At 43.6% G+C, this 144,179-nt stretch overlaps 1 protein-coding gene across 3 annotated transcripts; it reads left to right on the plus strand.

Moving 5' to 3' along the window:
• The first annotated feature begins 8,506 nt into the window (after positions 1-8,506).
• On the plus strand, positions 8,507-96,902 carry PKP2 (plakophilin 2). Of its 3 annotated transcripts, none has more exons than XM_044281442.1 (14): positions 8,507-8,907; positions 47,987-48,087; positions 49,823-50,514; positions 50,702-50,849; positions 58,354-58,561; positions 64,903-65,080; positions 77,371-77,488; positions 78,219-78,380; positions 89,097-89,270; positions 91,093-91,134; positions 93,521-93,674; positions 93,895-94,084; positions 94,466-94,553; positions 95,206-96,902. In XM_044281442.1, exons 1-14 carry the CDS (start codon positions 8,694-8,696, stop codon positions 95,266-95,268), a joined length of 2,532 nt encoding a protein of 843 aa, XP_044137377.1. In that variant the 5' UTR covers positions 8,507-8,693; the 3' UTR covers positions 95,269-96,902. The 3 variants fall into 3 exon arrangements, with proteins under 3 accessions (XP_044137377.1, XP_044137378.1, XP_044137379.1); XM_044281444.1 differs by lacking the exon at positions 8,507-8,907 and adding an exon at positions 36,778-37,040; XM_044281443.1 differs by lacking the exon at positions 91,093-91,134 and having other exon boundaries at positions 8,508-8,907.
• The last annotated feature ends 47,277 nt before the right edge of the window (positions 96,903-144,179 follow it).

Genomic DNA, 144,179 nt, shown 5'->3' on the forward strand with positions numbered 1-144,179 from the left:
ACAGCACAGAGTTTCTCTGGATCCATTTGAAAACCCAAAGACTACAACAGGTATCCCAAAAATTGCACCTTGTGTACAGTAAAAACACATTTCTCTAATTTTGTGTACAATTTATTATCCCTTAGGATCTGCAACACTTGTCTAATGTGATCCTGATGTATCTCCACGTCTGGAGAATAAATTAGTATGTCATCCAAATACAGGACTACAAACCTCTCCACCACGTGATAAAAAAGGTTATTCACAAAATGCTGGAAAACCGCAGGAGCATTGGTCAACCAAAAAGGCATGACCAGGTTCTCAAAGTGACCCTTAGGAATATGGAAAGCCGTCTTCCATTCATCCCCTTCCTTGATCCTGACCAGATGATATGCCCTCCTTAAGTCCAACTTGGAAAGCACTTTGGCACCAACAATCTGGTTAAAGAAATCAGGAATCAAAGATAAGGATCACGGACAGTAATCCAATTGAGTTCATGGAAAATCAGACATGGCCGAAGACCTCAGTCTTTTTTTTTTAACAAAAAAAACCCTGCTGCCACTAGAGATTTGAAAGGTCTTATGTGTCCTTTAGGCTACATGCACATGACCGTGCCGTTTTTTGCGGTCCACAAACCACGGACCTGCAAAAAACGGAAGCCGCCCGTGTGCCTTCCGCAATTTGCGGAACGGGCGGCCATTGATATAACTGCCTATTCTTGTCCGTTTTGCAGACAAGAATAGGACATGTTATTTTTTTTTGATGGGCCGCGGAACAGAGCTACGGATGCGGACAGCACACAGAGTGCTGTCCGCATATTTTGCGGCCCCATTGAAGTGAATGGGTCCGCATCCGAGCCGCCAAACGGCTGCTCGGATGTGGACTCAAACAACGGCTGTGTGCATGAGGCCTTAGTCAAACTCTCGGTAATATACTCTCTCATGGCTTGTCTTTCAGGTCCAGAAAGGTTATACAACCTAGGTTTGGGCAACTTAGCTCTGGGAATAAGGTTGGATACACTCTCAGAAAATACGTCGGCAAAATCAGATATAAATTAGGGTAATGTCTTAGTAGTTAAAACAGAAAAATATGTATTAAGACAATTGTCAACTCAATAATCACCCCAATTCAAAATCTATCTAGCTTGCCAATCGATGGTTGGATTGTGCTTGCTCAACCACGGCAAACCCAGAACCACCGAAGCAGGGAGACCCTCCAACACAAAACACAAGATAAATTCCTGATGAAAGTTACCCACTCTTAGGCCCCCTGCACACAAACGTGTGCCTCCTGTTGCCGTATTGCGGACCGCATTTGCAGGTCCGCAATACACGGGTGCCGTTCCGTGGGCATTCCGCATCACTGATGCGGACCCATTCACTTGAATGGGTCCGCAAATCCAGAGATGCGGAATGGTGCGGAATGGAAGCACGGAACAGAACCCTACGGAAGCACTAAGGAGTGCTTCCGTGGGGTTTTGTCCCGTACTTCCGTTCCGCAAAAAGATAGAACATGTCCTATCTTTTTGCAGAACGGACGGATCGCAGACTCATTCAAGTGAATTGGTCCGTGATCCGCTGTGGCTGCTCCACGGACTGTGTTCGTGCATTGCGGCCCACATTTTGCAGGCCGCAGCACGACCACGGGGTGCACACGTTCATGTGCGGGGGCCTTAATCTGATATCATGCACCACTTGCGATGAACACTTCTGAGCTAGAGGTGCAGAATCAATAGCAAAAATGGAAATATTTTTCTCTAATGCACTCAGTGACAACCCGTGCATACAGACAAACTGAGCATCAATCAGGTTCACCCCAGCCCTGCTGTTGATAAACACCTCAATCCCCACAGTTTCTGACTCCAAGAGTCAGATGGGAATTAAACATCCCTTTTTTTTTTACACTGAATGTATGGACATACTCCGATAAAAATGTTCCTCCTGTCCGCAGAAAAAACATACTCCCTTTTTATGACCAGTATGCTTAAAAGTGGATCCAGGAGTAACTCCCCCTAATTGCATGAGTTCGTCCCCAGACCTAAACTCAAGAGTATCTTCACCCAAAGTGTCAGAGGAGGACAATACATCATGTAATAGTACATCCTGAGAGTGGAGGCCCCTAGATCTTTCTCTCATGTGTCTATCAATGCGTATGGCAAGAGACCTAGCAGCCTCCAGAGACACAGGAGTTTCATGAAAGGCAAAAGCATCCTTCAAGGAGTTCTGCAGTTTGTTTAAACTGATGATCTACCCTCTGGATAGATCATCAGCATCTGATCGGCAGGGGTCCAACACCTAGGATAGATCATCAGATAAATGAAAGTGCAGAACCGCTTTAACTTCCAATAAGCTATGACAGCACCAGGTACTCAGCCGAGATCCAAACACCAGCTATCCACAGGTCCAACTGAAGCTATAAACCGCACAGCATTGTGGAGAAACTATAAATAGGGAAAGTTAAATGACCACAATAGCAACACCTGGAGGTTAAGGGTGTGGTCAGTACCAGAAACAACACAGACACCTATTGATCCACAAGGTATACATGTCAAATCAAACCACGTGTTGCCAGTCTCAAAGATCTCCTGCCACTCACTGTTGGGGGAACGTCCGTATGTCTCGGTACATCCGTGACAGTCTGGCAGGCAAGCACCTGCCACATCTGGTGGAAACAGAAGCGGGCAGTGAGGCACGAGATGCTGGGCATATCACAGGTGAGACAGCAGGAGGTGTGGCAGAGGGCCCAGGCTTAACAACCTCTTTCATCTTCGGCACCGGCTCCTCTGTGGCTCACTGCAGTCACTGCTGCCCATGGTAAGCAAAGGGTTTATGGCCTGACCAGAGGTTCTTCCAATCTAGATGAGAACCATCTTCATGGTGACGCTTGGCTTGACACCCCTAAAGGGGTTGTACTAAGATAGAATGTATGTATGTATCCCCTTTCTATTTTAAGCTATATCCAGCAGTCCCATTGAGAATAATTAGAGCAGCAGAGGACATGCATGACGCCCCCCCCCCATTAATACCGGGACGCAAAAATCTCATGATCCCAGTGGCCGGACACCCGCTGGTCAGATACTTGTCGTACGTGATGGCTTCCATATCATCACACTGGCGGTTGGGGCAGTATGTCACTCCACATAAAGGCAGGAATGAAGCGCTCTCCAGGAGGCGTCCACATTCAAACCCGACCATCGTTTGATCCCAAACTAAACATTACTTTTTCACTAAAAGATTATATGGTTCCAGTCTGTCACATCCAATGGCAGGAAATGGCGGAACAGGCGACTTGACACCAAAGTTCCTTCTGTTAAGCAACTGGAAATGGTTCAGAAAGAGACAGGGATGTGAAATGAAGATGTCACCAGTGTCTGGATGGTGGCCAACAAAACTGTGGAAAGTGCTCATGCTTATTGGTGGATAAAACGATCCTCTCTATTGTTGGTTTGCCTGGGCCATGCCCTCAGGTAACCACTACTCCCAACATCTCCTAACAGCTAGGTCAGAATAATCTAGATGGCAGGCAGTTTGCCGAAATGACCATTTTGCTTTTCTTAGTGCAGTGATGTGCCCTCTCTCAAAGTCTGTCTACCAGTGCCTCTACATAACTCAGACAGATCCACTGCCAACTATAGGGGATATTAAGACCGGCGCCTAAAACACCAGTCTTAATACAAACCGGATTCCCAAAAAGTTGGGACACTAAACTAATTGTGAATAAAAACTGAATGCAATGATGTGGAGATGGCAAATGTCAATATTTTATTTGTAATAGAACGTAGATGACAGATCAAACGTTTAATCCGAGTAAATGTATCATTTTAAAGGAAAAATACAGGGAGTGCAGAATTATTAGGCAAATGAGTATTTTGACCACATCATCCTCTTTATGCATGTTGTCTTACTCCAAGCTGTATAGGCTCGAAAGCCTACTACCAATTAAGCATATTAGGTGATGTGCATCTCTGTAATGAGAAGGGGTGTGGTCTAATGATATCAACACCCTATATCAGGTGTGCATAATTATTAGGCAACTTCCTTTCCTTTGGCAAAATGGGTCAAAAGAAGGACTTGACAAGCTCAGAAAAGTCAAAAATAGTGAGATATCTTGGAGAGGGATGCAGCACTCTTAAAATTGCAAAGCTTCTGAAGCGAACAATCAAGCGTTTCATTCAAAATAGTCAACAGGGTCGCAAGAAGCGTGTGGAAAAACCAAGGCGCAAAATAACTGCCCATGAACTGAGAAAAGTCAAGCGTGCAGCTGCCAAGATGCCACTTGCCACCAGTTTGGCCATATTTCAGAGCTGCAACATCACTGGAGTGCCCAAATACTCAGAGACATGGCCAAGGTAAGAAAGGCTGAAAGACGACCACCACTGAACAAGACACACAAGCTGAAACGTCAAGACTGGGCCAAGAAATATCTCAAGACTGATTTTTCTAAGGTTTTATGGACTGATGAAATGAGAGTGAGTCTTGATGGGCCAGATGGATGGGCCCGTGGCTGGATTGGTAAAGGGCCGAGAGCTCCAGTCCGACTCAGACGCCAGCAAGGTGGAGGTGGAGTACTGGTTTGGGCTGGTATCATCAAAGATGAGCTTGTGGGGCCTTTTCAGGTTGAGGATGGAGTCAAGCTCAACTCCCAGTCCTACTGCCAGTTTCTGGAAGACACCTTCTTCAAGCAGTGGTACAGGAAGAAGTCTGCATCCTTCAAGAAAAACATGATTTTCATGCAGGACAATGCTCCATCACACGCGTCCAAGTACTCCACAGCGTGGCTGGCAAAAACGGGTATGAAAGAAGAAAATCTAATGACATGGCCTCCTTGTTCACCTCATCTGAACCCCATTGAGAACCTGTGGTCCATCATCAAATGTGAGATTTACAAGGAGGGAAAAAAGTACACCTCTCTGAACAGTGTCTGGGAGGCTGTGGTTGCTGCTGCACGCAATGTTGATGGTGAACAGATCAAAACACTGACAGAATCCATGGATGGCAAGCTTTTGAGTGTCCTTGCAAAGAAAGGTGGCTATATTGGTCACTGATTTGTTTTTGTTTTGCTTTTGAATGTCAGAAATGTATATTTGTGAATGTTGAGATGTTATATTGGTTTCACTGGTAAAAATAAATAATTGAAATGGGTATATATTTGTTTTTTGTTAAGTTGCCTAATAATTATGCACAGTAATAGTCACCTGCACACACAGATATCCCCCTAAAATATTAATGAGTTTTTTGGGTTCGTTGAGAACATGGTTGTTGTTCAATAATAAAATTAATCCTCAAAAATACAACTTGCCTAATAATTCTGCACTCCCTGTACGTTGATTCAAATTTTCACGGTGTCAACAAATCCCAAAAAAGTTGGGACAAGTAGCAAGAAGAGGCTGGAAAAAGTAAATTTGAGCATAATGAAGAGCTGGAAGACCAATTAACACTAATTAGGTCAATTGGCAACATGATTAGGTATAAAAAGAGCTTCTCAGAGTGGCAGTGTCTCTCAGAAGCCAAGATGGGTAGAGGATCACCAATTCCCACAATGTTGCGCAGAAAGATAGTGGAGCAAGATCAGAAAGGTGTTACCCAGCGAAAAATTGCAAAGACTTTGCATCTATCATCATCAACTGTGCATAACATCATCCGAAGATTCTGAGAATCTGGAACAATCTCTGTGCGTAAGGGTCAAGGCCGTAAAACCATACTGGATGCCCGTGATCTCCGGGCCCTTAAACGACACTGCACCACAAACAGGAATGCTACTGTAAAGGAAATCACAGAATGGGCTCAGGAATACTTCCAGAAACCATTGTCAGTGAACACAATCCACCGTGCCATCCGCCGTTGCCAGCTGAAACTCTACAGTGCAAAGAAGAAGCCATTTCTAAGCACGAGCCACAAGCTCAGGCGTTTTCACTGGGCCAGGGATCATTTAAAATGGAGTGTGGCAAAATGGAAGACTGTTCTGTGGTCAGACGAGTCACGATTCAAAGTTCTTTTTGGAAATCTGGGACGCCATGTCATCCGGACCAAAGAGGACAAGGACAACCCAATTTGTTATCAACGCTCAGTTCAGAAGCCTGCATCTCTGATGGTATGGGGTTGCATGAGTGCGTGTGGCGTATGTCTGGAAAGGCACCATCAATGCAGAAAAATATATTCAGGTTCTAGAACAACATATGCTCCCATCCAGACGTCATCTCTTTCAGGGAAGACCCTGCATTTTTCAACAAGATAATACCAGACCACATTCTGCATCAATCACAACATCATGGCTGCCTAGGATCCGGGTACTGAAATGGCCAGTCTGCAGTCCAGATCTTTTACCTATAGAGAACATTTGGCGCATCATAAAGAGGAAGGTGCAACAAAGAAGGCCCAAGACGATTGAACAGTTAGAGGCCTGTATTAGACAAGAATGGGAGAGCATTCCTATTTCTAAACTTGAGAAACTGGTCTCCTCGGTCCCCAGACGTCTGTTGAGTGTTGTAAGAAGAAGGGGAGATGCCACACAGTGGTGAAAATGGCCTTGTCCCAACTTTTTGGGGATTTGTTGACACCATGAAATTCTGATTCAACATATTTTTCCCTTAAAATGGTACATTTTCTCAGTTTAAACTTTTGTTCCGTGATTTATGTTCTATTCTGAATAAAATATTATAAGTTGGCACCTCCACATCATTACATTCAGTTTTTATTCATGATTTGTATAGTTTCCCAACTTTTTGGGAATCCGGTTTGTAAATTACCCCCAATGTTTTCAAGTGCATCTTTGCAACATGTCTAGGAGTACACTATCCAAAAATAACCTCTGAGAGTCTTTCTATAGGGCAGCACTTTTATGTCCACTTGTGGCAAGGATGCCCACATTATAGATGGATCTATGGTATCATACTTATGGCTTGTTCACATGAACGTTTTTTGCATTCCGTATACGGGCAATTTTTTGCGTTCCGTATACGCTTCATATACGGAACCATTCATTTCAATGGTTCCGCAAAAACACCGGAATGTACTCCATATGCATTCCATTTCCATATTTCCATTTTTCCGTTCCGTTAAAAGATAGAACATGTCCGAATATTGCCCGCAAATCACGTTCCGTGGCTCCATTCAAGTCAATGGGGCTGTAAAAAAATCGGAATGGATACGGGCAATATCCATATCCGTTCTGTTTTTTGAAGAACCATCTATTGAAAATGTAATGCCCAGCCCAATTTTTCTATGTAATTACTGTATACTATATATGCCATGCTTCCGTTTCCGTTTGCGATCTGCAAAAAACGGAAACCAAACGGACAAACGGAACGGCAAAATGAAACAGAAGCGGAAACACTACTGACAGAAAAAAAATGCCATACGGTCGTGTGCAAGAGGCCTAACAGTGCTAGCACAGCACTCACATTACCAGTACCAGCAGAGTGCACCAATTAACTTTGTTGGCCAAGTGCCCCCATCAGTGTCAGCTGATTTCCCCTTAGTTCCAGGACAGTGCCCCCATTACGTGTGCCAGTAGAATTACCTATTAACCCTAATAAGCAGAGTGCCACCATTAAGGCCAGAAGAGTCACCCTATTAATAGTGGAAGCAGAATTTCTCCATTAGTCCAAGTAGATTGCCTCCATTAACACTTCCAAGAGTGCCCGTATTAACAGTGCCAGGGGAATTCCCCCCTTAATGGTGTTAGGAGACAGATTGCTGCCATTAACAGTACCAACAGAGGGCCCCATCCCACTAGTGCCAGCAGATTGCCCCATTACCAGTACCAACAGATCGCCCCATTACCAGTACCAACAGATCGCCCCATTATAAGTGTCTCTTTTATGTACTGTCAATAGCTCCTAAACTTTGTAACTTTTTATATATATTTATAGAGACCAGAGGTCTGGTTTTGATACAGAGCTCCAAATTACAGGATACAACCCCAGTTGCATGCAGTCACCACTAGGGGGAGCTTACACTTAAGAGTAAACACATTTATTAAAGGGAGATGTAACAAGTTGTTGCTCATTTTCAGATGGACAACTCTCCTTTTGGTTAGGACAGCATGGTTGAGGCTACTGCATTCTTTAAAGCCATGTATCCACTGTTTAACACATCCCCCATTTATGGTACAAATTACAGTAAAATTATGACCGTGCTGTGTCTTCAGCGTTTCCCTATAGAGCCTTATCTTGTGAGCATATGAAAGTGTCAAAAAGCATTAGTGATCATTGTTTTAAATCTACACATTTTTTGAGTTTCTTGACACGGTTGTCGTTACAATCCCTTTACGCTTTAAAACTCACTGAATACTGCAACACTCTGAAAATGCATTGTGCTGGACCTGCTCCAACAGTGAACATAATGAGATATGTGAGCTACACAGCTCAGCCACACCCCACCCCTCCCTAATTCTGGAGGGTCTGTGTCCTATGCACCTCTTGTATAGTCCCCCTTCCCCCTCCCCTCCTGCACAGAGCCCAACCCTGAACCTTAGGGACACTAAAACCTCCCCCTAGTTATCTGAGGAATCCCAGGCTGGGAATTCAAGGTAGGAGGTGTCACGTTAGTTACTAAGTGAGGAAGCTGAGTGAGTGGAGGTGTGTACTGGGAGCTGTGAGCTGCACTGGTGTCCTTTCCTGGGAAGTAGCGTGCACAAAGATATATTGTGTTTACAGGTGGCCACGGTAGCTTTCTGGAGGCTGTGAGCAGGGATCCTGAGCCCACAGATCCAGAATGGCAGTCCTCGCTTCCCCCAACGCTGAACAGGGGTACATCAAGACGGTCTTGAGCAAGGACCATTTTATGGACCTAGATAGCTCCAGTCTGGCACTACCATCTGAAGATAAGCTGTCAATTAGCCGTCAAGACCTGGAGAAAGCCATGAGGATCCAACATCAGGTCCAGCTCACCATGGCAAGGAAGACTAACAAGAAGAACGTGGCTAACGGTGAGTGAACTGTGTTAAGGACGCTTGTACTACTTCTATTGTAGCGGGTGATTATATCTACCTGTGCCAGGTTAAAGCGCACCATATATGGTGCGATAAACTGATGGTAAAATTTGAAGACAATAGGACTTGCAATGTGAATAAAAGTCAAGTGAAGGTGCAGACCTTTATAGTTGGGGGCCTTGTTCAGATTTTGCATTCCCAAAGTTGTTACTCCTTATGTTTGGTTCTTTAAATCTGAGTAATTTTACACTTGAGTGAAGTTTTGATTTGATTTTGAAGCCACCACTTCTAGGCCGCTTTCACACAGTCAGTGTTTGCTCAATGATTTCCTTCAGTGACTGTGGGTCAAAACCCAGGTTGAAGCCTCCACAGAGATGGGGTTTAATGGAAAGATTCACACTTGTTCTGTGTTTTGAACCTGCACCTTGGTTTTGACTCACGATCACTGATGAAAATCACTGATGTGATAAGCAGCCTTAGAAGCATGCAGTGCTCCGTCTCAATGCCAGTCTTCTGTCAGACATCACAGAAACAAAGTGTTGAGGCTTTGATGGTAATGACCTGTCAAAGTTAGAGAAAAATATTTAACTATGACTACACCCAGACTGTTGCTGTTCAAAGCATAAAAAAGATGGGAATGACCTGGGGGAGGTTTGAAAGCATGAATAAATGTTTATGTTGTTTTTTTTTTTTTAACTCCCTAGATCTATAGTGCGGCATTTGTGATTTTATTTTGTTTTTCTAGTTTACCTTTACTGCGCAGTATAAATAGAACATCCTCATACTGCTACCTAAAAACCATCAGCGAGTAAGTTAGCTACTTCGAGAGAGCTTACGATTGTGCTTTTAGGATTTGTTCGCATCTGTTTTGGATGCTCTGGTCAGGCCTCCATTGCACATTACGCCCCAAAAAAGGAGGACAGTGGGGGTCTGTTTGGCTCCGTTCATTCTGGTTATGTGTTAAATCCGGCACGTCCATTATTTTCCTTTTGTTCTTCTCCTCTAACTTAGCAGAACAAATGGAGTTGCATAGGCTACATTCACACGAACATGTGACAGATATTTTTTTTAATGGCCCTCAGATGTTCATTTTAAGAACAATGTCGTATTCTTTTTATGAAGTACATTGCACAAATTGGTTTGTGAACACGTAAGTATCCAAACACTCTGATAAAATGTGAATACGTAATATCTGTATCAGCTGTTAAAAAGAAATGAAAGTACCAAATAGGCACACTTAATAACAGCATATCAGTCAACAGCAACTTGTTGATGGTATCCAGTCCAATGTATTGCATGTAAAGGGATTGTTCAGTATGGAAAACCCAGCTTCATACATCCTACTAGGGCATTCCTGGTCAATAGAAGGGGGTCTACTCTTCAGGTTCTTGCTCTAGGGGACATGTCCTGTTCTCCATTACACAGCCCACTGATCTGAACGGGCACTACTGTGTAATACTTAAATTCCCCTGTTGAGGCGCTGTACAATTGCTGCCAAGTTTTCTAGCAAATTATCTTTGATCGATGGAGATGCCCAACAGAAGGACACTCTGACCATCTTTAAATAATAATCTATCTCTTCTTCTAGAACTCCTATTTATTCTCTGATTCTTTTTAGATAAAATATCCTAGGAGACCAGAAACTGTTGTATACCAATTTTCAGAGAAATTGGAACCTATTTTGTTAGGGTAGAATCGATTTTAGGTCTGAATCACACTTTTTTTTTAAATGTGCCCAATTAGACACAAAATGAATTTCAAGAAATTTTCCATCTCTAAATAGAAGAAAATAATGGATCTGAATGCGGTGAGATCCTTTAGTCCTGCTAGTCACTTCCATTATTGAATAGCTCATGGGCACAGGAGGACTGGGAAGTGGTGAATGCAGTGTTCCGAGTGTGGGCTCTGTACTCGCCACTTCCTGGTCTTCTCCGCGCACAACATGAGGACGTCAGCGCGCTCTGTGACCTCACTCTGTGCAAAGTCGGGTTACAGCACAGCGCAGCAGGAAGACCAGGAAAGGAGTGGCACCTAAAACCTAGGTGCGCCTTATGTGCAGGTGCGTCTTATATGGCGAAAAATATGGTAACTCGCATAGAACAAATGAATGAATTTTAAAAGACATTTCCTTTAGTGTCCTCATGAGGCAGGTGCAGATTTTGCTGTGGATTTCGTACTATACATTGCAAAGGGTAAAATAAACTGTGGAAATTCATAGTATAAATTGATAATTTGCAAATTTACAATCCAAGTTATATGCTGATTCCATGTACAGGTGAAACTCGAAAAATTAGAATATCGTGCGAAAGTCCATTTATTTCAGTAATGCAAATTAAAAGGAATTGCATTAATGCAGCTTAAAATTAGAGTTTTGTGAAAAGGTTCAATATTCTAGGCTCAAAGTGTCACACTCTTGTCAGCTAATTACTCCATATCCCCTGAGCAAAGGGGACCTCAAAATTGTGACTTTGGGGTTGCATAAGCTGTAAGCCATTGGGTTTTGGAGGGGCCTGTTTGCCAGCCTCTTGCCTCAGGATTATGGCCCATATACTAACTTTGAAGGAGAAGGTAAAAAGGCCGCACAGCCTAAATCTGTGGAACTGTTTTGGGCAGGAAAGCCATGGTTGCGGTCGGCCAAATGTGACTTCCATGGAATTCGGGAACCCCTGCTCGGATCTGGGTGATTTTTGGATATGTTGTTCACCCAGATCAGATTATGGGGATATGTGGGGTTTTGAGGTGTTTTCTGTGTTTTGGGGAAAAATGTGTGTTTTCTGCCTTGAGTGATTAAGTTAGCCCATTATGTTTGGTAATTGTATCACAGGCAGAGTCTATTGTGTTTTGGTAATTGTATTTTGTTGATTGCGTGAAAGACAATGCCATTGTGTTTGTTAATTGCGTCACAGGCAATGCCATTGTGTTTGTTAATTGCGTCACGGGCAATGCCATTGTGTTTGTTGAATGTATAGTTTTTGTGTTAAAACTGTAAAGGATTGGCTGCTATGTTATGTCCTCAGTTCCTAACCAGGTCCATGGGGGTGGTACCCTTGTTGTAAAATGTGTATATCAGTCAATGCTTGTGTGTTCAATAAAGAGTTTGTGTTTTACATTCAACATAGAGCCTGTGTATGTGTATGGGAATTGCTATACGCTGTATACTCCCCCGGCTATAACCCCTAGCTCTTGTAAGAGCTGTTCCTGTTCCTTTTTCCTGTGGTGGTTACGGTGTAGAGCGGAGTGCTTGGAGTCCTTTGGGAAGCACTAGGAGCATCCATCAACGGAGGTACGCAGTCGGGGTGCCAGGAGATCCATTAACGCCATTAAGAAATTAAGGCTTGAAATATCTCGCTTTGCATGTAATGAGTCTATCTCATATTAGTTTCACCTTTTAAGTTGCAAGTTCTACTGTGGAAAATCCTTTTAGCATATCAACAGCATAAGGCTGTACAGCACAGGATGGTGGATAACTAACTAATCTCTGGGGGTCCGAATGCTCGACAGGGGTTCAGTTCCAATGATCTGAATGAGCGGCAGGTTGGGCACCCGCCCTGCTGCTCGTTTCCTTCTTTATGGGACCACCAGAAATAACGGAGTGCTCTTTGCATACGACCGTGGGGCCGCCGCATGTGGATCATGGACCCATTCACTTGATTGGTAGTGCTTCCGTGGGCTTCCGATCCGTGCCTCTGTTCCGCACCATATCTCATCTCCCGGATTGCGGACCCATACAAGTGAATAGGTCTGCATCCGTGATGCGGGGTGCACATGACCGGTCCCTGTGTAATGCGGACCCGCTGTATGCGGGCAGCAATACGGCCACGGCCAGGAAACAGCCGTGTGCATGAGCCCTAAATGTTACTGCAAACGCTGTGCAGAAAATTTGTATGCAGAAAATCCTGAACAAAAAGAGCACATAAATCCATAGTATTTATCGAGTTTTTATGCATTTTCACGTGTGGATTTTCTGTTTATGTTAACAACTCCATGGAAGTCTGTGGGGTAAGCACCCAGGTCACTTTCCGCACCTAAGAAAAAAAGAAAAGTGTAAATGAGATTTGTCCAATCTCATTCACTTTGGTAGTACCATATTACGCTGCGGTTTTCTGGACGAAATCTGTGCGTAATCTGTCCTGTGGGCAGCCACCCTAACTGTGATTAGTGATAGAACCTACAAACTAACATTTCAGAGATTACCCTTCCATTAGGTGAGTAGCGGGTGTAAGCGACAAGAATCCTCTTAATTTCCACCCCCGTCTCCTGACATCACTGCGTTTACAGCTTCCGGCTCACACATATAAAGTTGTTAACAGGAAACTGTTAAAAAGCTATAACAATCGGTAACAAAGAAGTATAATATGAGATTACCAGTGTATACCAAATATTAAAGGGTTGTTCCAGAAGGCCCCTTCAAGGTTTTGTGGACATCCTATTAAATCTATTTCTGGGGAAAGCTGGGTGACAACCAATTTGGATGTCAATACAGCTTCTCCAAGGGAGTCGCCAAGCTTTACCAGTCCTGAATCTTCATATACATGTAGTGGGTCCTCTCTAGAGGAACATAATGGTTCCGGATGAACGTTTTTATTGAAGTTGATGACTTAATGTTTCATTCTAATACAGATGTTCTTGAAAGCAGCTGGGGGGGCACCAGGGGTAGCTCCACATTCCACAGATGAGTCCTGCATTCTTCTCTCAGACTTCCCCATGACCTCCTGGCCCAGCACTGCCATCCCACAGAGCAGAATAAGATATGGGCAGGCGGAGAAGTGAGGTAAACATGCCCTAAGTGGTCTCCAGCATAACTAATACCACATGATGGTACAAAAGCCAGATAAGGCGCTTCCAAGTACAGTATGTAGCACATCATCCTCTGCATTAGAAGAAGATCATGGATAGATGGCACTACCCTTGAGAAAATCTGCTATAAATAATGGATTCCAGCAACTGAATCAATGGAAAGGAAAAATTCAGCAGCACAGAGTATTTCAGGAGACACCTGTGCTGATCTTTTCAGGATCAGTGAAGTTTGGTGAGGACAGGTCGCGTGTGACATGATCTGAGGAGGAAAATGGAGACAAGTGGAAAGACTCAGTTGCATAGTGGAAGGAGCCAAAGCAGTGCAGAGGATTTCAGGAGAGAATTGTGCTGCAGGGGCAGTGAGCTGTTTTTCTGAGAATAACTCATATTTGAGATTGTCTGCCGTAATCATTCATGATGAGTCCTCACTACCAGCACATTCTTATAGAACGAGAGAAATGCTGAAATCAGCTAAAATCCTGAACGATCTTCAGACACCTCCCAATCACGCTGTCTATGAATCATTCCTTATTCCAGGATAAAGTCTTATTATAATCTACTTGAAAGCCAAATCTCCCCTCCTCAAAAGCACAGGCTGCTCCATCCCCCATGCTTAACACTGCAGCTCTGCTTGTTCAGATTAGAAGTAAACATTACAAGTATCCTTAGACAAATTAGAAGAAACCATGGAGGTCTGGAATGGAATGATGGTTCCTTATCCGTTTCAACATCTTTGACCCAATGACGGACAAGGAGTGTAATAAGATATGTCCCCAATCTGTGGTGATAATGGGCTGATGACAGTCACTTCAGAGTAGCAGCGGTCTAATCCGTGAACAACCAGCACAAGAATCCACCAAGTCTGAACAGATTCCCCATCAATCTGATCTAGTCCAAGGGCTACCATTGATGAAGTGTGATGGACATTTCCTATTGAGATAAGCACCAGAGACACGTATTTACCCATTTCATGGAAATAACATGCATATTGGCAACTATGTCTTTGTAGAAAATTCTTATCCTGCTGAAGAATCTGAAGAACTAATGGCCCTAGTCATATAGGACACGGTGGTTCTATTGTTTGTATAATCTGATTATGTTAGCTTCCCTATTGGAATCAAAATACGACTTTCCAACAAGCTTTTAGGGAATATAGCTAACAACTTTCAAGTGTCTTTACAGAAAATTCTTGTCCTACTGAAGTATCTGAAGTAATGTAAATAAGAACAAATCACCCTAGTCATATAGGACATTGGTGGTTCTAGTGGAGATGGCTCCATCGTGAATCAAAATCCGATTATTATTATTTTTTTCCAACAAGTGTTGGGATTTGACAAGTTATGGCTATATTCCCTTATCAAATCCCAAAGCTCGTTGGTAAGTCATATTTTGATTCATAGGGAGCCACTTCCAATAGGTGGAACTAGCAAGATGGTCCTCTTCCTTGGCAGATACCTCTTTGCATATTTGGAGCATAGCCAATAGGTCTCCATACCATGGAGTACTTCCAGTAAGTCTCCATACAGGACCGGTCTCTTGCACACTCGCGTTTGGTGCGGATCCGTCATGGATCTGCACAGACGGATCCATTCAGATAATACAACCGTCTGCATCCGTTCAGAACGGATCTGTTTGTATTATCTTTAACACCACTGAAAGTCAATGGAGGACGGATCAGTTTTCTATTGTGTCATAGAAAACTGATCCGTCCCCATTGACTTGCATTGTGCATCAGAACGGATCCATTTGGCTCAGTTTCATCAGACGGACACCAAAACACTGCATGCAGCATTTTGTTGTCTGCCTCCAAAGCGAAATGGAGACGGAACGGAGGCAAACGGATGCATTCTGAGCGGATCCTTTTCCATTCAGAATGCATTAGGGCAAATCTGATCTGTTTTGGACCACTTCTGAGAGCCCTGAACGGATCTCACAAACAAACGGAAAGCCAAAACGCCAGTGTGAAAGTAGCCTAAGGAGATTCAGCACCCTGGATAAGAAAGAGGAATGAAACAATACAGTAAGATGCCACAAGGAGCGTTAATCGTCTATTAATTAGCACAATATATCTATCAAGCCATAAGGAATGACCATGAGCAGGAATTCCATGGCGTGAGCACAAGATGGAAGAATATGCAATAGGCTGTAGTATCGGCGGTGGTACAGCATTCACTGACACCCTCTGAGCTGTAGCCAACCTTTTCGGCCTCAAGTCTGTAACCAGAGGGGGGAGAGACCATAGAGAAGCAATTTGACACCTTTGGGCAAGGGGCAGTACTGTAGATGATCAGATGGCAGTCATATAACCCAGCTTGTCTGACCTTACACTGGATGGTTCCCCCTGTAAATGCCTCACCGTTGAGTATTATATAATGGCATAAACGGTACAAATAGCCATAAGATAAAGTAGTATATAGGATGGTTTATATAACCACAATCACTGCAGAAATAATACAGTTTAGGGTGCATTTACATGACCATGTTTTAGCAGATAGGATTCGGACCCATTCATTATCCGTATCACATCCTCATCCGTATGTCTGTTCCGTAGTCCCGCAAAAAAGATTGAACGTTTTGTGGACAAGGATAGGCATTTTTGCAATGCATCCGCAAAAAACAAACTGATGTCCCATGGACGTCATCCATTTTTTTTTTTTTTTTGCGGATTTGTGTTTTGCGGACCTCAAAATACATACAGTCGTGTGAATGCACCCTTACAGTATCTGAGTAGCAGTGCCAAACAATACCAAGTATATACTTCCAAACAGTGATCAAATAATACCGTCATACAGTAACTAAATAGAAGTTCCATAAAGTAATCTAATATCAGAGGCATTGCCTTGAACACAGGTCCTACACCCCTAAGGCAGGCCCTGTTTCTCATGGCTACAGGATTGGACTACACACAATTACTGTAGCCATGGAGACACATCATTCTGCATAAAATATGTGCTATATATTTTTTTTTTAAATCAACACTATTTCAAAATGCTCCTTCATGTTGTATTTCCGGTGCACTGGAGCAATGAATAAAATGGTTGTAAAAGTCTATACCCCCTTTACTGTTTTACTGTTACTCTGCACCTTTGTTTGGTATAGTTACTAGCCAGACCAGACAAGCCCTTCCCATTGCAGAATAGCCCTCAGCAATGTAAAATGTACATTTATAACTCTGTGTGATACATTCCTCCCCTTTGCCTATTTCTACCAACACATGACACTTGACTTCTCAGGAATTAAAGGGTGCTTTGAACTTGACAATGAGTTTGAATGTAAACTTGAGAAGTCGACACACCCAGCGCTGCACCGTACCTACTGAAATGGTTCACAAGGAGAGGAAGTGGCTCCGTATCAGACACCACTGGTGAGATGCGTTGGTCCTCCACCTTCCAGCAATGTGCAAAAGAGCTCTGTAAAAATGTTTATATCAATACTAGCAAAAGGACCTGGCTTCACACGGGTATATTTCATCTATTTCATTTAATGTTTCTGTGTGTCGTTAAACAGATTATCGACAGTATCTCCCATAACAGTGACCTTTACAGCACCCTGCCCCTTTAACAGTGAACTCCACAGTCCCCCACCCCTTAACACTGACCCCCCACCACAGTGCCCCACCACTTTAAAATGGGACCTCCACAGCAGCCCATCCTCTTAACTTTGACCTTCACAGCAGCCCGCCCCATTAATAGTGAGTTTCACAGCACCCTTCTCCCTTGACAGTGACCTCCTCATGGTCCCGCCTCCTTAATAGTGACCTCCACAGTACCCCTCTGCCTTAACAGTGACCTCACAGTACCCTGCTGCTTTAACAGTGACCTCCACAGCAGTTGCCCCCTTAATAGTGGCCCCTGCCCCCTTAACAGTGGCCTCCACAGCACCCTGCCCCTTTAATGCAAGGGCTACACGACGACATGTGTCGCACAACATTTTGTCTCAACAATTTTTATAATGATAGGCTATGGTGTCGCACTGCGACATGCTGAGATTGCGACACGACAGTCACAAAAAATCCATCCAAGATGGATGCATGTATCAGCGTAGTTGTGCCCTTTGTGTCTTGGACTTATTGTCGTCCTGTAGCCCTAGCCTAAAGCTGGCCTACAGCAGTGAAGAACAATGGCTAGGTTGTTATGGAAACCTGGAGTAAAACTGTGTGTATGTGTAGACTAAGAGCTTGCGATCTTCTATTGGCTGATAAGAGACACGTGTATGGCAGGTGGGATTTGAAGAGAAAGACTTGCAGGCTTGTGTTGGCTAATGCGGGTCATTTTTTGGGAATATCTTAGAGAGCCAGTCTAAAACCTTCCAGGACACCTGATGAACCTGTGTGCCAAATTTGGTGAAGATCGGTTCAGTTGTTTGGTCGCGCATAAAGAACAGACCGACAGACAGACGTCCAGACAGACAGAAACTCATTTTTTTAGAGATATGTGAAGTGGCAATAATGAATTGGGGGTCACATTACTGGCAGTGGAAACAAAATCAGCAAGTCCCAGTATATGCTACATTCATTGCTGCTAGTGGCTCATTCAATGGCATACAGAAGTCGAAGCTCATTTTCTCAGATGCAGCATTCTAAATTCCTATATATAGGGTATCGGGTTGAATTCTGAGATTTTGGCTGCCTACAGGCACCACCAGCTTAACAGCTTACTACCTATTGTTCATACGCTGAACGAGAAAATAATCGCTGAACTAAAAAATAATCAATATTCAGTAAGCTCCTAAGCTCTCTCTAGTGGTGGTTGCAGGCAGACAGAATTTTATCATCAACTTTAACCAAGATACGCAACCAAAGCTGGAAGAGCTGCATGTGTCATCATGCAACTTGACATGTGAATTCTTTGTGTAGACCTATGTGAATTCCATACAAACAGTGGTTTGGAATTTCTCTTGATGGACAGGAAAGGATTTACCTAGGTTAGCTATCTCAATGAAAGTCTTGCTGCGGTCCTGTGTCCAATTGCTCGTCTCCCTGTCATCCTAGTCTATGTAATGTGACAACTGACATTGGAAAGATACAGGATCATGACAGTGGCAGGATGGCCTTCAGGAGAGGACGACACAACTTTGGCACAACTATCTTTGCTGGGTAGCAGTCTCATCTCACAACGCAACTGTGCACAACCAAGTTTGGGTAGGTCTCCCAGGCTGTTCAATACAAGGAGCTGAAGATGGCCATAAAAGTGAAACATTTTACCATGAGTGTTACTACAGCAAGACCGGGACCCCTGCAGTTCTACCTGTGTTATGGTCACCAAGCTTTCCCAGACCCCTGAATGACAGAACCAGTTATGCACCCACTGCTCTTGTAATGTTGATTAACTCAACAGGTTTGCCATTTTAAAAGTCTGGGAAAGCTGTGTGATAACTTTAATGGAGACCATATTCACCCAGCTTTCCCATAAACAGATATAACTAAGTAGGGACGTATTGCTTAGTCATTATATATTTGTTAGAAAACCGGGCTGGTAAAGTCAGAGGGGTTACTTACCAAGAACCAATAATTCATAGTAAGAAAACAGTAAAAAAAAAAAAAAAGTATATGTCATCACAAAAGACCATGCTGAACTTTGCAGCTGCAATAAATCAGTTTACAGTAAGAGATGTCAAATAAAAATCTAAAAAACGGGGAACTTCTTAGAAGTCATGAGAAAGTCACGGCTGACGTGCTGTAGTTATTCCCAGCATGGGGTCATTGAAACTGTGATATGTATGTCTCGTATCTTGGTTCCCTGTGGTCAGGAGCAACAAGGCCTGTTATGGTGCCAGGATTTGGTCCTCAGGGTGTTGCCCACCCACTTGACATGAACTTTGTTCTATTTTGACACTCCTTTGTTCGGACTAACCAGGGATTAAAGGGTGTTTGCAGTTTGCATCAAATTCCTTAAAAATAATCCTTTATGAAGGTAGCTGTAATTTTGTAATGTATGTCTGTGACCTTATTTATTATTCCTATCTTCCATTATGGGCAGTGGTCACATGACCATGTCCATTCAGCTCCTTCTTATTTCCTTCTTATGTCCATGGGCAGGGCAGTAATAGTGGAGTTTCTATGTAAGTAGCTGGGCATTGTTATTGGCGGGAGCTGTGGTAAAGAAAGAAGTGCATCATGGGTTTGGTTGGATAAAGTAACATTACATTACATGCATTATACAGATATTTATATCATGTGCTTTTGTTTTGTTTTTTTATTATTTCTGTAGAGAAGCCTATAGTAAAACACCAGAAAAAATACATACACATACCTATAGCATGTTACTTTTTTTTGTATTCGTTTTTATTAGACCAACAGTAGTATGAATATACACTGTATAAAAAAAAAGTCGCCACCTGGATTTAACTAAGAAAATAGGTATGAGCCGCCAATTGGATAATTACTGCATGGGCGATTATCTTTCAGCTGGCAATAAGTTATTTAACCCCAACTGGTGCAATGAGTTGCTTCTCATTTCTTAAACAACCATGTCGAAAGACACATCTCGTGGTCGTGGAAAAGATGTTAGTTTGTTTGAGATGGGTCAAATCATTGGCATGCATCAAGCAGAAAAAACATCTAAGGAGATTGCAGAAACTACTAAAGTTGGGTTAAGAACTGTCCAACGCATTATTAAAAACTGGAAGGATAGTGGGGACCCATCGTATTCGAGGAAGAAATGTGGCGGGAAAAAATCCTGAATGATCGCGATCGGCGATCACTTGAACGTTTGGTGAAATCAAATCGAAGAAAAACAACAGTAGAACTCAGGGCTATGTTTAATAGTGAAAGTAAGAGCATTTCCACACGCACAATGCAAAGGGAACTCAAGGGATTGGGACTGAACAGTTGTGTAGCCGTAAGAAAACCACTAATCGGTGAGGCGAACCAGAAAAAAGGCTTCAATTTGCTAGGGAGCATAAAGAGTGGACTCTGGAGCAATGGAAGAAGGTCATGTGGTCTGATGAGTCCAGATTTACCCTGTTTCAGAGTGATGGGGGCATCAGGGTGAGAAGAGAGGCAGATGAAGTGCCTAGTGCCTACAGTACAAGCCTGTGGGGGCAGTGCTATGATCTGGGGTTGCTGCAGTCGGTCAGGTCTAGGTTCAGCAACAGTATGTGCTCCAAGAATGAGGTCAGCTGACTACCTGAACATACTGAATGACCAGATTATTCCATCAATGGATTTTTTCTTCTCTGATGGCACGGGCATATTCCAAGATCACAATGCCAGGATTCACCGGGCTCAAATTGTGAAAGAGTGGTTCAGGGAGCATGAGACCTCATTTTCGCACATGGATTGGCCACCACAGAGTCCAGACCTTAACCCCATTGAGAATCTCTGGGATGTGCTGGAGAAGGCTTTGCGCAGCAGTCAGACTCTACCATCATCAATGCAAGATCTTGGTGAAAAATTAATGCAACACTGGATAGAAATAAATCTTGTGACATTGCAGAAGCTTATCGAAACAATGCCACAGCGAATGCGTGCCGTCATCAAAGCTAAAGGCGGTGCAATGAAATATTAGAGTGTGTGACCTTTTTTTTTTTGTTTGTTTTGTGATGACTTTTTTTGGGGACGGGCAGTGTATATTATACAAGACAAACAGTCAAAGGCAAGAAATCCCTATATTTTATCCTCCAATAAGTATACATTTTCAAAAATATGATCAAAACATTTTCCAACTTTTTCCCTATACATGAAGTGTAGCCCTTCCCTCACCCACAGCGCTCCACCAGACAGACCCACAGTCTAAAGAATGTGATTAAGACAACAGAGCATAGGTGAACAACTTGGCTCAATCAGTCATGACAATACAATGGGTTCTCTACTCGCCGACTGTTCCTTTATAGCCCAATGTGTTAGTTGAAAGCAGTTGTACGGCTGTTCTTGTGGTAAGAGAAGGGGGAGATTTATCAAAACTGGTGTAAATGAAGATTGCCTTAGTTGCCCATAGCAACCAATCGGATTCCACTTTTCATTTTTCAGAGCTTCTTTTGAAAATGAAAGGTGCAATCTGATTGGTTGCTATGGGCAGCTAAGCTAGTTTTCCTTTACACCAGTTTTGATAAATCTCCCCCATGTTAATAAATGCTTTCCGTATCTGAAACAGTATCTGGCACAGCTGGACACAGCCCCACTCTGCCGGATGATCATTGACTGTAATGGGATCTGACGTGGATACCGCATGCAGCTGTATTTGTCCAGCTGAAAAACAGCATTCATGCCGATAAGATGTGGATCCACAAAATACAGATACAGTCCACATGCATGCCGCATTTCTTTGTGCTTTCCTCATCTGTATGTCCGTTCTTTTCTGCAAAAGATAGAACGTGCCCTATTTAGTCCGCAAAGTGCAGATGACTGACCCATTGAAGTCAACAGCTCCGCAACAAAATGCGACATGCACACGGATTGCATCCGTAGTTTGCTGACCACAAAACGGACACAGTCATGAGCATAAGGACTTATGGGAGGCTTCTAGGAGATTTGAATTTCAAGGGCAGACAACTATTGGAGCTAAACTGGTACATGGATTGCAGGATAAAACTTACCAGGAAAGATTAAAGGACCTTAACATGTAGAGCTTGGAAGACGAGACAGAGGGGGATATGATAGAAACTTTTAAATACATAAAGGGAATTAACAAGGTAAAAGAGGAGAGAATATTTAAAATAAGAAAAACTGCTACAAGAGGACATAGTTTTAAATTAGAGGGGCAAAGGTTTAAAAGTAATATCAGGAAGTATTACTTTACTGAGAGAGTAGTGGATGCATGGAATAGCCTTCCTGCAGAAGTGGCAGCTGCAAATACAGTGAAGGAGTTTGAGCATGCATGGGATAGGCATAAGGCTATCCTTCATATAAGATAGGGCCGGGGCTATTCATAGGATTCAGTATATTGGGCAGACTAGATGGGCCAAATGGTTCTTATCTGCCGACACATTCTATATTTCTATGTTTACTTGTCCTCAATCCTAGTAATTCTTTTATTTGCTTACCACAGATAAGCAGCCCTATGCATCTCCTTAAAGAAACACAATACGGGGTAGATAACAGCCTGTAGACAGGATTATGGGTTTACTGCCCCATTTATGGCCCTAAGGTGAAATAATAACTGCACTGATAATTACAAAATAATAGGTTTTCTACAAGACGATAGACACATATACAGTCCATGGGTCACACTGACAAACTAAAATCTAATGAGGTATCTCTACAACATAAATCTCAGGTATGTATCACGATCGGCGTAACTGTCACATACGTGACACGGAGGGAGGCCCTGCCCTAGTGAGAGGGAAGGTGGTGACCCCTGACTCACCTTGCGGCTGGCGCCTGGCTGCCCTGTCGTCCCTAGACGGGTTCCTCACCCGTACGACGATCACGTGCCTAAAACCCTGGCTTTCCCTAGGATGAGCCCTAGATAGTGAACAGGGCGGTGGGAACACTAGTCCGCACCACTAGCTCTAAAGGAAAACACCAAGGGGAGGACAGACAATACAAACTAAACATATAATCCCAGGTGGGCAACAACAGGAGACAACAAAATCCCAACAGGGATCCGGAGGGTAGCACTCTGGAACAACAACCAGATTCTCAGCTCCAGTGGGTCAGCATAGATGTCCAGGCAGGAAGCTCTATAACTGGCAACAAGAGAAGTGTGAGAGGAGAATATAAGGAGTTTGGGAGTGGCAGACAAGAAACAGCTGAGGAGGAGAAGATACGGATCCCTGAGTGAGACAAAAAGGATAGCAAGGCAAACACAGAAAACAAACACTAAGAAACACCGTGATCTTTAGACATAGAGCGCGCAGCCACCCGCTGCGACTTCCTGACCCCGGGTATAACGGAGTCAGACGTGGCTCTTGACACCCTCGTGACAGTATGTGGAAGTTTCACCTGTATTTCAAAAACTTTACTACACTACAGTGACCTTGCATGATGGCTTGCGGTAGATCAGTTTTACCCTGATATACCGTTATCTACCTAGAACTGGGCCTGAGAGGTTGAAGTATGGGAAGTATGGGAAGAGCACAAAATGTAGAATACCAATCAGGCTCTTCCCTTTAGGCTTGCACTCTAGAGGTAACCTGTCACTGTATTTTTGGCACCTCTCTTTTACAGGAGGTTTATTTCCATTTAAGGCTACTTTCACACTTGCGTTAGGAGCGGATCCGTCTGGTGTCTGCACAGTGCGGCCAGTGCGGCCTGTGCGGCCTCCCCCTCCCTCCCTCCCCAGTATTAAATATTACCAGTGCGGCCCCCTCCCTCTATATTTATTGGTGGCCGGGCCAGTGCGGATTCCAAGTATTGTGAGCAGTGCGGCCTCCCCTCTCCCCCCCTAATTAAAGGGGTTGTCCGGGTTCAGAGCTGAACCCGGACATACCCTTATTTTCACCCCGGCAGCCCTCCTGAGCCTGGCATCGGAGCATCTCATGCTCCGATGCGCTCCCGTGCCCTGCGCTAGATCGCGCAGGGCACAGGCTCTTGTGTTTACAATAACACACTGCCGGGCGGTAACTTCCGCCCAGCAGTGTGTTCGGTGACGTCACAGGCTCTGAGGGGCGGGCTTTAGCTCTGCCCTAGCCGTTTTACTGGCTAGGGCAGAGCCAAATCCCGCCCATCAGTGCCGGTGACGTCACCGGGGTTCCTGTCAGCCCCATAGAGAGCCCCGGTACGTCACCGGAACTCTGAAAAATGCCTTTGCCCTGCGCGATTTAGCGCAGGGCAAAGGAGAGCATCGGAGCATGAACTGCTCCGATGCTCATGTCAGGGGGGCTGCCTGGGTGAAAATGGAGGGATGTCCAGGTTCAGCTCTGAACCTGGACAACCCCTTTAAAATCACCCCCCCCATCATTGGTGGCAGCGGAGAGTACCGATCGGAGTCCCAGTTTAAATCGCTGGGGCTCCGATCGGTTACCATGGCAACCAAGACGCTATTGCAGTCTTGGCTGCCATGGTTACTTGGCAATAAATACAAGCATTATACTTACCTGAAGAGCTGCGATGTCTGACCGGCCGGGAGCTCCTCCTACTGGTAAGTGAAAGGTCTGTGCGGCGCATTGCCTATAGCACAGACCTGTCACTTACCAGTAGGAGGAGCGCCCGGCCGGTCAGACATCGCAGCTCTTCAGGTAAGTATAATGCTTGTATTTATTGCTAAGTAACCATGGCAGCCAAGACTGCAATAGCGTCTTGGTTGCCATGGTAACCGATCGGAGCCCCAGCGATTTAAACTGGGACTCCGATCGGTACTCTCCGCTGCCACCAATGATGGGGGGGGGGGGGTGATTTTAATTAGGGGGGGGAGAGGGGAGGCCGCACTGCTCACAATACTTGGAATCCGCACTGGCCACCAATAAATATAGAGGGAGGGGGCCGCACTGGTAATATTTAATACTGGGGAGGGAGGGAGGGGGAGGCCGCCGCACTGGTAATATTTAATACTGGGGAGGGAGGGGGAGGCCGCACTGGTCATATTTAACACTGGGGAGGGAGGGAGGGGGAGGCCGCCGCACTGGTAATATTTAATACTGGGGAGGGAGGGGGGGTCTGCCCCCTGCTGCCTGGCAGCATCTGCCAGGCAGCAGGGGGCAGTCGTGTACACAGTTCTCAGTATATTCTAACATGAAGCGTCCCCATCACCATGGGAACGCCTCTGTGTTAGAATATACTGTCGGATCTGAGGTTTACGATGTAACTCAAATCCGATGGTATATTCTAACATAGAGGCGTTCCCATGGTGATGGGGACGCTTCAAGTTAAAATATACCATCGGATCGGAGCAAACTCCGATCTGATGGGGACTCCTGACTTTGCATTGAAAGTCAATGGGGGACGGATCCGTTTGAAATTGCACCATATTGTGTCAACGTCAAACGGATCCGTCCCCATTGACTTGCATTGTAAGTCTGGACGGATCCGTTTGGCTCCGCACGGCCAGGCGGACACGAAAACGCTGCAAGCAGCGTTCAGGTGTCCGCCTGCTGAGCGGAGCGGAGGCCAAACGGTGCCAAACTGATGCATTCTGAGCGGATCCGCATCCACTCAGAATGCATTGGGGCTGTACGGATCCGTTCGGGGCCGCTTGTGAGAGCCTTCAAACGGAACTCACAAGCGGAGCCCCGAACGCTAGTGTGAAAGTAGCCTAAAAAGAATGGGCAATGCTGTGAGGCTGATCATTTTATTTTATTTTTTATTATTTTAATACAATTCAGTTGGGTATAAAAGTTGAAAAACTGGGGTTAACAAGACCGTTGATAAATTGGATTGTTGGCTTTTCGGTGGAAAGACCTTAGTCTGTAAGGTTGGGCTTATATCCTTCAAGTGTTGGTGCGCTTCATGGAACAGTTTTGTCTGGAATATTATTTGCTTTGTATATACTGAAATAGTGATTTGTCTTATCTTCAAATGTTCACTGATGATGCTGTGATTGTTGGTTGTATCAAAGGAGGCTCCTGAAGTGAATGACCGCACACTGCGCATGTGCGACGTGCTCTCCACTGGGAATTCCAGAAATAGCCAAGCGAGCACACTCAGCTATTTTTGGAAGTCCCATGGTGGTGAATGGAGAGTGCCCCATATAAGTGCAGCCAACTCTCCATTCACCACTATGGGGTGGCTGCAAATAGCTGAGCCAGCACTTGGATATTTTCCGAACTATGAAGGGGTTAATGTAAGAATCCCTGGTAGTCTAGGGCAGTGATGGCTAACCTTGGCACTCCAGCTGTGGTGAAACTACGACTCCCAGCATGCTCCATTTATTTCTATAGAGTTCTGAGAGCAGCCAAGCAAGGGGGGCATCTTGGGAGTTGTAGTTTTACCACAGCTGGAGTGCCAAGGTTAGCCATTACTGGTCTAGGGCAATGGAAGGGTTAAAGGGGTTAATTACAGTATCCATGGTGGTCTAGGGCAGTGAAGACATTAATGTAAAAATCCCTGGCAGCCCAAGGCAGTCAAATAGTTACCTTACTAATAGAGGGCAACAAAAAGTTTTAACCCTTTCAATGTCAGGGGCATTTGGACACTGAATTTCTGGTAGCCAGGGCAGTTTTGACATGTGAAAATAAAATCTAAATTAACCCCTACCAATCTGAAAGCAGACACCCTGTATATTGTCCAAATGCCACTCGGCAATTTAAACACACAGACCTCTTCATACAACGTTTTAAGTACATCCCGCAGCGGTCCAGTGGATATCAAGACCAGAGTAGAAAACACTGGTCTTGATAAATCTGCTTCAAAAGGTTTACATGAGACTTCACATATCCACAACCCTTAGCAGTTTGCTCTGTGGGCTCCAGTTCTGCGGAGAGGCCTTTGGATGGTAGAAGTGTACAGGGTTGGGTTACGGCTGGAGAAATGTTTACAAGCTGATTGTGATCACCCACCAAGGTCTGAATGGTATACTCCTGGCATCACTCGTGTTAATATAGGCCCATTTTCTATATGAAGAGCTTTACAGGGAATATGAGAGCTCATAGTAAGGCCAGATCTGCTAATTACATTACATTGGTGCCTGTCTTGCTTTTGAATTGTCTGAACCTATGCATATACACCAATCGGCCATGTAGACCAGCCATTGTATGCAGGCCTTTCATTGTGCATATGGGTATAATGCGAGGAGATTAAAAACCATCCTAAATAATATGCATGGTTGTTTTGTCTATCAGACAATAATATCACAGACAGGTGATCTTCACTTTCAACAGTCTCTTTGTTTTAAGGCTCCTCAGATGATAAGATGCAGTCTTATTGTTTCAAACCCCTCTGGCACCACCACAAGAGAATTGCAATGTTTAGCTACAGCCCCCATATCAAATCCTGTCCAAATGAGGACTTTGGTAACATCATGGGTATTACATTGTTGTAAAATTTTATATTTATGGCTACTGGAGTTGGACGTGGGCTATTGGAGGACCATGGAATTAGTTATATTGGTTCATTTTGTCTAGTGAGCGATCATTAGGTTAAATAAAATGGCTGCCATCCTATTAGTACACAGAAAACCTGTCCTAATCACACAGAATGACAAATTACTCACAACACTGAGCTAAAGAGCTGCCTCGTCCTCATCTCTTCTTGTCAGTGATTATGATCCTCAATACAGATGATAAGATCTTCAGCTGAATCTCTAAAGGAAAGGAGCTCATTACGAGACATGAAGTACAAAGCGGACAGAAAGGGCATACTGTGGTAATGGAGAATGCATACAAGAGCTGCTGCTCATTACTCACATCTTCACCACCCTCCCTGTACTTTATGTCTCCTGATGAACTCCATTCCTACAGAGATTCAGCTGAAGCTCATATTAAACTGTATTCAGGATCATAATCCTGAAAAGCAGAGCAGAGGATAAGGCAGTTCTTTAGCTCAGTGTTGTGAAGTAACTTGTCCTGCTGTGTTATTAGGACAGGTTTTGTGTGCACTAATATTTAGTTTCTCTTTATGATTTCTCCTCAGACAAAATGAGGCATTATAGCTAATGCAAGGTAGTTGGGAATATATTTATAATAAAGTATTATTTAAAGGATAACTGTCACATTTAGACCCTAATTTCAATTTTCATATATGTAGTTACTAATAACATGATATTCCAGAATCAGTTACTATTAGACTGACTTACCCCATATTTAATAAGATTCAGCCCTTAGCAACCAGACTGCATAAAACTGCAATTTCACTATTCAGTTAAGATGGCTGCCACTGCCCTCACCCTGAGGCTAATCCCGCCTGCCCTCACTAGCCAGTAACAATAGCCCCCCAAAAGTGTCAGTAACCACAACCCTCCCCCTAAAGGGTTAATCTCCTGCAGCACAAAGGGGTCCTCTTACCACACGTTGCTGTCATTTATACACTGAGCAGATGGCAGATCTCCCTTCCCTGGTCTGCGCTGCTTCAACTCTACTTCTCCAACTCTGCTGAGTGAGGGAGCGTCTGCCAAGCGCAGGGGCAGGGAGAAGTCCACACAGCCCAGGCACTGTTATCAGCTGCTGGGGAGGACCTGGCTTTAATCATTTACTTACAGTCCCTGGCTGTCAGTAATCTGACCTTGCAGGCTGCGTGCTTCTGTGTCCTCCGTCCTTCAACACATAGACGGACCTGCCTAGCAACCTGATTTTAAGCAGAGGTAAAAGCAGGCAGTACAGGGAACAAAACTGTGGAATTAAGGGGTAATTGAGTACACAGTGAAAAGATGAAATAGGGCCACCAAGGTGATATTAATCACCACAATCCAATACTCCAAAAAAATCCAATACTCCAAAAAATATATATATGACAGTTATACTTTAAGTATCATCATTTTCTTAATTTCCGGAGAACCCCTTTAAGGTGTCATTTAGGACTCATGCATACGACCGTAAGCGATTTGTGAGCAATAAAACACAGATCCACAAAACAAGAATCCTGGCTGTGTGGACGCGGCCTTCTTCTTTTAACTCCTGTAGAAATGCCCTATCCTTGTCTGCAAAACGGACAAGAATAGAACATATTCTATGTTTTTTGTGGGGCCGCGGATGGACATACAGTTGCTGACGGCACACAATATGCTGTCTGCATTTTTTGCGGCCACATTAAAACAAATGGGTCTGCATCTGATCCATTAAAAATCGGATGCGGACTGAAAGTACGGTTATGTGCATGAGGTCTTACTTTGATTGCAACTGAACACTGGAAGCTAGAATATAAGAAAACTACTTATTCCCATATTTTTGTGGAAGAGCCTATTCTAAAATTACACCTAATTTTAAAAACTGTGCCCAAAAAATTATATTTGCTGCCTATTACCTATTTAATTATTATTATTATTTTTTATTAATGTCTGTGACAGTTTTCATTGGTAGGCCTCAAAAAGGGTCCAGTTGCGAAGCAGTTTGTTCCTTCCTGCCTTTGACAAAGGTAAAGGAACACCAAATACAGAAAATGCATACTAAAGATATCTCCAACATGTTCTCCCTTCATCTCCACTCCCTTGGTTCTATTTTGTCTTATTACAAGGTGTTAAAGGAGTTGTCCCATCTCAACATTTATGGCATATCGCTAGGCTGATATTTCATAAATATCAGATAGGTGTGAATCTCTCTCATCTGGGACCTCCTCCAATCTCCAGAATGGGTCCCCTGAAATCAAGGAGAACACAGGGTGACATCTCTGTATTCACCGCTAGGCGACTGACGGAGACTGCCGAGCTCTGCTATTTTTGGAACATCCATCACAGTAAATCAAGGGAGGCTGCACATGCGCAGCTGCTGTCCTTCTCTTCAGGAGTCCTAGAGGTGGGTGAATGGAAGGTGGCTGTGTATGCTTGTCTGCTCTCCTTCACTTTGGGACGCCAGTAATGGAGATAGGAGCAGGTCTTAGAGATGGAATCTGCAGATACTCGACACTTATGACATATCCTAGCAATATGCCATAAATGTTCAGATAGGACAGCCCCTTTAAGGCTATGTTTTCATCAAAGCTAAGACTGTATTCCAGGTAAAGCAGCAGAGCAACCAACAGAATTTACCAGATCAGCTGCTTGCCAGACACAAAAAGCGCCCTATGGAATATAAGGGGTCTGTTCGTTTTCCATTAGGGAGGTTGGAAAAACAGCAAAGCATACTGGGCTATTTTGTCTGGGATCAACTGATTCTACAGGGTGGGCCATTTATATGGATACACCTTAATAAAATGGGAATGGTTGGTGATATTAACTTCCTGTTTGTGGCACATTAGTATATGTGAGGAGGGAAACTTTTCAAGATGGGTGGTGACCATGGCGGCCATTTTGAATCCAACTGTGACACATAAAACTTATCGGGAATTTCACAAGAAAAACAATGGTGTGCTTGGTTTTAACGTAACTTTATTCTTTCATGAGTTATTTGCAAGTTTCTGACCACTTATAAAATGTGTTCAATGTGCTGCCCATAGTGTTGGATTGTCAATGCAACCCTCTTCTCCCACTCTTCACACACTGATAGCAACACCGCAGGAGAAATGCTAGCACAGGCTTCCAGTATCCGTAGTTTCAGGTGCTGCACATCTCGTATCTTCACAGCATATGCTGGTCACCACCCATCTTGAAAAGTTTCCCCCCTCACATATACTAATGTGCCACAAACAGGAAGTTAATATCACTAACCATTACCATTTTATTAAGGTGTATCCATATAAATGGCCCACCCTGTATATCTATATATATATATATGAAACCTTCAGTGCATGTCCCTGATATGCCCCCCCTCCTTATCTCTGCTCAGTGTCTGGCTGTAAGACAAATGGCTGGAGCAGGAGCCTTTCTGATGTTCTCTGGCTGTAGTAAGTCAAAAAAGTCTCCCCCTTTTATTAAGCGCCACCCTCTCAGTCGGGGTGTGTACAGGATTCTGTGTGCCAGGGTCCTGCAGAAAATGCTGCAGATTAATAAACATTTGGGGCATGCTCATTCCCGATAATTACCCCATTTGCCGCTGACCGCCTGATAAATAAGCTTAGCTCTTGCTTGTCAGGTGATATGTCTTTTATTCAGCACCTAGAAATCATTGTTTGCAGGCAGTACATCGCCCTGTGTAAACAGTCATGTGCTGCCGAGAATCTGTATGGGAATGAGCAATCATAGTAGCGATCAGTCACCCCCATTGATGTATATAAATGTAACTTAAACAAGCTATGACCAGGAATAAACGGTCTGTGCCGGAATCCTGACCTGTGAACTGGCCCATGAAAATGATCCCTTATTTGAATGCAGTTCAGATATAAAGGAAGGCTCAGTGGTGGACCATGGTAGGAGAAACATCTTCAACATGTCATTGGAAGATATACTTGTGCAGCCCCTGACCTCAGCAGAATTTCCTCTTATGTTTCAATATGTTCTTATGATATGGTTTAATTAGTGGATGCTAAAACCTCAAATTATTTTATGATTGTCTTTAAATGGCTATGATTCCTCGGTAAAATAAGCCCTAGCTTGAAAAACCATAAATTGCTTTCATAATCGCTTTTGGCTTTTGGGCATTTTAGTTTATTTGATGTGTCATGCAACACCTTTATGGCATAACTATTTCAGTACAATAATGAATCATGTGAACAGGAGGAAAACTAGTTTGTGGAAATTAGCTGTCGTATGAGTTCCAGCAAGGTTTTTAAAGCCTGTAATACACATTCGAGAATGAAGGGTTTTATAAACTACCCAACTCCAATTTCTTTAGGAGAAATATCTAGAAAATGAATTGCTTATGGGTTAAAGAGAGTCTGTCACCACGAAATTCACTGTCACACCAGGCACAAGGCCTTGTAGGGTTAGCTCAGCTGAATGTAATGATGCCTATGCAATCCATAGCTTCATTCTGGAGCAATTCGGTGCACTATAGGCAGGTCCATGTCACTCTGCACCTTTAGTCCTCCTGCTTCCTCTGCCAGCCTTTCCCTTTCTTTGACTGACAGAGCCAGGCAATATGACTATGCAGGAACCTTGTGCAGTCAATTGCAGAGAGAGAGGGGCTGGCAGAGGAAGTAGGAGGAGTAAACCCGTACAGAGTGACTTGGTCCCGTCTTCGGTGCGCGTAACTGCTCATTTGCATATGGATTAAAAACACTCTTTTCCAGAATGAAGCAACAGATTGCTAAGTACAAGGCGTCATTACATTAAATTGAGCTAGCCCTACAAGGCACTGTGATTGGTGTAACAGTGAATTTCCCGATAACCACAGAAAGCTATATCTTTATCAGTCCTGTTTATTGACATGATAATGTGACTACGGCTAGAACTTCCACAGAAAGGTGCAACTTGTTTTATAGACAAAGATTTCTGCCCACGCTGGAGACCAGTTAAAGTAAATGTGTCACCTATCATTTTTAATTACCCATGTCTTTTGTGCTAATCTGTTTTTACTTTCTGATTGTAGATTGTAGATCCATGGGAAAGTATAGTAATAGGAGGCCTTCACATGTGGCAGATTTATGTTGCCAACATTTCTGTGACAGTTCAATTCATTGAGTTCAATTCAGTGAGGCTTGCAGAAACCCATGTGCATACTGCCAAAATAACCCCATTCAGAATGTTTTATTCATAAACTGTATCAGGGGCGTTGCTAGGGTCTCCGGGGCCCAAGTCCCAATGAATGTAGCGCAATTTTTTTAAGTCGACCCTCCCCCCACACACCGCATTTTACTGTATTTGCTATACAGCAGGAGATACCTCTCGCATCCAGTGCCGCCCAGGTGACGTCTCCTCTGATGTAGATCATCTGACATCATATTCTCTAGGGATGAGTTTGAATACTGTACCACTTTGATCCGAACCAGAGTTCGGGAAATGGTTTTTTACAGTAGAAATTAATTTATGAAGTTATTATGCGAAGTCTAGCGAAAATTCACAAAGTAATAACTGCGGCTCATCGGAGCCAATACATTCTAATACTGTACGTTCCATCCGATGTTTTATCCAAAGTCGATTTGCTCATCCCTAATCTTCTCCATTCGGTCCAGACAACTTCTTTCAGCTACACCTCGTCTCTGCAGAGTGTGACACACAGACATCTTAGATTCCTGACTTTTCAATCATCATCCCCCAACCTTGAGTCCCAACAATGTTATCCTGCTGCTTGCTGTGCTCCCTAATACCCCCATATACTATGCTGAACAAAAATGAGTGCCATATAGATATTGCCCCCATTGTAATAGTGTGCCTCAAAGTCCCACCATTACAATAGTAATTTGCTTCTAGAATGCCCTCATTAGTTATACTGCCCCCTACAGTGCCCCCAACAGTGATAGTGCTCCCCAAGAATGCCTCCATTAGTAGAAAAGCCCTCCAGTATTAATAATGCCCTCACAAAGCCCCCAGTAGAAATAAGCCCCCCCCCCATATTGTTCCCCAGTGGTAATAAAGCTCTCTACAGACCTCTCAGTAGTAATAAGGCCCCCCATAGAGAAAAAAGGCAGATCTATAAGTCACTCCTATAGAGCCCCCAGTAGTAATTATTATTATTATTATTATTTATTATTTAAGCGCCATTCATTCCATAGCGCTGTACATATGATAAGGGGTGCACATACATAATACAGACAATTGCACTAATCATAAACAAAATGAGTTACAAACTGGTACAGAAGGAGAGAGGGCCCTGCCCGTGAGGGCTTACAATCTACATGGTATGGGAGAAGGACACAGTAGGTGCGGGTTAAGTTGGTCATGGCGGTATAGAGGCAGCAGGGTCACTGGTTGTAGGCTTGTCTGAAGAGGTGGGTTTTCAGGTTTCTTTTGAAGGATTCCACTGTAGGTGAGAGTCTGATATGTTGGGGTAGCGAGTTCCAGAGTATGGGGGATGCACGGGAGAAATCTTGGATGCGATTGTGGGAAGAGGCGAGGAGAGGAGAGAAGGAGGTCTTGTGAGGATCGGAGAGTGCGTGTGGGGGTGTATCGGGAAAGTAGCTCAGAGATGTAGGGAGGGGACAGGTTATGGACGGCCTTGTATGTATTTGTAAGTACTTTGAAGTGAATTCGTTGGGCAATGGGGAGCCAGTGAAGAGATTGGCAAAGGGGAGAGGCAGAGGAATAATAGGGTGAGAGGTGGATTAGTCGGGCAGCAGAGTTGAGGATAGATTGGAGGAGTGCGAGAGTGCTAGATGGAAGGCCACAGAGGAGAATGTTGCAGTAGTCTAGGCGGGAGATAATGAGGGCATGTACAAATACATGTAGATAAGACACCTATAATGTCCTCTGTATTTAAAATGCCCCTACAATGCCCCCAGTATGTATAAGGCCCCCCTGCAGTGCTACCTGTAGTTATATTCTTCCCTTTAGTGTCCTTAGAAATGTTAATTCCTCAGCCCTTCCACTATACAGTTCCATGTAAATAACACTATTTCCATCCCTCTGCCATAGAGCCCCATGTAAATAACATCACACCATCTCTCCAGCCCCTTCCAATATACAGTCCCATGTAAATAACATAATTTCCCTCCCTTCAGCCCCTCCAATATACAGTCCCATGTAAATAACATCACCCCCCTGCCCAGCTGCCTTCAACATACAGTCCCATGTAAATAATATCACTCCCTACCTAGCCAGCTCCAACATGCAATCCCATGTAAACATCACCCCCCTCAACATTCAGTCCAATGTAAATAACATCACCCCCACCCCATCCCCCTCCAACATTTAGTCCCACGTAAATAACATCACTCCCTCCCACAGCCGCCATCAACATACAGTCCCATGTAAATAACATCATCCTCTCCCCAGCCACCTCCAACATACAGTCCCATGTAAATAACATCAGCCCCTCCAACAGCCTTCTTCAACATACAGTCCCATGTAAACAACATCACCCCCTCCACAGCCACCTTCAACACAGTCTCATGTAAATAACATCACCCTGCCCCAGCCATCTCCAACATGCAGTCCCATGTAATTAAATCATCCCCTCAACATTCCGTTCCATGTAAATAACATAACTCCACCCCACTCCAACATACAGTCCCACGTAAATAACATCCCTCCCTTCAACCCTAAGATACAATCTCAGTTAAATAACCACAACTCCTAGCATTACTCTACTCCTCACCCTGAGAATCTCTCCCTTTACTTACCTCTGTCTTATCATGTCTTATCTTTTGTGGTGTGGAAGCACAGACCCAAAAGCCCAGGGAAGCACTTCAGAGTGTTTCCGTTGACTTCTGATCCGTGCCTCCGCTCCGCAAAATATAGGACATGTCCTATCTTTTGCCATATTTTTCGGATCGCGGACCCATTTAAGTCAATAGGTCCACATCCGCACCAGGAGTGCGCATGGCCAGTGCCCATGTATTGCGGACCACAATACCGTTGCAGAGCCCTTACGGTCATGTGAATGGGGCCTAACAGTCAGGCAATTATCAGAAATGAATAGTTGCCTGAGCATCACCCTGTGTAAAAGGCTTTAGGGGTACATTAGCGCCTTGTGTTCGAGATCAGCCCGGAGTTTCTTTCGATAAGAACTTCCAATGACAAGTAAAGTATTACTGTTAAAATCTGTACATACTGTAAGAGTGACTTATGGGAAATTATACCATAAGAGCACATAAGACTGTTGGTAATAACAAAGGGATGAGGGAGGGGAGGGGACACCCCTACCCACACTGGCCCGTACTTATAACCATCCCCCAAATAAGGACACTGACCGCATTCTTTCCTTTAACTTCTTTATTGCAGGGTGGTAGTCGGCCACAGCTATATTTATTATTTATAAACGGCAAACATTATAAAACCGCGCGCTCTGCCAACCACTGGACTCCCAACGGGCAGTTCCGCCAAACCCATCATTAACAACTTGTTTGGTAACAGTAAATTGCCGCCAGCTGAAAAAAGTTCTTCAAAACCCGCATACTGCTCCCCTTGGGGGCATACACATTGCCAAATTAAATATTAAATAACATGAAACCTCAAAATATCTCCTACAAAAGGGAGGGAGGGTGGGCACCGCGCTTCCGATCAAGAGGGAGAGAATGGGTGGGACCAGCACCTAAGTACCCTCCCGCAACCCACCTCCTCTTCCTGCCTCACTAACTATTAACCCTTCCCTGACTCCTAACCCTTAAACTCCCAAACAGGGGCCAGCAAAGTGCCCTAAAAGAACTATGAAGGGAAAGGGGGGGGGGAGAAGGGGACCCCCAGTCCCTGTCTACCCTCCTTAAACAGTCAGCCACCAGAAGATATGTCATTGTCCAACACCCTCCCAATGCCCCCATACATATGGGCACATTGATTATGGCAGAGCATGCATGTGTTCTTAACGGAGAGGGAAATATCCCCTGGAGTACAACAGATCAGGTATGTTGAATGAATGACTGTTGGCCAACTATCTGTGCCAGTGCAAATAAAATGTATTCAAGTTACTGCTATTTTCATAGGAACTTCCACTGAAAAGTAAAGTAGTATTTTATGGCTCTATGCTGCAAAACCTCCATATAAGTCTGCATCACTGCCAGAGCGTGTGAGAGGACATGAGAAGATATCTGGACATGGAGCTATTGAAAGGGCAGAGATAAGCCAGAACATGATACAAGGGTCAAACTCAAATAACTCAGCCATCTTTGGTCTTTCAGATCTAGAAAGCCCAAGAACAGTATTCTATCAGGCAGGGCACAGAGTGCAGTCAGACCCCATATCATTTCTCCAGGGTAGAACAACCAAAATTCCCTTGCATCCCACCCCAGCCAAAAGTCACCTGAAGAGGAAGGATCTGGCCTTCTTTTGTGGAAGATATTGGACCTTTACATTGTCTTGGGTCTCTCTGAAGCTCCCACCAGTAGCCTTACTTGGATCTAGTGAGCATTTATTTGCCTTGTGTGTCCAGCCATAAACAATTTGGGATGTTTAGTACAGGTAAAATTTTATTGTATTTTATTTTACTGGTATTTATTTTTATCATTTTATATTTTTATTCTTTATAATAATTATCATGGTGGCCATCTGAGCTGGGAAATTGTAGGATATTTTTACAAGTTTTCTATAAAAAAAAAAATTCTCAGCAGGTCAGAGCTTATATGTGTGTCATGGATTTGAATTGTCTCTGATGCTCTACCTACCTCCAGTATCATACCTGGATGCGTATGGCTGCTAAATCTGATGCCATAGTAAAGAAGACCTGTCACCACTCCTGACGTCTTCTTTTTAGTACATAATTGTGGAGCATCTTTTGTAAGAACTAAGCATTGTGCTGTTCCTCTGTTATTCCTCTGTTGTCCCTCTATTATAAATTGACAGCTGGGTGTTATCAGTCTCCTTGTCAAACGGGGTGCATCTCTACTGTCTGACACTGGCAGGATTGATTGAACGGTGTCAGTCAATTTAGGGACACCAGCCACACATACTGGTATCACCCGGTTTTCAGTCTATTCCTAGATTTCTTGCAAGAATAACGAAGGAACGACACAGGCTCCATTTCATGAAGAATGCAATATCGAGCGAGGTGACAGGTCTTCTTTAAGGAGGTACTCCCTCTGAGAAAGAAAAGTTAGAATATGTTCATAATACGGTGCCACACTGAGCGCCACATGGCAGCACACATTATGCCTACTGCTCTGTATTAGGGCTCATGCACATGACTGTTGAATGTTTTGCTGTCCGCAAATTGCAGGTCTGCAAAACACGTATCGGCAGTATGCATTTCGTATTTTGCAGAACAGAACAAAATAGAGCGGTCCTATCCTTGTCCGTTATGCGGACAATAATAGGACATTTTCTAGTTATGGAGGTCAGACATGCAGATGTACGGAAACAGAATGCACACACAGTCATGTCCGTTTCTTTGCGGCCCCATTGAAGTGAATGCTTCAGAAACAAAAAAAGGAACGGACATGGACAAAAAAAGACAACTATTGTGTGCATAAGCCCTTAGCCTCATTGCTGTCTGAGTGTTCAGAATGAACATGCTTGCAGTCAGGGGCGTAACTATAGGGGAAGCAGGGGAAGTGGCTGCTTTGGGACCCTGACCCAGAAGGGGCCCATCCAGGAGGAGGAGGACTAAAAGATTTTGTCAGGGCCCCCTCAACAGTATTACACAATGAAATTATATTCAGTGGCAGTATAGACAGTGTAGAAAACGGATGGAACAGCAGCCAGGCCTGGTCTGAGAGAGTGATCTTTACTAGCCACAGGAATGGGGGCGGCATGAAAGGAAGGGGTTGCGAAAAAATTACTGGGGGAGGGGGGTTCCATTCAAAAATTTTCTGTGGGACCCAGTCATTTCTAGCTACGCCACTGCTTGCGGTAGTTATTTGTATCACACTCCTTTCTAGTGCTTTTATTATATAATATTGAGCCTACCCGATTGCTGACAATCATACTTATCCACTCATCGGAAACCCCGATCCTGACTGGTAAATGAAGTACTGATTACAAAGTCTTATGGGAGATTGCTGCCAGACAGTAAATCCCTGTATAAATATCCATATCGTGCTATGTAGACTTATATATATATAACCTTCACCCCAAATCCTCCTTTCTTTCACTGACTGCTGCATCGTACTTATAGCTCACGTGGTTAGTGAAACTCCTGTCTTTTTTATATTTTCTCAGGAAATGTTGCGTGGGTGACCAAAGCCTTGAGCTTATTAACGGGCATTTGCAGTCAAAATCAATGTTAACCCCTTAAAGGGGTTGTCTTCAGAAAGTGGCGTTTATCACGTACACGTATACACTGTTCATTTCCATGGTTACGACCACCCTGCAATCTATCAGTGGTGGTCGTGCTTCCGCACTATAGTTAAAAACATCAGCCTCTCCGATGCCTGGGACTGTGGGAGCTCACATAGGCTGGTGCTTTTTCCTATAGTGTCCAAGCACGACCACTGCTGATGGGTTGCAGGGTGGTCGTAGCCATGGAAACGAGCAGTGTATAATGTGATGGAAAAATGAATCCAGCCAGCAAAGGAGGCAATATGGACAATAACAATACATTAGTAATTGGCGTGTATTAACTTTCTCTGCATAATAGATTCTATTTGCTGAAGTTAGACACCTCCTTTAAAGACCACACCAATTTTCAGTTTAGCTTTTTTCCCCCTACCTTCCAATGCCTAACTTTTTTACTTTTCTATTCACACTGCCTTATGAAGGTCTACTTTTGGTGGAACAAAAATTCATTCACTGTATCCTCTGCTATCGTTTTTCAGGTTTTATTTTTATGATGTTAATTTTACGCTAAAAATGACATGATCAGCCTATTCTGCAGGTCAGTACAATTACAGCAATACGAAAATAAAAAAATTCTGCATTTTCAACATATTTGGACACTCATAACTTTTTATGTTTTTGTCCACAGAGCTGTGTGAGAACTTGTTGTTTTTTTTTTTTTTTGGTTTTTGTTTTGCAGATGAGCTTTTGTTTTTATTGCTACCATTTTGGGGTATATGCAACTTTTTAAAATCACTTTTTATAAAATTTTAGGGAAGGACGAGATGACCAAAAAATGCTGTCATTTACTGCACATGAAAAATATGATATTTTAATAGTTTGGACATTTTCAGACACAATGATACCTATTAGAGATGAGCGAATTATATGTTATGAAATTCGTCCACGCTTCGTTTGGTGGTAAAAGCAGAATTGCGTTATGGATTCCATTACCACAGACCATAACATAATCCTATGACAGTATGCCTAACGGAATGCCTTTAGAGGCATTATGTTATTCATTCCGTCATAATAGAAGTCTATGGGCTGCAAAACGGATCCGTCCTGTTTCCGTTATGCAGGAGAGGACTCCCCTGCATGAGGGCTCATGCACATGACCATATGTATTTTGCGGTCCGCAAAAAAACGGATCCGCAAAAAAAAAAAGGATAGCATCCGTGTGCATTCCGTATTTTGCGGAACGGAGCAACTGGCCCCTAATAGAACAGTACTTTCCTTGTCCATAATGCGGACAATAATAGAACATGTTCTATTTCTTTGCAGAACTGAAATACGGACATACGGAAACGGAATGCACACGGAGTAACTTCTTATTTTTATTTTTTTTGCGGACCTATTGAAGTGAATGGTTCCGCAAACGGTCCGCAAACAATTAAAAAATGAAACAGACAAGGAAAAAAATACGTTCGAGTGCATGAGCCCTAAGAGAAATGGGACGGATCCGTTTTGCAGCCCATAGACTTCTATTATGACGGAATGCCTCTAAAGGCATTCCGTTATGCATTCCATCACAGAATTGCGTTATGGTCTGTGGTAACGGAATCCATAACGCAATTCTGCTTTTACCACCAAAGCATGAACGAATTTCAAAATATGAAATTTGCTCATCTCTAATACCTTTTGTAATTATGCTTATTTTGTAGTGTTTATTTTTATATGTAAAATTGGAAAGGAGGGTTAGGGCCCTTTCACACTTGCATTGGCCGGTTCCGGCATAGAGTTCCGTCGTCGGGGCTCTATGCCGGAACAATCCTGATCAGGATTATCCTAATGCATTCTGAATGGAGAGAAATCCGTTCAGGATGCATCAGGATGTCTTCCGTTCCGGAACGGAACGTTTTTTGGCCGGAGAAAATACCGCAGCATGCAGTACTTTTTGCTCCGGCCAAAAATCCTGAACACTTGCCGCAAGGCCGGATCCGGAATGAATGCCCATTGAAAGGCATTGATCCGAGTCCGGCCTTAAGCTAAACGTCGTTTCGGCGCATTGCCGGATACGACGTTTAGCTTTTTCTGAATGGTTACCATGGCTGCCGGGACGCTAAAGTCCTGGCAGCCATGGTAAAGTGTAGTGGGGAGCGGGGGAGCAGCATACTTACAGTCCGTGCGGCTCCCGGGGCGCTTCAGAGTGACGTCAGGGCGCCCCAGGCGCATGGATGACGTGATCGCATGTACACGTCATCCATGCGCCTGGGGCGCTCTGACGTCACTCTGGAGCGCCCCGGGAGACGCACGGACTGTAAGTATGCCGCTCCCCCGCTCCCCGCTCCTACTATGGCAACCAGGACTTTAATAGCGTCCTGGCTGCCATAGTAACACTGAAAGCATTTTGAAGACGGATCCGTCTTCAAATGCTTTCCGTACACTTGCGTTTTTCCGGATCCGGCGTGTACCTCCGGCAAGTGGAGTACACGCCGGATCCGGACAACGCAAGTGTGAAAGGGCCCTTAGAATGTTTTATATTTTTGTGGGGTTTTATTTTTTTTTACACTGCAATTTAGTCCACTTAGGGGTTCTGTACATGCAATCTTCTGATCCCTTATAGCATAGACTGCAACAGTATACTATTGCAGCCTATATAGAAGACTATAACTACTATAATACTGCCTGTACCTACAAGGATAGAACTACTATAATACTGCCCCTCTGTACAAAAATGAAACTACTACTATAATACCATCCCCTATGTACAAGAATATAACTACTATAATACTGCAACTATGTAGAACATTGTAACTACTATAATACTGCCCCCTATGTACAAGAATATAATTACAATATACTGCCCCCTATGAACAAGAGTATAACTACTATAACACTGTCTCCTATGTACAAGAATAGAGCTACTAAAATACTGCTACTATGTGTAACTATATAATTACTATAATACTGACATGTATGTAAAAGAATATATATATATATATATATCTACTGTAATACTGCATCCTATGTACAAGGATATAACTACTATAATATTGTCTCCTATGTACAAGAATATAACTACTATAATACTACCCCCTACGTACAAGAATATACAGTAACTTAATACTGCCCCCTATGTACAAGAATATAACTACTATAATACTGCCCCTATGTACAAGAATATACAGTAATTACTATAATACTGCTCCTATGTATAAGAATATAACCATTATAAAACTGCAGAAGGAATACACGTTCCAACCACCATATAAAAACAGAAACTCTTTTATTGATTCATACATCCATAGGTACAGGACAATCAATGTGCACTGACGCGTTTCCATTGTACAATACACTCTTACTTGTAGCATAATGGCAAACAGACTCCACATAACTTGTATAGACCAGAGGAGGAGTCGCTCATACGCAGATAATCAGAAACTGCATAATACACTGAACAAAAATATAAACGCAACACTTTCAGTTTTGCTCCCATTTTGTATGAGCTGAACTCAAAGATCTGAAACATTTTCTACATACACAAAAGACCCATTAGTCTCAAATATTGTTCACAAATCTGTCTATAAATCTTTGTTAGTGAGCACTTCTCCTTTGCCAAGATAATCCATCCCACCTCACAGGTGTGGCATATCAAGGTGCTGATTAGAGCATGAATATTGCACAGGTGTGCCTTAGACTGCCTACAATAAAAGGCCACTCTGAAATGTGCAGTTTGATCACACAGCATGTTTGAGGGAGTATGCAATTGGCATGCGGACTGCAGGAATGTCTACCAGAGCTGTTGCCCGTGCAATCAATGTTCATTTCTCTACCATAAGCCGTCTCCAAAGGCGTTTCAGAGAATTTGGCAGTACATTCAACCGGCCTCACAACAGAGTGGGCAAATGCTCACATTCAATGGTGTCTGGCACGTTGGAGAGGCATTCTGTTCACGGATAAGTTCCGTTTTTCACTGTTCAGGGCAGATGGCAGATAGCGTGTGTGGTGTCGTGTGGGTCAGCGGTTTGCTGACGTCAATGTTGTGGATCGAGTTGCCCATGGTGGCGGTGGGGTTATGGTATGGGCAGGCCTATGTTATGGACAACAAGCACAGGTGCATTTTATTGATGGCATTTTGAATGCACAGAGATACCGTGATGAGATCCTGAGGCCCATTGTTGTGCCATTCATCCACGACCATCACCTCATGTTGCAGCATGATAATGCAAAGCCCCATATTGCAGGGATCTGTACACAATTCCTGGAGGCTGAAAACATCCCAGTTCTTGCATGGCCAGTATACACACCGGACATGTCACCCATTGAGCATGTTTGGGATGCTCTGGATCGGCGTATACGACAGCGTGTTCCAGTTCCTGCCAATATTATGCAACTTTGCACAGCTATTGAAGAGGAGTGGACCAACATTCCACAGGTCACAATCAACAGCCTGATCAACTCTATGCGATGGAGATGTGTTGCACTGCGTGAGGCAAAAGGTGGCCACACTAGATACTGACTGGTTTTCTGACCCCCCCCCCCCCCCCCTCTTCAGTAAGGCAAAACTGTGCACATTTCAGAGTGGTCTTTTATTGTGGGCAGTCTAAGGCACACCTGTGCAATATTCATGCTGTCTAATCAGCACCTTGATATGCCACACCTGTGAGGTGGGATGGATTATTTCGGCAAAGGAGAAGTGCTCACTAACACAGATTTAGACAGATTTGTGAACGATATTTAAGAGTATTGGGTCTTTTGTGTATGTAGAAAATGTTTCAGATCTTTGAGTTCAGCTCATGCAAAATGGGAGCAAAACCAAGAGTGTTGCGTTTATATTTTTGTTCAGTGTATATTAGTAATAAGGGGGCCTGCTGCGCTCACATGTAACTGGCCCCATTAGATCTCTAATCTCACCTCCATATGCGCTCCAGGCCTCCAGCATCAGGCCCCATCGCTGCCCTACTGGAATTGGTCACAAATTAAACAGGTGGGTGGAGCCTAACCAATGTCAGGCTCTGCCCACCCATTTAATTTGTGACTAATTCTAGTAAGGCAGTGATGGGGCCTGATGCTGGAGGCCTGGAGCGCATATGATGGAGGTCAGATTAGTGCTCCAAAGTTTGCCCAGGGGCCCATAGCACTCTATTTACGCCACTGCTGTTAAATGTAAGACCTCTCCATTGTGTGTCAAAATGTGAACAGTGTCAGATAAATACCTACAGAATTTGACCTTGAGTGGCCCTGCAGTGCACCCCACATACTGCACATTGCTAGTTTTACATTAGATAAACTACACTCTGATGTACTGTTTGTCGTTTACACTTGCCTCCATTATACAAGGAACTAAAATCATCAGAAACCTTAATTACACTGCTACAAGTACATTTCACATGTCCACACCTATAAGTGCCCTTGTATTGGAGCCAAACCCTGTTCTCACTATGACGCTTGGATTCATTGAACAAACTAGGAGATAATGTTTGCCCTAATGTTCTGGCACTACATGAAACACATCGCCCGCCTTTAAAATTTTAAACGGTCAAAAGTTTCTGAATAATTTGACAGACCTCTTTAAATGCCAAACTACAGGTAGAAGGAAAAAACAAAGGTGGTGAAGATTGGTTATTAAAGGGGTTCTCTGGGATTTAAATATTCATGACCTATCCTCAGGATAGGTCATCAATATCAGATCAGCGGGGGTCTGACACCCGGCACCCCCACCGATCAGCTGTATGAGGAGACGATGCGCGCTGTGCGCAGGTGCCGTCTCCCTTCTCTCTTCCTGCTCACTGCTGCCGGTTTGCCATAGACCACAGCATATGTAGAAGAATATAACTACTATAATACTGCCTCCTATGTACAAGAATATAACTACTATAATACTGCCTCCTATGTATAAGAATATAACTACTATAATACTGCCTCCTATTTACAATAATATAACTACCATTATACTGCCCTCTATGTAAAATAATATAACTACTATAATACTGCCTCCTATGCAAAAGAATATAACTACTATAATACTGCCTCCTATGTACAAGAATATAACTACTATAATACTGCCTCCTATGTACAAGAATATAACTACTATAATGCTGCCTTTTATGCACAAGAATATAATTACTATAATACTGCCTCCTATGTCCAAGAAATATTACAACTAAAAGGGACCATTCACACATCTGAGTGTGTTTTGCGGATCTGCGGATCCGCAAAACACGGACAGCGGCAATGTGTGTTCCGCATTTTGCGGACTGCACATTGCCGGCACTAAGAGAATATGCCTATTCTTGGCCGCTATTGCGGACAAGAATAGGACATGTGACATGTTCTATTTTTTTTCAGGATCGGAATTGCGGACTCAGAAGTGCGGCCCCATAAAAATGTACGGGTCCGCAATTCCGTTACGCAAAATGCGGAATGGAATTGCGGATGTGTGAATGGACCCTAATACTGTCTCCTATATACAAGAATATAGCTACTATAATACTGCCCACTATGTACAAGAATGTAACTATTATAATACTGCCTCCTATGTACAAGAATATAACTACTATAACACTGCCTCCTATGTACAAGAATATAACTACTATAATACTGCCCCCTATGTACAAGAATATAACTACTATAATACTGCCTCCTATGTAAAAGAATATAACTACTATAATGCTGCCTTTTATGCACAAGAATATAATTACTATAATACTGCCTCCTATGTCCAAGAAATATTACAACTAAAAGGGACCATTCACACATCTGAGTGTGTTTTGCGGATCCGCAAAACACGGACAGCGGCAATGTGTGTTCCGCATTTTGCGGACCGCACATTGCCGGCACTAAGAGAATATGCCTATTCTTGTCCGCTATTGCGGACAAGAATAGGACATGTGACATGTTCTATTTTTTTTCAGGATCGGAATTGCGGACTCAGAAGTGCGGCCCCATAAAAATGTACGGGTCCGCAATTCCGTTACGCAAAATGCGGAATGGAATTGCGGATGTGTGAATGGACCCTAATACTGTCTCCTATATACAAGAATATAGCTACTATAATACTGCCCACTATGTACAAGAATGTAACTACTATAATACTTCCTCCTATGTACAAGAATATAACTACTATAATACTGCCTCCTATGTACAAGAATATAACTACTATAATACTGCTTCCTATGTACAAGATTACAACTACTATAATACTGCCTCCTATGTAAAAGAATATAACTGTTATACCACACTTTCTACCTGTGTACAAGAATGTACCTAAAAGCAGCAATGACATTCCTCCTGTCGCTCATGGGAGGACGCATGTACGTTGGAGTGTTATAATGACAGCGCTTGCATTCAAATAAAAACATTTGGTGAGCTCAGTAAATATGTTCAGAAGGTTTAATTTAAACCTTGCAGATTTGCAAAAATCTGAGCAATGTTGCTGTGTGGGGTTTCTATGTGAAATGTCCAGTGGACCTGTTTATTGCTGGAGGTGACTGTGGCTTTTTGCTGCATTTTATATGCTTGCCTTGTATTGTTGTAAGGGGAAAGTACCTATGACTCCTGTGCAAGACTGGCTCCTGAGCTTGATAATCTTCTGGGAGGAGGAGAAATTACAGGATTAACTTGTCCTAATAGACACTTAAAATGCATAGTTTGCCATAGAAACTGAACATTACATACACCGATATGAAGCCTACCTGGAATGCAGAATTCTTTGCATTATGAAGTGATGTAAAGGGAGGAAAGAAAGATATTAATGTGATAGATAAGTATATATGAAATGGATGCATTAGATAAACATGAGACCCAAGGCTTATTGATGCTTGTGGGAATGAAGGCCAGCCCCTTTGCTCTGATCGCACAGAAGAGCTATTGTAACATAATTTGCTGAAAAACCTGTTTTCATCAAGTTTTTATGGTAAACTCATATTTTCAACATTGTTGGTAATTTAACTTTTTCTAATTTTGAATCCCATGATCTATATTTCAAAAAAATAAATCTTGTCCCGCAGTGGAGATCACTTCTCAGCAGTCATCTCATTATCATCACAAGCAGAGATACATCTTTATTATAAAGCTGGCAACCAATAAGGGCCATTTTATATGGGTTGACAGAGAGACCAATGTCAAGATTAAGAAAGTTCATTCCCGACCATTGTCTCATTTACATGCAGCAATGATTGGCGGTGTATGGGGATGACCGATCAGCTATGATTGTTCATCCCCATACTGTTTTCTTGTTTGTCAGAAGCATATTACCGTTTACACAGGGTGATGTACAGCTGACAACCAAGGATTTTTGGTGCTGCGTAAAAGATCACTCGATTTTTTTTTTTCATGGGCCAAACTGTCCTAATACAGTATCCACCATTGACAATAGGTGATGAGGACAGTACATCTTCTCCCTTCCCTGCAAAGGTCAGAGAATTTCCACAATACTGTCCCATAAATGTTAGTAAAGTCCCCCTTACAAATTAGCGTTCTCTGCGGGATCGGCAATCTAATGTGTGTGTGGGGAGCTCCTGACTCTACCCCAACAGATGATGTTGCGGAAGAGAAGGATCAGGCAACGTGAATATTTTCCCCCTATCCTTTTGTTCTCCCAGGAGATGAGCTGCCTTCTAGGGAGTCTGGAGAGATGGCTGTCAGCCCAACAATACTGTGGTTTGTCCGACAGCTATTGAATGTGTATGGCCACCTTGAGTCCTCTCCAGACACCAGTCTCTATGTTCATGTGGCTTCTATGAAGCAAATCTCTGGACTGCTCTTAAGATGTGATAGTTGGTTTTAATATTATGATTGATTGGTGTGTACATATACTCTTTATGCTTGTCCTATATATATTGCAACAGGTTTAGTTTTCAGGACTCTGTGGTTATGTACATAGGAAGGAGATTCTGGCGGAATGTGTAAAATGTCTACTGTTTACCTCCTGACTATTCAAATATTCAGCCTCTGCGCAAATCTGCATAGATAAGAGCGATCACCGTGACTTGTACACACACCTACAGGCGACTTTGATCCATTTTTGCATATTCTCTTTTGTTTCTATTATATTCTTCTTAAAGGGGAATGTCTCTCACATTAGATCTACGGTCACTTTTCTACCATAGGTCTAATGTTTATCACAAACATCATCCCCTTACATCTGGTAAAATAAATCCAATAAGAGACAAAAACAAAAATGCTATATTTTTCTCTCTCCTTTTTTTCAGGAACAATTTACCAGGCAGTGAGTTTCCCAGACCAGGGGCTTCACAACACAACCCTGCACAGGGACACCATAAGATCTCCTTCCAAATATGACACTATGAAGGTAAGGGAACAGCTTTTATCTGGTATCAACTGGGACAAAGAATGGAGTCTGGGTTTGGTGAATGCCAGGGGAACATTACCTGCCTGACTGCTTTGTGCCAACTGTAAAGTTTCGGGTTGTTCTTCAGGGGTTGGGCGAGGCTTCTTAGTTCCAGTGAAGGGAAATCTTAATGCTTCAACATAACCAGACATTTTGGACAATTGTATGCTTCCAACTTTGTGGGAACAGTTGGGGGAAAGCTTTTTGTCCGTTTCAGCATGACTGTGCCCCAATGCATGATGTCTATGAAGACATGGTTGGGTGAGGTTGGTGTGGAAGAACTTGACTGGCCTACACAGAACCCTGACCTCAACCCTTATTGAATATATTTGGGATAAACTAGAATGGAGATTGTGGACCAGGACCTCTCATCCAACATCATCACTGATGTTTATCTGGGTGACTGGGCAAAATTATCCACAGACACACTCCAAAATCTTATAGAAAGCCTTCCACGAAGAATGGAAGCTGACTAAGCTGGAAAATGGAGAGGGGAGGGCCACTCTATATTATTGCCTATGGATTTAGAATGGGATGTCATAAAATCTCCTGTAGGTATAATGTGTGGGGGTCCCAATACTTTTATCCATATAGGGTATATTAATACTGTATGTATTAAAATAACAGTAAGGCTACTTTCACACTAGCGTTTGATCGGATCCGTTCTGAACGGATCCGATCATATTAATGCAGACGGAGGCTCCGTTCAGTACGGATCCGTCTGCATTAATAACTTAGAAAAAAATCTAAGTGTGAAAGCAGCCTGAGCGGATCCGTTCAGACTTTCAATGTAAAGTCAATGGGGGACGGATCCGCTTGAAGATTGAGCCACAGGGTGACATCTTCAAGCGGATCCGTTCCCATTGACTTACATTGTAAGTCTGAACGGATCCGCTCGCCTCCGCACGGCCAGGCGGACACCCGAACGCCGCCAGACTGATGCGGTCTGAGCGGATCCGCTCCATTCAGACTGCATCAGGGCTGGACAGAGGTGTTCAGGTCCGCTCGTGAGCTCCTTCAAACGGAGCTCACGAGCGGACCAGCGAACGCTAGTGTGAAAGGAGCCTAACTGGTGCATGTTGTCAATAGTCGAAAATCTGGGGTCACTCCCTACGGCTTTATATATAGTCTATACATGCGTATAAGTAGTTTTCCCATCCACTTGTAAAGGTTTATAAAGATGAGACAAACCCTTAATAATCAGACTGATCATCATCCTCATCATGCTTCTGTGAGAACTCTGCTTTTAAGCAGTAATGAAGCCACATTCTTCAGTGAATTGACTGAAACCTGACTCGACCATCAGGCAATGTCATCTCTTATCTTTCCCGTATTCAGTGGCCCCTGAAGTAAGAAAACATTCCTTAGGGCAGTGCCCCCTCTTCATTCAGACACACCTAGAGCTTCTGAATGTTTACAGGAGACAAAGGGTCAGACCCATAACCCGCATGTCTCGGACCATTGAGAATATGAGGGAACTCACAGGAGTCTCCCTAAAATACCTATACCAACCTCGGTCCACAAGTATCGGTCTGTCATTGTCCTGTTACCACATGTTCCATTGTGTCATTTATCTGTTACATTTTTCCAGTGCTCATGACTTCTTGATACCGTTATGGCCATGCTTTTATCTTATAAAGCTACATTTTTATATTGTACTGGCCTTTCCATTGATATTTTTTATTTTTATTTACAGAACTATACATTACCTTTACAAGAGAATAACTGGGGTAGTAGTCAGATACAGTATGGCCAGAGAATGCATGAAAATGGATGGGCCAAGAGCTATTCATCTTACAGTCAATGGGGTAACGATCTGGATGGTGGCCAGAGAAAACCTACTGGGAGAAGGGATATCTCTCCAGAAAGACAGGAAGCATTAATGAGAGCCTATGAAAAGCGGAAAAATACCACAGCAGCCAGCCTGCACTATGCAGGCCCAAGACCATCGAACATGTCCACCATACGATACTCGCGCTCTGAGTTTGGTCACGGAACAAAACCTCGGCAAAGCACAGTCAAAAAGTCCACCCTGTCTGACCAAGATTCAGTGTTCATAGGCAGTACTCCCAACAGTCCGGCCGGACCCTACTACCAGAAGAGGAACAGCCAAAGTATGGATGACCTCCTAGAAAAGAGGCACTATCAGACTCAAGCCGTTGGAGCAGGCGGCCAAGGGAGGTCCCAACAGATATCCAACAGATTCGACACACATTACACCAACACAAAGTATACCACCCACCGAAAGGAGTACATCCAGTCACCCTCAGGAGCCAGTGGGATTGACATGGGTGGCAAGAGGTCTGCAATGACAGCCGCAATGGCGGCAGTGGCAACTGGTGGAAATGTTACAGAGCGCGATGCTGTACACCTAGACCCACCTGTAGGGTAAGTCATTATCATCATGTATTTTACCATTACAAATAAAGTAGCACCTTATTCAGTAATGACAGGTGATACACCCTTCGCACATCTAGCCAGTGCTTGATGCACGGGGTGCAACACTAGAGACAATGTAGTTTTCTAAAAGTTGGAGTCCCCCTTTAATTACATTGTCATTATATGTGTGTTTCAGTGCTGCCCAAATGACATCAGAGGTGCAGATGACGCTGGAGAGAGCTGTAAGTTTGCTGCAGAACAGCACTACCTCTGCACACTGGTTGACAGCAGCAGCTAGTTACATACAACATGAATGTTTCCAGAAAGCAGAGTCCAGGAAGAAGGTAGGTTACTTGTTGGGGAGGTGAGCAAATAATAGTCTATGGGAAGGATAGATAGGTAGAAAGAAAATGAATGAATGGATGAATAGATAGCTATCCAGTGGATCATGGATAGCTGTATGTTGTTGGACAGACCCATGTCCCCCATTTGAATGGAGCGATGGTCGAGCATGTGCACCACTTCTCCATTTAAAGTGCTGTACTTAGCTATCTTCTGGAGTCCTATAGAGAAGCGGTGTGCATGCTAGCCCATCACTCCACTCAGACAGGGGACACAGGTCCTCAGCAGTCAGACGCCAACTGATCTGTTAGATACCTTGTTGTAGCAAAAATACCCTTCTCAAGTCGGGGGGAAAGGTCTTTCATACTTATATAAGGGCAGGTTGAAAAGCCAAATTTCAGCAGAATTCATGGAGGGAGTAGCACATCCGCCTAATCTAATAGTATGGGCGTGACCAATGTGCTGTAAGCCAATACGGTGCCCTACAAATAACAATGCGATTGGCACCCTGTGGGAGCATAATCTATGTGCAAATATTATACTAAACATACACCACTTTCATGAATGATAGATTTAGGTCTATACATCAATATTTGCACCCATGCAACTTCCCCCCATAGAGTATGTTTGCTTTTCTGCATGCTGCTAGGAATTTGTGTTTTTAAGCTGCACTCATATCAGAAAGTATTATATAAAGACTTATAGACCCCCATTTAACTCCATTATATCAGTATATAGTGCTTGCTGAATACATAAAGAATGGCTTTTCATGGAATGAATGAATGAATGAGTCAGCTGTACTAGAACATTCTGGTATATAGAGGGGATCACAAGTTGTCCATCAGGACACTCCCTTTAATTAGATAGATGGATGGTGGATAAGTGGTTAGCACTGTTGCCTTGCAGTGCTGGGGTCCTAAGGTCATATATGACTAAGGACAACATCTGCATGGAAAGTCTGTATGTTCTCCCCGTGTTAGTGTGGGGGTACTCCGGTTTCCCACCACACCCCAAAGACATACTGATAGGAAATCTAAGTTCTGAGCCCTGCTGGGGACAATGCCTGTAAACGGCTGTGGAATATGGTGGTGCTATATAAAGAAGTAAGAAACCAAAAAATTAGATGATAGATATGGAATAAACGTTTGATTGATTAATAGATAGATGAATTGTTTTTGATTTTTTCTTCTTCACTAACTATAACCTGAGCACAACAAGGGGCTTGTGATTTAGTTTCATAGAATGACTGGAATCTTACACCAGGACTATAGCTCTAGGAGGGGGCACACGGTTATTTGGTCAGGGAGCCGCCTGTAATCCCTTCTGGAATTCCGCTAGTAGTTCCAAAACTTAGTGCACATACAGCAGCTTGGCTGGTGACTATATTTTGCATGGTGGGCACTTTCAGACTGAAGCCTGGCGCTTGTGCTGTCTATACAGTGTTGGCATTTATGCTACATAATCCTACTGCAAATTTTTTTTTTAAAGATATTTTATTGGATTTCACAAGTTTATCACATCCAAACAATAGTAACATACATATCAATAAATATGTTAGATAAGGGTACTTTCACACTTGCGTTTTTCTTTTCAGGCGCTGAGTTCCATCCTAGGGGCTCTATACCGGAAAAGAACTGATCAGTTTTATCCTAATGCATTCTGATTGGAGAGCATTCCGTTCAGTATGCATCAGTTCAGTCTTTTTGACTGATCAGGCAAAAGATAAAACCGTAGCATCCAGCCAAAAAAACGGAAGACTTGCCTGAATGTCGGATCCGGCATTTTTTTCCATAGGAATGTATTAGTGCCGGATCCGGCATTCAAAATACCGGAATGCTGGGATCCGTCCTTACAGTCTGTGCATGCGCAGACCGAAAAAAAGGCAAAAAAAAATGCCAGATCCGTTTTGCCGGATGACACTGGAAAGACGGATCCGGCATTTCAATGCATTTTTCTGACTGATCAGTCTTACAAATGCCATCAGTTGGCATACGTTTTGCAGGATCTGGCAGGCAGTTCCGGATCTTTTAGCCAGAATTGAGAGCAGCTACAGTACAAAGAGCATATCATCCTTAAAGGGGTTGTCTACTTTCTGGTTACTGTTGACCAATGTGCTTGTAAGATGACTATATTACACTGACTAATATAGCGCTTGATGAAATTCTGTACCATTCTCTATATTTTATAAGGTATGCCCGCTTGTGTTCCAAGTCATTTGTGATGCCGCAGGGAGGTCCTGTCCTTAAAATGACTGCTAATAGAGGGTCATGTGACCTGGCATATCGCCTCTATGTGCTGTCTCCTCTATTCAAATACACTGCACCTACCTTCTGCAATGGTTCTGCTGGGGGTTTAGTGCAGGTGCAGTGTGTTTGGAGGAAACTAAGTGGTGTCTGACACATGACCCTCCATCAGCAGCCATCGTATGGACAAGACCTCTATGCAGACAACACAGAAGATGTTCCTAAGGCCCCATGCACACGGCCGTGTTTCACAGCCGTGTGCGGGCCGTGGAACCGCGGCCTGGATCCCTCCTGAGAGCAGGAGCGCACGGCGTCACTGGTTGCTATGACGCCGTGCGCTCCCTGCTGTCGCCGCAATACAGTAATACACTGGTATGATCTATACCAGTGTATTACTGTACTGTGCCAGCAGCAGGGAGCGCACGGCGTCATAGCAACCAGTGACGCCGTGCGCTCCTGCTCTCAGGAGGGATCCAGGCCGCGGTTCCACGGCCCGCACAGGGCTGTGAAACACGGCCGTGTGCATGGGGCCTAACAAGGGCATGTGACTTATGAAATGTAGCAAACAAAATATCAACAAAGGCTGTATCTTGGATACTCATTGGTCACAAGGAGCCAAAAAGTAGACAACCCCTTAAAGGCATACGGGTGCAGACGTTAAGGTTTCTTTGAATGGCATGGAAGTAAGGCAGGTAGAGGCACATACAACTTTACTGTACAATCTTTCACATGTCTTCACCATACAGGTGGACACAGTACTTTCAAACATTACAGCAACATATTTACAGGGCACGCAGGCTAACACACGTGGCCTCTTCAAGTCACTTTGACCACTGCTCCACGTCCTCTGCAGCGAGGGGTCACATTCTTATCATTCAACTGCATCAGCCACTGCAGCAGGTCTTTGTTCAGCACTTGCCCCCAGCAGGAGGGTGAGCACACAGTCATGGTCACACTTGCGGTTGGCGCATATGTTGGGCACTGGTATAGTAAGAGTAAGTAGTCCTTGGTCTTCTGTGCAAGGGATGTACGAGCTCATCACAAAGAGGACTTGCACTGTTTTCGGTCTACAGAGGGCAGTACAGAATTTGACACAGCTGGTCCAATGGGGTGCCGTAGAGCCTCATACAGTATGTCAGACTGTCTGGCCTGCTAGGTTTCTATAGGGGGGCACTCCTTTTAGGATGGATGACAAGAACCCCACCTTACGGACCCAGCATTCCCATACATTACCCATATACAGAGAGCTGATTGATTTCAATTGGGACAGTGTAAGTGGTGGGGACCAACTTTACAGTTTTTTGTTTTCTCATCCCCACAAAGAGCCATCATTTTTTTATTTTTCCATTGACATGTCATAAGAGGGATTATTTTTATTACAGAATGAACAGTATGAAGGGAGTGCAAACAGAGAATGTGACCCTTGTTTTGGCCTTCCTTTTGTCAAGCTTCAATAACACTTTATTTCAATTAGAAGCAGATATCCTGAGAATGTTGGAGGTTATAGTTCTAGTATATTAGCTGGGGAGTTAAAGGAGTATTCTGTTTTTATTTTTGTTTATAGAATAGGAAATTATACCATTTTCTAATATACATATATTTAAATTCTGCTCACGTTTCTGTGTAACCCATCTATGGTCCGACTAAATGGGACTAAACGTGGTGTCAGTGACACCCGGGTATTCAGTTAGCTGACTTCTATGTGCTAGACACATGGGATAATTAAATAGGACTCATGGAGTGATGATTTTTATGTGGGTATTACTACATCTACGAGGTGTGTGTATTTGCATGGCTGCCTGTCTCTACATGAACTTTTTATGTTGTAAGTATAGTTAACTGGGGAAAAAAAAAGCACGGAAGAGATATAGGGCGAACAGTGTTTCTTCTGCACAGAAAATCACGGTGCTGAGATGATGCAATATATGAACTGAAAGACATGACGTACACTTGTTGAGGTATATAGGCACTGTTGCGGAGCGGCCTCTCACCACAGGAACCCACAAAATAAACACTGGGCACAGTAAACTTTCTGGGTGGGGGCTGGCCACAGCTTTTACATAAAGAGGACTTACTGGGCATTGGTACAGGGAGGAGGAGACGCCAGGGCTTCTCAATGGGCGTCTCCTTCTCCCTGTATGTGCCGCGGTCCAATCACAGGGGAGAGCATAACAGCCAGGGAGAAGGAGACGCCCATTGAGAAACCCTGGCATCTCCTCCCTGTACCAATGCACTGTATTAACATACTGAGCGGGAAAACAGCAGGGGGGCATAGAGGGGCGCAGGAGCGATATTTGGAAAAAAAATTAAAAACAGGCAGGGTGGCAGCATCAGTATCCCGCAAGTAAAGGTATTTATCTAAACTAAAAAAAAAACACAATACAGCGCTATAACCATGCACACTATGAAAACCCACACCACCCTCTAAATATCAATACTCCCTCCCAACATACTAATACCTAACACACACTCATACATACAGTAGTGGCCCCTCCTCTACCTAGCACTAACTGTCCTTACTGTTAAAGGGGGAAAACAAGGCTTTAGGGTACACAAGGTTCAGAGGAAGGGGTAAACAGGGAGTTTAGGAGCAATATAGGTGTTATAGGGCTGAGGAAAGGGTTAGATCAGGCATCCTCAAACTGCGGCCCTCCAGCTGTTGCAAAACTACAACTCCCAGCATGCCCGAACAGCCTACAGGTATAAGCCTACAGCAGGGCATTGTGCGAGTTGTAGTTTTACAACAGCTGGAGGGCCGCAGTTTGAGGATGCCTGGTTTAGATGGTGAGGTAAGATGGGGATAGTAGGGTAGAGGATACATAGTCTCCATTAGAGCTGGAGGCAGCCTTTCTTGGAGTTGATGGTGAGGAGCTTCATCTTCTCCGTGCCTAGGGGTGGTAAAGTGTGTGGTGTGCAGTCTCCCTCTGTGTGTTCCCCATGTTGGGCTATTTAAGCCCAGTCAAAGTGTTCCCCTCTTCCCCAGCCAATCATAAACAGCACTTCCCTTTACAAAAACACACAGCAAGTTCACCTCATAACAAATAGTTCAACACCACAAGCATGGACCATGAAAAGGGGAGGAGGAATTCATTTTCAGGGCCCTTCAGGAAGAGGGAACCTTGCCCATCCGCCAAAGCCAATGGACGCATTAAGTTGAAGGTAATAGCTCTGTTAACCATCAGGTCATCAAAATCTAAATGGTGATAGTCCAACTCCCCCACGGGTACCCCCAAGGATCAGGTGTCTGAGGAGGCCATTTCCTAGGCCTGAGGATACCCTGACTCACTTTAGAGTCCCTCTTCGTGAACGTTCCTGGAGGCAACTTATACTGTCCTCCCTCCCCTTTTTATGGTGCTTGTTTGAGGTTTTGAACTATTTGTTGTGAGTCGAACTTGTTGACCACATGTTGTTTACATATTCACTTGTTGATAATGTTTTTACTTGGTGTTTGCGTTTACGTCTGTTGTAGAATGTTAACCCTTTCTACACTGGAGGTTTTTTGTTTGTGTTTTCGTTTTGCGCTCCCTGCCTTCCCAGAGCCATAACTTTTTTTATTTGTCTGTTCACATAGCCATATGTGGGCTTGTTTTTTTGTGGGACAAGTTGTACTTTCCAACGCCACCATTTAATATTGCATATGATGTAGTGGAAAATGGGGTGAAATTGCAAAAATAAAAAGCAATTCCGTCACAGTTTTACGGGTTTTTTATTTACGACGTTCAATGTGCAATAAAACTGACCAGTGACTTTCATTCTACAGGTCAGTACGAATCCGGCGATACCTTTATATGTAAAGTTTTTCTTGCGTTTTAATAATGATAAAATAATTTTAAAAAAGTTGGAAAAAAATCAGTTTTATTTTTTCGTTGCTATATTTTGACCCCTGTAACTTTTTTGTAATTATGTGTACAGTGCTGTATGGGGGCTCAATTTTTGCGGGGCGATCTGAACTTTTCAGTGATACCATTCTGGGGTGTGTCTGACGTTTTGATCACTTTTTATTTTGCAATCAAAAACTGCAAATTGCCCATTTTTTTCCCTTTTGCTGCCATACAGGGAAGATATTTTTATACTGTGGATTTTTTCGCACTTGGCGACACCCATGATGTGTATTAAATTTTTTTTGATCTTTTATTTTTATTTAGGGGAAAGGGGGAGTGATTTGAATTTTGATGTGTTTTTTTGTTTTTGTTTTTTTGTTGTTTTTTTTTATAGTTCCCAATCATTACCATAGATTGCTATTCTCATAGACCCCAATGCATTAGCATTGAAGTTTATGAGAAAATTGCTAGTTTCCTATGGAGCCCTATTACAGGCAATGGCTCCATAGGAAACGCTATGCACCAGCCTCCTGTCATTTATAAAGACAGGGACTGCTGCACACAACCTCTGTCTTCTCCGATCGCCGCACGGGGGAGCTGTAGCATCACTGGAAGTAAGCGTTTCCGGTGTTTCGCGAGCTCAGATGCCGTGGTCAGGATTGACCACAGCATCTAAAGTGTAAAATATCTGCGACTGGCATTACTGCTGGTTGCGGACATTAGCTGCGGGTGTCTGCTATAAGAAACAGCAGGCACCCCCGTGGCTATGCTCTGCTCAGGAGCCGGCGCCATCTTTCAGGACCCAGCCAGCGCCGTACTAGTAAGGCGCTGGTCAGGAAGGGGTTAAATTAAAAAATTCATGAGAAAAATGCTCTCATTCTATAAGGTTATATTTTAAGGTTTGTAGAAAATCTACTTTAAAGGGACAAAACACGTCTTGTAAAATACCTAGGTTTTGGTATTAGACCTCCTCCTCCACCTCGGCTCTTGTGAAACTACAATTCCCAGCATGCACATTTTTTTGTCCGTTCTGAAAACTCTCATGGACTTTAGAACTGAATGGAGCATGATTCAAGTTGTGTTTTAACAGCTGGAGTGCCATAGGTTGCTGACCCCTGTATTAGACCATAGTCCCCAATTCTGGACTCCCCTCACTCAGCCCGAGTGGATGGTACCCTTACCTCCAAAGATGGTCGGAAGTAGACAAGTGGCCGATCTGAGGGCCCACGATTCACTGCTGTCTTTGGTAACATGAAACCAGAAGGATTTAAATTTAGCTTTGCAATGTGAACAGATAAAATAACTGTGAGACCTCGATGTTTACCTTTGTGGGACAAATCTGCATGGCTTGTGGTCACGCTGGTAGAATTTACCAACCGGTATGTATATTTGATGAGACTTGCTAGACATATCACACACATTTCTCTTCCTGTATGTCGCAGGTATACAGTTTGAATGCAATTCCCAAGCTGATTCAGCTCTTGAGCAATAGTAATGAGGATGTTCAGCGAGCCGCCTGTGCTGCACTCCGCAACCTGGTTTATGAAGACAATGACAATAAACTAGAGGTGTACGAGCAACGTGCCATACCCACTCTCCTGAACCTGCTTAAGAACAGCCAGGATCTGGAAATAAAGAAGCAAATTACAGGTGAGGATTGTGGAGGACCCTGGGACAAAATCTTCTCTGGGGGTAAAGTCTTCTATAGAGCATCAAATCCTAAGTAAAAAAAAAGAATAGCTCCAAAAATAAGTCAAATAAAACTGCTATACGGTGATAGTGTTCGCATGACACTGCCACACAGTGTCCGAAACATACAGTGGCCATGTCTGCAGTATTAGAGAGGATTGTTTTGGTTCCTGATTGGAAGCATCTAACAACCCATACAGGCATAAAAAGTGGGTGATGGAGACCCCTGAGCTGAACCTTTTATCTGGGATTAAACTACTGTAAAGCATCCTGTTACCATAGAAGAAAAACCAAAACAAATAAAAACTCGAACAATTTGTCTAATAAGAGCACTGTACATTCCCTGTGTGCTTTACAATAAATAAGTAATACCGCCATATTGTGTCTAAACAATACTGCTATATAGTGCCCAATATTAACACACATTGGTCATAGTTGCAGCCATAACGTAAAAGGAAATCCAGTCCAGTCCAGTCCAGTGCAGTCCTTTCTAACAACCTACGTGAGCTTCTAAGAGGGTCAGATGATATTGGTGTGAACAGCAGGAGGATATAAAATGCACAGAATGCTGATTCCTTGTAGTCTAAAATAAGCGCCACTGGTGTGGAGGTGATGTAAAGATACAGTTTAGCTACAAATTTAGATTGTTCCACTTGACTTAGTGGGAGCAACATAAAAAATATGTGCGGAGTGAGCTCCCCCTAGTGGTGGCTGCAGCCAGCATTTTAACTTCTGCAGAACTCGGCAGGATATATTGTTTATTATGGAGAACACTGCTGGTACTGATTAGGGGGCACCATGCTGGCACTATTTATAGAGATATTCTGATTATGAGGGTACCCTACTGCTACTATTAATGAAAGCACTTTGGCTGACATTTTTATTAAATGTCTCTAGGGGCAAATCCTCATTGTATCTGGGATATGGACTTATATTGAGGATGTGACATTGTACATTTTAGGCTACTTTCACATCTGCGTTAGGTGCGGATCCATCTGGTATCTGCACAGACGGATCCGCACCTATAGTGCAAACGCTTGTATCGGTTCATGATAATGCAAACAGATCCGTTTTGACTTACACTGAAAGTCAATGGGAGGCGGATCCGTTTTTTAATTGCACCATATTGTGTCAGTGAAAACATTGTAAGTCAGGACGGATCCGTTTGGCTCTGCATCGTCAGGCGGACATCAAAACGCTGCAAGCAGCGTTTTGGTGTCCGCCCCTAGAGCGGAATGGATGCGGAACAGAGCCAAACTGATGCATTCTGAACGGATCCTTATCCATTCAGAATGCATTGGGGCTAAACTGAGCCGTTTTGGGCCGCTTGTGAGAGCCCTGAAACGGTTCTCACAAGCGGACCCAGAAATGCCATTGTGAAAGCATAGGTGTGTCAGCCCTTCCCGGGGTTAATTACAAAAGTTTCCACCAATAGCCCCAGGAAACTTTTAGTTTAAAATTCCAAGGTTGACATTGTGATGACTCATCTGCAGAACTGGTAGAAGCTCTTGTGATACAGTGTTGCAGCTGGCATCCTGTAGATCAGAAGTAGTTGTTCTCTTCAAAAGAATACAATGTCAGAAACCAGAAGTTGATGTTTCACACGTTAAACAAGTAATGCTGTGTAAATAGCCATCCTTCAGTTCTTCTCCTCTAAATGGGAAAAAAAAATCTGTGCTGATTACTTTCATAATAAATCTTTATAGGAATCGGAGCTCCACCTTCTTGTTTCAGAGCTCCAGATCCCTTGCATAGACATAGGGTTACATGATAAAATTCTGTGTGCCTAGAGCCACCACTAGAGGGAGCTCACTGCATGTTGGGGTATTACTGAGTGTAATCCTTTGGAGACATCCGCTTATATGGTGGATATCGGGAGTTTAAAGATAGCGCCGAAGTAGCTGAGACACCAGATGACAACAGCTTTACACAGCTGACACCTGCAGGCAGTGTCCATGATCAGAGATAACTCCAATCATGTGCACTTAATCCTTCAGATGCTGCAGTCAATAGCAACTGTGGAATCTCAGTGGTTATTTCGAGAAAGGGTGTTTTCTCTGGCCTTCGATCGCTCCCCAAGATCTTGGGGTTCCATGGAAGCCTGTGGCTTTGTGAAGTTTCCTAGGCCTCCTGTTAAAGGAGACCTGTCATCAGTTTTGCAAATTAAACCTCTTCGACCTTACCAAGTATAATTTATTTTTTTTTATTCCAATTTGACCTCCATTTCTGAGATATATCTTCTTTTTCATTTGCTACCTTGTATAGTAATTCACCATGGTTTACCATCAAAGAGGCAACTTCAGTCTGAGGTCTCTGACTGTCAGACCAGCAACATCAGAAGAATATGCAAGCTTCAGCTCCAGACAATCAATATGGCTGCCTCCCCGATGGTAAACCACAGTGTATTACCATTAAGGGCAACAAAAGAAATTGGCGGCATATATCAGAAACAAGGGATTCAGTTGGGATTTTTTTTAAAACACACACACACAACCAGCCTCCTATTATGCCCTGTTTCAGAACCCCTGCCCAAATGGTTGTGATGTCAGACCCATGTGATCTCGGAATGGTCTGGTCGACGCTCTCAATCCACAAGCAGGATAGGCGGAGTCCATTGCTTGTCATATTGAGGCTGTGAGGGAGAAAACATTAGGAGGAAGCAGCAAAGGGAAGATGGAAGGTGGAGTGGGCAGCGTTTTCAGCTCAGAGAAGGGTATAGTAGGTGTTTACATTTTTGCCTGGTCTTGCAGCGCACAGCACTAAGTGTTGTGGCTGCTGTTCATTTATGCCCACAACCTGGAAGTTCTGGTTGTAAACAATGGAATGGAGCAGGAGTATGGAGACTGAAGTGAAGGCTCAATAAAAGTTGATAGGTACACGCTCTGTAGGAGTCTAGACGAGGTTTACACAATTAAGCAATCCAACGATTGTATGTTTTTAAGTCCTCTAGGGCAGTGGTCCCCAACTTTTTTTGCACCAAGGACCAGTTTTATGCAAGACAATTTTCCAAGGGACCGGGTGGGGTGGGGGGGCATGGATTCTGGGGAGCGGCTTAGGGGCTGGATGGGGCTGACTGATTCACACGCATAACAAAACACAAGGTGCATATTAAAATATATAACACTATATAACGACTATATAAACTGACTATGGTCTCTGCTGCACTGTACCGCATTTTTTTACCCTATAAGATGCACCTAGGTTTATTTAACAATAAGAAAAAAATATTTTTCATTACACCTCACATCAGACCCCCAATGGCTCAGATCAACTCCCAAACCTTTAGCCATCTATCAGCCCCCCATGTCAGCCATCGGCACCCCATGTTAGCCCCCTCATGTCAGTCCCTCATGTCAGCCATATGTGAGCCCCTCGTGTCAGCCATATGTGAGCCCCTCATGTCAGCCATATGTCAGCCCCTCATGTCAGCCATCAGCCCCCAGTGCAAATGAAATAAAATAAAACAAAACACTTACCGCTCCTGCTCATTGTCACCATCGCGATCCTTTTCATTCTGCTGTCGGCTGTGTATAGCGGCGCACAGTGTGAGGTCACAGAGCGACCTCACGCTGTGCGCAGCCCTGCACAGCTGATAGCCGAGTCGTGGACCAGGAAGCTGTGAGTACAGATCCTTCACCGCTTCCTGGTCCTTCTGTACTAATAAAGCGCTTCCATAATGGAAGCGCTTCATTAGTACAGCGTTAAAGACTGCCCTGATCACCGCGGCCCGGCAAGCCATCTTCCAGGGCCCGGTCCTTGGCCATGGTCCGGCGGTTGGGGACCGCCTAGGGGACTAAAAATAAAAGTAAAAAATATATATTTAAAATATAAGAACAAGTAAAAAATAAATAAAATTCCCAATTTTACATATGAAAATTAAACAATGAAAAATAAATATAACTGGTATCGCCATATCCAAAAATGAACTATTAAAATATGAAATAATTTATTTGGCACGGTGAACACCATAATGACAAAAAAACAAAATGGCCGAATCAGCATTTTTTGGTCACCTGTTCCTCCCCTAAAAAAGTAAATAAAAAGTGAGCACAGTAGTAAAGCATAAGGAAAAGTATATTAATTTGATATTGCTGTTATCACACTAACCTGCAGAATAAAGGTAGCATGGTAGTTTTGGCTAACAGTGAACAGCAAAAAATAAAAATAAACAATGGCGGAATTGCTTTTTTTTTATTTATTTTTTACCAATTTCACCCCACTAAACTTTCATGTATTTCAATACATGATATGGTCAATTAAATAGTGCCATTAAAAATATACAACTTGCCCCACACCAAAAAAACAAGCCCTCATATGGCTATGTGAACAGAAAAGTAAAAACGTTATGGCTCTTAGAGGACAGAGGGAAAGAAACAAAAGCAAAAAAAAAAAATATATATATATATATATATATATATATATATATATATATAATCAGTGTATATAGTATGCTTCGGAGCTCCCTCTAGTGGTTAACGCAGGCAGAGCGATATTAACATAAACTGTCAGGGCAGGGGAATAGGAGCTCAGGTGGACATTCAGATCCTAAGAAAATCCGGTCATGTGCCGCAATGTTATTTCTTTTCTGTGATGAGAAGAGCCCCTTCCAGCAACTGCACATGTGTAAAAGTGCAATCTATGCATCCCTTTAGCTTTGCATTGGTTATTTCACCTATTACCCGAATAACAATAAATAACAATAATGCCATTTACATGCTGTTAAAAATGATCAGTAAAGATTTACAGTAGTTACATAATGTGTTGTCACTTGGTGTTCAAAGTATGTACAATGGGCACCATAGCATCCAATAGAAATAACTGTGTGACCTGTCTGTCAGGAAAGGAGCAGAATTTCTGCAGTAGCATGGCAGTATAGCCATGGAGAGAATCCTTCTTCAGTGTAACGCATGCCGCCATTCACAGATTCGCAGCACTAAGGGGGACACATAGAAAGAAAAGTTAATGTAAAGTTAAAACAGAAGCCCTCTTAATCAGATAGCAATAGCATATGTACCATAAAGTTAGTTCTTTATGGGGCACATGGAGGATTGACTTGGGCCCTACTCAGGTTAATCCCATGCCTACCTTATAGATGCTGTTAGTGCAGTGCGCTGACAACCCACCTTAAGGGTTAATAAGGTGTGTGCTAGGTTTTTTTGAGAAGAAAAGAGATTGAGAGAAGAATAAAGAGAGATTGCACCCCTGTGGCTGGAACAAAAAGAGAAAGTAAGGAATATACTGCATAAAACAATTACCTTCTACCATATTTTCAGCCTCTAGTAGAACAGTACAGTTGAGACTGAGACTGTGAGAAGAGAGAAACCAGGAAGCAGCCCTGAAGAGTAAAACCAGCCATCAAAGGGAGAAAATTGACACAGCCTTACAGCAACCTCTTAGGAAGCAAGGGAGAATATATTGGAGCATGTCAGCCATTGAGAGGAGGTGCATGATCAAAAGTCTGTGGAGACTTCTTAAAGCTTTTTTAACTCTTTGAGAGAATAGGAAGCTCCATGCACTCAGGCATACGTGGGAGGCAGGCTGCAGTTCTGTTAAGGGACTATTCCCAGCAGTTGGGTATTCTTAGTGCCACATTTTGAGAAGAAGAGAGGCTAAAGGAGATATTGCACCCCTGTGGCTGGAAAAAAAAGAGAAAAGTAAAGAATTTATACCGTCTGGATTATTTCCTCAGAGCGGAAACAATTAGGCCTGTCTACCATATTTGCAGCCTCTAGAACTGTGAAAACTATAGAACGTACAAGATCTGGCATTCCATGTACATTAAAACTTGTGGCTACTATTGTGAGGGTGCGTCTCTGAAATTTGCCACCATTTTTGCCAGTAAAGAACTGTTCATTTCCTACCCTTGCCTCAGCATTATGGACTGTTAGTCGGTTGTTATGCATCCCCACATCTACCTGCCTGGCATTTTAATATACACCACCAACACCAAGGGGCACCCTAAACCGCTACCAGGAAGGACACGCCTCACACCTGTGTGTGCCTCGAGGAGAAGAAAGGCTGTGCCCCTCTCGACTGTGAGCTGTGAGCGACCCAAGTAGTGCCAGAGAGGACCCTAGCCATCAGGCCTCCACTACCGCTCCTGTCCTCTTGTATCCAGCCTGGGCTGCTGCTTTTGCCTCAGCAGGGTCCCCATTCTTTGCAAGCAACCAAACGTCACGCTGTGGGCGGCATACTTCTAAGTAGAAAGATTTTTTTTTAATTTTTTTTTACAATTTCTGACCATATACTGTGCCCACTGTGGGGTATTTTTCCTTCTAATGTTAATAGCTTTAATATTGCAGGGCTAATGTGGAACTTGTCTTCCAATGACCAGCTGAAAGTCATGCTAATCCGAGATGCTCTGCAGACCTTGACCAACAATATCATTATCCCTTGTTCTGGCTGGAGAGATGGAGAGTATTCCAAAAACGCGCTCATGTCTGATCCTGATATATTTTACAATGCGACTGGCTGTCTCAGGTGAGGATATGCACCAAGCTATATGCACTGTATATAAGAGGAGGGGGGGCAATCGCAAGGGAAGGAGGGGGGTTAAAGTCCATAAAATCTCAGGGTCTGGGAATTTGATTCCATCTTTATTTGGACAGTAACCATGGTAACTTATTATGTTCAGACCGCCACTACCATCACCACAGCACACAGTGAAAGGGGGGAGGGTAGGACCACAAGTCTCATTAGACCCATCTTCCTCTCAGCGCTGGTGCGTCGGCAAGGTTCGGCTTGTCAGTACTGTAGAAGTATTGAATGCTATCCAGAATTTACAGCATGCTGAAATCAGCATATCTGTCACTATAGGTCTGCTTTGGTCCTATATGTTCATATGTGCCTGCATTGCTGAGAAAAGTGAAGTGCTAATATAAGCAAATCAGCCTCTAGGAGCAATGGGGGCGTTGCCATTACACCTAGCGGCTTAGTTCTCTCTGCAACCAACGTAACCTCTGCAGTTTGATTGACAGGACCAGGCAGTGAAAATGTCATCATGTCTGGCCCAGACTTTCCGTAAAGTCTCACACTGCCCCAGGCTTTTCAGTATCCAATGCGGGCGTAGTACAGTAGGAGTATTGGCAACAACCCTATTGCTCCTAGAATCTTATTTGCATGTATTAAAACATCATATTTCTCAGCAATGTGGGCACATATGACCATGGGACCAACACAGACGTCTTCAGCTGCCAAGTGCACATGTAACAGGTCAGCCAGTGTCATAGGTACAAATCTGCTGTCAGATGCCCTTGAAGATGGGTGCAATCTTTCCAAGACTGTTGTTTCTAGGTCTCGGAATGTCAAATTTCCAAACAAGAGGCAGCACTGCAGATATGGTGAAGGGTGGTTGACCCGCTGGGGTGAATAAAAACAGGTCCACCACCCTTCACCATACCTGGAGCATTGCCTCTTTGCAAATTAGATAGCTAAATAGATAGTGATATGAGGGAGAGATATCAGAGAGAGATAGCAGAGAAAGAGATATCAGAGAGAGAGAAAGAGATATCAGAGAGAGAGAGAGAGCAGAGAGAGAGAGAGAGAGAGAGAGATCAGAGAGAGAGAGAGATCAGAGAGAGAGAGAGAGAGAGATCAGAGAGAGAGAGAGAGAGAGATCAGAGAGAGAGATCAGAGAGAGAGAGAGAGATCAGAGAGAGAGAGAGAGAGAGAGATGATTTTAGTTAATTTTTACTATGCCAGCTTCCTAAATCTCCCTTGCTTTGCTTGATGCCCTGCTTGCATGTTTAGGGAGCGGCATGTAACAGTAGAAGCTTCTTCACAAACAATGAGAAATCATTTCTTTCTGATTAATCTCTATCAGTTGAATGCACAGAGCTGGTGAATGGTTTTTCTTTTTTTTCCATTAAGGGGGGGGGGGGGTGTAGATATTTGCCCTTCCCTACCAGATCTCCTGGCATTTCCTGTAAATCAGTTTGGCATTTATGGCATTTGTTTGTTGTCTGGTTACAATTGGCCTTTCAGACATATACAATTAAATAAATTCACATCCATGCAGTCTAAAACAATGCAATTCATAGTATTTGACAAACTGAGCACACAAAGGGGCCCCAATTTTTTCTGTCACCAGATATTCCAAGGGTGTGTATAAATTTGCAAACGGATTCTCTTTAAACCCAAAAGAGCAAAAAATTGTCACCATGAAATGCAATCTGCAGACAGCCTATTATACAGCAGGAGAAGGTGAGCAAACTAATATATAGTTTTATGGGAAAAGATTCAGCAAAACTTGTGACTATTACACTTAAAGGGGTTATCCTATGATTAATGTAAAAAAATGGCAATCTCTTTCTAACTAAGCTAGGATCAGCCCTGTACGAGTCACATGGGTCCTGAGATCTCCCCAGTCACTGCTCTCCTAGATTTCTATCAAGCTCTCAGTTCAAGGGGAGTGTCTTTTCTGCTGCAGCTCAGGGGGCGTGTCCATGTTCTCCCTATCACAGCTCAGGAGGCGTGTCTCAGCTCTCCCTATCACAGCTCAGGAGGCAGTTGAAGGATAAAACTGAGCATGTGCGACCTTCTCTGTGAGCCATACAAAGGAATAATAAAAAAAAACTAAACAGCAGGTGGCGCTATACAGATATATTTTATTGAATAACTCAGTGGCCGATTGTTGGGAAGAAAGCGTTCCTTCCCGACAGTCGGCTGCTCGTTCAGTGAAGGAGACCGCTGAATTTACATGCAGAGATCACCTTCACAGTATGAGGACGAGGGATTGCAATAGCTCATACAGAATCATGGTTTCTGAGCAGCAGATCACTGTTTAGACAGCACGATCTGCTTCTCAGAAGCCACGATCGGTGGAGCCTGCATGAACGACAGGATGACCCGATGAACGAGTGTTTCACTTGTTCGTTGGGTGATGAGCGGCACATTTAGATGGCCAGATTATTAGGAACAAGCATTTCCGAAAATCTAGACGATTATTGGGGAGTCTAAATCCACCTCTAGTATGTCACTAATCTTAGCCCAGGAGTCTGAAGGTGGATTTAGACGCACCTCTCACATTGAAGAAGGTGTCTGAGCTAAATACAGCATGCTACAGAGCAGGGGGAGCTGAGAAGATTGACATACTGTATAGTTTTATGAGAAAAAAAATTCTGTATAATTTGTAATTTACTCAAGTCAAGGAGTCGGTCTTATTAGTGTTTGACAGCCTTCCCTCTATGACTCTGTATACAGAGAGAGCTGCCAATCACTGATAGGATCCAGAATGAGCAGGGATTTAACTTTACATTACAATACATTACAACTTTTACATCGATCTGCTCAGCTCCTCCTGCTCTATACCATGCTGTCTGCTTTGTCTTGGTGACATGTTAAATTAAGTTCAGGTGACATGTTAAATTATTATAGTAGTAATATTGTATGTCTGGTTGCACAGTATTTCAGGTAAACCGACTGTATACGGCTATTTTCTCACTAGCGCTTTAGATCCAGTAGGCCGTTCCGGCAGGGAACACCCAGCCGGATTATTCTGCATTCCAGCCAGAAGTTTGAAAGTCTCCATCGAGCCCCATCAACTATAATGGGGACCGCAACCTGGAAAATATGAGGAGAATCGTCCGTAAAGAAAACCTTTCTGGAACAGCGTGCCAGATCTCATGCGCTAGTGTGAAACTAGCCTTACACTAACTCAGAGCTTTCATGAAATAAAATCTATGCTGCCCCAAAGCGTTAAACTGGTCTTTGCTACGTGAATTAAAAAATACATTATGTTCTCTGTTGCTAAACAACATTCGCCTCAGTTTTCTATGTGCTGACAAACACCCCTCGGCTGCACCTAGTCACTTTAACTAGACTATTATATGCTCTTGGTCTTTCAGAGTTGCCAATAAATATTAATAATTCATCAGACACAGTAAGCAGGTGTCACCTCACCGAGAAGGGGGGGGGGGGGGGGGGGTTCGTGAGCTCTAATAGTGAAGACTGTGCTGCTGGGGCACCCGAACAGAGCTGACTAAAGTGTAGATGTAGTGGGTAGAGGGGGGCTACTTATCATAGAACCAGCATGTACCAACTGACTAAAGAAGGTATGTAGAATTGAGTTAATAAAGGGGATCACCAATGTGGTCTCTTATTTATTAGGCATAATGGGAAAAAAATGCAAATAACAACACAAGGCAACCTGATAAATATAAGAATATCTATAATTTTTTTTATCTCATTCCAGCGTCTTCTACACGTACCTACTGTATAAAGCCAATAATGTTTATTTGCTCTGTCGTAAAAGCGCCTCCGCCCGTATCCAGCATATTTGTGGCTTTGCTGTATGAATGTAGTGAAGTATTACTCTAGAATTACCACATTAGATTCAGTAGAATAGGAAGTGTATTATTATACTTTGATCTGCCAGAGGAATGTCAGCGGAAATCGATGAGGTCACAGGGCGTCTGTTCACACTTCCCCAACAGGTAAGCTGATTAATGGGTGAGCAATAGCTGCCTGGAGCAGACACATAATGACCAAGGCATTGCATCCAGGATCTCTAGGCTCTAGTTATGTAATCCTGAGAGACATAAATAGTTAGTTTCTGCAGTCCTCACAAATATAGATAATAGAACTATTAAAATGTGATGAACAAAATAATAATAAAATAATAACAATAATAGGTTCGGTATGCAAGAATATAACAGTCTTTACAAATATACATAATATGCCTATTTAAAATGTAAACCAATATGTAGAAGATTAAAACTGCTATAATACTGCTTCCGATGTTCTAGAATATAGCTACCATAATACTGCCTCCTATGTACAAGAATATAACTACAATACTGCCTTCTATGTACAAGAATATAACTACTATAACACTGCTTCCTGTGTACAAGAATATAACTACTATAATACTGCTCCTATGTAGAAGAATATAACTACTATAATACTGCTCCTATATAGAAGAATATAACTACTATAATACTGCCTCCTATGTACAAGAATGTAACGTCTATAATTCTGCCCCTATGTACAAGAATGTAACTATAATAATACTGTCCACTCTATACAAAAATATAACTACTGTAAATACTGCTTCTTATGTACAACATTAAAACTACTCCGCTACTGCCCTTTATGTACAAGAATATAACTACTACTTTACTGCCCCAGTGTACAAAAATATAGCTATTATAATAATGCCTCCTATGCACAAGAATATAACTACTATAATACTACCTCAGTGTACAAGAATATAACTACTATAATACTGCCTCCTATGTACAAGAATATAACTATTATAATACTGTCTCCTATGTGCAAGATTATAACAACTGAAATACTGACCATATGTACAAGAAAATAGCTACTATAATACTGCCCCTATGTGCAAGAACAGAAATACTATATACTGACATTATGAAATATAACTACTTGGTACTGCCTTTTATGTACAAAAATATAATGATAGCGTCTATGTAAAAGAATATAATACTGCCTGTACACCATAATACTACTGTACAAGAATGTACAAGCACTATAATACTAATGTACAAGAATAAAAATACTACAATACTGATGCCTATGTACAAGAATACAACTGCTATAATACTGCCCTCTATAAACAAGAATATAGCTACTATAATATTGGCTCCTACAATAATATCTCCCTCTATGTACAAGAATATATTATAATACTGTCCTCTATGTACAAAAATATAACTACTATAATACTGTTCCTATATACAAGAACATAACTACTATAATACTGTCTCATATGTACAAGAATATAACTACTATAATACTACCTCTTATGTACAAAAATATAACTACTATAATATTGATCCTATGTCCAAGAATATAACAACAATAATACTGCCTCCTATGTACACGAATATAACTACTATAAAACTCTATCCTATTTACAAAAATATAACTACTAGAATACTGCTCCTATGTACAAGAATATAACTACTATAATACTGCTCCTATGTCCAAGAATATAGCTACAATAATACTGTCCCCTATGTACAGTGGCGTCTCTAACTTTCAAATTTTTGGGGGGCACACTGGGGGCCAGGACAAAAGTAGGGGGGGCAGCTATAACAACGATACATTTACACAAGTATGCTTAGAAATGCTGCAATACTTTACCCAATACCAAACCGCAATAGGGAAGAAAAACCCCAATCACTCAGATTTCAACATGTCCTAGCTGCCTGGGGATCTGTGGATAAAACTTATGGAGGGGGATCTGTGGGTGACACACCGTTTATAGCATCTTATGCTATGTGTCATCCACAGATCCACCCCATATCAGTGTCATATCGGGATCCCTCTCCCTATAAGGCCCCATTCACACATCCGAAATTTGCGTAACGGAATTGCGGACCCATTCATTTCTATAGGGCAGCACAACGTGCTGCCGGATACGGAAATGCGGACCCGCACTTCCGGGTCTGCAATTCCGTTCCCGAAAAAAAATGCGGACCCGCACATTGCCGCTGTTACGGACGTCTGAATAGAGCCTAACAGTGTCATCCACAGAGTAGCACAGATTCCCCCCCCCCCCATAACCGTGTCATCTACAGATCCCCCTCCCTATAACAGCGTCATCTGCAGATCCCCCCCCCCCCCCCCGTAACAGTGTCATGACATCCAAAGACCCCCGATCCCCCTCCCTATAACACTATAAGAGTATCATCTACAGATCCCTACCCCCCTATAACAGTGTAATGACTCATGACATCCACAGACCACAGATCACCCTCCCACCGCTTACATTTGAACATGATTTCTCTAAACGGTAAAGTAAACACTGTAATCATCCAGGCTGCACTGACAGTAACTTTAAAGGGGTTCTGCACTTTCATTTAACTGATGATCTATACTCTGGATAGATCAATAGCTTCTGATCGGCGGGGGTCAGACACCCGGTACCCCCGCTGATCAGCTGTTTGAAAAGGCACCGGCGCTCCAGCAGCAGTTAACCTGCTACACACCGTCACCACTAGGTCAGGCTCAGTCCAGTCTGTTCGGTATCGGTAGGTTAGGGTAGGGTAGGGCCATGCCACGCCACACACTGTCTGTTCTCTAGTCTGGGCCTGGCTGGCTTAAAGGGCTTCTGTCACCCCACTAAAGTCATATATTTTTTTTTTTCCAACTTAAATTCCTTATAATGCGATATATCAATATATAATGCTCTTACTCATTTTGGTTGGGCAGTTTCTTAAAAAAACAGACTTTTATAATATGTAAATTACCGTACCGGTCTTCAGTCGGTGCAGGCGCACTGAGTGGAGGACGCTCGCTCGGCCGCTCCTTCCTCAGTGCGCCTGCGTCGGGTGTAGATGTGATATCATCGGCGCAGGCGCACTGAAGGAGCGGTTGAGCGAGTGTCCTCCTCTCAGTACGCCTGCGCGGACTGAAGACCGGTACGGCGCAGGCGCCAGATTTAGGAACGCAGACAGGGCCAGCCAGAGGACGAGCGCGTTCGCTGGCCCTGTCAATCAACATGAGGATGCGGCTGCTATGAGCAAGTAGCCGCCCTACTTGCTGGTAGAGATCTCATTTACATATTATAAAAGTCATTTTTTTTTAAGAAACTGCCCAACCAAAATGAGTAAGAGCATTATATATTGATAAATCGCATTATAAGGAATTTAAGTTGCCCCAAAAAATAAAAATGACTTTAGTGGGGTGACAGAAGCCCTTTAAGCAGCTGCTGCCAGAGTCTGAACTCAACTTGTCAGGTCCTGGGGCCGGGGGCGGAGCCGGGGACGCGGCAGCGGTGGGTGGAGACTAGAGAGTGAGACCGCAACGGCACCAAGTCAGATCATCAGATGTAAAGAAGATGTCAGGTAGGGCTGCCTAGTGCCTACACAGTGCACAGCAGCGCAGCATAGACCATCCACCACCAAAATGAATGGGGGACATTTTAGTTGGGGGGGCACAGCTTGATGTAGGGGGGGCCGTGGCCCCCTCTGCCCCCCCCCCCCCCCCCCGGCGACGCCACTGCCTATGTACAAGAATATAACTATTATAATACTGTGTCCTATGTACAAGAATATAACTACCATCATACTGCCTTCCATGTATAAGATAATGGTATATTGTACATTTTGACAATTACTCATAGTCTGCCACAGCATCTAGTTTTGCGATATAATGCTTGTTTAACATCTGCGGTAAGCACATCCGGCAGGCTGTTCCATGGTGCGATATTTGTCCGGCTGCTAATCGGCCTATTTACCACTATAGTGACTGGAGCTACATGGAATTCCGGCAGTGCATGGCTGTGACGGATCCGGCAGGCTGTTCCATGGTGCGATATTTGTCCGGCTGCTAATCGGCCTATTTACCACTATAGTGACTGGAGCTACATGGAATTCCGGCAGTGCATGGCTGTGACGGATCTGGCAGGCTGTTTCTGACTAAACCAGTCTGCCAGATCTGCTTACTGCAGATATAAAACAAGCCTAAAGCTCATATTACACCTGCAGTTAATGCTGAAGATCATCGCAGGAACGCTCATTGGCAATGATCTGGCAGTGTAATACTGCTGCCAATCTGGTAATTAGAATCTTTTAGCAGGTTTAAAAATTATCATTTGCCGGAGCCAGATTGTGCTGTGCAACCACGATCTGCTGCAGGTTATGGGCACGAGTGATAGCATTAGCGATCGTTCCTCCCTATACTATGGAGGATATTGCTACATGTTATAACAGTGGTCTCCTCCGCTAACCAGCAGGCAATTGCCAGAAAGGAACGCTAACTTCCCCTCAATTGCCTGCAAAATCTGCAGGTGTAATATAAGCTTTGGATGTAAATACAACCTATGTTCGCCCTATGTAATATTTAAAAGATTCTGCATGAAGACCCTACCTACCTACGTCTCAGAAGTGTTTGTAGTTTGCCTGCAGCATGTTTCTAATCTTTTTTGGAATTTGCACCCTTAATGGCTCCCTGATCCTATTACCTTATTATTACTGCTGACAGAAATCCCAAAAACACTCACATAGCCAGCAAAACATCCCCTAATCAATGGGAATGGCTATAAATACCAGAGTGATGGAGCGAACAATGTGACCTTTCTGAAGGTCATGCTGGAGAATGCCTATCTAATTGACAGATAACGAATCTGCAAATTCCAGTTTCACAAAATGTACAACAATGGTCGGGGGGTGATTGTAAATGTGAGTCCTGTCTTCAGGGGGAACGTCTTTTTTTAATCTTTTCTTTAATTATCTTTGGGGCATTTGAAAATAATGGCTCCTTTAAAAATTCTACTAATGCAGAAGAATAATATCTTGGTCAAGTATGGTCAAACGTGATATCAGAAACTGTCTCATCTTGACAATGGAGGGCATACAGATGAAAGTCGAAAACTAATCTTCTCTGCATGATACAACATTCCCCCCTGCAATGGCAGTACAGAATCTTTGGAGTGGCTTGTATATTTATATCACACTTCTATCAGTACTATACCCAGCTTCATTTTATAGATCAGAGATATCCTATTGTCCACTCCCACAATATGGCCTCCAGCTATTGCTTGGGTGTATCATCAACAGCCACATGACCTTACTGTTATGACATTATTTAAAGTGGTTCTGCGAGAATTATAATAAAATGATATTGAAGTATTTTCATTTTCTTAAATACATTCCTAAGTACCTTTTTATTAGTTATAATGGCTCATTTTATCTTTGGAGCAGTCATTAGGAGAAATAAAATGGCCACCATCCTATTAGTACACAGAAAACCTGTTCTAATCACATAGCAAGTTACTTCAGAACAGTGAGGTAGAGAGCTGCCTCATCCTCCTCTCTGCTCTGCTTGTCAGGGATTATTATCCTGAATACAGCTGATAAGAACTTCAGCTGATTCTCTATAGGAATGGAGTTCATGAGGAGACATGAAGTACAGAGGAGGATGGGGGTGTGGATAATGAGCAGCAGCACTTGTATGCAGTCTCCATTACCACAGTCTGTCATGTCCATCCTCTCTGTACTTCATGTCTCCTCATGAACTCCATTCCTACAGAGATTCAGCTGAAGATCATATTAAACTGTATTCAGGATCATAATACCTGACAAGCAGAGCAGAGAGGAGGATGAGGCAGCTCTTCACCTCAGTGTTCTGAAGTAAAGCTACTTTCACATTGCCGTTTCTGAGTCAGCTTGTGACATCCTTTTTTCAGGGCTCTTGCAAGCGGCCCAAAACGGATCAGTTTAGCCCCAATGCATTCTGAATAAATAAGGATCCGTTAAGAATGCATCAGTTTGGCTGCGTTCGGGCTCCGTTCCACTTTTGAGGCGGACACCAAAATGCTGCTTGCAGCGTTTTAGTGTCTGCCTGACAATGCGGAGCCAAACGGATCCGTCCTGACTTACAATGTAAGTCAATGGGGATGGATCCAATAAAAAAAAAAAGAATAATGCAAATGGTTCTGTTCCGAACAGATACAAGCATTTGCATTATCGGTGCAGATCCGTTTGTGCAGATACAAGACGGATCCATACCGAACGCAAGTGTGAAAGTAGCTTAACTTGTGCTGCTGTGTGATTAGGATAGGTTTTGTGTGTACTAATAGGACGGCGGCCATTTTATTTCTCCTAATGATTGCTCCCTAGACAAAACAAGCCATTATAACTAATGAAAGGTATTTGGGAATATATTTATAATAAAGTAATATTTAAGTATTTTCCTTTTTGTTCATTCCCGGAGAACCCATTAAAGCAATGTATGGCATTTTTACATATATGGTCCTGTTACATAGACATTGTTATATGTCCTCTATATAACGCAATTATATAGGCTTTGTTTGGCATATTATGTGGGTACTGTGAGGTTCTGTTACTGGGGAACTGTATAGTAGGAACCAATATCTGACAACCGTAGGGCACTATTATGCAGACAATGTATACTTACAAAATGGCAGATTTTAGATTCTTAATTGAACTTTTTACAGTGAAATTTTATACCTCTTACCTCTTTCTGCCTTGGCGTTTGCAGCTTAAGGGGAATTTGCCTAGTCAGCAACGGTGTTGAATATAATCACACCAATTAGACAGACAACAGTCACAGGAGTCCAATGTATTCATCCTATTCAGCGTTCCTACTTGCCACCACATACTGCTTATGATCTTTCCCATAAGCACTACTATAGTAGTATCCACAGTGTACAAAAATGTAACTACTATATTACTGCTCCTATGTACAATAATATAACTACTATAATTGCTCCTATGTACAATAATTAAACTACTATAATATTGACCCCTATGTACAACAATATAAATACTATAATAGTGCCTCCTATGTACAAGAATATATCTACTATAATACTGTCTCTATGTACAAGAATATAACTACTATAATACTGCCTCTATGTACAAGACTAGAACTACTATAATAGTGTCCTCCTATGTACAAGAATAGAATTACCGTATTAGAATACTGCTCCTTCATACAAGTATATAACTGCTGTAATGCTGCCCCCACGTATAACAATGTAACTATACTATAATACTGTCCCCAAGTACAAGTATATAATTACTATAATACTGCCCCATATGTACAGGAATATAATTACTATGATACTGTCTACTATGTACACACGTATAACTACTGTAATGCTGTCTCCTCTGTACAAGAATTTAAGGGGATTGCCCGATATAATTAAAAAATATCATACAATGTCTGAAAAATAATAAATCATTTACTCACTCCTTATTCCAACAGCAGCAGAGACATACCTGATTACAGCACATGACTGCTGCAGTCATTCACTGTCCTCAGCAATCTACTGCTAAGGACAATGATTGGCTGCCGAATCCAAGCAAGTCAGAGTAGTCAGTGACATGCACAGTAATGTGCCTGGATTCGGCATCTCACTGCTGCAGCCAATCGCTGTCCTCAGCTGTAGACTGCTGGGGACAGTGGCTGACTGTAGCAGTCAAATGTGACTCAGTGAATATATGATGGTTTTTCTTTTTACAACATTTACTACTAGAATACTTCCCCTATGTACAAGAATATAACTGCTATAATACTGCAAACAAAATACGCCTGCTCCTATTGGGCGCAGATCCCACACCAGATGGTGTGGAACCAAACAAAGGCAGGAGCAGAAACAATGGAAGTCCCAGCCAAGAAAGGCTTTACATTTTCATGGTACAAAAGGACACACAGGAACACTGCATTTACGCGTCTCAGACGCTTGTCGCTTCCTTAGTCATAATGCATTAAGACTAAGCATAAATGCGGTTTTCCTGTGTGTCCATTTGTACCATGAAGATGTTGTAAATGTTGTTCTACATGGGTTGGCCTCGACCTTAGTTTCAGTGAAGAGAAATCTTAATGCTACAGCATACCAAGACATTTTTGGTAATTGTATGCTTCCAACTTTGTGGGAACAGTTTTGGAAATGCCGTTTTCTGTTCCAGCATGACTGTGACAGAATGCACAAAGCAAGGACCATAAAGACATGGTTGAGTTTGTAAGCCTGGCCCTCTCATCCAACATCAATGCCTGACCTCACAAATGCTCTTCTGGAAGAATGGTAAAACATTCCGACCTACATACTCCAAAATGTTGTAGAAAGCTTTCCCAGAAGAGTAAAAGGCGTTTTAGCTGCAAAGGGGTCAATTAATGCCTATGGACTGAGAATGGGATGTTCTTAAAGCTCCTGTAGGTGTCCTAATATTTTTTGTCCCTATAATATATATATATAATTTGGGATCATTCTCATCCTGTCTCTACGTTATATAGTGTCATATCAGACACTTATCCTATTCTTTTGTCTATGACAGGAACATGAGCTCTGCTGGGCCTGAGGGCAGGAAGGCTTTGCGGGAATGTGATGGACTAATTGATTCACTGGTACATTACATCAGTAGAAGTGTTGCTGACTATAAGCCTGATGACAAGGTAGGTTCTCATCATATGGAAAGAAAAATGGATGTCTATATAACTAGGTCTGTTGGAAAGCTGGATAACAACCAGGGGCGTACACAGATCTCATAGGCCCCTATAGCAAAACTTAGTATGGGGCTAAGCCCTAGGTATGCGTGTTGTGTGACAGTTACTCTCAGGTACTGCAGAATGCAAGGTGCAAAGCCCCAGATTTCTGATGAATTTGCGCTTTACTTTTCTTTTTATGAAGTGGAAGAAACTGTAAAAAATGCCTTTGGACTACCTTTTCCAAATTAAATGTCTGGAAAAGTGGAATTGGTGCTTCAAAATTATTGTGCTCATTTCTCAATGTAGTTACAGCAGAAAACTGTCAAAAATACATTGATACATTTCCTGCTTCCCTTCTATTACAAAGCTGTCTGCCTGCAGGCACCACTAGGGGGAGCTCTGTGCATAGGAATTTATGCAATTACTGTGGAAGCTGTAATCATCTCTTTATATTGAGCATCTCCTAGTGGCGGCTGCTTGATCAATGTTTTCATGCGGGGAAGAGAAGTTCAGTGCTGGGCCCTCTATCTCCCCAGCCCTATAGCAGTCATGTGGTCTGTCTACATTGCAGGTACGCCACTGATGACAACCTCTCTGGGGGCTGTAATGGGGACCATATTATTTTTCACCCAGCTTTAACAGAAGTACTGTAGATACAGCAGCTATTTGTAATGTGATGTTATTTGATTTGTTTTAGGCTACAGAGAACTGTGTGTGTATTTTACATAACCTGTCATACCAGCTGGAGTCAGAGGTGCCCAGCAGATACAGCCACAACTTTAACACACAAAACCGGAACCTGACCCGCGACGGTACAGACATTGGTTGTTTTGGCTCACGTAGCAGGAAGCTCAAGGAGGTAGGAATATACATATAGTATGACCCAGTAATGTTAACTTACTGCAGTGCAGAATGTGGTTTTGCTACAATCTGAATTAGATCTTGACTGAACCAAAAAAAAACACCAATCATGTTTTTGTATACAGTTCCTATGCAGATCATGTCTCTCCATGGTTATAAACTAGAGTCTGCAGATTAACAAGCAGAGACAATGGAGTAATACTGCAAAATAGTTGTCTTTTATCAAGGCTATTTGCAAATTGACCGCAGTTGTTAAATTAAGTGGCTCTGTAGAGTACTTTGGAAAAAGTTTTGATAAATCGTCTTACACCTGCCGATCGCTAGAGAGAGAGGTGCTCACATACTGTGCAGGAAACAGAACCGAGTTTTACTCATAGACTTTATACTGAGCTTGTCTTCTGCAGTGAGGAGAGCTCAAGATACTCCTGCTTCTCTCTGCTCGTTGTAGCATTTGGCGTGGCTCTCCACACTCAGACCCCCATCAATCAAATCTTTTCATATGTCACAATGACCTATTAATAGTTTACCTATATACGTATCTCTTACATATATAAAAATGAGTTTCTGTCTGTCTGTCCAAACGTCTGTCTGTCTGTTCTTTATGCACGACTAAATGACTGGACCGATCTTCACCAAATTTGTTACAAAGGTACATCAAATGTCTGGGAAGGTTTTAAACCAGGTCTCAGCTCTCTAGGGCCTACCGTTCCTGAAATATTCCCAAAATATGACCTGCATTAGCCAATACAAGCCTGCAAGTCTTTTTCTTCATATTCCAACTGCCATACACACTGTTACATGACCCTTATCAGCCAATAAAAGCTCGCAGGCCCTCAATCTCCACATGCACACAGTTTTATTCCAAGTTTCCATAACAACCCAGACATTTTTCTTCACTGCTGTAGGCCAGCTTTAAGCTAGGGCTACATGACGACAATAAGTCTCACGACACATAGGGCATAACTACACCGCAACATGCATCCATCTTGGATAGAATTTTTGTGACTGTCGTGTAGCAGTCGCAGCATGTCGCAGTGCAACACCTTAGCCTATCATTATAAAAATTGTTGCGCGACATTGGTACGACAAAATGTCGCTCGACACATGTCGTCATATAGCCCTAACCTCATATATACAGTACAGACCAAAAGTTTGGACAAACCTTCTCATTCAAAGAGTTTTCTTTATTTTCATGACTATGAAAATTGTAGATTCACACTGAAGGCATCAAAACTATGAATTAACACATGTGGAATGATATACATAACAAAAAAGTGTGAAACAGCTGAAAATGTCATATTCTAGGTTCTTCAAAGTAGCCACCTTTCGCTTTGATTACTGCTTTGCACACTCTTGGCATTCTCTTGATGAGCTTCAAGAGGTAGTCACCTGAAATGGTCTTCCAACAGTCTTGAAGGCGTTCCCAGAGCTGCTTAGCACTTGTTAGCCCTTTTGCCTTCACTCTGCGGCCCAGCTCACCCCAAACCATCTCGATTGGGTTCAGTGACTGTGGAGGCCAGGTCATCTGGCGCAGCACCCCATCACTCTCCTTCATGGTCAAATAGCCCTTACACAGCCAGGAGGTGTGTTTGGGGTCATTGTCCTGTTGAAAAATAAATGATGGTCCAACTAAATGCAAACCTGATGGAATAGCATGCCACTGCAAGATGCTGTGGTAGCCATGCTGGTTCAGTATGCCTTCAATTTTGAATAAATCCCCAACAGTGTCACCAGCAAAGCACCCCCACATCATCACACCTCCTCCTCCATGCTTCACGGTGGGAACCAGGCATGTAGAGTCCATCCGTTCACCTTTTCTGGGTTGCACAAAGACACGGTGGTTGGAACCAAAGATCTCAAATTTGGACTCATCAGACCAAAGCACAGATTTCCACTGGTCTAATGTCCATTCCTTGTGTTCTTTAGCCCAAACAAGTCTCTTCTGCTTGTTGCCTACTTGCCTGTCCTTAGCAGTGGTTTCCTAGCAGATATTCTACCATGAAGGCCTGATTCACACAGTCTCCTCTTAACAGTTGTTCTAGAGATGTGTCTGCTGCTAGAACTCTATGTGGCATTGACCTGGTCTCTAATCTGAGCTGCTGTTAACCTGCAATTTCGGAGGCTGGTGACTTGGATGAACTTATCCTCCGCAGCAGAGGTGACTCTTGGTCTTCCTTTCCTGGGGCGGTCCGCATGTGAGCCAGTTTCTTTGTAGCGCTTGATGGTTTTTGTGACTGCACTTGGGGACACTTTCAAAGTTTTCCCAATTTTTCAGACTGACTGACCTTCATTTCTTAAAGTAATGATGGCCACTCGTTTTTCTTTACTTAGCTGTTTTTTTTCTTGCCATAATACAAATTCTAACAGTCTTTTCAGTAGGACTATCAGCTCTGTATCCACCTGACTTCTCCACAACGCAATTGATGGTCCCAACCCCATTTATAAGGCAAGAAATCCCACTTATTAAACCTGACAGGGCACACCTGTGAAGTGAAAACCATTTCAGGTGACTACCTCTTGAAGCTCATCAAGAGAATGCCAAGAGTGTGCAAAGCAGTAATCAAAGCAAAAGGTGGCTACTTTGAAGAACCTAGAATATGACATATTTTCAGTTGTTTCACACTTTTATGTTATGTATATAATTCCACGTGTTAATTCATAGTTTTGATGCATTCAGTGTGACTACAATTTTCATAGTCATGAAAATAAAGAAAACTCTTTGAACGAGAAGGTGTGTCCAAACTTTTGGTCTGTACTGTGTATGACACCTTGTGTTTTGCAAATTATTCATTGTTTTACTTCATATTCTTACTTATCAATAAAACTGGAGTACTCCCAAAAAAAGTGCGCCCTTTGCTCTAAAATAATTAGCTTGCATATTGAATGAATAACATTAGTTTCTTCGGTACATATTGCGTTCTGCCAAATCAAGCTAACACTGTTACAGTCATGTATATTTGTTGTTACGTTATCAGTTGTTGGAACCTTCCTGGTTCAAAGGATTATGTCCTTATATGGTCTGCAAACTTTCAGCTGCTCGGAGTTGCGTGCTCAAACAGCGCTTCTTTCCTGCCTCGCTTCCCAAAGTTCGCACGAGTAACTCACTAAGTGAGCGGACAGCAGCTCAATTGGTGCAGCAGAAACAGGCCGCAATGATGTAGAATGTAGCCGATGTAGCAGAGTTCTGTTGGTATAGCCAAGTTCAAATGTAGCAGAGTTCTTTCGGTACGATCAACGTACTGGTCACTTCCAATGTTGTTTGACTGCGTTTTTCAGCTCTGTTCATATGAGTCCAATAAATAAAGGATGTCGGCGTAGTCCTTTAGTGATAGTTGCCAGGAGAAACGTTCAGAGAGCTGGGTCGCATACACTAGACGCGTTTCGGAACGACTGTTCCTTCCTCAGTAGTGAATCATATAGCGTTTAAACAGGAACCTGTTGGTTATGACTATTTATACTCTCTTTGGGTATATTGTAAAATGTGGACTAGGATTCAAGTTCCATCATTGCAAGCTGATTGCTAATGACATTTTTGCATTCTCTCTGAATGTCTTGCAAAATATAAACTGGGATACAAATCTTATATTTGCAAACTGATTACCAACTTTATCTTATTATTGCTTGTATTCCCGATTGTAGATACATAATAAATAATTATACAATACCAAATTGTTCATAAGAATAAAGAAAGAAAGAGAAAAACTTCAAAACTTGTCTTAGATGACTCTGGGAGGGGGAAAGGGGCAGGGGTAGTCAATGCGCTGATACACAGCCTGGCATTGACTTCCTGTGCTACCTCACCCACCTCCCTTTATAGAAAACCGAATATGTCCAATTCTGAATTTAGTCCCAAGGGCATCAGAGATCCAAACTCAAAAATCTTTTTTGATTCACATCTTGACATTTTGGCCACAAAATCACTCCCTCACCAATCTTCCTTGACTGATTGGATGGCCATGTACTTCATCCCCCTGGGATCACCTGCATATTGTATTTTAAAATGTTTAGACAGTGGGTGTGTTTCTGACTCTTTTTTTATATTATTGATGTGCTCTGAAATTCTGGTTTTAAATACCCTATTTGTGCTTTGGGCATGGGCACTGTATTAGATACACTCACCTAAAGAATTATTAGGAACACCTGTTCTATTTCTCATTAATGCAATTATCTAGTCAACCAATCACATGGCAGTTGCTTCAATGCATGTAGGGCTGTGGTCCTGGTCAAGACGATCTCCTGAACTCCAAACTGAATGGGAAAGAAAGGTGATTTAAGCAATTTTGAGCGTGGCATGGTTGTTGGTGCCAGACAGGCTGGTCTGAGTATTTCACAATCTGCTCAGTTACTGGGATTTTCATGCACAACCATTTCTAGGGTTTACAAAGAATAGTGTGAAAAGGGAAAAACATCCAGTATGCGGCAGTTCTGTGGGCGAAAATGCCTTGTTGATGCTAGAGGTCAGAGGAGAATGGGCCGACTGATTCAAGCCGATAGAAGAGCAACGTTGACTGAAATAACCACTCGTTACAACCAAGGTATGCAGCAAAGCATTTGTGAAGACACAACACGCACAACCTTGAGGCAGATGGGCTACAACAGCAGAAGACCCCACCGGGTACCACTCATCTCCACTACAAATAGGAAAAAGAGGCTACAATTTGCACGAGCTCACCAAAATTGGACTGTTGAAGACTGGAAAAATGTTGCCTGGTCTGATGAGTCTCGATTTCTGTTGAGATATTCAAATGGTAGAGTCCGAATTTGGTGTAAACAGAATGAGAACATGTATCCATCATGCCTTGTTACCACTGTGCCGGCTGGTGGTGGTGGTGTAATGGTGTGGGGGATGTTTTCTGGGCACACTTTAGGACCCTTAGTGCCAAGTGGCCATCGTTTAAATGCCACGGGCTACCTGAGCATTGTTTCTGACCATGTCCATCCCTTCATGACCACCATGTACCCATCCTCTGATGGCTACTTCCAGCAGGATAATGCACCATGTCACAAAGCTCGAATCATTTCAAATTGGTTTCTTGAACATGACAATGAGTTCACTGTACTAAAATGGCCCCCACAGTCATCAGATCTCAACCCAATAGAGCATCTTTGGGATGTGGTGGAACGGGAGCTTCGTGCCCTGGATGTGCATCCCTCAAATCTCCATCAACTGCAAGATGCTATCCTATCAATATGGGCCAACATTTCTAAAGAATGCTATCAGCACCTTGTTGAATCAATGTCACGTAGAATTAAGGCAGTTCTGAAGGCAAAAGGGTGTCCAACACCGTATTAGTATGGTGTTCCTAATAATTCTTTAGGTGAGTGTATGTCACCACTGTACTATTGCATGATAGGATTATCTTTTATTTCCCATTTAAAGTCATTTGTGGTTGAAGCTACCTCCTTAATGTTTCTCTCAAATTTTGTTTGCTTGCAATTATGGCAACAACCACATCTGAAAAAGCCTTTTAAATTAGACCAAGGGGTTGTCATAGGTTTTGATTTATTTCGCCTAGTTGTCGGGGCCACTTTCAGTCCCAAGTTAGGTGCTCGGGTATAAATAATTGGGGGTTGAACTGGAAGTTTGGTACCCAACATTTTATCTGCCTTCAGTAAATGCCAATGTTTCCGAATAACATTATTAATTAGTTTGTAATTGCTACATACAAAGGTCCCTTGTTGTTTTTCAATCTTAAGGTCTAGAAATTACACTGTTTGGGAATCAATATTTGGTGTAAATTTCAAATTATACTGATTAACATTGATCTAATCTATGAATTGCACTAACGATTGGGGGGATCCTTCCCAAATTATTGAAATATCGTCTATGAATCGCCGCCATAGGACCAGGTCCGCCCCAAGCCTCTGGGTGATGGTATCCTGTTCCCACGCTGCCATAAAGAAATTACATAGCTTGGGGGCGAGCCTGGTACCTATGGCGGTACCCGTTGTCTGTAGATAAAAATTAGAATAAAAATTAAAATAATTGTGATTACAAAATTAATCCTTTGAACCAGGAAGGTTCCAACAACTAGTAACGTAACAACAAAGTTACATGACTGTAACAGTGTTAGCTTGATTTGGCGAATTGGCCGAGCGCAATATGTACCAGAGAAACTAATGTTATTCATTCAATATACATGCTCATTTTTTGAGAGCAAAGGGTGAATTTTTTATTGGAGTACTCCAGTTTTATTGATATGTATGAGAGCTCTGCAATATGTGTATATTAACAAGGAACAAGGTTATGCATTAATCAAGCATTTTAAAAGTTTTTTTACAAAAAATGGGAAGGGATTTGAAAAAATATATTTTTATTTTATTTTTATTTTCCTTTTTATTACTGATTAATAAACGAATGTGGATGCAAATATACTGTGAGCCAGCCAAATGTATTATTTAATCCCTAAATGATGAACGATTAATTGCAAAAGCACAATCATGACATACATAGAAATAAAAACAAAAATAAAGATCATAAAGTAAGAACGTGTCATTCATCATGGATCATTTATCATCAATCATGATTAATAGTAATATGTAACAGTATAACCACTTTAATAAGATAAAGATCTGATATAAAAAACTAAAATAATTAGGGATGGATGAAAACAATAGACTATATATCTTTACAAAACGCCAGGGTATAATCTACTAACTCTGAAAACATGCGCAAAAGGGATAAGGAGAAAGAAACTATCTTCCTGTGACATGCGCTATGAAGAGACAAAAGTGAAGAATTTTTCAAAACATGTGTAAAAGAAAGGGAAAGGTTGGGAATACTTCGAAGTTTAAAAACATGCGCACAAGGAACCTCTAAAAAAAAACTAAGTATGAAGTCATGCGCAATGCCTCTGTGGTTTGCTAGCACACAAACTAAGTTGGCAGCGCAGGCGCTGGAAGGAGGGAGGTAAGATGTCATTGCAAAACACACCAATTAGGTGCTGTTAGATGATACTAGACATCAGGATTGGTACTGATTAGTGTCCGGAGGACAGGATGGATCCTGATAGGCCTTTGCAAGGAGAGGCAGATATTCTGCCCATGTAAATAGCGGTAAATAGATACGGTCTGGTTAGCAGCTCCTAACCCCTGAAGACACTGTGTACTCGGTAAAACATGTCGAGGGATCTTAATTTAAAATTAAACAGCAATGCACCTAGTATGCTGAGGGATCGGAGGGATATGCTGCAGGCGCCCCCTTAAAGGGAACATGTCACCGGGATTTTGTGTATAGAGCTGAGGACATGGGCTGCTAGATGGCCGCTAGCACATCCGCAATACCCAGTCCCCATAGCTCTGTGTGCTTTTATTGTGTAAAAAAAACTATTTGATACATATGCAAATTAACCTAAGATGAGTCCTGTCCCTGACTTATCTCACGTACAGGACACATCTGAGGTTAATTTGCATATGTATCAAATTGGTTTTTTTGCACAATAAAAGCACACAGGGGACTGGGTATTGCGGATGTGCTAGCGGCCATCTAGCAACCCATGTCCTCAGCTCTATGCACAAAATCCCGGTGACAGGTTCCCTTTAATACCTATCCAGGCAGGAGAAGCTTTAGACTTAGAGATAAAAGGATTGCATTTTCTTGTAGCAGAACAGGGAGATTTAGGTAGCTAGATAAGGGCTCTTTCACACTTGCGTTGTCCACAGCCGGTGTGTACTCCACTTGCCAGAATTACACGCCGGATCTGGAAAAACGCAAGTGAACTGATCCGTCTTCAAAATGCTTTCAGTGTTACTATGGCAGCCAGGACGCTATTAAAGTCCTGGTTGCCATAGTAGTAGTGGGGAGCGGTATACCTACAGTCCGTGCGGCTCCTGGGGAGCTCCAGAATGACGTCAGAGCGCCCCATGCGCATGGATGACGTGCCATGCGATCACGTCACCCATGCGTGTGGGGCGCCCTGACGTCACTCTGGAGCGCCCCGGGAGCCGCACGGACGGTAAGTATACTGCTCCCCCGCTCCCCACTACACTTTACCATGGCTGCCAGGACTTTAGCGTCTCGGCAGCCATGGTAACCATTCAGAAAAAGCTAAACGTCGGATCCGGCAATGCGCCGAAACGACGTTTAGCTTAAGGCCAGATCCGGATCAATGCCTTTTAATAGGCATTATTCCGGATCCGGCCTTGCGGCAAGTGTTCAGGATTTTTGGCCAGAGCAAAAAGCGCAGCATGCTGCGGTATTTTCTCCGGCCGAAAAACGTTCCGGTCCTGAACTGAAGACATCCTGAACGGATTTTTCTCCATTCAGAATGCATTAGGATAATCCTGATCAGGATTCTTCCGGCATAGAGCCCCGACGACGGAACTCTATGCCGGAAGACAAGAACGCAAGTGTGAAAGAGCCCTAAATGATATTATAACAGACATCAAAGCCGCAAGAGAAACATAGTAACATTTCAGTCAAAAGATATAACTATGTAGCTGTCTTCTAGCTGGCTGCAATCTCGGTGAGAAACAATCCAGTTTAGTGAAAGGGTATGAATAAAATACCCTCACTATATATAAAATATAAAAGCACGACTAGGTGCAGGCTGAAACTTTTAACTCACTAGAGCATATGTTTTGCTTCATATCTTATTAAGAGAAAAAAATAAAGGTTAATTTTTAAAGAGTTATAATTGAGGCCAAAAACAGAATTTTGATAGCCTTTGGCTATTGGAACCATTATGCTGCAACTGTGACGCGACAGTCACAGAAAAATCCATCTTGGATGGATTTTTTGCGACTGTCATGTCGCAGCATGTCGCAGTGCGACACCATAGCCTATCATTATAAAAATTGTTGCGCGACATGTCGTTGTGTAGCCCTAGCATTAAAGGGGCAGGGCAGTGTGGAGGTCACTGTTAAGGAGGCAGGGGCCACTATTAAAGGAGCAGCTGCTGTGGAGGTCACTTAAGGGGACAGGAGCCACTATTAAAAGGGGCAGCTGCTGTGGAGCTCACTGTTAAAGGGACGGGACTGTGGAGGTCACTGTTAATGGGGCGTTCACTGTGGATGTTACTGTTAAGGGGAAGGGTACTGCGGAGGTCACTGTTAAGGGAGCAGGGTACTGTGGAGGGATGTCACTGTTAAGGGAATGATTAGGGGGATCAGTGTTAAAGGGATGGGTGCTGTGGCTGTCCCTGTTAAGGGGGCAGGGAACAGTGGAGGTCACAGATAAGGGGACGTTCCCCTATGGAGGTCACTGTCAAGGGAGTGGGGTGCTGTGAAATTCACTGTTAGAGGGGCGGGCTGCTGTGAAGGTCAAAGTTTAAGGGGGTGGGCTGCTGTGGAGATCCCATTTAAGGAGGCGGGGCACTGTTGGGGGGTCAGTGTTAAGGGGTGGGGGGCTGTGGAGTTGATTGTTAAGGGGGCGGGGTGCTCTAGAGATCACTGTTATGGGGGATACTGTCTATATCTTTTAATGACACACACAAACATTTAAATGAAATAGATGAAATATACCCGTGCGAAGCAGTGTCCTTCTGCTAGTATAGCTGCAAAGCTCAGCATAATGTTATGGGTCTTGCCACAAGAGGTTGTAAAAGTTCTTCCCCGCTGCCCTATAGAAAGGTTCTCAGAGGCTACTTTTTGGTAGTGTACCCCCTGATGAGAGGTCGTTCACTACTAGGTATGCCTCTACAATCCACTCAGACATTTTGCCCAGTTAACAGACTTTGAGAGGAAACGCATTATTGGACTGAAGAAAACAGGATGGTAATTTTCAACAATTTGCCCACCATCTTGACCATTCTGACCTAGCTGTTAGGAAGTGTTGGGAGCAGTGGTTACATGAGGACATGCACACACAGGTGAACAGGCTCCTGATGACCCAGACCACCAGTAGAGATGATTTATTTGATCTGACGACAAATACAAGCAGCTCTCACCGTTTCGTTGTCCACCACCGAGACAGAGGTGGCACCTTCATTACACACCATTTTCTGGTGCTTAGCAGGACATTTGGTGTCACGGTGCCCCTTTTGTATCCTGCCATTGTCAGCCAGCCATCGTCACCTTTGTTTGCATTGGTGTCATGAATGAGAAACCTAGACTGTTACAGACAGAACCTGGATTTTTACTAAAGACGATACAGTTCTAGTTTGGGATGCCATGATGTCGGGTTTGAGTATGGAGGCCTCGTGGTGAGTGCTTCATTCCTGCTTGTGGAGCGATACACTGCCCCCTCTACTGATGTGATGATCTGGAGAGCCATTGTATACAACAGTCAGTCACCTCTAGTTTTGACACGAGGGACACCAACATCTCAGTGATATGTACAGAACATCCTGCAGCCACATGTGTTGCCTGACACATCAAGGGTTTCCCAGGAATGTGTCCACCAGATTGCAACACTTCCATTGCCTGCCCAGTCACCAAGCGAGCATTTATGGCACCAGCTAGGACACAAACTTCAGCAACCTACTAGTGTGCAGGAACTACATGCTCAGATGAAGAATCTGTGGGCAAATGTGCTACAGAATACCGTACTGAACCTGTATTCCTACATGTCCAACCATATCTCATCTTGTATCCAGGCTAAAGGCGGCCCAACAGGGTACTACAGCCTCCTTTCAATCGTACAGTTTTCACATTTACACAGAAAGTTTAATTCCATTACGACAACTCCTCCTTGGTGTGTCATTTATGTCAATGAGTGTACATATTGAGAAAATTTGAGTTCTATATATTTATATAACTTTCATTCTGCCCACAGGACTGGACAGAAGTCCCTATTGCTGAGGAAACCAGTAACCCCAAAGGGATGGAATGTTTATGGAGCTCCAAACTGGTTCGGCTTTACTTATCACTCATTGCAAAAAGCTCTCGGAATTACACCCAAGAGGCATCACTGGGGTCTCTCCAGAACCTTACAGCTGGAAACGGGCTGGTATGTATCAAAGTGTTAAAGAGCTGCTAAAAAGTGCACATCTGAGCTGTGTATCTGTGCCTATCATGTGTGATACTGTCTGCTGAGCTGTGTATCCGTGCCTATCATGTGTGATACTGTCTGCTGAGCTGTGTATCCAAGCCTGTCATATGTGATACTGTCTGCTGAGCTGTGTATCCGTGCCCATCATGTGTGATACTGTCTGCTGAGCTGTGTATCCGTGCCTATCATGTGTGATACTGTCTGCTGAGCTGTGTATCCAAGCCTGTCATGTGTGATACTGTCTGCTGAGCTGTGTATCCGAGCCTGTCATGTGTGATACTGTCTGCTGAGCTGTGTATCCGTGCCTATCATGTGTGATACTGTCTGCTGAGCTGTGTATCCAAGCCTGTCATGTGTGATACTGTCTGCTGAGCTGTGTATCCGTGCCTATCATGTGTGATACTGTCTGCTGAGCTGTGTATCCGTGCCTGTCATGTGTGATACTGTCTGCTGAGCTGTGTATCCGTGCCTATCATGTGTGATACTGTCTGCTGAGCTGTGTATCCAAGCCTGTCATGTGTGATACTGTCTGCTGAGCTGTGTATCCAAGCCTGTCATGTGCAATACTGTCTGCTGAGCTGTGTATCCAAGCCTGTCATGTGCAATACTGTCTGCTGAGCTGTGTATCCAAGCCTGTCATGTGCGATACTGTCTGCTGAGCTGTGTATCCAAGCCTGTCATGTGCAATACTGTCTGCTGAGCTGTGTATCCAAGCCTGTCATGTGCGATACTGTCTGCTGAGCTGTGTATCCAAGCCTGTCATGTGCGATACTGTCTGCTGAGCTGTGTATCCAAGCCTGTCATGTGCGATACTGTCTGCTGAGCTGTGTATCCAAGCCTGTCATGTGCGATACTGTCTGCTGAGCTGTGTATCCAAGCCTGTCATGTGTGATACTGTCTGCTGAGCTGTGTATCCGTGCCTATCATGTGTGATACTGTCTGCTGAGCTGTGTATCCGTGCCTATCATGTGTGATACTGTCTGCTGAGCTGTGTATCCAAGCCTGTCATGTGTGATACTGTCTGCTGAGCTGTGTATCCGTGCCCATCATGTGTGATACTGTCTGCTGAGCTGTGTATCCGTGCCTATCATGTGTGATACTGTCTGCTGAGCTGTGTATCCGTGCCTGTCATGTGTGATACTGTCTGCTGAGCTGGGTATCCGTGCCTGTCATGTGTGATACTGTCTGCTGAGCTGTGTATCCGTGCCTGTCATGTGTGATACTGTCTGCTGAGCTGTGTATCCAAGCCTGTCATGTGCGATACTGTCTGCTGAGCTGTGTATCCAAGCCTGTCATGTGCGATACTGTCTGCCGAGCTGTGTATCCAAGCCTGTCATGCGTGATACTGTCTGCTGAGCTGTGTATCCAAGCCTGTCATGCGTGATACTGTCTGCCGAGCTGTGTATCCAAGCCTGTCATGCGTGATAATGTCTGCCGAGCTGTGTATCCAAGCCTGTCATGCGTGATACTGTCTGCCGAGCTGTGTATCCAAGCCTGTCATGCGTGATACTGTCTGCCGAGCTGTGTATCCAAGCCTGTCATGCGTGATACTGTCTGCCGAGCTGTGTATCCAAGCCTGTCATGCGTGATACTGTCTGCCGAGCTGTGTATCCAAGCCTGTCATGTGTGATACCGACTGCTGAGCTGTGTATCCAAGCCTGTCATGTGTGATACTGTAATCTGGCTGCAATAGAAGACCTGTGAACTATCTGGTTTTACTGCTAGGTGATGAATCCTGTTTTCTTTGTCCGTAGTGACAGTAAATGTAAATTTTTTTTAGGCACTGATGTCACCGGGAGGATCACAAAACCACAAAATAAGTGTAAGAGAGGAACGTAAATCAGGGGGATAATGTGGGAAATCTCTTATAAACTTTTCAAAGTACAACTGTGTAAATTTCTGGGTATGAAAAGTATATAAGATAAAAAAATAAAAATATTGATGGAAGCATATATTAAATACACATTTATCTGCTATGACATAGGCTTTTTCCTGTATATAGTGATATAGATCATGCTGGTATAACCTGGGTATCTTCTGTATATAATTATATATGTACAGCTGGTATAAGTTATACATCTTCTTGTATATAGTGATACGGAGCATGCTGGTATAAGTTATACATCTAGTTGTATATAATCTTCTGTATATATATATGTACAGCTGGTATACGTTATACATCTTCTTGTATATACTGATATGGAGCATGCTGGTATAACCTGGGCATCTTCTGTATATAATTATATATGTACAGCTGGTATACGTTACACATCTTCTTGTATATAGTGCTATGGAGCATGCTGGTATAACCTGGGCATCTTCTGTATATAATTATATATGTACAGCTGTTATAAGTCATATATCTTCTTGTATATAGTGATATGGACCATGCTGGTATAACCTGGGCATTTTCTGTATATAATTATATATGTACAGCCGGTATAAGTTATACATCTTCTTGTATATAGTGATATGGAGCATTCTGGTATAACCCGGGCATCTTCTGTATATAATTATATATGTACAGCTGGTATGTTATATATCTTGTATATAGTGATATGGGCCATGCTGGTATAACCTGGGCATCTGCTGTATATAATTATATATGTACAGATGGTATAAGTTATACATCTTCCTGTATATAGTGATATGAAGCATGCTGGTATAACCTGGGCATCTTCTGTATATAATTATATATGTACAGATGGTATAAGTTATACATCTTCCTGTATATAGTGATATGAAGCATGCTGGTATAACCTGGGCATCTTCTGTATATAATTATATATGTACAGCTGGTATAACCTGGGCATCTTCTATATATAATTATTTATGTACAGCTGGTATAAGTTATACATCTTGTATATAATCATATAGCGGATGCTCCTATAAACTGTACATTTTCTGGTGAATATTGTTACGTCTTACACAGAGGAGGCAGTTTTATAGATGCTCTGTCCTTTGTCCTCTTTTGTCTCAAATGTTTTTCTTACTAGGGGTTTAACCTTCAATCACGTCAATGACCCCTGCCACTGTTATTGGGATGTTTCTCTATTCTAACTACCAGAACCAGGGTCAGGGGTTAATAGGGGGGTACTGCAAAATACAGAGAGGCCCTGTTTGTGTTATGTCAGCATCTGTTCAAAAGGCATTCTTTCAAGGTGACTCAAAAAGGAAAATAAATAAAAAAGAATATAACAAGGCTCAGGATTTTTTTTTCCTTTCAATCTTATCAGCAACTCCTCATGTTTGTGGCGCCCTCCAAAAATGTTAAGTGCACCACATCATCCCTAGCAGCTGAAAATATGAGCATGGCATGGTGTATTCAGGCAGTGGGGAATACTTTTTAATCACATTTTAGGTCCTCTTCCAATCATTTTTGTTTTGACCCATCACTCCATACCTTAAAGGGCATCTGTCGCAGACTGACCTGTTGTATGCGCTCTTGGCAGCTGGCGGCATCTGTGTTGGTCCCATGTTCTTATGTGCCAGCATTCTCGGCAACTGCTGCGGCCTCTGCACTTTGATTGACAGGGCCAGACAGTGTAAACATCATCACACCTGGCACTGTCAATCAAAGTGCAAAGGGTGCAACAGTTGCAGAGAGAGCTTAGTCTCTAGGAGTAATGACAACGCCCCTGTTGCACCTAGTCTCATTTGCATATATTAAAATTGGTCATTTTTCTAGCAATGCCAGCACATATGAACATGGGACCAGCCTTCAGCTACCAAAGAAGCACACATGCAATAGTTCTCCCAGTTTCATAGATACAAATCTACTGACAAATGCCCTTTAACTCCTCTGACTCTGGGCATTCAGGACACTACAAACATTTTGCAGCTGTCTAATTGTGATGCTATTGCATTTAGTTAGACCTGTTATTGTATGTCAGGGACAAATGACAATCCAGCCAGAAAGTCTTGGGTCCAAGAGGTTACTGGAGGAGAGCAGATGTATGATCCATGGTAAATGTGCTGTCCTAGACATCTTGGCTGGAAAGCTGTATGTTAACTGTATACCATGCTCCTGGACACAAACCCTTCTCCCCAATGGTTGCTCACCTGAGCCTGATTAATATTACAGAGCGGAGTTGCATATCCTTGCCATAAATGAAACCAAGTGTGCACATAACCCAAACAATACCCACCTGAGATGACAATATACTTTTAATCAATTAATTTGGTTTGCTTACTTATTTTTTGGACAGATTCCATTCTCTGTGGCTCAGACCATCGTTCAAAAGGAGAGCGGCCTTCAACACATCCGAAACATGTTGTTTGTAAATGAGCCTGGGGTAAAGAGAACAGCTGTCTCACTCCTGAGGAATCTGTCCCGTAATTCCTCCCTACAAAATGATATTGGTAAGTACCATTGAGGACACTTCAGGCACAATATCTCAGGAGAAATAAAGGAACAGAATGAAAAACCCGACTTGTCCCATCTTGTTTTTTATTATTGAAGACAATGTTTGATAGAGGCCAGAGACCTCTGGTCATTGGTGTCTCCTTCTAATTTCTGACAATCTATGACTATTATTTGGCTTTATGGACATTTATTCATTTCCATTCTCTATTTTTTCAGCCAAGGAACTAATGGCCGACCTGGTGAAAGAGCTACCAGACCGTGTACCGGACTCCAACATCGCAAATGAGACTTCTGCATCTATCTGCTACATACTAAACAACCTGATTTGCAATAGCTCTAACAACGCCAAGATGCTGTTGCAATATGGGGGCATCAACAAGCTGATAGACATCAGCAATAGTGACAGGTGAGCCAGGGCATGCAAGGTTCGGGCCCTTTCTACAGGTTAGACTCACATCTTTCCATTTTGGGCTCAAGAGAATGTTAATAGAAACCTTCTCTGGTTTAGTTTCCTTCTCCCTTTTTGGTAAAGTTGTAGAGACAATGAAGAATTTTCTCAATTCAATGAGCAAAGCATGGGCTTTGAAGCATCATCGGGGCCACTTGGGCTATTTCTGTTATATAGACCAAAGTGAGGATGAGGGACGCTGCACACTACCACAACCATGACACATGCTAATGAGTGCACAGAATGGGACAGAACCTTTGTCCATTCCCAAACCATGTGGTTCCACAAATCTCTAATAAAGAAACTAAAAAAGTACACTTTTGTTTGTGTCCCCTTTAGTGGTATGATCACGAAGACTGGAAAAGCATCTTCTCTTGTGCTCTACAACCTTTGGTACCACCAGGATCTTCACAGTGCTTACAAGAAGGTAAGACCAGTCTTGATTAGTACCAGTTCCAGTACCTACCCTAGACCATCACAATTGGTTTCCCAAAGAAGCACCAAAACAGTAGATCAGTGGGTAAACCCTAGACCCATGTCTTCATTCACACATAATGTATAAATTCCAAAGTATCAAACGCCATTTAAAGTCCAAAAACTTTCACCAAGATGGAGTTTCTTCTTTTTTGTGCTCTTCAAAGAAACTGATTACACTAATCAGCTTGCCACCTATGCTGTCTTTTCTGAGTCAGTTAATGGAGAGATTTCACATAACACACTTATGGAGCCCTCAGTTGGTGAGCCATGCATATATGGGGGCAAATAGTGGGCCACTGTGCCTACTAATTCAAATGTGAAAATGCACTGCAAGAAAAGAGACCTATGGTGCCTCAAAAGCTTGCTAAGTAATGTGTTTGCTTCTATTTTTGTTAGCCATTAAAATGCATCATACCTGTATAACTCATATTTTCATTATCTTAATGAGAGTCATAATACAAAGCATTGCAAGAGAATGCTAGGGCCATTAGTTTTGCAACAGCTGCAGGTTGGAACTGCTAATATAGAGAGATCTCTCCTTGACTTTTAAAAGAAACTGTACTAGGATTGTCATAACCTTTATTCTATTTATGACCTACCAGGCTATGTACAAGAAGACTGATTTTGTCAATCCCAGGACTTCAAAGGCTCACCATTCCCTGTGAGAAGGCCCGATACCCTGAAGAATTATGACGCTTATACAGGAGGCTTCTTTTTGTACCCCTATTAACGGACTAAAAAAGAGACACCTGACCGCATTACCTACAATCCTGCTTAGTGCCTTTAACAAACATCTTGGTTTGTTGCATTGGAAACTTTGCTCAATGGACTCACTGGATTGGGAAACTCAGGACTTTATTTGGATTTCCCAGTTTAACCCTCTTGTTTTAGAATTTTAACAACCCAAGAATTTACTAGCAACAAAATATCCTAACTTTAAAATTTTATCATTGATATCATCATTTGCTGCGACCAAAGATCAAGTTGGTTGGTTCCCAACCATGGTCTGCCCACCATTGATTACATCTATGAAGATCAACACTATGGCATACTATTCAACTCCTAACCACCTTGCCCAATTAATATACAGGGAAATGCTTTTAATTTAGCATCCTGATAATCTAGCATGGCATAACTTTGACTTTTACAAGACTGACCAAAGAACTAATTAAGGAACCAATATCTAATCTTAAGTTAACAAGTTCTTCTGGAAAGTTCTCCACAATTACCAGTGAGTTTTTCTATGGCCGAACGGATAATAAAAGTTCTTTGATCCTTGGATTTTGTAGGTGAACCAAGACTAAATTCCAAATGTGTCTTTCCAAAAAGGTATAAAGTATTAGCAAATATAAGAACAGCCTGCCATATGAATGAGCATCAATAGAAAATAGAGCAAGGAATCAGGTGCAGAACCTTTTAAGATCTGGGCACCATCCAGGCTGTGTAATATCGGAAAACAGGATATTGTGAAGAACATGTGCAGGAAGGTTTCGGGAGGAGGTTACTGTAGCACATATGTCTTGCCATGTGAACTATTGTAACCCACATATAAATCATGTTTAGTTCTTTTATACTAATGCTTAGTATGTTTTTGTGTTTGCAAAGAGATTTTATGTTAGTGCATATGTACATAGGCTTCAACCCAGAGCTGCAACATGACCTTTGGGGGTAGATTTCAGTTCAGGTTGGATGGAGTGAACCAGTTTAGAATTCTTCACAGGCATCAGAACAAGGCACAGGACTGAGGGTCATGAGGCCCTACTCTTCTACATGGGACAGTAATGAGAGCTACCTAACAGATGGTACCATGACCCATGAAGGGGAAAAGGGGGTGTTGCTAGCATCAAACGGGGGCCCCCTTCTCAAATTGGTGCATATAATCTCAAGAAAGTCAATATCTTGTTTACTGCTCCCTTACAGGAGAGGTGGACATCATGGCCTACGAGAAGTAAGTTGGATCCACAATCAGATCATGCCTCCTGTCTGCACAGGCCCCTGCAGCTGCCCCCATGGCACAAATAATCTTGGCTGGTGGCAGTATTTGAATGGGCATCTTTGGGTTGCTGATAACACGCTAAGGTTGTAGAGCATCGTTTAGCCTCATCTGCCATTGCTGCCTTAGTCTTGGATGACTTTGTCTCCACTTGTAGGATACTGTAGGATATTGTAGCTTTCAAATGTTATACACTTCTCATGATTTTGCAGCAATGTCTTGCTCAGCGTATCTGTATCATTGCTTTACTGGCATCATGTGCTCTATTCAGACCTTTTTACAAATATAAAGAGATATAAAACTCAAGATGTGGCCTTGTGTGTTGAAAAAGTGAATCATGGCAGGGGGAGGGGCTTTTCTAAATAACCATCTACAGAAATACGGTGTGTGTGTGTGTGTGTATATATACATATACATATATATATATATATATATATATATATATTGGGTAGCTCTGCACATACAGTGGATATGAAAAGTCTACACCCCCCTGGTAAAATGTCAGGTTTCTGTGATGTAAAAAAGATGAGACAAAGATAAATCATTTCAGAACTTTTTCCACCATTAATGTGACCTATAAACTGTACAACTCAATTGAAAAACAAACTGAAATCTTTTAGGTAGAGGGAAGAAAATGTATAAACTTTTTTTATTACAACACTCAGTCTTTTTGGGTAGGAGTCTATCAGCATGGCACATTTTGAATTGGCAAGATTTGCCCATTCTTTGTGAAAACACTCCAAATCTGTCAGATTGCGAGGGCATCTCCTGTGCACAGCCCTCTTCAGATCACCCCACAGATTTACAGGTCTGGGCTCTGGCTGGGCCATTCCAAAACATTAATCTTCTTCTGGTGAAGCCATTCCTTTGTTGATTTGGATGTATGGTTTTGGGTCGTTGTCATGCTGAAAGATGAAGTTCCTCTTCATGTTGAGCTTTCTAGCAGAAGCCTGAAGATTTTGTGCCAATATTGACTGGTATTTGGAACTGTTCATAATTCCCTCTAGCTCAACTAAGGCCCCAGTTCCAGCTGAAGAAAAACAGCCCCAAAACATGATGCTGCCACCACCATACTTCACTGTGGGTATGGTGTTCTTCCGGTGATGTGCAGTGTTGTTTTTGCGCCAAACATATCTTTTGGAATTATGGCCAAAAAGTTCAACCTTGGTTTCATCAGACCATAACACCTTTTCCCACATGCTTTTGGGAGACTTCAGATGTGTTTTTGCAAAATGTAGCCTGACTTGGATATTTTCGTAAGAAAAGGCTTTCGTCTTGCCACTCTACCCCATAGCCCAGACATGAGGAATACGGGAGATTGTTGTCACGTGTACCACACAGCCAGTACTTGCCAGATATTCCTGCAGCTCCTTTAATGTTGCTGTAGGCCTCTTGGTAGCCTCCCAGGCCAGTTTTCTTCCCGTATTTTCATCAATTTTGGAGGGACATCCAGTTCTTGGTAATGTCACTGTTGTGCCATATTTTCTCCACTTGATGATGACTGTCTTCACTGTGTTCCATGGTATATCTAATGCCTTGGAAATTCTTTTGAACCCTTCTCCTGACTGATACCTTTTAACAATGAGATCCCTCTGATGCTTTGGAAGCTCTCTGTGGACCGTGCCTTTTGCTGTGGGATGCGACTAAGAAAATTTCAGGAAAGACCAACTAGACCAGCTGAACTTTATTTGGGGTTAATCAGAGGCACTAAATGATGGCAGGTGTATGCTGACTCCTATTTAAAGGGATTCTGTCACCAGGTTTCACCCCTGTCAGCTAAACATATGCTGATGTTCAGGGCCTCATCAGGATTCCTAATATGGGCTTCTAAATGTAATCCGTAGCCTTATTTTGCTAAAAAACAGGTTTTACTAACCTGTCACTCAAAGAAATAAGGTGCCCAAAGGGATGTCAAGGGATGCAAGGTGCCGGCCGCACCCACCGCAGTTCGTGCCCAGCGCCGCCTTTCCAGACTTCTGCATCGCCTCCTAATCCTCTGTGTCGCCTCTCGCTCTACCTCCCTCCCCCCTCCTCCTGCTGCTGCAAGATCTCGCGCGTGCGCACAGGGCTCTGAGAGGCTGGCGCCAGAGTGCAGGTCATACCTGGGTTGAGCGAAGTGCCAGCGCATGCGCACTTCACTTTAAGAAGCCAAATCGAGAAGTCCGCACGGGCACATCAGGCAGAGCCCTGTGTGCACGCACAAGATCTTGCAGCAGGAGGAGGGAGGGAGAGCGAGAGGCGGCACAGAGGATTAGGAGGCGGTGCAGAAGTCTGGAAAGGCGGCGGTGGGTGCGGCCGGCACCTTGCATCCCTTGACATCCCCTTGGGCACCTTATTTCTTTGAGTGACAGGTTAGTAAAACCTGTTTTTTTAGCAAAATAAGGCTACGGATCACATTTAGAAGCCCACATTAGGAATCCTGATGAGGCCCTGAACATCAGCATATGTTTAGCTGACAGGGGTAAAACCTGATGACAGAATCCCTTTAACATGGTTTTGAATGTGATTGCTTAATTCTGAACACAGCTACATCCCCAGTTATAAGAGGGTGTGCACACTTATGCACCACATTATTTTAGTTCTTTTTTGTTTTCTTCCCTTCACCTAAAAGATTTCAGTTTGTTTTTCATTTGAGTTGTACAATTTATAGGTTACATTAAAGGTGGAAAAAGTTCTGAAATAATTTATCTTTGTCTAATTTTTTTACATCACAGAAACCTGACATTTTAACAGGGGTGTGTAGACTTTTTATATCCATCTGACTCTACTTGTACAGATCCTGGGTTACATCATGTCTTATGCTTCCGTTACATCCAGAGCACATTCCATGCAACATATATTCTAATAAGTTGCATTCCAAGGGCAACAAGCAGAAGTCTGAATGCAGCTCTGGATTCAAACGCTATATAAAGTCTCATTCACACGTCAGTGTTTTGGTCAGTGATTTCCATCAGTGATTGTGAGCCAAAACCAGGATTGGAGCCTCCACATATATCCGGTATAAGGGAAAGATCTGCTCCTGTTCTGTGTTTAGAGCCGCACCTGGTTTTGGCTCAAAATCACTGATGGAAATAACTGACCGAACACCGACGTGTGAATGGGGCTTAAAACATAATGTAACTGAAAACTATGTTTCTCAAAGAGGGCTTCCAGTGAAAAGATTCTGTGACTTTCTAATATTCTTTGTGTTACCATTTTATTTTGAAAGATCTCTGCTTGCTATCAGTGAATGAAAGCATTGTTTATATTCAGAAGCTGCAAACCCACATGTCTAGTCCAGTAAACAATACTGCAGTCTGTTGCAATGTCTCAGTGTAGGCAAGAGATATTGTCCTGTAGTGGAGGACTAGTGCTGCACTGTAACAAATGCTCAGCTATTATTAAAATGAACATTCATCTTTGCTGAACTTGTATGTTATTTCAATAGAGGAAGTGAGATAAGCAGCTGCCAATCACATCTGACACTTATCTCTGCAAACAGTAGAAGACGTTCTCTAAATTTACTGTGATGAGCCTGCCAGTTGTGTTTTTTAGAAGTGGGGGAGCTCCTTATCTAGTAGATGGAACTCAGAGGTGCAATTATAAGCAGCTTTTCCCACCAGTGTCATGTGATACATGTGCCCCTATGTGATTCTGTGCTGCCACACAATAGGTCCTGGCACGCCCTATTTTCTTATGTTTATTTAATACTAAGACTCCATCTATATAATAAGGGGTGAAAGTGAACAATAGCGCAGCTGGAAAAACTGCCAGCAACAAGCACCAAGACGTTACAGGAATGTGCAAGACAAAAGATGTTTTCACAAGTGACTCATTGTTAATTCTCCTTCACAACGCAAGATATCCTCGTATTCGTCCAACACCCCAATTCTCTTAAAAGGATACTGTTTATATATGGTATGCAAAGGGGTAAACAGTAATTCACTGAATCTGAAAAAAATCTCCCTTGCGATAACTACCATTTTATTCCTTTCCTTTTCTATTCCATCCATTTACTTTTTTCTAGAGCTTTCTTGATAATTGATTAACAATTGTAGTGCCCCCCTCATTATACAGAATTATATACTTTGGGGGTGTTAGACAATGAAAATGAATATGGTCTGTTTATATATAATGATCCTTCTGGTATAAAGTCTTCATGGTCAATCTCTAATTATAACAATTGGCATCTTTATATAAAAGGATGAGTAAATCTTTTACATACAAAATTTATATATAGTGACAAGGGATGAGCGAATCGACTTTGGATGAAACATCCGAAGTCGATTCACATAAAACTTTGTTTCAATACTGTATGGAGCAGGAGCTCCATACAGTATTAGAATGTATTGGCTCTGATGAGCCGAAGTCTCGCGAGACTTCACATAATAACTTCAGAAATTGATTTATACAGTAAAAAAAAAAATCCCGAACTCGGGTTCGGTTCCAAGGTACTACTTGGAACAAAACCCGAGTTCTGGAAATGTTTTTTTTACAGTACAAATTCATTTATGAAGTTATTGTGCGAAGTGTCACGAGACTTCGCGAAACAATAACTTCGGCTCATCGGAGCCAATACATTCTAATACTGTACAGAGCTCCTGCTCCGTATAGTGTTAGAACAAAGTTTTTATCAAATCGATGTTTCATCCGAAGTCGATTCGCTCATCCCTAATAATGATACAGTAAAAGGTATGGTATGGAGGGAAAGGTATTTTCCTCCCAGCATGTGCTGCTGGGCTGATTGACAGCCAAGTAAGGCCAACACTGGCCCGGTTCTCAGGTGCCGGTTCGGGGTTTGCAGATACATGACCGTCTTAAAAAAGCCAGCTCAATGGCAGTAGGGGTCTGTATGAGGCTTGTGCCTGGATGAATGTTTGCGACCTGTCTGGGGGAGGACAGGTCAGCTAAATCCTGGACTTAAACTTTGGTGTAGATCTGTTTGCAAAGGGTTAACACACGCCTGGACCTAGACTCTGTATGCATGCAGCATGGTGTGAACTAAACACTAGGACTTTCAACTAAGGTGAATTTGTTTTGCTGAGCTGTTAAACCTGCTTGTGTGAATAAAACACAGGAATATGATTAAAGGGGGCCTTTCATGGGTCCAGACATTATGAAATAAGTAGCAGTATTTGTAGGGCATACAGCAGGGATATAAGAGCGCTAACTATTTTTTCTGTGCGCCGCTCCATTCGCCCGCTGTGCCCCTGTTGAGTTCTCCCACCTGGTATGCTAATAAATAGCATCGGTACAGGAAGGAGGAGACTACCCTGTTTCTCAATGGGCGTCTCCTTCTCCCTGGCTGTAGCGCTGTCCAATCACAAAGGAAAGCATCACAGTTGGGGAGAAGGTGAGTTTTTTTATTTTCTCAGTCTGCTCGCCCTGCATACCAGAGTGAATCCCCACATTTGGTGGCTTAGAGCGGGCATACGCAGTGAGGACGACACAAGAACCAGATTTTTTTTTTTCTTCATTTACCGGATTAAGACTTCTAAATTGCAACCAGTATCTTGGGACAAGTTGGAGGCTGTAGTGAAAGCTCTCTTGGAGGCTAATCAACACCAACAGGAGTCTAATCAGCGACAGCAAGAAACAAACCATCTGCTGTTGCAACACATGATGGTCTTACAGGCAGCAGGAGCATTGCAGGGGGTCCACGATGCCCGGAAAGCAGTCCGCACAGCAACCCCCAAAATGGCTGCAACAGATGACGTTGAGACCTATCTGCTGGTGTTCGAGAAGGTGGCCGTGAGGGAGGGTCTGGATCGTATTGTGGCTGACAAGTTCTGGGGGGCTTTGCCACACCCCCTTATGCACTGGGTCGGCCAGGTGTCTCCTGCAAGTGCTCTTGAGATGGTGGACCTGGTAGAGGTTACCAAGAACCTACAGGGGAGCTCTCTGGGAAGGGGCCATTAAAACCCACAAAATCCCCGCCCCAGACCCAGCGGCCAGAGCCGAGAAAGACCGCTTGGGGCATACCCACTGGGCATCCGGCCCGATAATCTGTTGGCGGTGTCATGAGTCCGGCCATGTAAGGTCCGACAGTCCTCACCTTGTTGAGTCCATGGATAAAAACTTTGGATACCGACAGTCGCGTTGGGCACCCCAAAGACTCTTGATAGCAAACATTTGTGTCAGGTGGAAATAGGAGTCACTCCCGTGGTGGCTCAGCTGGACTCGGGGAGTCTGGTGACCCTTGTGAGGGCTACTCTAGTGTGACCCACTGAGTTTACTGGCCGGAAAGTCGGTGTGTTATGTATGCATGGAGACTTAAAAGACTACCCCACCGCTCTGATATCTCTAAACATGGTTGCCGGCAGGCGCATCCATGAGGTGGCAGTGGTCACGAACCTGCACTATGAGTTAATACTAGGAAGAGACTTCCAGTTGTACCCGGCCCTGTGCCAGCAGTTATACCTCCTGATCCTCAAGAGACAGGGATAGCCCCAGAGGATTGGCCTTGCTCGGATGGGATGCCCTGGAAACCCGAGGCAGAAAAGCCAGCCGTACAGGTGGATGAGGGTGATGTAATGTAATAGTTGGCGAGTTGGAGGACTTGCAGCTGGGCCCTGAATTGGCAGACCTGAATGTCTAGGTGACAATTTTGGCACAGCACAATGCAGGGATCACACTTTGTCCTGAGCCTGGGAGAATGTGTTAGTAGATGATGGGGAACCACAATAACCTTGAGCCAAGTCGGTTTTTCCATGTTTTGTGGTTCACCACGATTTGTTGTAGCGGGTCACCCAACTACGGGGTAAGAATCAGTGGCATGCCCAGGGTGTTTGGCACCCGGGCGGGTCATTTCTCTGGCACCCCCCAATACTTGACCACATACCTCTTACATCCAGGGACATCTCCTGTCATGTAGACCTTCTCTTTCCTCTTCTTCTCCGTTAGACCGCCATAAGAAATTCTTTCAGCCGCATCTCGTCTCTACAGAGTTTGTAACACAGACACGTTAGATTTCTAAATTTTTCCATCAACCTCCTTATCCTGGTGTCCCCACAGTGTCATCCTGCTGCCACCCCCAATACTGTGCCCGTTGTGCCCCCCAATGCCCCAGGTACTGTACTGCTAAAAAAATAGCGACCCTAATAGACATAATTGGGGGTCATTTATCAAATTGGTGTAAAGTAGAACTGGATTTCCAAAGGAGCTGTCAAATATGAAAAGTGGAATCTGATTGGCTGCTATGGGCAACTAAGCCAGTTCTACTTTACACCAGTTTGATAAATTACCCTAAAGGTCCTTATAGTGTCCACAGGAGCTATAATGTCCCCTAGAGTGCCCTCAGTAATAATAACATCCTATATTGTGCTCCAGGTAATAATCCCTGTATAGTGTCCCCAGAAATAATAGAATGGCCTCTAGTGCCTCCCCAAAAGAAAGGCCCCCACGCTGCCCCCACACAGTAATTTTACCCACACAGTAGTGTCCCCCACACTGCCCCCCACACAGTAGTGTCCCCCATGCTGCCCCCACATAGTGGTGTCCCCCACACAGTAGTGTCCCCCACACTGCCCCACACACAGTAGTGTCCCCCACATTGCCCCCACACAGTAGTGTCCCCCATGCTGCCCCTACATAGGTGTCCCCCACAGTAGTGTCCCCCACGCTGCCCCCTCACACAGTAGTGTTCCCCACGCTGCCTCCCACACAGTAGTGTCCCCCACACAGTAGTGTCACCCACATTGCCCCCCACACAGTAGTGTCACCCACATTGCCATCCCTCCCATAATAATTTGCCCCCCACTGTGCCACACAGTATCCCACCATATTCCCCCACGTCCCCCTGTGTGCACCCCCTTCATGTCCCCCAAAGAACTTGGCACATAAAATAAAAAAATAATTTTCCCACTCTGGCACTCTGGTACTGAATATGACATGTACTTACTTTATATTTTGAGTTATCCAATAAGGGCGCCCCCTTGCGGCAGGCAAACACTTTTACCACATCATTTGCAGAATACTCTTCTAAATAGGTTTTTATTTTTCCACTATGACCCGGAAGGCTTGTGTAATGGATAAGGACAATTCTGCGCACTAACTGTCCATTTGTGTCCTGGCACTCGGAAAGTTGCTCTCAGGCACTTGTGCTAATGAGGTCCATAAGCTAAGTTTAGCTGTTACTCTCACTAGTCTCTCCCCATATCCAGACATAGACTTACTGTCTTGTGCTTTGCTGCTGTAGATAAATGTTAGGTGTACTCCCTTAGCCTGGCCATGACCAAGGAGTAAAAAATGCAAACTACATGTTGGATGATGCCTGTTCCTCTCCTCCATGAACTTGCTTCTCCTCCTCTCACACTCCAACTAACTAATTAACTTCCTGTCTAGACACACCCAAGCTATATGTATTAAATTATGTGGTGCCAGCACCACCTAGAGGCGAGTGGGTGTAGTGACATTGCCAGCCAGGTAATAGGAAACACCATACATTGCAAATACAGATGTTTAAAGTGTCCCATTTACACACATGTGTAAGTGTCCTTGACTATGCCATCCGGTACCCGGAGGCGGTGTCACTGCGTCATACATCTGCCAAACTCGTAGCTAAGGCGTTAATGAAGATGTTTTCTCAAGTAGGAATACCTAAAGAGGTTCTGACAGACCAGGGGACACCTTTCATGTTGAAAGTCATGAGGGAACCGTGTAAATTGCGCATAAATCCGTTACGGACGTCCGTTTGTGGATGGTCTGGTGGGAGGGGCTGGGACATCTTTCTGCCTTATCTAATATTCGCAATGTGAGAGGTGCCCCAGGCCTCTACCGGATTTTTGCCCTTCGAACTGATATATGGCAGACATCCCCGGGAGTTGTTGGACGTAGACAAGAAGGGGTGGGAACAACAACCCACTCCACATAAGAGTGTAATTGAATATGTCACCAAAATGCAAGAGCGGACAAGTGTTGCCACTTGTTAGAGAGCATATGGAGGCGGCTCAGCGAGCCCAGAGTCGGGTCTATATTCGAGCTGCTTAGGCCCGGAACTTTAACCCGAGAGATCAGGTCTTGGTTCTTGTACCAACCGTTGACCTTAAGTTCCTTGCTAGGTGGAAGGGCCCTATGAGATACTAGAGAAAATAGGCAATATATATTACAAGGTACGCCAACCAGGTCGGCTGAAGGCGGAGCAGGTCTACCATGTCAATTTACTGAAGCCTTGAAAGGATAGGGAGCCCTGTACTGAGAACAACCCGCGGCCTGTTTGTCTAGGGGAAGAGATTCCGGCACCTCTGTCTGTTGCAGGTGAAGCGGCTTTTATCTGAGAAACATATCCATGGGCTGTGTGTGGTACTTAAAGAGGACCTTTCATGGTTTTATGTATTACAAACTGGTATGCTTATCAGATAGTGCAGCCCCTATCAATGCAAACCCTTTTTTTTTTTTTTTTTTAAATACTCCTTCGTTCTGCCACTGAGCCACCCGCTCTTTTTGGCACATGATATGCTAATTCAGAGTATTGGTACAGTGAGGAGGAGACATTTGGTTTCTTCAGTGGGCGTCTCCTTCCCCCTGGTTGTGACACTGTACAATGGCAGTAAACTGCTCCACAACCAAGAAGACGGTGAGCTGTTCCCGTCAGATTACTATACTCATGTACATGGCCTGTTCTCATAAATCTCCCAAGAACAGCTCACCTTCTCCCTGACTGTAGAGCGGTCTGCTGCAATTGAACGGCGTCACAGCCAGGGAGGAGACGCCCACTGAAGAAATGTCTCCCCCCCCCACCTTCTACCGATACTCTGATTTAGCATAGCAGGTGCCAAAAACGATAGGGAGCACAGCGGTGGAATGGAGGGGTATTTTTGAAAAAAATATATAGTGTTTGCACCTATAGAGGTCACACTATCTGGTAAGCTTGGCAGTTTGTAATACATAAACCCATGAAAGATCCTCTTTAATCTCCATTCATTTGGATACAAAGAAGCTGCAGTACCAGACACAGCCTATGGCTAAAGGTGGTGCTGTTTCCACCTGGGGATAACCCATTAAGAGAACAGGCTGTGTATCACAGCATAGCTAGCTAGACATACCTGCCTTTCAGAAAGTTGGAAAGCTGGGTAGCACCAACTCCAAAATACTCTCACACTTTTCCCGTAAAATTGAATAGCGGAGAACTCAAGTTATTTTTTATTTTTTTCATTTTGAGGTAATTGTCTTTTACCTCAGGGAAAGGTACACTCTCCCCTGCAGTCTCACATAGGAGACACTGACGTTATTTTCGGAGTTGTAGAAACTTGTAAACTTGCAAGGGAAAATAAATAATGTTTGGGTCGAAGGACTGGAAGAACCTGTTCCTGACAATGGAGTCCTATACTCAGCAAGCAGTCCGCTAATACCAGATTACCGCCACGGCCAATGTACACAGGCTACCCGCCGAGGCTATTACAGAAAGGCCATACCAAAACCTATAATACAACATTCAGTAAGCTGTATATAGTCTGCACAATCCTGTCTGCGTGTACTTTACCCACAGTATTGTGCACTGATCCGGAGTAACATTATACTACAAGCACACCTTGAGCTGCATTCAAAAATCCAGCCTGATTCCTGTCTATTCCCAGGATGCAAGGGTTGACATGTCTCTGATGCCATCTACTGTTCCAGTATCCGCACAGAGTATGCCCTGGTGCACTGTGCAGAGTAATAACACCTCTCCGGCACCTGAAAACGACGCTGTCAGGTATTGACGGATTCAATGTAGCAGGACTGTAAATGCAGATCTGCATGGTGCAAATACCTGATTTACAGGGGCATAGCTAAAAGCTCATGGGCCCTGGTGCAAGAGGGGTGCACCTAGCATTTATGCTGCCTGAGGCAGTTCATTGTCTCCATTCGGACCAGATCACCATGAGGATTTCTTCTCAAACCGGCTGATTGGCAGAGGTCCCAGGTGACGGACCCCCACCAATCAGACACTGACCTATCCTGAGGATAGAAATATCAGAAAACTTTTTTAAATGTAGAGAGATAAGCTTTTCCGCAATGAAAGCGCTCATTTCCCACAGCCCTGCCGCCGCCTACCAACTTGTCTGTGGGATTGCGCCGCCTTAGACCAATTGTCTCACCTCGCCTAATAGGTGGTGCTGCCCTGCCCTCAGTGCTTTGTGGCAAGGGGTGCACCTAGCCTTTCTGCTGCCTGAGGCAAAAATTGGAGCAACTTTCCCTATATTTGGAAAACATTATATACAGCACTATAAAACATACAGGGTAATACAGCGCCACATACCTCTTACATCCAGTGACGTCTCCTCTGATGTAGACATTCTCTTTCCTCATCTTCTTCTTTCAGACCAGACCGCTATGATGACTTCTTTCTGCCATCTCTGGTCTCTGCAGAGTTTGACAAACAGACATCTTAGTTTCCTACTTTTCCATCCTCCTCCTCACCTTCTCAATACCCCATCCTGCCACCCCCAATACTGTGCCCATTGTGCTGCCCTACGTTACACTGCAGAAACAGTCCCCCTGAAAATACTGGTACCACACAGATAGTGCTCCTTTCAATAATTGACACACAGTGCCCTAAAAAATAACTGCACCTAGCAAATAGTGTCCCTGACACCAATAGAATTATAAACATAATGGGGCACAATTTGCTGGGTGCACTTATTAGGGCATAAAAATGCTGTTTTAGACTGTTTTATTTTATTAGTCTTATTTACTACTGAAAATGCGCCTAACAATAGAAATAATTATCTTCCAGTGCGCTCTTACTGCTAACAGTGCCCCCAATAGTTATAATGCGCTCATTGTGCCCATACTAGTAATGATGTTCCCCATAGTCCCACTCCCCAGTAGTAATGATTCTCGTCATAATGTGTGCCAGTAGAAAAACGCCCCCCTAATGTGTTCCAGTACAAAAATACCCCCTTATATTATGTGCCAATATACAAAATACCCCCCTATAATGTGTGCCGGTACAAAATACACCCCCATTATGTGTTGCAGTACAAAAAAATTACCCCTTTACAATGTGCGCTAGTACGAAAAATAACTCCTTATAATGTGCACCAGTAGAAAAATGCCCTACAATGTGTGCCGGTAGAAAAATACCCCCTTATAATGTGTGCCAGTACAAAAATACCTTTACAATGTGCGCTAGTACAACAAATACCCCCTTATAATGTGTGCCAATATAAAAAAAATACCTCCATACAATGTGTGTCAATACAAAAAATACCCTCTTATAATGTGTGCCAATACATAAAAAATGCCTCCTTATTCCTCATTCACACGTCAGTGTTTTGGTCAGTGATTTCCATCAGTAATGGATTTCCATCAGTTCAGGTGCGGCTCTAAACACAGAACAGGTGCAGATCTTTCCCTTATACCTTATGTCTGTGGAGGGTCCACGCCTGGTTTTGGCTCACAGTCACTGATGTAAATCACTGACCAAACACTGATGTGTGAATGAAGCTTTATAATGTGTTACAGTACAAAAAATACCCCTTTACAATGCACACTATTACGCATGACAGTGCAGAAATGCCCCCTTGTAATGTGTGCCAGTGCAAAAAATACCCCTTTATAATGTGTGCCAGTGCAAAAAATGCGCCCTTTTAGTGCCCTTAGTATAGCCAATGTCCTTATAGTGCCCCCATAAGGTGAGCCTGTACAAGAACATGTGCCTTGTGTGCCACTACAATATGCCCCTATTTAGTGCCCCCAGTAGATGCACCCATGGTGCCCAACCAGGGGCGTAGCTGAAGGCTCATGAGCCCGATGCAAGAGTTCAGATTGGGCCCCCCTTTCCTCAGCGCTTGTGGTCAGGGAAACACATGGCCTTCCTGCTGCCTGAGGCAAAAATTGAAATGGCACCTTCCCCCCAATGCTAAATTCTTGACCTAACCCCTTTCCCCCAGCCAGAGATGTAACTTGACCAGCATGCACTTCTATAATATCTTATGTGGCACAAGGGCCTTTGGGCCCCCTCAGGCTCCTGGGCCCAGTAGCGACTGTTACCTCTGCACCCCCTATAGCTACGCCCCTGTGCCCAACAGCACATAGCCAAATAAAAAAAACTATAAACCAAAATACTTACGTCCATGCTGCTGTCAGCAATGTGGTGCAGGCCTCTTCCAGCCTGTTTCCTGAGCTGTACGCTGCCTGAAGCATGCAGCATCTAAGGCCCCTTTCACACTAGCGAGGGTGCAATGCATGACATGAACGCATAGCACCTGCACTGAATCCTGACCCATTCATTTCAATGGGTCTATGTACATGAGCGTTTTTTTTTCACGCATCAGTTCTGTGTTGCGTGAAAAAACGCAGCATGTTCTATATTCTGCGTTTTTCACGCAGCCTTGGCCCCAGAGAAGTGAATGGGGCTTCAGTGAAAGCCGCATTGCCTCCCCCCACAACTTAGGGCTCCGGTTGCAATTGCAACCTGTGCGACCACTATAGCTATGCCGCTGCTTATTTATTAAGCTGTGTTCTACTCAAGTCACATCCAAAGATGCAGATTCCTACTCATGTTATCAGAATGCAGTGCATTGTGAGAACTTAAACCTTTCACTGACAGACACACATACACTCACTGACAGACACACATACACTCACTGACAGACAGACACGCACTCAGACACTCACTGAATGACGTACACAGAAACTCACTGACAGACACTCACTGACAGACATACACCTACCCACTGAAACTCACTGACAGACAAACACACACATATACTCACTGACAAACACACAGACACTTACTGACCGACAGACATCAACACTCACGGACATACACTCACTCACTGACATACACACACAGACACTCAATGACAGACACACATACATTTACTGACAGAAAGACAGACATACATACACTCTCTCACTGACATAAATACACAGGCAAACACTCACTCAGTCAAACACGTAAACACTCACCTCCCTGGGGTCCAGTGTGGTGTAGCTCCTCAGTCCTCCAGCGCGCCGTTTAGTATGCCGGGGCCGTAATGACGTCATATTCCGGCATCACAGAGGGCTCACTAGGGAGGAGTGGGGAGCTGCTAGAACAGCCTCTCTTGCCGCCCACCTCCTCTCCTCCGGTAATTTACTGGCAGAGCAGGCACCTGCCATCAGGGTAAGCAGATGCCTGCTCTGCCATATTTAAGAAGGACCTCCACCTCCTGGCCCCCCTGTAACGGCACTGGGGGCGGTTCAAGAGCCGCTCGCCCTGTCGCCCAGGGCTGCAGCCCCAGTCAGGGGGAGCCCACCAGGGCGCCCCCAGCAGGCCGGCGCCCTAGGCGAACGCCTAGTTCGCCTATATGGTTGCTCCGGGGATGCCCTGAAGTGCCCCCAGTATTTATATCGCCCTCTACTGTTATAATGCTCGCCCTGAAGCGCCCCCAGTATTTATAATGCCCCCTGTAGTTATATTCCTCCGTTTACTGTCCTCAGAAATTATAATTCCCTCAGCCCCTCCACCATAAAGTCCCACGTAAATAACATTATTTCCCTCCTCCGCCGTCGAGTCCTATGTATACACCATCACACCATCTATCCAGCCCTCTCCAATATACAGTCCCATGTAAATAACATCCCTCTCTGTCTACAGCCCCCTCCAAAATACAGTCCCATGTAAATAACATCACACCATCTCTCCTGCCCCCTCCAATATACAGTCCCACGAAAAAACCATCACCCCCTCGAGGCTGAAGTTTTTTTCTTATTCATATCATTTGTATTATTATTATTTTTTTATGATGGGCACTTTTCACTGATTTGAATAAGGAACTGATGTTTTTAAGGGCCCAGTGATCTTGTATCTATAGGTACCTTCACACTTGCGTTGTTGGATTCCGGCAGGCAGTTCCGGCGACGGAACTGCCTGACGTATCCGGAAATCTATATGCAAACGGTTAGCATTTGTAGACAGATCCGGATACAGATCCGGATGCAGATCCATCTTATAAATGCATTGCAATACCAGATCCGTCTCTCTAGTGTCATCCGGAAAAAACGGATCCAGTATTTATTTTTTTCATATTTTTAAAAGTCTGGCATTAATACATTTCAATGGAAAATAATTCCGGATCCGGCATTCCGACGAGTGTTCCGGAATTTTGGACGGAGAAAATACCGCAGCATGCTGTGGTATTTTCTCCGGCCGAATGCATTAGGATAAAACAAATTCATTTTTTTCCGGTATTGAGCCCCTAGGATGGAACTCAATACCGGAAAACTTTAACACTAGTGTGAAAGTACCCTAAGATATGTTGGCAGTGCGAGGTCAGTGGCCTGAATTCATTTAACCCCTTAAAAACATCAGTTACTTTTCAAAACTGTGAAAAGTGTCCGTCTGCCCACTTTGATGCCAGTTTTCATGCCCAGAACCTGTTTGGGCCAGGCTGATCTTCACTGCGTCTGATGCAGGGCATCGCCCTCTGTATGTTGGCAGTGCAAGGTCGGTGCCTGAAATTATTTCACCCCTTAAAAAAATCAGTTAGGATAATTTCACACTAGCGGCAGGACAGATCCAAGAGGCTGTTCACCCTTGTACAGAAAGGATCGGCACTCGCTATGGTAATAATTTTCAGGTATTTTAATGGTCACATACAGGAGGCAAGTGACGCATTTCGGCTACTATGAGCCTTTCTCAAAAGAAAGGCTCATAGTAGACGAAACGCGTCACTTGCCTCCTGTATGTGACCATTAAAATACCTGAAAATTATTACCATAGCGAGTGCCGGTCCTCTCTGCACAAGTTCGTGTGGATTCTCCCTGGACGCGCGCAGCGCATCACTGACACACGGAGTGCCGGCTGTATCTTCTCAGGCTGTTCACCCTGTCAGATCCGTCCTGCCGCTATTTCGCTGTGCCGCCAGACCGACGCTCCGTCCCCATTGACTATAATGGAGACGGGTGGCGGAGCTCCGGCGCAGCACGGCAGTGCATGGCGAAAGGCCGCCGCACTAAAAGTATTGCATGTCCGACTATTTAGTCTGGCGGCCTCTCACGCAAACTGCCATGCTGCACCGGAGCTCCTCCCCCGTCCCCATTATAGTCAATGGGGACGGAGCGGTGGTCCGGCGGCACGGCGAAATAGTGGCAGAACGGATCTGACAGGGTGAACAGCCTGTCGGATCCGTCCTGCCGCTAGTGTGAAAGTAGCCTTACTTATTCTAATTAGTGAAAAGTGTCCATCTGCCCACTTTGATGTCAGTTTTCATGCCCAGAACCTGTTCAGGCCAGGCTGAACTCCATTGTATCTAATGTGGGGCATCACAAACTGTATGTTGGAAGTGCGAGATCAGTGGCCAAAATTCATTTAATTCCTTAAATCACACTTTTTTTGCCCATTTTGATGCCTATTTTGTGCCCATCTTTTGTATTTTAATGTTGCTTTCAACTGATGTACGTTAAGCACGGCTCACTGCAACTTTTTTGATACTGTTGATAAGGTTTCCTTAAAATTCTTTAAAAAAACTAAAAATACAAATGATGTGAATAAGAAACTGACGAATAAGAAACCAACTTCAGCCTCGTACCCCCTCCATAGCCGCCTTCAATATACAGTCCCATGTAAATAACATCACTCCCTCCCCCAGATATCTATAACATACAGTCCCATGTAAATAAAATAACCCCCTCAACTTTCAGTCCCATATAAATAACATCACTCCACCCCACTGTCCCATGTAAATAACTTCCCTCCTTTCAGCCCCAACATACAGTCCCAGTTACTACAACTACAACTCCCAACATTGCTTTGCCTCTCACACTGAGTAATCTACCCCTTCACTTACCTCTCCTCATGTAGCAGACCTCACCACAGCTTCTTCCCAGGACTTCTCTTCACTGCTCAGCCCTCCTCTCCTGCACTGGTCACATGATGGTGACATCATCGCAGGTCCTTTTCAGCTACTGCATTTAGAACTGATCACATGGACTTGCAGGGCATTAGATTCAATTGTATTGCCCACGGGGCCCTCCCATAGAAGTGACTGTTAAAAATGGTGGTGTTTTTATTTTATTTTTAATTCCACCCCATTTTTAATTTTTTTTCTGCTTCCAATCTCATTTTATTTTGCAAAAAACAAGCCCTCATAGGCTATGTAAATAAAAATAAAAACGTTAGGGCTTTGGGAGGGTTGGCAGTAAAAAATGAAAACTTTCCCAATCATTAAAGGGTAAAATGACAGTCACATAGTTAAAGTTAAGTTGTTAATGCATGTATCTTTGAAATGCGTGGAATCTGTTATCTGTTTCTAATACTAAACAGCAAAATTCTGAAAGCGGCTTTTAAAAGGAAAATTGTTTCACCTCAGGCAGAAAATGTGAAAAAAAATTCAGTAGACTGATAGCAACTGAAGGATCATGGAGTATTTGCTAATTATTTTTAGACTGAGATGCTCCAGGGCGGAGGCGTGAAGCTGTGGGAAGAGCAATTGCCTTCAGAGTAAAACTAGATGTAGCAGGGTCAGTCCCACTCCCAGGGGCAGATTGGCCATAGAACAAGGATATTTCCCGGTGGGCGGATGCCCAGGGGCCGCCTGAGCCCTCCTCACCACCGGCCAGTGGAAGTTTTTGGGGATGTATTTTATGCCGCTGGCAGTATTTTGCGATATTTGGTCTGTTGGGATAGTATAATGTACCACAATATGGCATTGCTAGCCCTGCCTTCCATAAATTTGGCCCCAACTACAAAACGGGGCCACTTTAAATTCCCAAACCGCCCCTGCCCACTTTTTGTAAGGTCTTATCACACGTCTACGTCTAACTGCCATCCAGCCCAGCGTAGCCTTAGCCTGAATTCTCGATACACTTAGTGTAATCATATAAATGAGTGCTACATAAATCATCCATACGTCTGTCTGGCAGATGAGGGAGTTACAGACATTGACTCACCAGACGGGTATGTTTGGTACAAATTCAATATACAGTTAGTAGTGTTATTATATTTCTATTGTGTGTACAAATATTACTAAGTGATATAGAATGTACATGCCGCCAGTGACTTATGATGATTCATAGTTTTTCAGAATGACTTGGAGGACAAAGAAACCTTATCTACCGAGGAATCACCTCCAACAATCTAAGCACCCTAAGCACCCTCTCACCTATGACTGATGGAACCTGTCATAAAATTCTCAGCAAAGAAACATTACACTTGCAGACTGATACTTTTTATTGGAGGGAAATGCATGCTATTCCTCGCTGTTATCAGCCATTTAAAGAGAATGTGTAATCAGAAAACAACCTATTGTTTAAATCAAGTTATCATATGAATCCTTTTTTATCTAACAATTTTAATTTTCCATGTTTCTGTAGTTAAAAAAAATCTTAAAATGCAGTTTTAGTACTGGCCACTAGGCATAAAATCTGTCACAACTTCTTGATCGTTGAGAGCATCCACATGGGCCATAGACACAATAGACAGGTGGAGAGCTGATTGACTTCTGTAGGAGAGTTTTCTAGGCATGCTTTGTGACCTGTACAGGGGTCAAGAGGGAGTAGATAAGCTATGATCTCACCTATTGTAAATGGTGGACCATATAGATATATATATATATATATATATATATATATATATATATATACACAGTACAGTTAAAAAGTTTGGACACACCTTCTCATTCAAAGGTTCTTTGAATGTCATATTCTAGGTTCTTCAAAGTAGCCACCTTTTGCTTTGATTACTGCTTTGCACACTCTTGGCATTCTCTTGATGAGCTTCAAGAGGTAGTCACCTGAAATGGTTTTCACTTCACGGGTGTGCCCTGTCAGGTTTAATAAGTGGGATTTCTTGCCTTATAAATGGGGTTGGGACCATCAGTTGCGTTGTGGAGAAGTCAGGTGGATACACAGCTGATAGTCCTACTGAATAGACTGTTAGCTGATTTTTTCTTGCCATAATACAAATTCTAAGTAAAGAAAAACGAGTGGCCATCATTACTTTAAGAAATTAAGGTCAGTCAGTCCGAAAAATTGGGAAAACTTTGAAAGTGTCCCCAAGTGCAGTCACAAAAACCATCAAGCCATACAAAGAAACTAGCTCACATGCGGACCGCCCCAGGAAAGGAAGACCAAGAGTCACCTCTGCTGCAGAGGATAAGTTCATCCGAGTCACCAGCCTCAGAAATCGCAGGTTAACAGCAGCTCAGATTAGAGACCAGGTCAATGCCACACAGAGTTCTAGCAGCAGACACATCTCTAGAACAACTGTTAAGAGAAGACTGTGTGAATCAGGCCTTCATGGTAGAATATCTCCTAGGAAACCACTGTTAGGAACAGGCAACAAGCAGAAGAGACTTGTTTGGGCTAAAGAACACAAGGAATGGACATTAGACCAGTGGAAATCTGTGCTTTGGTCTGATGAGTCCAAATTTGAGATCTTTGGTTCCAACCACCGTGTCTTTGTGCGACGCAGAAAAGGTGAACGGATGGAGTCTACATGCCTGGTTCCCACTGTGAAGCATGGAGGAGGAGGTGTTATGGTGTGGGGGTGCTTTGCTGGTGACACTGTTGGGGACTTATTCAAAATTGAAAGCATACTGAACCAGCATGGCTACCACAGCATCTTGCAGCGGCATGCTATTCTATACGGTTTGCGTTTAGTTGGACCATCATTTATTTTTCAACAGGACAATGACCCCAAACACACCTCCAGGCTGTGTAAGGGCTATTTGACCATGAAGGAGAGTGATGGGGTGCTGCGCCAGATGACCTGGCCTCCACAGTCACTGGACCTGAACCCAATCAAGAAAGTTTGGGGTGAGCTGGACCGCAGAGTGAAGGCAAAAGGGCCAACAAGTGCTAAGCATCTCTGGGAACTCCTTCAAGACTGTTGGAAGACCATTTCAGGTGACTACCTCTTGAAGCTCATCAAGAGAATGCCAAGAGTGTGCAAAGCAGTAATCAAACAAAAGGTGGCTACTTTGAAGAACCTAGAATATGACATATTTTCTGTTGTTTCACACTTTTTTGTTATGTATGTAATTCCACATGTGTTAATTCATAGTTTTGATGCCTTCAGTGTGAATCTACAATTTTCATAATCATGAAAATAAAGAAAACTCTTTGAATGAGAAGGTGTGTCCAAACTTTTGGTCTGTACTGTAAATATATATATATATATATATATATATATACACACACACTTTTCAAAGAACGAGGCAGCACTTCCAGATTTCGGTGGCAGGGTGAAGACCCCAAAACTTTATTCCCAGCAAATATATACAGGTGATATTTGTTATTGTAAAGCTGCCTGTAATGAGAATGTAACAGCTACTGAAACGTTTCTGGAACAGAACAGGAAGTCTCAACAGTCTCGCTTATACAGCGCTACTATATTCCACAGCACTTTACAGACATTAGCATGGCGCTCTACCCAATGGGGCTCACAATCTAAAGTCCCTATCAGTATGTCTTTGGAGTGTGGGAGGAAACCCACGCAAAACATACAAACTCCACTACTTTATGTCACATATCTCCAGTGCTGAGTACCTCTGGAGACATCTACATTCTTAGGAGACTGCTATCAGCTGCTCCTCTTATAATGCTACTGTACTATCAGGGACGGATTGGGAACTTAATGTGGCCCTGGAAAAAAAAACTTTAAGTGGTCCCATGTTGTAGGTTGGTCAAAACTGATAGAAGTAGGTGTCGCCAGTCATACCATACTGCTGAACAAAGTATAGATCCAGCAGCACCAAATACTGCCACCTGCGTCACAGTATGAAAATGTATTATCATCCTGAGGAAGGAAATAAAGTTGAATTCAGGAAGGCACTTATGAGTGCTGGCCAGGTGCATAAGTGCCAGATGCTCCTACATTAATGCAGAAAGTATATGATCTTTATTACCTGGTTGTCAACCATGAGGAAGGCTTGGGCGGCCCCCTAGGCATCGGCCCACCAGGAAATTCCCTGTAGGGTCTATGGCCCTGTGTACTATTATAAGCTGAAGGGTCACAGTGACCATCTGACTGCTATGTTCCTGTTCGCACAAGCTGCAGCAGGCATTTCCTCATTATAAGAACAGTAGGTGGAAGTTCCTTCTTCCTTTAGGGCATGAAGGGGAAAAAGTTCTTTCAGACTGTCCTGAAAATACCTGCAGCGATGACATCTAGAGTATTTATGCTGCTTCTCAAGAATCAGTAAGTGTCCCAAATGTGATAAGTGATGTGACCTCTGTTGTTTACCCATAATGAATACAAGAGGAATTCCACCGGCCAGATGGGAGAACTCCTTGTAGTCAGGCAGGCCAAGAGGTTGCAATGATGCCGGTACAAGTGCAGAGGTGTAGCTAGACCTTCCTGCACCTGGGGCAAAGATTCAGAACAGTGCTCCTGGCTTCACTATCACAATCAAATGCCCGGGCGCATCCCCCCCCCCCCAACCCTCCGTGACTGCGGAACATGCCCCAATTGCCCCCCTTGCTACACTCCTGTATATCATAGATGCCTGTACGGCAAATTTTTATCTGTACAATAAGAGACTTTCTTTGGTCCTGAGAGCAGTAATCAGAGCAGCATTTCTAGTCTGGTCAGTCCCTGCTGCCTACACTATTAAAGGGGTTTTACAACTTTTTTATACTGATCCTCTGGATAGGTCATTAGTGTCTGATTACTGGGGTTCCAACAAGGCCACATGACCCCCGAAGATCATCTGTTTAAGTAGGCTATGGCACTCACATGAGTGCCACAATCTTCTCCAGCTTTACCTAGGCCAGTGACATCATGTTCACCAGTCACATGGTCTAGGCACAGCTCTGTCCCATTCAAGTGAATGGGCTGAGATGCGATACCAAGCACAGCCGCTATACAAAGTACGGCACTGTGCTTGGTAAGCTGCTGGGAGGCCGCAGCACACACTTGTGCTCTTGTAAGTGCCGCAGCCTCCTAGCAATCGGTGGGGCTCTGTGTGTCGGACCCTCGCTGATCAGATAATGAAGACTTATTGTGAGATCATCAGTATAAAAAAGTCAGAAAATCTCCTTAATCCTGGCTCAGGTGACGGGAATTGAACAAAGATTACACATGCTCAAGGTCACCCTGGGAGCACGGCACTGACTGAAGCTAGGCTCCCACTGTAACGTCCAGGATCGGAGATAACTCTGATGCCAGGCACTTAATTCCCTAGATAGTGAGGATCAGGGCACCCTCTGCCACCATTGCCCCCCCCCCCCTCCCCGAATCATGGGTAGCAGATGCAGTTCCCTAACATGACTTCATGTCTATTATACTATGCCACAGACAAAATGCGATAGACAGCCTGCTACTGTGATAGGCTATAATGCACTGGCATACAAGGTATACCAATGCATTATAAAAGCCATTAGTGTTGAGCGCGAATATTCGAATTGCGAATATTTTTCTCGAATATAGCGATTTCGAGATTTCGCGAATATTTAGAATATAGTGCTATATATTCGCGAAATCGAATATTCTTTTTTTTTTTTAAATGCTCCATTCAGTGCCCTTTGCCGTGCTCATGGAGCGTCCCCATCACCATGGGGACGCTCCATATACTAGAATGTACTGTCGGATTAGAGAATTACATTGAAATCACCATGCGATTATTTCGTGTTATATTAATCGCATCGCAATTTCAGCTTCGCACTGCTATATTCCATATATGTGTATTTTACGAAATTTCGTACTATTGCTCTAACTTCGTCTTTTAGAATATTACGAATATTCTAAAAGACGAAGTTAGAGCAATATTACGAAATTTCGTAAAATACACATATATATTGTAATTTAGCTAATATAGTGCTATAATCATTTTTTTTTCTCAAATTTTTTTTCCCTCTTCTGAACTTAAGTTTTGTAAAATATGTACACTGTTAAAAAAAATTAATATAGCAGTATATTAGCTAAATTACAATATATATGTGTATTTTACGAAATTTCGTAATATTGCTCTAACTTCGTCTTTTAGAATATTCGTAATATTCTAAAAGACGAAGTTAGAGCAATAGTAGGAAATTTCGTAAAATACACATATATGGAATATAGCAGTGCGAAGCTGAAATTGCGATGCGATTAATATAACACGAAATAATCGCATGGTGATTTCTACTTAGTACTGCTATAGTCCATCAGTTGAAATCGCCATGCGATGAATATAACTCGAAGTATAGTACTGTTATATTCCATATTTGCCGAATATGGACTATAGCAGTACTAAGCAGAAATCACCATGTGATTATTTCGTGTTATATTAATCGCATCGCAATTTCAGCTTCGCACTGCTATATTCCATATATGTGTATTTTACAAAATTTCATACTATTGCTCTAACTTTGTCTTTTAGAATATTACGAATATTCTAAAAGACGAAGTTAGAGCAATATTACGAAATTTCGTAAAATACACATATATATTGTAATTTAGCTAATATACTGCTATATTAACTTTTTTTTAACAGTGTACATATTTTACAAAGCTTAAGTTCAGAAGAGGGAAAAAAAATGAAAGAAAAAAAAAATGATTATAGCAGTATATTAGCTAAATTACAATATATATGTGTATTTTACGAAATTTCGTAATATTGCTCTAACTTCGTCTTTTAGAATATTCGTAATATTCTAAAAGACGAAGTTAGAGCAATAGTACGAAATTTCGTAAAATACCATTCCTTATACTATTATACTAAAAAAAAATCGCAACACGCGATTAAAATAATCGCATATTATTCGCGAAAAATTGAAATAATTACGAATATTCGATTTTGACGAATATAACACGAATATTCACTCGAATATTTGCGATATATCGCGAAATCGAATATGGCACCTCTCGCTCATCACTAAAAGCCATATATCCTAGTGGGACTGAAAAAAGGAATACAGTTAATAGATAAAGTTAATAAAAAAAATAAGATCATAAAATCAGCACAAAAATGAGTTCTGGCTCTTGGAATGGGGTGAAATAATTATAAATGCTATTAATGTGCAAAAGAAGTAAAAAATAGACTATACATATCGCCAACCTAATGCACAAGTCCAAAGGCATCTCCATCGTACATGCCCTTACCAGACACATGAAGAACATATGAAAGTATTTGTACTGCAATATAATTTCAAAACGCCAGAAGAATTTGGTAATATAATTTTTGACACTCTGACACTCAAAATAGGAATTAATTTGTCCCAAGGATTTTGAAGCATTACAAGACCTAACAAATCTACTCCAGTGATAGTGGGGGCACCAGGTCTCTGAGATAACATCAGTTTAGAAACTATAAATCTTTCACTCTGCTTATTTGTAAGCTAATTAAGGGCTCCCATTCTCTGAGATCTTTTTGTTATTCTGTTGTTTTTCAAATGTTCATTCATTCCACCTTGTCTCTGCTCATTGTGTGTATTTGTATCCTTTACAGATGCACTTAATATGACCTTCTCTAAACTTTTGAATGCACATGTTCAACTGTTTCAGTATTTTTTTTTTGCATGACTTTCTGTTCTATGACAAGGAGCTTAATGGCAAAATACACAACAGGTATTTGATTCATGAATCGCCCTATAAATTTCCTGGTTCAATTAGAATTGGTATTTAAATAGTCCTCCTCATCATGCTGTTCACATTTTGACATCATGAGACCAAGACGACACCTAACAATTGATCAACAGTACCTCGGCATTGCGAGGCTTCAAGCAGGATATTCCCAGACAGAAGTGGCCACTGAGCTTAAAATGTCACAGAGTGTCATCAGCAGGTTGCAACAGAGATACAGAGAGACTTGAAGAGTCACGGAAAGGCATAGACGTGGACGTCCTTTGATCACATCCCACACTGATGACCGCTTTGTTGTGAAGAATGCCCTGCGGAACCGGATGATGAATGCCACAGAACTCCAGGCAAGGGAGGTGAGAGGCACCCAAGTGTCCCGTCAGAACATTCAAAACCATTTACATCAGCGTGGTCTCGGTGCTAGACAACCTACAAGGGTACCTGACCACAGGCGTAATCTTCTTGCATGGCCCAGGGAGCATGTACGCTGGATGAGGGACCATTGGGCCTCACTGCTGTTCACTGATCAAAGTCGATTCATGCTAAACAGAAATAATGGCCGCCAATGATGTTGGAGATGCCAAGGAGAGCGCTATGCATCAGCCACTGTTATCACCAGACGAGCCTTTGGTGGTGGTGTTACAGTATGGGCAGGTATGTCGAGTCGCTTTGTGAATGGGCGAATGATACAGTGACAAGCCCATACTACTTTAATAACATCATTAATCCAGTCATTGTGCCTCTGCATGAACAACACAGGCCTAATTTCATCTTTATGGACTACAACACACCATGCTGGAGACTGGGGTACCTCAAATTGAGTTGCCTGCACTTTCTCCAGACCTGAATCCCATTGAAAACCTATGGGATCAGTCACCGGGTACCCCAGAACATCAATGACCTGAGGGCAGCCCTTCAAGAAGAGTGAGATGCCATGCCTCAGCAGACAATAAGTCGACTCGTGAATAGCATGAGACATCGTTGTCAAGCTGTACTTGATGCTCAAGGCCACATGACAAGTTTTTGAGACATTGAAATTTTTTGTGGGGGTTAACCCACCACTGTTGTTGGCTTTTGATTCAATAAATAGTTTGAGATGAGGAAAATCATCATTGCTTCCACATAAATTCCCATAGACATAATATAACTGTAGCTTGAATTTTTTATGTTTTTCATGAATTTTACCCAAAAGTCAAATATGTATTTGTATATTGCTGTTTCATCAGACACTTTGGTATTTTATGCCTGACCAAGAGACCCGAGTTGTCTCAAAAGTTTGCTATGTAACATCATTGCTTCTATTTTTGTTGACATTTAAGATGTATCATACCTGCAAGATTCTTATTTTGTTTTTCATAATGAGAGCAATGAACCAGTTTTCTACTGGTGGATTTAGAAGGCGAGATAATCAGGGAGATTATCTAGACGCTCGTTCCTGACAATCTGCTTGTCTAAATGTCCCGCCGATGACCCGATGAAACTGTTGTTTGTATAGGCAGGCTCAGACTGGCCCACAGGGATACAGGTGAATCCCCCGGTGGGCCGTGAGCAAGGTGGGTCCCTAGTCTCCCACGCCCTGCACAAGTGGCACATAACACAGTAAACTTACTGCACTGCATACATATATTCAATGTACAGCACCTCAACCAGCCTATATTCATATAAAAAACTTGATAGATTATTAAAGAAACTCCACCTCTCAGAGCTGAGATTACTTCTAGGTATAGAGGAAAGCTAGCCAGTATCCTCTTCTCCCCAGGACCTACCTTCTCAGAGTTGCTGCAGGGACCCCCATATTCATCATCTGATAGCATCTTGCTGCTGTGTGAGCAGGTAATATTTTAATGTATCCGTACGGTGGGCCCCCAAAGTAAATTTTACTGGTGGTCCCTAGGCACCCCAGTCCAGAACTTTGTGCAGGCACCTAAATTATAATTTGTGGGCAGCAGATCGTGCTCTTTGAACAACCATCTGCTGCTGAAGGGCAACTGTATAAGAACGAAGGATTACTTATTCTCATAATGTGGAGGTGATCACTGCATATAAATGCAGCACTTCACCTCCACTGAGTGAGCAACCAACTGTCAGGAAGGAACGCTTTCCTCCCAATAATATGCTGCTCCTCGGTATGTCTAAATTCACCTTAACACAGTACTTTTTTTCTTTTGAAGAGATTACTGTTACATTAGCTGCAGGTAAGGGTACTTTCACACTTGCGTTTTTCTTTTCCGGCATAGAGTTCCGTCACAGGGGCTCTATACCGGAAAAGAATTGATCAGGCATATCCCCATGCATTCTGAATGGAGAGTAATCCGTTCAGTTTGCATCAGGATGTCTTCAGTTCAGTCGTTTTGACTGATCAGGCAAAAGAGAAAACCGTAGCATGCTACGGTTTTATCTCCGGCGAAAAAAACTGAAGACTTGCCTGAATGCCGGATCCGGCATTTTTTTCCATAGGAATGTATTAGTGCCGGATCCGGCATTCAAAATACCGGAATGCCGGATCCGTCCTTCCGGTCTGCGCATGCACAGACCTTTAAAAATGAAAAAAATGGAAAAAAAACGGATCCGTTTTGCCTGATGACACCGGAAAAACGGATCCGGCATTGCTATGCATTTTTCTGACTGATCAGGCGTTTTTCTGACTGATCAGGATCCTGATCAGTCGGAAAAATGCCTGATCAGTCAGAAAAAATGACATCCGTTTGCATACAGTTTGCCTGATCAGGCAGTCAGTTCAGGCAACGGAACTGCCTGCCGGAATCAAACAACGCAAGTGTGAAAGTACCCTAAGCAGTGTGAGAGTTAAATTTCCTGACTTTGTAGCTAAATTAAACAAAACTCAGTGATAAAGTGACATGAGAAGCAGCACTAAGTTGAAAGAATCAACATATAATATTCATTTTCTCTGTAAAGCGCCCCTCCCCCCCCTGTTGGGGCAAAACCTCCACCTCTATAATTGTCAGGGTCCTAAAAAGTTTTCTTTATGAGCACTCGGAGATCTGACACAGACACACTTGCTGAATCAAATTCTCTCTCTGATTTATTCCATACAAGTATACATCTTTATAACACTACAGATAATCACAGACAAATCTGGCACACCGCCAAAGGGGTGGAAAGCGAAACTAATGATTTGATTTGTTATTTATAAAAGGCAATACTTCCGCCCCATACTAACAGAATTCTAATAATTAAAAAGTTTCTGTAGCATCTTATCTCAAAGTTAATTTTTGTTAGCAGCGCATCCCGAATCTCAGAAGGAACAAAACTTTCTCTTATGTCAAACTCTGATAAGGGGAGCAAGGGAACTGCTTACCTTGGCCTTGTAGCTAGAACATATTTTAACTATATACACAGATTCCCTACATCCTGCCAGCTGGTTAATTCATTTTTCCACATATGTAAGAGATGGAGGACATGCTTATGCAAAATGGATTCTCATCCCTCACAATTACCCATTTTGAGATATCTTGAAACTGACCTCCTAACCCAGAGGTACTTCAGGTGGGATAGGTCCAACTGCCATCCAGAGGCCAGATTCCCTCTCATGTATTGATGCAGTTCCCAAAGACCTCTCAATAATCTTGGTAGTTTCTCCTTTTGTTACAAAACCTGTTGGCATACATAAACATAAGCTTAGTCACAGCATGTACTACTATTATAATCAAAACTACTTGCATTATTGTTTGTCTTGCCACCACGGATCCTCCACCCACCCTGCTATGGGGAGAGGGACTACAGTGGGGTATACCTTTGATCATCAGGCCCTGGTCTTCTTTGTGAGACAAACTACCAACAAGACATATGAATAAGTTCTATAAAAGTCAAAGGGATTGCCAGATAAGGCATAGTTCTTGAACTAACGGGACTGTGAGTACAGATCCAACAGTCTTTAATTTTACTGTCAGTGTCATTGAGTCCTCTGAACAACACCTGGTGGTGTCAAATAAGTGCATTGTCCCAATTATCCTTCAGTTGTTGGTACAGTGCCATTGTTCCCAGGATTAGGGAGGCCATCAGAAGGAGGATACTCATCCTTGGGCATCAGAACTTTCTTGCAGTGAGAAGCGTGTATCCAGTTAGGCTTTCCTTCAACCTTTACTGCTGTATGAGAAGTCAACAGGAAGTTGTCTTTTTATCACCACCCAGTCTCCTGGTTGCAGACTGTGTGTTCCTTCTACTGAATCTACATCTGGAAGGGAAGCAAACACTTTTTTATGGGTGTGCTCAAGCCTCCTTGTGAGGGCCTGCATGTAGCTTGTTAGGATACCATAGTTCATTTGCAACTGTTGTGGAAAATACAATCCTAATCTGGGGGCGCTTCCAAACAGAATCTCAAATGGGGATGCAATGTCCCATATACTATATGTGGGCACTTTAAACTTTTGCTTCTAACTGTCATATTTAATGTATTGTTTTTCCTAATATCAGGCTGGCATTGTCATTACATCTATTCGCCCCTAAGTGGTGCTGGCGCCACATATTATATGTAGCTTGGGGTGTGTTAATAAAGTTAGTTCAAGTTGAGAAAAAGTTACGACTATAGAGAAAGTCTAGTGAAGATTAGAGTCTAGCCAAGGGACTTCACAAGCACCAGAGACCAGGAGGAACTTAAAGGTACCTGGACACAATTGAATGATTAATGCACAGAATTATCCTTTTTCACTAAATGCCTTCTGGGACATAGTGAACCTGAATATTTCAGGCGAGCATCCTACATCAAATAATGTAGCAGAGAGTTTGCCTGCCACGAGGGAGAAGGCCCTTATTGGATTGCTCAATATAAAAGTAAGGAAACCATTATATTCAGTACCTGAGTGCTAGAGATTGGACTTAAAATAGAACTATCTAAGAAGAGAACTTTTGTATTGCCTGTAAAGTAACAGCATTAGGAAAACTCCTCAACTGACAATTGCCAGACCTGTTATAGGAATTCCAGTTAAACCAACATCTGGATTATTGCTTCTGCTATATAAAAAAACTGTACCAACTGCCCTGAGACAATTGATTCAGTAAATGTTCAACTGTTTCTACTACAACTGACTCCTCATCCTTTCTACTACCCACAACATTTGCACCTGTCACGGATGTTGTAGGGGAAAACACCAAAGGACAACAAGAAGGAAGGGAAAAGACACTAGGCCTCACCGCTAGGGAAGGAAAAGAGTCACCACCTATAAAACCCTGCTTCTGGCCCTAACTCCTATCTGTATGGGCACCTCTCGATGGTAGAGATGCCCATACACAGGAACCTGGAAAACCCTGGTGGCCCTCAGTTGCCCTAATAGTAATGACCGGGCAGAGACAACCCGCTCCTTCCCTGGTGAAGGAACCAGCGACTCGCTGAGGCCTAGTAAACAACAAAGGTGGGGGGGGGAATACAAAACACAACAAGCGGAACACTTAACTTCTGAGGCTGATGGATGATGGATGATGGACGAACAGGACTTCACCATGAACCACACTCCAGCTCTTCCAAAAACCAAATGAAGCTATCCAGAGCAAGGAGTGATGGGTAAAGTCAGACTAAATAGGGGGAGGTGAAGGTCACATGATCCACACCTGAACAGGGGGTGTGGACATACCAGCAACACACAGACAAAGTAAAACCAAAACAGGCTGTCAGATAACTAATGTGCAGATATTCTTTCAGATCTTCTCATACCTGTCACCTGTCAAACCTTTCAGCAGTCGAGAGTTTTTTAGAAAAAAATGCACATGGGTGCCATTTACTGGGTGAAGGACCCTGCGACAATATTGCTCCTACCCCAACCTCAGACGCATCAACAATAAATGGCTGAGACACGTCCGGTTGCAGCAGAATAGGGGCCGAAGCAAAACATTTTTTCACAGCAGAAAAGGCCTGTAATGCCGCATCAGACCAGAAAGAAATATCAGCACACTTCCTAGTAATGTCTGTTAAAGGTTTAACCACCGATGAATAGTTCAAAATAAATTTACGGTAGTAGTTGGTAAACCCCAAAAACCGCATAAGTACTTTTAGATTTTCAGGTCGATCCCAGTCCAACACGGCACGAACCTACTCGGGATCCATACAAAAACCTGAGGATGAGAGCAGATAACCCAGAAATTGCACTTCCTGTACAGCAAATACACACTTTTCCATCTTAGCATACAACTTATTCTCTCTTAGGATCTGTAACACCTGTCTCACATGATCCTGATGAGTCTCCATATTAGGTAAATAAATTATTCCATATTAGGTGAATAAAACGGGTACTACCAGTAAAAGACAAAAGTAGGTTTTCTTGCTCCCCACCCATACTACCAATAGTAATTTGGGGATTAAACGTTTTTTCTTTTTGTTTACACCTTGATGCTGCAAGTACGGACAAATATTCACTAAATGAACCTTCTTGCCACAACAAAAGCAGACTCCTTTCACATGACCCAAGCTTTTGCCAATAGTTCCAGGAGTAGCTCCTCCTAACTGCATAGGCTCATCACAAGGCACAACCACCGTGTCTCTCCACCATTAAGTGTCAAAGGAAGCAGTACCCTTATTGGACAGTAGGTCCTGAAGGTGAGAAAACCTGTCCGGGAGAGCTACCTTCGGTTCAGGGCAGGCCTGGAACCCACCACCGGAACCAGCAGCCTGTGGACTCTGAATCTGCAAAACCGTCGCTCGGAGGTCTGCTACCTCCAAAGTCAAATTTTGCAGCTGTTTGACCAGTGCAGTCATAGCATCCATAGCTGCACAGATCAGAACAAAAAATGGCGGTATTGGCTCTGGATAATGTCATGGATGTTGTAGGGGAGAACACCAAAGGACAACAAGAAGGAAGAGAAAAGACACTAGGCCTCACCGCCAGGGAAGGAAAAGGGTCACCACCTATAAAACCCTGCTCCTGGCCCTAACTCCTATCCGTATGGGCACCTCTCGATGGTAGAGATGCTCATACACAGGAACCTAGAAAACCCTGGTGGCCCTCAGTTGCCCTAATAATAATGACCGGGCAGAGACAACCCGCTCCTTCCCTGGTGAAGGAACCAGGGTCTCGCTGAGGCCTAGTAAACAACAAAGGTGGGGGAGAATACAAAACACAACAAGCGGAACAGTTAACTTCTGAGGCTGATGGATGATGGACGAATAGGACTTCACCATGAACCACACTCTTTCAAAAACCAAATGAAGCTATCCAGAGCAAGGAGTGATGGGTAAAGTCAGATTAAATAGGGAGAGGTGAAGGTCACATGATCCACACCTGAACAGGGGGTATGGACATACCAGCAACACACAGACAAAGTGAAACCAAAAGAGGCTGTCAGGTTTGAGAAGGTCTGAAAGAATATCTGCACATTAGTTATCTGTCACCGGCGTGACAGCACCTTACGGTGCTGGCATCACAAACACAGGGACCCAGCCACCAAGGCACCTTAAACACCTATACCAGGGATCAGCAACCTCCGGCACTCCAGCTGTTGTCAAACTACGACTCCCAGCATGCTCCATTCACTTCTCTGGGAGTCCTGAGAAACAGCCAAGGAGCTGTGCATGCTGGGAGTTGTAGTTTCACCACAGCTGGAGTGCCAAAGGTTGCTGATCCCTGACCTATACCATCAAGGACACCTCAGCTTCCATCTGGCTGGTGTTCCCTGCAACAGAGAGTGCCCCCAGAGGAATTAGTGCTGACCTCCCTTCCACTGCACGCTGGCCCAGGGAGCTGCAGAAAAGTGAGTACGACTACTACCCCCATTTGGCACGCCACCGTAACACTCACTGTACCCTGTGGCCCAGACACTGCAAGAACTGGCATCACGAACAGGATAAACTCCTCTGCGCCTTATGAGAATAAGCCCCACTTGTTTATTTGAGAGACTATACATGTGCTTTAACACAGTGGAAACTTTAGACGTCTTTATTGAGCTGAAAAGTTGTACAAGTAACCTAAAATTGTACAGGGATATTATACAAGTCACCCGCTATCAAATTGCATTGTTAAAAGTGGAAAAATCGCATATTTCTAGTGTCGCTATTACTGATGTCAGTGAATGGATGCTTGTTTTGTACTTAAAATGGCTGCCAGAGAGCTTCTTGGTATATTTGCTGCGCCATCAATTGTAGAGATACCCCCTATAGAGTGGGAAAAGCTAAAGACAAGCCCCTTTATGCAAAGTTATTGTTAAATAATGTGCCTACCATTGCGGTACCTGAAGCTAGAGGTCGGCGCCTCCCCTATGCAAAACAGACTTAGGGGAGGGCTGGATACCTGAAGAGCGTGACATGCGCGCGTACGAAAGTAGACGCATTGCACGCAGCAGAAGAGACACTGAGTGCGCAACAAAGAAAGTACGCCATGGTGAGAGAGAAAGAGGCTACATGCCTGCAACAGGAGCTGCACCCGAGGGAGCGGAGAGTACCCACTCTGCTTCACAGACAATGACTCGCATGCCTATCACTCCGGAGTTGCAAGCCCGCATCCCGGACTTTTGGGATCTCCATTGCAGAGGATGCGGAGTGTATCCTTCAACTAGGCCGCCCGCCTATACCACAGGTCAGCCACCCGCAGTCGCGTCCACATATATGGGACCCTCAGGGAAAAGAAATCCTACCGTAATTAGAGACCCATACACCTAAATAGGCCAGTTGGCCAATATAATACTACAAAATAGACCAGGAGCCACCGTTGAGAGAGGACTTATCGTTTTGCTTTTGAGCCGTTCTCCATGTTAAAAATAGGACTCCATCCTGGACTTCAATTGATCTCTACAAATATCCCAGTTGCGCCAAGTTTGCGCCCTTTTATTCCCTTTTTACCCCTTCTCAGGCCGTCTGGGACTTTAAATCAAAATATTTTAATCAACGTTCAAGACGTATCCAGAAGGAGTTTTCTGTGGATTAATCTTCTGCACTATTGGATTACAAATTATTTATACCCCAAATCAGGGATGGACTTTGTCTCAGGACTATGCCATGGACTGTATTGCCCCTATGTGAGATCACCGCCCTTTTTGTCCCTGTAATGCACCGAAGATTACAACGCCTAATTCTCCTTTTTCGCCATGAGAGGAGAAACCAAGAAAAATGTGTATGTGATGGTGTCCAAGATGTATTGTTATGCTTAACCCTTTTCTTATAGGAGATTATCGAAGTGACATAATAGTACTTTACAATAATTGTATGCATATTTGTGTTCGCGGCGTATGTTCTATATCTTTCAGGTGACGGCGTAGAGATCCACAGCGTCCATCAAGACAAACACTGAGGACGGCTTACCTTAAACCAAGGGGGGATGCAGTGTCCCACTATGTGCTCTATGTGGGCACTTAAACTTTTGCTGATAATTGTCATATTCAATGTATTGTATTTCCTAATATCAGGCTGGTATTGTCATTACATCTATTCACCCCTAGGTGGTGCTGCACCACATATTACATGTAGCTTGGGGTGTGTTAATAAAGTTAGTTCAAGTTGAGAAAGAAAGAGGAGAAGTAAGTGTATGGAGGAGCAGAGCAGGCTTAGTCCAAGATGTAGCTGCCTTTCTTTCCTCTGGGCTCTGATCAAGCCTGGAGAGGACAGACCAAGTAGTCACAGCAGCCCAGCACAGACAAGTGAGTCTATGTACGAATATAGAGAAAGTCTAGTAAAGATTAGAGCTGAGTCTAGCCAAGGGACTTCACAAGCACCAGAGACCAGGAGGAACTTAAAGGTAACTGGATACAATTGGATGATTAATGCGCAGAATTATCCTTTTTCACTAAATGCCTTCTGGGACTTAGTGAACCTGAATACTTCAGGAGAGCATCCTACATCAAATAATGTAGCAGAGAGTTTGCCTGCCACAAGGGAGAATGCCCTTCTCTGCATGAGGAGTGCACATTGGATTCTGAGTTGCCTGGGCATAGAAATATGCTTAGGTTGAACCTGTATTAATATGCCCTGTATGTCATGGGGTGTTTGTACAATCACCGGGTAGTCTAACACAATTTCAGAGGCTTTTTCTATCATTGCCTGCACTGCAGCTACTGCCCTGACACAGGAGGGGGCGCCTCTGGTGACAGGATCTAATCTGGCTGAAAACTACTCCACTGGCTGCTGGTGGTAACCATGTTTCTGAGTCAGTACAGCCATGCTGTGACCCTGCATTTCTGGACAGAACAGGTTAAATTCCTCCTCATAGTTTGAGATACCCAGGGCTGGGGTCAAGGTTATGCACAGCTTCAATGTATGGAAATTATTCACTGCCTCTTCTGTCAGGTGAAATGGGTCAGATGACAGACAATCATACAGAGGCTGCATTAACATAGAGACATGTCTAATCCAGGGGCGACAGTATGAAACCAGCCCCAAAAACACCCTTAGGCTTTGTGCTCCTTTCGGCACTTGTATCCTTTCAACAGCCTCATTTCTTTCTGGGGTTAGGTGGCGAGCTCCATGGGAGAGACAGTGTCCTAGAAATACAACCTTGTTTTTACAAAACTGAGGCTTTACACCCGTTCTGATGTGGGAAAATTAAAAGAGAGGGAGCAAATCGTCCACGTATTGTAACAGGACTACTGAGCCGGGCAGTGCCCAGTTTGTAAGGACAGATTGCAGAGCCTGTGTATACATGGTTGGGGAGTTCTGAGCTCCCTGAGGGAGGACGGTCCAAATATACTGGTCACCCTTTAATGTAAAGGCAAACAGATATTGACAGTGTTGGTGCAAAGGGACACTAAATAAAGCATTTGCCAGGTCTATCACTGTGAAACACGTAGCAGTGGATGGAACTTGTGACAGTAAGGTATGTGGGTTTGGCACTATTGGAGTTTGTAAACCTGTCACCTTGTTAACTTCTTTAAGATCATGAACCATCCTGTAACTGACAGGCTGTCCCTTAACTGGTTTCTTCTTTATTGGAAAGATCAGGGTATTAGCGGGAGATACTGATTTTATCAATACACCGGCCTGGAGAAAAGCATCAATTTGACTGGCCACTGCTATCTCCTGGGCATGACTGAGGGGGTACTGCTTCACTTGAGGTGGCCGACAACCTGGCTTAAGATGCTCAGTGACCGGAGACATGGGGAGCTTCCCTATGTCTGTTTTTGATGTTGCCCATAAATCCTTCTGTACCACCTCAAGGACAGCCTGGTCTACAAGGGTTAATTCTGATGGTTCAGTCTCGGGCAGGGCCATTGTCGCTATTAAGGGACATAATACTTCCTCTGGGTTACCAAAATCTACACGGGTAGTGCCATCGGGGTAAAATTGTATGTGAGCTCCCTGAGCTTGCAAAACATCAGTCCCTAAAAGGGGTTCTGGCAAGTTTTAACTAACAATTGGGTAACAACCGTACTGTTTTTTATCTTTCGTTTACCTGGCTCAGATTCGCGGACAAAAACAGTTTCTCCTGTAAATCCCACAGCCGGTACATAACAAGGGGTTAACTGATGAAGCTGCAAGAAACTCTGGTCTACTACTGTTTTGAATGCCCCCGTGTCAACAAGGAATGGTACTGCCGGTTTCTGAGTATACAACAATCTACCTCGCACAACTCCTCTCCATCCTTCACTTTTAACCTCACAAGCTACTTTTATCCATGTAGCAACCACTTCATCACATCCACGATCCTTTATCCAACCACAATGTGTCCTTCTGAATCTTTCCCAGCCTAGCTTCCTCCCTAAATCAGACTGCCACCGTACTAGTACTCCTAGGGCTAAGATTCCTATACTTCATCCCTGCCTTCTTTAAAACTCTGTTCACATTCTTCAGACGTCTGTTTCCCCTCAGTTTCCTCAGAGTTTCCCCACTATATCACCTAGTGTACTCTGTTACTGAGCCTCAGTTTCCTCAGAGCTTCCCCACTATATCATCTAGTGTACTCTGTTACTGAGATTTCCCTTTCTATAATGTTCTGCAATTTTCCAAGCACAGTAAAGAACAAACAAAACGTATACCATGACTCTTAAAGCCAAACCAAAAATATTCCAATCAAAGTTACTCATGATCAGAAACTAAACCCAATCATAGGTATTTTAAACTTTCAAGATTCTTTATCAATATGGAGTCAACTGTAAAAGGACTTTATATTTACATTCCTTTAAGAATCCCTCGAACCAGACAACCGGTCAGGGAGGCACAGATATAATGTAAGAAATAGTCTCTTACCTTGCAGCGGTGTCTTTTATATCTGTCCGTCCCGGTCCAGATTATCCAAGTTGTCGGGAGATCAATAAAGTGTCCTTTAGTCGAGCCCCTCGTTGGGCGCCAATTTTGTTGGGGCAAAACCCCCACCTCTATGATTCTCAGGGTCCTAATAGAAGTTTTCTTTATGAGTGCTTGGAGATCTGACACAGACACACTTGCTGAATCAAATTCTCTCTCTGATTTATTTCATACAAGTATACATCTTTATATCACTAAAGATAATCACAGACAAATCTGGCACACCACGAAAGGGGTGGAAAGCAAAAATAATGATTTGATTGGTTATTCATAAAAGGCAATACTTCCGCCCCATACTAACAGAATTCTAATAATTAAAGTGTTTCTGTAGCATCTTATCTCAAAGTTAGTATTTGTTAGCACCACATCCCGAAACCCAGAAATAACATAACTCTCTCTTGTATGTCAAACTCTGATAAGGGGAGCGAGTGAGCTGCTTACCTTGGCCTTGTAGCTAAAACATATTTTAACTATATACACAGAGACTCCCTACATCCTGCCAGCTGGTTAATTAATTTTTCCACATATGTACAAGATGGAGGACATGTTTATACAAAATGGATTCTCATCCCTCACACCACCCACCACCACTGTTGCCTGATGCCCTAGGCATGTGCCCTCATGTGTCTTGTTGTAAATATAGCCCTGAACATCTCCAGACTCCAAGTGCCTAAATCTTATCCAACTGTAATCCTTGGCAATGAGGGGAGTCTCCTTCTGCCATGTCTTAGTAAATAAATGTATTCCACATAAAATGACAAATTGTGGAATATGTATGACGCTGTGTTGTGCTACTCTTCTACAGTTCTTGCTAGATGCTTATTTGTAAAAGTATGGCAGATACCAGTTGGGTGTGTGTCCCTGCACATTCTGACGCTATCTACTCAGTGCTGCATGTGGCAGACTGTGCAGGGACACACCCTCAACTGGTAACACCCATCTGAATTAAATGACAACATAGAGTCATAAGAAAAGATGCTCCAGAATTGATATTTCCTGGGAAATGCAAGTAGTAGGAATTAATCAGCCTGGAATTCTGATCCTAAAATGATATGATTATTAGAGGTGGATGATCACTTTATACCTAAAAATGAATCCATGGCCTCCTAATCGTTCTCTCTTGCTTGGGACCTTATAACTAGGCAGGGCATATCATATCAGTCCTAACATCTCCACCTAAGCTATAAGACCTTGCATCTTTTTCTGTGACAACTGGTCCCCCTGGCGTGAACTATAGCAGGCATGCTCAACCTGTGGCGTTCCAGCTGTTGCAAAACTACAACTCCAAGCATGCTCGAACAGCCTACAGCAGGGCATTGTGGGAGTTGTAGTTTTACAACAGCTGGAGGGCCGCAGGTTGAGCATGCCTGAACTATAGTCTAAAGGTGCTTACACACTTTTTTATTTGGCATTTAAAAAAAATAATAATTCATGCACATTTTATGAAAGAAAAATGGTGGAAAAAAGCCACATCCATGGTATGAAGTGATTTGAAAAACACACCCAGGCACAGCAAACCAGCAGCTAACAATGTTAAAAAGCCCCTGCAAAAAAAATGCTATATTTATGGGACATTTAAAATTTCCTAGTGGCCAATATGAAACAACTGGCCAAAGAAAAAAAGCTACAAGAAAACCCTGGGATATTATTTAAAAAAGCTATGTTTGCAAACCACCCTAAATCACATGTAAGGTCACCCAGACAACGCCACCGTGTAAAATGTTTGTATAAAAGGGGCAAAGTCTATTTCCTCTGTATAATAATAATTAACAGATGACAACTGCACTCATCTGGCATAGGATTTTGGGAACTATCTAAAAATAGTACATTTTTAAAATATTCCAATTTATGATAACCTCTTCTAATTCAACAGGCACCAAATAGTTCACAAATCCTGAGGATTTGGCATAAAACAACCCACTAATGTGGAATCTCACATGAATTGCAGCTGACCATAGAAGTGAGATCAGCCAAAGGCGGGAGTTTAGTCACCATGTAGGCAGACCAGAGGACTACCATGGGGCCCAGCGTTGAACTCCTTGTTCTGTTTCTGACATAAATCCATGTCGTTTTCAGCAGTCACTACTAAGGAAAGCCAACTGCAATTTTACAGCTTCCATTGATTTCAGTGGTAACTAAGTAGGATATTATGCACTGAGCTCCCACTAGTGGTGGCTGCAGCAAGCCAGTTGTATCATATAATGATAGTGGGCACAGAAGTTATACTGAATGCCCACCATGGTGCCATTGAGCAGTAGGGTAAGGGTTAATCTAATTCATGTTTCTCCCATTTTCCCGCCTTTTGAATTTTTAATGTATGTTCTTTTACATTTTCTGAGGTGATTTCTATTTCAGGAATTTGATTGGTACCTGGTTGCTTACCTGTTGCTGAGGTACCTGTTTTCTGCCTGTTCCTGATTGGAGGATGAGATTCTTGGGCGGGAAAATTGAATACTTAAGGAGGATTGCATCAGGTCCGGAGCTTGTCCGCCGCGGAGCCTGGAAGAAGAGGACGCCGTCTGAAGCCCTGGTATTTTACCGGCGTAGCTGCAAAAGAGCTATTGTGCCTCGCCGGCATTTCCAGGCAGAAGTAGAGCAGAAGCGGAGAAGAAGCGGCGTGTGAGAGAAGAGTCAGCGTGGCAGTGAAGGAAGAAAGCGGCGCTGCGTTTGGAGCTTCAAGTAGATGAAGATTCTGAGAGAAGGTCTGCTGCGAAAGGGCTGAAATTAGAAGACAAGAAGGCAGAACTCACCGTTCGGATGGAAGAGCTCCTGAGGAAGCTGATTCACCGCGCCGAGTCAAGAGGAGGGGAGGCGTGGCTTCAGCGATGTCTGGCTGACGGATTGTCGGCTGAAGAGGAAGAAGCGGGATCACGTGACGTCGCGCTGTGGAATGACGTCACGGAGCAAGCGACGGCATCAGCGTCAGTGAGGTCATCAGGAAGCGCGTCCCATAGCGCTGAATCTCGCATTTCCAAGCGAATCAAGAGGCCGAGGAGGGCTTATTCGCCATCGGAAGCAAGATCCAAGAAAGGTGGCAGTGTGCGCTCCTCCCCTAGATGTGCGGTATCGCAACCTGGGGTTTTGAGTCGAGCGCAACTATCGGCCTCCAGTGTTCCCAGTATGGACCATGGACCGGTGAGGAGATATATGGGCAGAGCTTGTCTTTGCCTACTGACATAGGGAACAAGGATAATAAATTGTTACTTAGTTTAGCCAAATTATTTTCTGAATGGGCTGCAGCTAGTGCGCCTGTTACAGTAGATCAGCCTGCATCAGTGTGGAAGGATATTTCAGCTGATGCAGGTGCTGATATTGTAAGTTGTGTAAGAAGGAACAAGGAGCCGTCTTTAACGGAAGATACGTGTCACCGAGGTTCCTGGCCTCGGTGAGGTAAGAACCGGGTTTTTTCCTGAAGTGTCAGGTCTGTAGTGCAATCTGACACTTCAACTGTTAGAATGGCTGTAAAGCCAATCCGGGCCGGTTCTTATTGGGAGCAGCCAAAGAGCAGGGTGGGTGGCTGTTCCCCACGGTTCCAGGCCGGGTTTTGGCTGGAATATAAGAAAACCCAGCCAGCATGTTCAGGTGGTGGATTATCCTCCATGACAGAGGAGCTGAGGAGTCTGTGGTTTGGAGACACTGAGTCATCTGTTTGTGTGAGCCATAGGCTGGGGAAACAGGCCACTAAAGACTGCTGCGGACTCTGGGTGAAAATCATCTGCTGACCAGGTGACTGTCTTTTTGCACTGTGAACTTTGTGTGGTGTGAACAGGCACCAAAACTGAACACTTTCTTTTGGCTTGTTTTCTTGCTATGTGTGAATAAACACTGAACTTTGATTTAAACCTTGTTTTTTGCCTCTGTACTGCGTCCGCTTACCCTGCCTACCAAAGCGAATCCCCACATTTGGTGGAGGATGCGGGCAAACGCAGTGAGGCAGGCCTGAAGGCCGAAAAGTTTTTGTTTATCCGGGCACAAGTGCATGTCCTACATTAAGCCGGCAAGGTTACGACCCGTATCCCCTGACAAAATGGAGGCGGTCGTGAAGGCCCTCGTGGAGGCTAACTTGCAGCAGCGGGAGGCTAACAAGCAGCAACAAGAAACGAACCAGCTGCTATTGCAACATGTGATGGCGTTGCAGGCGTCAGGAGCGTCCCAGAATGTCCACGATGCCCGGAAAGCTGTCCGCGCGGCGATTCCGAAGATGACCCCCTCGGATGACGTCGAGACCTATCTGGCGGTCTTCGAAAAAGTGGCCGTGAGGGAAAAGTTACCCCGAGACCAGTGGGCTGAGGTCGTTGCTCCGTTCCTGGCGTCCGGTCCCCAGCAAGTATTGTTTGATCTCCCCGATGATCAGGCGGCCGACTACCCGACAGTAAAAGGTGAGATCCTGGCGAGACTCGGGGTGAATGTATTGGTCCGGGCCCAGAGGGTGCATCAGTGGGAATTTAACCCGGCTGAACCCGCTAGACCACAATATTATGATCTGCTGCACCGTTTGCAAAAATGGCTGCAGCCGGACATGTTGACTCCCACTGCTATGTTGGATCGGCTGTTGGCGGATGTGTTTTGGAGGGCTTTGCCGTACCCTCTCCAGCACTGGATCGGCCAGGTGTCTCCGAATAATGCCCTGGAGATGGTCGACCTGGTGGAGCGCTATGAGGCCACCAGAAATCTACAGGGGGGTTCTTTTGGGAAGGGGCCAGTCAAACCCCGGAAAACTCCACCCCAGACCCGGCGGCCGGTGCCAGCTAGACCCGCCCGGGATGTACCCCCTGCCGACCCCAACCCGGTGGTCTGCTGGCGTTGTCAGGAGCCTGGACACATAAGGGCTGACTGTCCCCATCGGGGGGAACCCATGGACACCAACTATGGCTTCCGCCACTCATTATATGCCAGGATGTTGTGTGCCACAGGAACTTCAGAGACTATGGACAATAGCCACCTGTGCCAGGTGGAAGTGGGGGGCACTCTGGCGGTGGCTCTGCTGGATTCAGGGAGCCTGGTGTCCCTGGTAAGAGCTGCCCTGGTGCGGCCGGCTGAGTATACTGGCCGAAGAGTCGGTGTTGTTTGCATACATGGGGACTTAAAGGAGTATCCCACCGCCCTGGTCTCTCTGTCAATGGTGGCCGGCAGGTGGATGCATGAGGTGGCCGTCGCCACAAAGCTACCATATGAATTGATCATTGGGAGAGACTTCCCCGGGTTCCCGGCACTCTGGCCGGATACGAAAGTTACCCGGGAGACAGATGTACCCCTAGCAGAGTGGCCTGACTCAGGGGGGAGGCCAGAACCTTGGGAACCGGAGTCAGAAGGACCAGCAGTAGGGGTGACCGCCACTTCGGTGGAAGAGGGGGAGACAACCCCGTTAAGTGTGATGGTGGGAGACGTAGAGGATTTGCCGCCGGGTCCTGAGCTGGCAGACCTCAATGTCTCTAGGGATAATTTCGGTACAGCACAACACCAGGATCCGACTCTATCTCGAGCCTGGGAAAATGTGGTAGTAGTTGAGGGTGAGCCGCAACAACCGGGGGCCGAATCTATGTTCCCCCGTTTTGTGGTTCAACAGGAGATGCTGTACCGGGTAAATAAACTACGGGGTGAACATATTGAACAGCTGGTGGTGCCCCAGGCATATCGCAAGCTCGTGTTGAAATTAGCCCACCAACATGTTCTTGGGGGACACCTGGGCCAGCAGAAAACGCAGGACCGGATTTTACAGCGGTTTTACTGGCCCAGTGTGTTCAGAGAGGTAGAAGAGTTTTGCAAGTCTTGCCCAACCTGCCAGATAACCAGCCCCCAGCCACATTTCCGTAGTCCTCTGGTCCCTCTCCCGATTATTGAGGTTCCCTTCGAGCGGATCGCTATGGATCTTGTAGGCCCAGTACCGAAGTCAGCTAGAGGGCACCAGCACATCCTGGTCATCCTCGACTACGCCACGCGGTACCCGGAGGCGGTGCCACTGCGTCATACGTCAGCCAAACTCATAGCTAAGGAGTTAATGGAAATGTTTTCTAGAGTGGGTCTGCCTAAGGAGGTTCTAACTGACCAAGGGACCCCATTTATGTCCAAGGTCATGAGGGAACTCTGTAAGTTGCTCCAAATAAAACAGTTACGGACATCCGTGTATCATCCGCAAACGGATGGCCTGGTAGAGAGGTTTAACCAGACGTTAAAAAATATGCTGAAAAGAGTGGTGTCTAAGGATGGGAGGGACTGGGACCTTCTTCTGCCCTATCTCATGTTCGCAGTGCGAGAAGTGCCCCAGGCCTCTACTGGGTTCTCGCCCTTCGAACTACTATACGGCAGACACCCTCGTGGTTTATTAGACGTCGCCAAAGAGGCGTGGGAACAACAAACCACACCGCACAAAAGTGTAGTTGAGTATGTCACCCAGATGCAGGGACGGATGGAAACAGTGTTACCTCTGGTTAGGGAGCATATGGAGGCAGCGCAGCGAGCCCAGAGTAGGGTCTATAATCGGCAGGCTCGGGTCCGAAACTTTAACCCGGGTGATCGGGTGTTGGTTCTGGTACCAACGGTAGATAGTAAGTTCCTAGCTAGGTGGCAGGGGCCCTACGAGGTACTAGAAAAAATTGGACCAGTAGATTACAAAGTACACCAGCCAGGGAGGCGAAAGCCGGAGCAGGTGTACCATGTGAATCTGCTCAAGCCGTGGAAGGAAAGGGAAACCTGTACGGAAGACAGCCCACGACCAGGGTTCCTAGGGGAAGCGGTTTTGGCCCCTCAGTCTGAAGCAGGGGAAGCGGCTGTCACAGTGAAAATTGCTGACAGCCTCTCCTCTAAACAGGCTCAGGAAGCCAGGGAGTTCATTAGTCGGAATACGGATGTGTTCTCAGACCTCCCTGGACGCACGTCCGTAATCCGGCATGACATTGTCACTGAGCCTCAGGCGAAAGTCCGGTTAAAACCTTACCGGGTACCCGAGGCTAGGCGACAAGCCATCACGGAGGAAGTGCAGCTAATGCTCCAGCTGGGTGTCATCGAGGAGTCAAAAAGTGAGTGGGCCAGTCCGATAGTATTAATACCCAAGCCAGACGGGACATTGCGGTTTTGTAATGACTTCCGCAAACTTAATGAGGTGTCCAAGTTTGACGCGTATCCCATGCCCCGAGTGGATGAGCTTATTGAAAAGTTGGGCCAAGCCCGGTATTTTTCTGTGTTGGACCTCACCAAAGGGTACTGGCAGGTACCCTTGACGGAGGCTGCCAAAGAAAAAACGGCTTTCGTCACGCCAGAGGGGCTGTATCAGTACAAGGTATTACCCTTTGGTCTACATGGCGCTCCCGCCACGTTTCAAAGGTTAATGGATATTGTACTCCGTCCACATCGTCGATACGCTTCAGCGTACCTGGACGATATCGTTGTCCATAGCAACGACTGGGAAAGTCACTTACCTAAAGTCCAGGCTGTAGTGGACTCCCTTAGGAAGGCTGGCTTAACCGCTAACCCAAAAAAGTGCTCGATAGGGTTAGAAGAGACCAAGTACCTGGGGTATGTCATTGGGCGCGGAGTGATCAAACCTCAGGTGAACAAAATTGAGGCAATTAGGAATTGGCCCCGACCTGTCTCTACTCGGCAAGTAAAATCGTTCCTGGGTATGGTGGGGTACTATATGAGGTTTGTCCCCAATTTTGCTACAGTCGCCGCACCATTGACAGGCCTTTTGAAGGGACGCAAGTCAGTGACGGTCCACTGGAATGAGCAGGCGGAAAAGGCTTTCTCCGCTTTGAAGTCGGCCCTGTGTGGGTCCCCGGTTTTGGTGACGCCCGACTTCAAAAGGGAGTTTATAGTGCAGACCGATGCCTCTGAGGTAGGTCTCGGTGCTGTACTATCTCAAGATATTGACGGGGAGGAGCATCCCGTTGTCTTCCTCAGCCGGAAGCTCACCCCAGCCGAGACTAGGTACAGTATAGTGGAGAGAGAGTGCCTGGCCATCAAGTGGGCACTCGAGTCTCTCCGCTACTACCTTTTGGGGAGAAGGTTCCGTCTGGTGACCGACCACTCCCCTTTGAAATGGATGAGCCAGGCCAAAGAGAGGAATGCTCGGGTCACCAGGTGGTTCTTATCTTTGCAAAATTTTAAGTTTTCCGTGGAACACAGGGCAGGCAGGTTACAGGGAAACGCGGATGCCCTATCCCGCGTACACTGTCTGGCAAGTGTTCACCCCCTCAGGGTTGAACAAAGGGGGGAGGTATGTAAGAAGGAACAAGGAGCCGTCTTTGACGGAAGATACGTGTCACCGAGGTTCCTGGCCTCGGTGAGGTAAGAACCGGGTTTTTTCCTGAAGTGTCAGGTCTGTAGTGCAATCTGACACTTCAACTGTTAGAATGGCTGTAAAGCCAATCCGGGCCGGTTCTTATTGGGAGCAGCCAAAGAGCAGGGTGGGTGGCTGTTCCCCACGGTTCCAGGCCGGGTTTTGGCTGGAATATAAAAAACCCAGCCAGCATGTTCAGGTGGTGGATTATCCTCCATGACAGAGGAGCTGAGGAGTCTGTGGTTTGGAGACACTGAGTCATCTGTTTGTGTGAGCCATAGGCTGGGGAAACAGGCCACTAAAGACTGCTGCGGACTCTGGGTGAAAATCATCTGCTGACCAGGTGATGTCTTTTTTGCACTGTGAACTTTGTGTGGTGTGAACAGGCACCAAAACTGAACACTTTCTTTTGGCTTGTTTTCTTGCTATGTGTGAATAAACACTGAACTTTGATTTAAACCTTGTTTTTGCCTCTGTACTGCGTCCGCTTACCCTGCCTACCAAAGCGAATCCCCACAGTTGTAATAAATTAGTTAATACTTTGGTTTTAGATAATGGAACTGGTATAAGTGAAACCTGTTTAAAGGAAGCATTGACATGTGACGGCTCTCCTTTGGGGTTTCACTTGGCTCAGTCTGTGAAAGAAAAAATTTGGAGAAGGGAGTACATTGATATTTTATCATTACTTCCTTCTGCAAAAGAATCATTTAAGATTGAGAAGAAAGCATTTGAGAAAGAGGAGGATAGGAAAAGGGTTGCGCCAAGATCTTTTAATAATTGGCTGCAGGCCTTTTTTATCTATGCTTCAGTATTTTGTGCTAAACATCCTCAAAGTAGTGTTGGTTTGTTTCAGCATATGGATTCCATCTTACCGTAATTTTGGGGGCTTCGCATGGTTCACATATGATGAACTTTTCGCCAGAAGTTAGCGGTACACAGTAACATGAATTGGGGTTCTAAGGATGTGGGTCTTTGGCTTAGTTTAATGTTGCCACAAAAAAGTGGTTTTCAAGCTAGGCCAATTAATTCAATGGTGTCTGGTGCTGTTATGAAAAAAAGTGTTTGTTTCGCATACAATGAGTCAGCGTGCAGATGGCTGAGCAATTGTAGATACCGGCACGAGTGTTCATTTTGTTCAGGTGCGCACCCTATGTTTCGGTGTTTTAAAAAATCAAACCAAACCGTTTTACAAAATCAATCCAACAGAGATTATTCAAAAAGCGCAGACACCAGTGAAATGGGAAAAAATGCTTCCATGGTTAGATTTGTTTCCAGACCGTCTGAAGGCGGAATTAATTCTTAGAGGTTTTGTTAATGGATTTTATGTACCGAAATTTACAGGTAAAGGTTGTTTAGTGCATGATAATTTGCCGTCAGTTAGAAAGCATTTAGATGTTGTTGAAGAAAAGATTGAGAGAGGGTAGGATAGCTGGTCCTTTTATTTCCCCACCTTTTTCTGATTTTAGGGTATCTCCTTTGGGAATTGTTCTAAAGAAGAATCCTAATGAATTTAGATTAATTCATCATTTACCATATCTAGCTAAAGAGTCTCTGAATGATTCTTTGGATAAAGATATGGCGTCTGTAGCCTATACATCTTTTGACGATGCTGTTTCTTTAATACGTTCAGTAGAGGAGGGGTGTTTTATGGCAAAGGCAGACATTAAGGCTGCTTTTCGTCTGTTACCAGTAGATCCGATAGGCTTTAATTCGCTAGGTTTCCAGTTTAACTCTCAATGTTTGCCAATGGGGTTTTCTTGGTCTTGTTTTTATTTTGAGTCATTTTCTTCTTTTTTGAATTGGGTTGTTATGAAAGAGTTGGGTTCTATGAATATTATACATTATTTAGACGATTTTTTGTTTGTTGGTGAGTTTAATGATTGTTCTTGTTTATTGGAATTTTTTTTACAAATTTGTCATTATTTTGGTATTCCATTGGCACAAGAGAAATCGGTAGGGCCTTGTCAGGTGATTGAGTTTTTAGGTATTATAATTGATTCGGTTAATATGGAGGTCAGGTTGCCCATGGAGAAAGTTGAGAAGGCTAGATTGTTAATTAGGAGAATTGTGTCGGTAAAGAAAGCTCAGTTGAGAGAAGTACAGAGCTTATTAGGTGTGTTGGCTTTTGCGTCAAGGGTAATTCCGGTAGGTCGTGTTTTTCTAGGAGGTTATATATGGCAGCGAAAGGGTTAAAATCTCCGTATGCGCATGTTAGAATTACAAAGGTTTTCAAAGATGATTTAGCAGTGTGGGAGGAATTTCTAACTCATTTTAATGGTCGCTGCGCTTGGCAAGAGGAGTTCCGAGAGGCAGGCTCAATAGGTTTATTTACAGATGCCTCAGGATCATGGGGTTATGGTGCCTTTTTGAATGGCCAGTGGTCTGCTGAACCATGGCCGGATTGGTGGGTTAAGTTAGGTTTGAATAAAAATTTAGTGCTGTTGTTTCCTATAGTGGTTTCTTTGGTTATTTGGGGTAATGTTTTTAGGAATAAGAGAGTATTAATTTTTACTGATAACAAGGGAGTGCTATTCGCAATTAATTGCTTATCTTCACATTCAGAAGTAGTTGTTAGATTATTACGCTATTTGGTTTATTGTTGTTTAGAGCTAAACGTTTGGTTAAAAGCTAAATATATTCCTAGTAAAGAAAATAAAATAGCTGATTCACTTTCCCACGCGCAGT

The sequence above is a fragment of the Bufo gargarizans genome, chromosome 2 (genome assembly GCF_014858855.1).
Source record: "Bufo gargarizans isolate SCDJY-AF-19 chromosome 2, ASM1485885v1, whole genome shotgun sequence".
Classification (NCBI taxonomy): domain Eukaryota; kingdom Metazoa; phylum Chordata; class Amphibia; order Anura; family Bufonidae; genus Bufo; species Bufo gargarizans.

Coding starts and splice junctions, on each gene's coding strand:
- PKP2 (XM_044281442.1), top strand. CDS start 8,694: ATGGCAGTCCTCGCTTCCCCCAACGCTGAACAGGGGTACATCAAGACG. Junction 93,675..93,894: donor CTCCCTACAAAATGATATTG/GTAAGTACCATT, acceptor CTATTTTTTCAG/CCAAGGAACTAATGGCCGAC. Junction 94,554..95,205: donor TTCACAGTGCTTACAAGAAG/GTAAGACCAGTC, acceptor ATGACCTACCAG/GCTATGTACAAGAAGACTGA.